Source organism: Bos javanicus, chromosome 15 (genome assembly GCF_032452875.1).
Source record: "Bos javanicus breed banteng chromosome 15, ARS-OSU_banteng_1.0, whole genome shotgun sequence".
NCBI lineage: Eukaryota > Metazoa > Chordata > Mammalia > Artiodactyla > Bovidae > Bos > Bos javanicus.
The window spans coordinates 54,952,031-55,082,463 of NC_083882.1; the positions used below are offsets into that span (position 1 = coordinate 54,952,031).

The 130,433-nt window shown below is 46.6% G+C and overlaps 2 protein-coding genes and 1 long non-coding RNA gene across 4 annotated transcripts; 1 reads left to right on the forward strand and 2 right to left on the reverse strand.

Moving 5' to 3' along the window:
- Positions 1-4,670: 4,670 nt before the first annotated feature.
- On the forward strand, positions 4,671-14,985 carry SERPINH1 (serpin family H member 1). 2 transcript variants are annotated; one of them, XM_061380892.1, is made up of 6 exons: positions 4,671-4,822; positions 6,326-6,369; positions 8,746-9,401; positions 10,886-10,984; positions 11,107-11,339; positions 13,983-14,985. In XM_061380892.1, exons 3-6 carry the CDS (start codon positions 8,780-8,782, stop codon positions 14,283-14,285), a joined length of 1,257 nt encoding a protein of 418 aa, XP_061236876.1. In that variant the 5' UTR covers positions 4,671-4,822; positions 6,326-6,369; positions 8,746-8,779; the 3' UTR covers positions 14,286-14,985. The 2 variants fall into 2 exon arrangements, with proteins under 2 accessions (XP_061236876.1, XP_061236875.1); XM_061380891.1 differs by lacking the exon at positions 6,326-6,369 and having other exon boundaries at positions 4,672-4,822.
- Positions 14,986-20,254: 5,269 nt separating this feature from the next.
- LOC133226866 (uncharacterized) lies at positions 20,255-28,465 on the reverse strand. Its single transcript, XR_009729643.1, has 3 exons — positions 28,334-28,465; positions 22,828-22,921; positions 20,255-20,664 (listed from the first exon to the last, which is right to left on the reverse strand). It is a non-coding gene; the product is annotated as an uncharacterized LOC133226866 (long non-coding RNA).
- Positions 28,466-30,176: 1,711 nt separating this feature from the next.
- Positions 30,177-114,247, reverse strand: MAP6 (microtubule associated protein 6). Its single transcript, XM_061380894.1, has 4 exons — positions 111,986-114,247; positions 51,870-52,083; positions 49,043-49,242; positions 30,177-31,750 (listed from the first exon to the last, which is right to left on the reverse strand). Exons 1-4 carry the CDS (start codon positions 113,368-113,370, stop codon positions 30,319-30,321), a joined length of 3,231 nt encoding a protein of 1,076 aa, XP_061236878.1. The 5' UTR covers positions 113,371-114,247; the 3' UTR covers positions 30,177-30,318.
- Positions 114,248-130,433: the final 16,186 nt, after the last annotated feature.

A 130,433-nucleotide genomic window follows, 5' to 3' on the forward strand; every position in this document is an offset into this window, starting at 1 on the left:
GTCCTGTCGGGCGTCAGGCACCAGGAAGACTGTAGGAGGGTTGGGGTGGGGCTTGCTCTGGGAGGAGGATGGAGGAATCATGTATCGGCCCACCCCTCACGGGCCTCCCACCCTCCAACGTGGCAGCTCACAGGACAGCCCTTTGGGTCAGAAGGCCCCACACTCCACGAGAGAGCACCAGAGCTTGCAGAAATTGCATTTCCCTGACTCATGCTTGGGACTGCGAGCACATTCTTGGCTTCTGGACAGCATCTCAGAGAACTGCCGGTGGCAGCCCTGGTTTCCCAGGGAGAGGGGCCCCCAGGGGCTGGTCATCCCGGCCTTTCTTGGCCACTGTCTGGTCCTCTGTAAAAAGAAGAAAAGGATGACACTTCCTTCCAATTAACGCCCTACAATTAAAAGTGAGATGCTGTTTAGGGTGCCTGGCCACAGCATTCAAAGTGCCCCATGAATGTCACCTCCTTATCCTTTCCCTGCCCCCACTCCTCATCTACCATGGACAAACAACTCAAATCCCAGTTCTAACTGCAATTTGCTATAAGGGCTTGAACTTAGCCTCAGTTTCTTTGTATTTAAAATGGAGCCATTCAACTTAACCTGGGAGTATTAAATATGATAATATGAACAAACTGGGCACTTAACATGTTAGTTTCTGTCTTAGAATTCTATAGGGGTGAGGACTGCCTGAATCTAGCCACCGGGGCTAAAGACAGCTGCTTCTGTAATACCTGGTGGAACTGGGCCTGCCTACCTGGAAGGCCCAGCTAGAGATGATGTGGGAGAAGGAGGGCTGAGGCCCAGGGCTTGGGTTCTGGTCTAGATCCACCTCTGAATTGCTGTGTGACCTTGGGCAAATTGCTGGCCCTCTCTGGGGCCCAGTTTTCTTCTTCCTCTCTGTACAATGTGGATGAAGTTGCATTCTATGGTTTTCTACTTCCTCCTGACCATGCTGCTTGGTACCTAGGATTTCCAGCTGAGCCCCTGTCGAGGGTGGAGTGGGGTAGGTGGGCTCCTGCTGGGAGCAGGGACACAGGAGGAACACACACCTGAAATGCTCAAGAGTTTCTCTGCATTTCAGATTCTTTCCTCCTTCCATTGAGTGCTCTTCCCAGAAAGTGCAGCCTGGGAGTGTGGGGGAAGGGCTGCAGTCAGCAAGGCCAGGGCTGGGCTCAGAGCTAAGAATACTGTGGCAAAGGCTCTTGAAACTTTTTTGCTGATGTTGGAAATTTAAAGGAGCCGTTGCCTTTCTTTCTTCGGGGAGGTTGCAGGGAGGCTGTGATTGGAGTCCAGCTACTCAGGCAGACACTTCCCAGCACTCACTCACTGGCCATGGTTCATCGTGTGCCTTTTCTGGGCATACTCTGTGCTGGGTACTGGGGACTCAGAGGGAGAAGAAATCTCTGCCCATCCAAAATCGCCAGCGACATTCAGGGACATTATAGGGTGATGACACAGAGATAATGCAGCAGAATGCCATAGAAGAAGCTTCTGACAAAGTCTGAGCTAAGGTAGAGTCTAGTAAGAGTGGGAGAGGGTCTCCAGTGCCCTCCCCCAAGCCTCAGCTTCCCTATCTGTATATGGAGGGCACTGGTCCTTTCTACTCTGACCTTCTAAGGGGCTTATCTAACAGCATGCGCTTCAGTTTACTCTTCCCTCTAGGTGTGGTCCCCGAGAGTTGTAGTACTTAGCTTCCTCCCAGAGTTCTGGTGAGGCCTTCGAGAGCTAAGAGTTTCGAGGAAAGGTGTAGAGCAAAGGTAATCTCTGTGGGATGTGGACGTCTGGACCTGCTGGAAATCAAGGCAAACATCTCCTTTCTATTAGCTCTGATGGACCCTTAGCTGACTGGCCAGGCTTCCCTTATGGCTCAGCTGGTAAAGACCAAGTGAAGTCGCTCAGTCGTGTCCGACTCTTTGCAACCCCATGGACTGTAGCCTACCACGCTCCTCCATCCATGGGATTTTCCAGGCAAGAGTACTGGAGTGGATTGCCATTTCCTTCTCCAGAGGATCTTCCCGACCCAGGGATCGAACCCCGGTCTCCTGCATTGTAGGCAGACGCTTTACCGTCTGAGCCATCCGCCTGCAACGTGGTGGACTTGGGTTTGACCCCTGGGTTGGGAAGATCCCCTGGAGAAGGGAAAGGCTACCCACTCCAGTATTCTGGCCTGGAGAATTCCATGGACTGTATAGTCCATGGGGTCGCAAAGAGTTGGCTTTATGACTTTCACTTCACTAGCTGACTGGTCAGTTACCACCTGAGGTCCAAACCGCGGGTGGGATGGGGGGTGGGGTAGAGGGTGGACGGGCCTGGGACCCAGGTGGTTTCCTGTTTCCTCGAATAGCAAGGACTTCTCCTTAAAAGCAATACACAGACGAGGCAGGAGAAAGTACATGAAAACCAGGACAGCCAGGTCAAAGATATGGACTCTACCCTGAGGCTAAGAGAGTTTGTCAATGATCAGACCTGTCCAAAGAAAAGGATACTGGCTGCCTACGAGGGAGGTGAGCTCCCTGTTCTTGGAGGAGCCTGGGTGCTTGCCTTTTTGGGATTCTTGCCTTTTGGGGTTCAGAGAGGACTTCTGCCTGTGGCTGCAGACAGGAACTCATGACCTCTAAGATGCCTCGCAGTCCAGAGTCCTCAATATTTTTATTCTAAGATTCTTTGACTGTGAGTCTTTAAAAAATTTTATTTATTTGGCTGCATTGGGTCTTAGTTGCAGCATGTGGGACCTTCACTGCATTATGCACAATCTTTCATTGTAGCACAAGGACTCTAGTTGTGGCGGGTGGGCTCAATAGTTGAGGCGAGGCATGTTGGATCTCAGTTCCCTGGACAGGGATCGAACCCTTGTTCCCTGCATCACAAGGAGGGTTCTTAACCACTGGACCACCAGGGAAGTCCCTGACTGTGAGATTTAACATTCTAAGATTCCTTAGATGAATTCAAAGATTCCACAGGAATATCATATTCTGTGATGACCACCTTGATTCTAGTAATCTCTGGTTCTTTGACTTTGATTTGAAGAGATTAAAGCTCTTGGGATCTAAGATTTCCCACAGTCCTTGTAATCAGACCGTGAACACCAGTAGCCTAAGTCAGACTGAGAAATTAGTCACCACCACCACCTGGCTGGGGTGGCCAGAACAGGCCCTCCCCTCACCTCTGCTGTGAGGGACCTGAATGATTCATCTGCTGGGTGCGGGCCCAAGTTTACTCCCCAAGATCCAGAGATCCAGAGATGCGCCTGGAATAAGGATACTCAGCACAGTTTGTCGACTGACTGAATGAGTGAGTGAGTGAACTGTCTCTTTACTCTGTCCCTGCCTCTCCATACTGGGCCCATGGGGTTATCTATGATTTCCTTGTTAAAGATTTGGAGTGGGGATGTCCTAAATAATCTGCCTTCTCAAGTTCCCTACTAGGATATGCATACCCTCCTAAGAGGGCTTCCCAGGTGGTGCTAGTGATAAAGAACCTGCCTGCCAAAGTAGGAGGCATAAGAGATGTGGGTTCGATCCCTGGGTTGGGAAGATCCCCTGGAGGAGGGCATTCTCCAGTATTCTTTCCTGGAGAATCCCCATGGACAGAGGAGCCTGGCAGGCTACAGACCATGGGGTCGCATAGAGTGGGACACAGTGAAGTGACTTAGCACGCACGCACGGACCCTCCTAAGAATATTCATCCCAAGAGCAGGGACTTCGTCCTGTTCTTGGCTATGTCTTCTGTACCTGGAACAGAAACGAATACCCCAGCTTAGCTCAGAGCTCCAGAGGCTATCAGTTGTGGGAGGGTGGGGGAGAGGAGCTGATAGTGAGACCTGTGGGATGGGACTCAGATAGGGAGGGCGTAGGGACGACCAAGGAGAGAGAGACAGAGACAGACAAGGAAAGGAGGCAAGGAATGACATTTCACAAAGGAACTGCGGCCCAGAAAGGAAAGTAACTTCCTTAGGGTCACACAGCATATTACTTAAAGGTCAGCCAGAGTATTCTCCCTGTGCACCCCTTCAGGCCCAGCCAGCCCACCTGGTGTTCCCCAGGTGTTTCCAAGACCTTCCTGGGGGAAGGTCAGGTGCAGGAACTGGCTGCCACTCTTCCTGTCAAGGTGGTCACTGAGGTTGAGCTCCAAGGTGTTCAGGATAAACTGCAGATGGAGAAGGGTGCCGCCTCCCAACCTCTGACCACCTCCCCTGAGAGAAGGGAGAGGAGGGGGCTTGTAGGGGGGCCCAATTTCAGTTTGAGAATGGGGGAATGGATCCACATCAAGGCAGATCCGCTGTCGGTATAGGGGAGCTGGAAGGTGTGAGATCAGGGATAAGCCGGCTTGTGCAAAGAACCTTGGGGTGTGGCGGCTCCTCTCCAGGGAGTAGGACCCTGAAGCCCTGTGTCTAAGCGATCCGAACTCCCACTAGGGAGCCCCGTGTCCCCTTCATCTAAGCGGTCCGAACTCAAGAAGCGTCAAAAGATGCCCGCTCGCTCCGAAGTCGTGCGGGCCCCCGGGGCGCCCAGCCCGGAGTTTCCGGGCGCTGCGATCGCGTCCGATATGCAGGGCAGTAGGACCCAGGGGCCGGGTGACTGCCTGCAGAAGGAGGGGGCGGAAGCCGGGGCGGTTTGGGGGAGGTCTCTGGCTTTTTTTGGCGAGGCAGGGGCGCCCTCCGGAAGCTTTTCCAACTTTCCAGAAGTTTCTCGGGACGGGCGGGAGGTGGGGTGGGGGAACGCCATATATAGATCTGGAGCGCGGGGGCGCGGCGGAGAGTGGAATCCGTTCGCGGCTCCAGTGTGACACTGTGACTGCGGTCCCGGCGCCAGCCCAGCCCGGCCAGGTGAGGGGCGGGGGCGGCCGGGGGAGTTTTCTACGGGGGCTCAAGGGAATGAGGGGGAGAGCGGCCCGGGCGAGGGTTTAGGGGCCAACCAGAGCCACAGACTGAGCCCGCAGACTGGAGTCCCTGGCACTTTTGGGGGCAGCTGGAGGGTTGGAGATGGAGACTAGATGGTAACGGCGGAGAGAGCCTGAGGGCGACCGCAGAGATGGAGCCGGGATGGGCAGTCGGGACACTCACAGGGCCCGGAGAAAGTGCAGGGTTCCCCAGAAGTGTGGGGCAGGAGTGGTGGTGGCCAGGAGGGAACAGGCCAGTTGGGGACCACGATGCTGAGGCTCCTCTCTCTGCAGGATCAGGGAGGGAGGATCCGGGTCTGCAGTTCCTTCCAGCAATAACAGGGAGGCCAGGCTGGCTTTGCATGTCTCTGTGCCTCCAGTTGTGGGTTGAGGCCCAAAGGCCAGTGGACCAGTCTCCTTACAGGCTTGATGGGGGGTATCTGAGCCTCCTGAGGAAGGGTAGTGGGGAGAGGAGGTGAAATAACCTTGACTTTTCCTGGGGGCTGTCTTGGCTTTTGGGGTCCCCACGGTTTGGGAGGAGTCACCCACTGCGGCTCCATTTCTGATCAGCAGCCTGTATGCCTAGGTGATGGCAACTAAAAGAGGGACTTGGCTAGCACCAGTCTCCCCCACCTCCCTCCAAAAAGAGGCTGAAGAGGTGACCAGGACTGCATCCCCCCAGAGAAGGGAGGACGGACAGGGATGGAGGGGGCTCCCTAGAAGGCTTTTGGTCACCCGCTCTAATTCTGTCCGCCGCCACCTGGTTCCTGGAGTCACTGCAGCGTTAAGGTCACTTCAAAGGCCGGGGTTCCCTGCCCCCAGCTTAGGGACATTCCTGAGGTGACTTGAGTGGAGGGAGAAGAATGAAACCGGCTTCCAGCATGGCCAGAAAGCCTGGCCCCGCCTCTTCCAGGGTTTCCGGCTGGTCCCCCTGGTCTGCAGGGCCCGGATGGAGGCCTCGGGAAAATCTGGGGGCTTTGGTTCTCTGGAAGTCTCTGGCTGGGACCACACCCTTCTGCCCTCAGACAGTTCATCTGCCCATCCCCCCTTCCTGAGGCCTCCTGGTCCCCTCCTTTTGTCTCTGGGCACTGGGATTCCCAGCAGAAATGTTTTTTTTAAAACTGGCTGTAACTGGACACTGAATCCAGCCCTCTGGAGGGGCTCTGTGGGAGCTTCTGGGAGGTGGGAGCCCTGTGCTAGGAAGCCCGACCCCTACTGATCCCTGACGGACGGAGGTGGCTCCCTGCCCCTCTCTGGCCTCAGTTTCTCCCACTGTGCAGTGAAGTGGATGACCTCCGAGGTCCTCCAGATCTGGAGCTGGTTGTGCCTGCCTTCTGCCAGGGGCAGAATAGATGGGGGTCCCTTAGCGGGGCTGGGCCTTCCAGGCCTGTCCTCACCACCACCCAGCTCTGCCCTACCCCATCCTCCTCACTCTTCTGCTTTCTTTCAGAATGAAAAAGGCAGGCCTTGACCTCCCCCTGAGGCAGTTTCAAGGTACTTTAGACCTCCTCAAGTGTGTGAGACCCTTTCTGGTGCTCCCATCCCTCCCGCAATCTGCTTCCCTTCCCTCTACTTAAAAAACCTGGAATCCAGTCTCCTTCCGGCTATCTGTGGGCACAGGCCTTGGTTCTGTGATTGTGTATTTTTTTTTGTGGGACCATAAATCATCTAACCTTGGCCTCAGGGCTGCGATTTCTCTGTGGCAACAGGGGCTGGGCTGTGGGAGGCTGGCTTGCTTGCAGTGACTTGCCTTCCTCCGTTCCTGCCACTGGGTTAACAGCCCTTCACCCTTGCCGCACATCTCCCTGCAGAGTCTGATGTTGCAGGCTCGAAGCTAGGGCCAGAAAGTCTCCATGGCACCCCACCCCCTGGGACCTGAACCCAGGCCTCCGGCTTCCCAGGCTGGAAGCCCCCCTCTGCAGGCGGGTGGAGATAATTCAGTTTCCAGCCTGCCACGTCACCCGGAGCCGGCAGGAGGAACAGGAGCACAGCTATGTGGCTGCCTGAGGAATCCCAAACTAGTCATTTGGAGCTTTCTTGAAAAGCCCCTCCCAGCCCTTTGAGGTTCTGGTTGGCTGAGGGTGGGGGCTGTCAAGATAGTGCCTGCCACGTGGCAGGACTGTGAACTGGGCTCCTAGATTATTTCTCCGGGGGATGCTGGTGACCTCTGCAGAGGTCCAAGCTCTGGCATCCGCTGTTTGGACTAAAGGCGGCCTTTGAATAGGATGATCGTATGCCTGTTGTCTTGGCATAATAATTAGTAGTATTTCCATTTTACTGTCTTAAGTGTCCAAGTGTCCTTGTTTGTACAATAATTATATAGGCCCTCTGCCTTTGAGGCTCCAGGCCTGGTGGGAGGAAGGTGACCTGGGCCCAGAGATATTCTTTAGGGTAAAACTATCTTACCTCTGCAATCCCTACTTTAGGCTACAGTTCTCTTTGGTAGCTTCTCCCAGGCACCTGTGGGTCTTGGTGGCCTTCCCTCTGTCCCAGATACTGAGGGTCGTTCACCAGGATTCTGAGTTTGCCACCTTGAGGACCATGAGTGGGGATCTGCCAGCGCAGTGGGATCCCAGCTTCTACCATGGTTCCTTCCAGCCCTTTTCTTTGCCGTCATCTCATCTTCCTTTGTGCTGCCTGAAGGACAGGCGGAAATGACCTCAAAGCGGGGCGAGTGTGGAAATAAGTCCACGTGGAGACTGTCCTGATGGGAGGCCCCAGAGAGGGGAGAGGGGCTTGTCGTAGGGGACTTTGGGATAGCTGTGGTTTGAGGATGGCAGTCTTGAAGCCACAGTGTAGATGGGCATGTGTGGCGATCACTGCCAGATGGGAACGGGAGGGCAGAATGGAATCTGAGTAGCCTCTGCTTCCTGGGAGACTGAACACACATCTGGCCACCAGCCTCTGGTGAACAGGAGGGGGTGTCAGTGTTCTGAGCTGTGACGTGCCCTGGCCCTTAATATCCTTCCTCTCAGGAAACCTACCCCACCTCCCATCCCCCTCCTGCTTTTGTCCTGGGGATTTCCCATCTACTCGAGGGGCGGTGGGCAGGCATGTCCTGCCAAGACAGAGGCCTGGGCATGGAGACCATGACCCTTACAACTTGGAAAATGGGAGCCCGAGACTTAGTGAGGGGTGGACACACACGCACACATGCACATTTTCAGACTCAAGGTCACCCTTTGGGGCAGCAGAGTAGAGTATCTGGGTTCTCTCATTTAATCAGTGAACCTACTGGTGACTCATTAACATCCCAGCACAGAAGGGAAGGCGTGGGGGAGGAACACTGCACCTCCGCCCACATGACATCCTCTGTCCAGGGCCCTGAGTTTCATGCAGACCCTCAGCTCGTCTACTACTTTCCCCCGCCTACTGGAAAAGGGTCCCAGGGTTGTAAGAGATCTGAGCTAACCTTCAGCAAACTGAAGAGCCTTGGTTTGGCCAAGTGGCCCTAGTTTCTGTTCATTCAGGAATAGCTGAGGCCTGTTGCGTGCTGGGCACAGGGAACTATAAAGGGGAGCCGGACGGGCTGTGTGTCCTGCCCTCCTGGAGGACACAGACCTCTAGGTCTGTGATGGAAACAATAGGTAACAGACACATGAGTGTAAATGTTAAATTCAGTGTAAGAAATAAATAGGGCTGAGGTGGCTATTTGCTTGCTTTAGATGAGGAGTCAAAGAAGGCCTCTGAGAGATCCGGCAGATGGAAACCCCAGTTTGGGCAACCTGGAGTTAGGTCTGGGCTCCCCAGAGCTCTGGACCCTCCCGCTCCCATCTCCAGGGGACTCGGCAGCAGCCAGAAGGGTGGGGATGGGTGCAGGGGAAGAACAACTGGGGCTTCAGGAGTGCCCTCTCTCTGCCACCCTCATAGGCCCTCCTCGGTGCTCACAACCCACCTCCCAGCCATGCGTGCCCTCCTGCTCATCAGCACCATCTGCCTCCTGGCCAGGGCCCTGGCCGCTGAGGTGAAGAAACCTGCGGCTGCAGCAGCTCCGGGCACCGCTGAGAAGCTGAGCCCCAAGGCGGCCACGCTGGCTGAGCGCAGCGCCGGCCTGGCCTTCAGCCTATACCAGGCCATGGCCAAGGACCAGGCGGTGGAGAACATCCTGCTGTCACCCGTGGTGGTGGCCTCGTCCCTGGGGCTCGTGTCGCTGGGCGGCAAGGCGGCCACGGCATCGCAGGCCAAGGCGGTGCTGAGCGCCGAGCAGCTGCGCGACGACGAGGTGCACGCGGGCCTGGGCGAGCTGCTGCGCTCGCTCAGCAACAGCACGGCGCGCAACGTCACCTGGAAGCTGGGCAGCCGCCTGTACGGGCCCAGCTCCGTGAGCTTCGCAGAGGACTTCGTGCGCAGCAGCAAGCAGCACTACAACTGTGAGCACTCCAAGATCAACTTCCGCGACAAGCGGAGCGCCCTGCAGTCCATCAACGAGTGGGCGGCGCAGACCACCGACGGCAAGCTGCCCGAAGTCACCAAGGACGTGGAGCGCACCGATGGCGCGCTGCTGGTCAATGCCATGTTCTTCAAGCGTGAGTCCAGTGGGGCGGGGCAGGGTGGGGCGGGGTCTCCTCTCCGCGAGGCCCCGCCCCCGGCAAGTCTGATCAATCAGTATTTCTGTGCCAAGCACCAGTCCTCATTAACAACAACTCGTGGACATGGAGGGAGGCAGTTATTGAACTCTTTATATATGACAAACTAGGTTTAGCGAGGTGTAGTGTTGTATCTGGGGCTTCCCTGGTAGCCCAGCTGGTAAAGAATTTGCTTGCAATGCAGAAGACTTCGCTTGGATTACTAAGTCAGGAAGATCCCCTGCAGAAGGGATAGGCTACCCATTCCAGTATTCTTGGGCTTTTCTGGTGGTTCAGATAGTAAGGAACAATGCGAGAGACCTGGCTTCGATCCCTGGGTCAGGAAGATCCCCTGGAGGAGGGCATGACAACCCACTCCAGTATTCCTGTCTGGAGAATCCTGGTGGACACAGGAGCCTGGCAGGCTACAGTCCATGGGGTCGCAGAGTTGGACACGACTGAGCGACTAAGCACAGCACAGCACAGCACAGTGTTGTGTCTAAAGGAATGGGACACAGATACAAGGCCAGCTGAAGGACTCCACAGGATGTGTTTCAGCACATCAGAGTGCTGTTGATTGTCTTGGAATTAAATTCAGTAATCATTTCTGCCTCAGTAATGAGCTGGCTCCACGCCTGTGATCATGCCTAATGCTCAAAGCAACTTTGAGGGTAGGAGGTGTTACCTCCATTTCATAGGTGATAAAACAGGCTCAGCTAGGAGGAGAGAACCCAGACTCATGTCCAAGTGCATCTTGAATTGAAGACTTGATTCAGGCTTAATGTGGACTTCTGAGTACCTATATGGATAGCGCTGTTACTCTTACAGGCTGCTGTGAGGATGAGGTGCCCCTGTTTGACAAATGAGGGGACCAAGATAGGAGCGGTGAAAGGTCTTGCAGCCAGTTGGTGACTGAGACTGAATTTGAACACAGGTCTGGATGTGACACTGGTCAGGACTCAGGCCACTGTCACATATGCAAGGTTTTTGGGGTCATGTTTTTTGGTCACAGGGACAGGGCTTGCAGACAAGAATTAAAAGCAATCTTGGGGCACAGACCTCAGCTGGCAGGGGGTGTGGGGAGTCCAGCTCAGCACATGTTGCCCAAATGCCTGGCAGGGGTCAGGGCAGAGGCGGACGTAGCAGTGGCTGGACTGAGGGTCCTCCTTTTGGAGGTATTTCCTGTCATGTGGAAACTGCCAGGCCCTGACTGTGTGTAGAGAGCCGTGTCTTCAGGCAGCATGTCCCCATTCCTAAAGCAAGAGCATGTACTCTAGGGGACTGGGTGCTCAGCGAGGAGGTGGGCTGCAGCCGAGCCCCAAAGACTGGAGTGAAGGCCTGCGGCAGGGGTAAATCATCCTGGATATTTAGTTGGGAGAATGTCTTAACAGGGTAAGGGGAGCAGCGCATCTGTTTCTCATCTTGTGTTCTACTTCCTGCTACAGCGCACTGGGATGAGAGATTCCACCACAAGATGGTGGACAACCGAGGCTTCATGGTGACCCGTTCCTATACCGTGGGTGTCACCATGATGCACCGGACAGGTAGGTGCCTTGCAGAGTAGGGTGGGGCGGGCGGGTGGGCGATGTGGGGGCCCGAGGGTGCTTAGGGCTTGGCCCGCCCTCACCCCACAGCATGCCCAGTACCCTTTCGGCTTTTCTCCCAGGTCTCTACAACTACTATGACGACGAGAAGGAGAAGCTGCAGATGGTGGAGATGCCGCTGGCGCACAAGCTGTCCAGCCTCATCATCATCATGCCCCACCACGTGGAGCCCCTTGAGCGCCTGGAAAAGCTGCTGACCAAAGAGCAGCTGAAGGTCTGGATGGGCAAGATGCAGAAGAAGGCTGTGGCCATCTCCCTGCCCAAGGGAGTCGTGGAGGTGACCCACGACTTACAGGTGAGGGGAGGCCCAGCTCAGGGGCCTGCAGGGCTTAGAGTTGGCGGGGGATGGTCTGTCACCAGCTCAACGGGTCTGTCCTGAGCCCTCTGGGTGTCCAGGCAGTAATGGGCTGTGCTGAGGGAGGGGGGCATGGTCCCTGCCTTTGGGAAGATGGTGACAACATCAATACTTAAGTATAATTGAGCACCTGCTGTGTGCCAGGCACACTTCCTAAGCACTCTGCATGTGTTAAATTCTTAATCCTCAACACCGTATTAGGTAGGACGATCAGCCTTATCTTACAGATGAGGAAAATGAGGCTCAGAAAAGTTAAATAACTTATCCAGAGTCATACAGTCACTAACTCAGACATTTAGCACCAAGCCGTGTCCTTAATCTTACGCTGCGCTGCCTCTCAAAACAAGGTGTAGGCACACCTCATTTTATCGTGCTTTTCTTTATTGCAATTTTTTTTTTTTTACAAATTTTTGAAGATGTATGGCAACTCTACATCAAGCAAGTCTGGCTCTACTTTTCCAACAGTGTTTGCTCACTTCATGTCTCTGGGTCCCATTTTGGTAATTCTCGCAATTACCAAACCCTCCACCAGCAAAAGATTATAGCTCCCTAAAGACTCAGATGATGGTTAGCATTTTTAGCAATAAAATATTTTTAATTAAGGTACATACATTGTTTTAAGAGATAATGCTGTTGCAGACTTAATAGACTACAGTATAGTGCAAACATAACATTTATATACATTGGGAAAGCAAAACAATTGTGTGACTCACTTTATTGCAGTATTTACTTTATTGTGGTGGTCTGGAACCAAACCCGCAATGTCTCTAGGGTATGCCTCCACTATTCAAGCTGGAGGATTGTTCCCCATGCACTAGTAAGACTAATAATAGCTTTCAGCTCTGAGTCACTTGGCTGGAAACTCAACCAACCTGCTAAGCATCATTTCCCCCTCATGACCACCCTGGGTGGTGGGCAGCAGCTCAGGGAGAAGCAGTGACTTGCTCAGGTTACCCTGGCTAGTAAGTGCTGGGGCTACAGTTCTCAGGTGAAGACTCAGGGTGGCCTTTTTGTCAATCAGGAGAGTTTTTTTTTTTCTGTTCAAAAGGGAAAACTTTCATCTCATTCCTCCCTTAGGTTCCAGAAATGGTTCTGTAGGTGATCCCTTGCCTGCAGAATTGATTCAGACTTGCTGCTGAGGGAGTGTGGAGGAGAAAGCTTGAGATGAGATGGGGCTTAGACTCCAAGCTGGAGACTAGTAGAACTTGTGTGGTCTGTATGGTAGATAGCATGAGGTTTCCAGAGAGAAGCCACACCCGTCTCCCTCCTGGGCTTGTCCTGACACTCCCCCAGCCCGTTCTGCAGTTGCTATCACCTGACTCCTCTTCTTTCTCCCGTGTTTTCCTGGCACCCTGGGTGGACACACTATCTACTACCCTACAGTAGATTGAGGTGGAAAATTCCAAGTGGGTAATTTGTGCAAAGTCATGGGGACTGGAATAGCTGGGCCTCGAATTCCTGTCTCGGGACAACCGGACTCTCAGGCCCCTAAGTATCAGGCTGGTTTGGCCATGCTGGGGAAGTGCACCGTCCTCCAGAACCTTGGGCCCTGAGGGCTGCTGTTCACTCAGCCGACAGTTCTTTACCACCGCCTCTTCTGCACTGAGAGCAGGGTGAGCCCCAAACATGGGCCCTGCCTTGAGGGAGCACTGAGCCAGTGGGGGAGACGACAGGACCACACACTGATAGAGCGAGGCCAGGGGTGCGTGGCTCCAGTCTTGTGGGGCTGGGAAGGCTCCCCAGAAGACGTGGTGTCTAAAGGACCTTACAGAGACAGGGTAGACACAAAGATGCTCTTGAGGAGGCAGTTTCAGGGAAGCTGTTGAATGGAGAGCAGAGTGGTACATGCTAGGGGTGAAACTGTGATGAAAGCACAGTTCCTAGGAGAGAGCTTGTCCTTGGCTTCCAGGGGCTGTGCAGAGCCTTGGAGAGAGAGAGAGAGTATATGTGTTTTAACTTTTGAAATACTATGGAAATACATGAACATACATTAAAAATAGATTAAGGAACCCTCATGTATCCATCACTCAACATCAACTATCACACCCATCAGATTATCTTGAAGCAAATCCCAGCCTTGATATCACCCTGGAAAAGTTTTAAGCCCCCGAGTGATGTGGTCAGAGCTGTCCTTAGGTCAGTCTTTTCTCGAACGTGAGTGTGTCAAGAATTACCTGGAGAGTTGGTTAAGAAGGGTTCCTGGTCCACCCGCAGACACGGTGATTCAGAGGCTCTGGGCTGGATCAGGAAACGTGCGTTTCATATAAGCCCCCAGGGGAGGCCGATGCTGGCTGTCTACCACTCATACCACAGGTCAAGATTGCTCGGCGGGTCCAGGCGTATATTCTGCCTTTTCCCCCTGAGTCTTGGTTTCCTCATCTGTGAAGTGGTGATTGGAAGCTGTTGCAGGGCTGTCATGAATTAGGAAAGTGGTTTGCCGTTTCCACACCATGTCTGGCACACAGAAGGTGGCCAGGGAGTGGTAACTTCTGCTCAGAGAAGAGAAACGGTGGTGTGGGTGGAGGGTAAGGGTCTAGGAACTTTGCCTACCATGGCCTCACCATCATCCACCTGGTTCTACAGAAACACTTGGCTGGGCTGGGTCTGACCGAGGCCATCGACAAGAACAAGGCAGACCTGTCTCGCATGTCGGGCAAGAAGGACCTATACCTGGCCAGCGTGTTCCACGCCACTGCCTTTGAGTGGGACACGGATGGCAACCCCTTCGACCAGGACATCTACGGGCGTGAGGAGCTGCGCAGCCCCAAGCTCTTCTACGCTGACCACCCCTTCATCTTCCTGGTTCGAGACACCCAGAGTGGCTCTCTGCTGTTCATCGGGCGCCTAGTCCGGCCCAAGGGCGACAAGATGCGAGACGAGTTGTAGGGCCCCAGGGTGGGTGTGGATGGTGGGGGGCAGTGGGAGGCTCCTGAGACACATGGGTGCTATGGGGGTGGGGGAGCTGAGGTGCCAACCTTGGATAGTCTGGGGTGGGGGTGGGAAAACAGGGGGCTTCCTATGTGTCTGAGCAGCCCTTCCCGGCCTGGATTCACTCTGCTTGGACACGGTCCCCCAGGTGTCATGATGCTGAGCCCAGAGACCCCGTGTCCCATGGGAGCTGGGCGGTAGTCGTCGAGCCCCGCTCTCAGTCCTGGGATCCAGCCTGCCTCAATCAGTGTTCATATTTATAGCCCAGTGCTTTCTCATCTGTGAGATGGAATTGAGCTGGGGGTTCAGCCAAGCCCTCATGGAATGGGGGCCCTCTTCCTGACACGACCACCACCTCAGCCCCCTCCCAGTCTTCTCCTAACTTCCCTCATCTATAAAACTAGGTGCTGCAGCCCCTGGGACAGGTACTTCCACAGTGAGTCTGACCCCAGAGAGGGGGTTGAGAAATAGCTCATGGAGGGGGGTGGGTTTGGGCAGACTCCAGTCAGGCATCATGGGGATGAACATTGTTTTTTCCTTTTATAGATTTTCAAAAATGGGGAGGAAAGTGGGGAAATGAGCCTTTGTTGCTGTCAAACCAAGAACTTATTTGTACAATTGTTTTTTTTTTTTTTTCAATAAAACTTTTCCAGTGAAATTTTGTTGGATCATGGAAGGTGACTGGATCAGAGGTTACCATGTCATTCTTCCCTGGGGACAAGGGCTCCTTCTGTTAAGCCCTGTTTGCTACTAATAGTCCTTGTCAGGCCTCCAAATCCTGGCAGATAACTGGAGATAATACTGTGTGGCAGGCCCACTGTGTGCTGACTCCGGGAATTGTGGCTCTGACTGCCCTGGAGAGGTGGAGGCTGCAGGGCCAGAATGACAGCACTGGGCCTGGAGCCCAGGGCTTTGCTGTCCTGCTGGCTTCAGGATCCCAGTCTTCAGCCCCGAGTCTTTCCTTTCAATCTGACCTCATCCACATCCAGGGCCAGAGGGCCACAAGCTCAGGCTCCCTGACTGGGCAGGACTTTGTGAAGAAGGAGCTTGTAGGGTCCTTGCTCTGTACTTGGATTTGGAGCAGGAGCCGAGGAGAGTCCTGATACACACACATTGGTTACCTCTTCTGAGCCTTGGGGCTCCTGACATCACAGCTCAGGGATGGAGAGGGCAAGTGGGATGCACAGGACAGAAGATCAGTGGCCAGCGAGGCAGAGGAGCAGAGGAAACTGGGTTCATGGCCCATCTCTGCTGCTTGCTGGCTGTGTGAGCAGAGGAAACTGGGTTCATGGCCCATCTCTGCTGCTTGCTGGCTGTGGAGCAGAGGAAACTGGGTTCATGGCCCATCTCTGCTGCTTGCTGGCTGTGTGACTCTGGGCAGCTTACTACCTTGCTCTGGGCACCTCTCCCATTTGCTTTTGCCAACAACTCTGCCCTGGGTGGTGTTGGTCTCAAAAGGGAGTCCCTGCCTGACTGGGCAACCTAGGTGGAGTCCTCCAAGAAGTGAATGGGCTGCAGAAGGGCCAGCCGATTCATTCTTATTATTACCATAATGCCACGGCTGCTCAGAGCTCCAGGGCTGTTCTATGTTATGGACTCAGTAAATTAGATCTCTGCCCTCAAAAGGTCTCATCTAGAAGTGGAGATGTAGAGACAGTGACAAGCACGCTCAGTACTCATGGTGTTCCAGACATGCCATGCTTATTCTCCTGCATCAGGGCCTTTGCACTAGTTCTTTCTGGAAAATGATTTTTCTAGATCTTTGCAAGACTCCTTTTTTTTGGTCATCCAGAAATCAGCCTAAATGTCTACTCCACAAAGCATTCTGTAACCTCACTATATAAGCAGCTTCAATTGTTAGTCAGTTATTGTTCAATCACTCAGTTGTGTCCAACGCTTTGCGACCCCATGGATTGTGGCACGCCAGGCTTCTCTGTCCTTCACCATCTCCTGGAGCTTGCTCAGACTCATCCATTGAGTCGGTGATGCCATCCAACTATCTCGTCCTCTGTTGTTGCCTTCTGCCCTCAATCTTTGCCAGCATCAGGGTCTTTTCAAATGAATCAGTTCTTCGCATCAGGTGGCCAAAGTATTTGAAGCTTCTGCCTCAGCATCAGTCCCTCCGATGAATATTCAGGATTAATTTCCTTTAGGATTGACTGGTTTGATCTTGCAGTCCAAGGGGCTCTCAAGAGTCTTCTCCAACACCACAGTTCAAAAGCATCAATTCTTCGTCGCTCAGGCTACTTTAGGGTCCAAGTCTCACATCCATACATGACCACTGGATAAACCATAGCTTCGACTAGATGGACCTTTTATCGGTAAAGTAATGTCTCTGCTTTTTAATATGCTGTCTAGATTTGTCATAGCTTTTCTCCCGAGAGCAAACATCTTTTAATTTCATGGCTGCAGTCACCATCTGCAGTGATTTTGGAGCCCAAGAAACTAAAGTCTATGTTACTTTGTTTTCTTGTTTTACTGGCTCAGTGCTCCTAAATTTTCTACCTATTGACACATTCACGGTCTGTCCCCACTACTAGAATGGAAGCTCCATGAGAATACGGACCATGTCTTGTTAATCTTCTTTACGTCCTGCACCCAAATTCAGCGTCTCACACACACACATAAGACACTCGACACATGTGTTAGTAAGGGAAAGATCTGTGTTAGAAGGGCACCAGGGCTTTGGGAATCCAGAGGAAGAAGCCATGACTGCCATGGGGAGATGAAGGGAGATCCCAGGAGGAAGTGACATGGGATAAGAAGGCCTTGAAGGGTAAGTAGGCATTTCTTGATCACAATAATGATTTTAATAATACCAGCTGATCCTACCTCTGTATTTTGCTTCTACTATGTGCCAAACACCATGTCAGTCACAATATATATGTTTTATCCCAGCCTCCTGACACCTTGGCTAAGTAGGGATTATTCCCATTTTACAGATGAGATAACCAAGGCTGAGAGAGATTAAGTGATCCATCCGAGGTTCCCCAGCCAGTGAGGTTGAGCTGGGAAATGTTCCTAGTCAATGAAGAGTTCTTCCTCCATGCCACATGGGAAGGGTTGGAGAGGAACTGGGCATATTTTAATAATAAAGGTGTATAACCTCACAGTCTCCATACGTTATCCCACTTAATCTGCATAATAGCCCAATTAGGTGGAAAGTCTTCGTAATCCCACAGGTATAGCTCAAAAATGGGGAGACTGGGCTAGAACTCAGGACTCCTGGACCCAAAGCTCAGCCTGCAACAGCGCCCCCAGCAGGTGGGCATGGGACAGTGAAGGAAGCCAGGGCTGAATGTGGGGCTGCCCAGATGACACCAAGGGGGCCCTGAGGCCACCTGCCTCCGTCTGGGCACAGGTGGGAGGGTGGTGAGAGGCCTGTGCTCCCTCTTCACAGTGAGGGATGGCAGGGCAGGTGGCGGAGGTGGGTAGATAGGTCAGGGTTGGGCTGGGTTGAATCAGCCTTGTCAGTGCCCCTGATGGCCCATCACAGTCCCGTGTGGAGCTTTCTTGCCACCTTGAGGCCATTGAAGGGACCTCTGCTATTTCCACCACGATGCTTATTAAGTCTCAGAGAAATGATGACCCTGCTTCACTGTGTGGGTCCTGGGTGTGAGTGCAAGTGTGAGGAGATGGGGATGAACTTTCTACTGAGCACCAGCTGTGTGCCCAGCAATGGTGTGTATAATCTCATTTAATTCTTAGAGCCTCCCTCAGGGTGGCTGTTACTACTAACTTGGTAGCCCCAAGTTATAGATGAGAAAACTGGGGCTTAGATGACCTGCCCAAGGCCACCTAGCAGGTCAGTGACAGATCCTGGCAAATATGGGAGTGCAGGTCTGCTGGCTGTGGAGGAGAGAGGTGGTCAATATACATGAGGTCCTCTGGTTTATAGGAGGGAGTCAGTAACCAATGGGATCCTATATAATCTTTACTCCAGTTTACGTACCTGGGGCTCATTATCCTGCATCTTATGAAGGAGGAAACAGATTCCAGCTAAAACCTCTTTGAAAGAGGGCCCTTGTCTGCCTGTGCCCTGCCATATCTCCAGACCCAGCACACCCCTGGCACATAGGAGGTGCCTAATAAATGCTCCTTCAAAGGAAATGATTCAGTGGGTCCTTTGGTGCTTAGTGGCAGAGACATTGGAGCCTGGCAGACCAGACTGGAAACCCAGCTCTGCCACTCCTAGCTGTGTGACCTTGGACCAGTTGCTTAACTTTTGTGAGTTTCAATTTCCTCACTAATAAGATGGGAATGATAACAGTACATACCTCATAGAGTTGTGGTGATAATGAAATGAGAATGAATTTGCCCAATAACCCATGGTACTTTGGCAATATGGGGCTGAGAAATACTAACTATTTATTAAAAAGAGACGGTAAGTAACTCAAGATCATACTGCAGAGATGGGATTTGAACTCAGATCTCTACCACTTTAAAGCCTGATTCTTTTTTTTTTTAATTAAAAATATTTATTTATTTGGCTACATTGGGTCTTAGTTGGGCAGGCAAGATCTTTAGGTGCAGCTCAAGAGCTTCTCTCTAGTTGTAGCATACAGGCTTAGTTGCCCTGCGGCATGTGGGATCTTAGTTCCCCAACCAGGGATCAAACCCCTGTCCCCCACTTTGGAAGGCAGATTCTTCACCCCTGGACCACCAAGGAAGTCCCCTGAAGCCTGATTATTTCTATTATGCCATTAGCCTGGGATCAGGCTGAGCTGAAGTGGTCAGTGGAGATTCCCCAGAAGAAGAGGTGCTAGAGGTGGGTAGGAAAGGGAGGAAGAGGCATTCTGGAAAAGAGGCCCGGCATGAACAGAGATGTGGCCACCAGAAGGGCCGTGGGAGCTTGGGACACAGTGAGAGGCCTGGGGAGTGCGGGGCAGGGGAGTGGTGAGGTGGAGGAAGGCCTGGCTGCCAGGCTCTGGGCTGAACTACTCAGAGAGGCTGGAAGGAGGGGCTGATGGGGAGGCCCCGAGGTCAGTGAATGGTTTATTCTTTTTCACTTTTTCAGTGAATGTTTTTGCAGGAACAGATCTGCTGGTTTTGCCTCTCCCACTCCTCCAATTTCCCTCCTCTCCCCAGAGCTTGACTTATGCCTCCCCTGGACTTCCCTCCCTCTCCTTTCTCTCCTGCGGCCTCTTCTGCCGGCATCATGCCTCCCTCACCTCTGCCCATGGATGCCCTACTCATCCTTCAAAGCCTGTCTCAAAGGTTACTGGCTCCCTGGAGACCCTCCCCGGGCCCTGTCAGAAGTCTGGCCATCTCTGCGCTCCCAGGGCCCTATAGAAGCCTCTCTGGGCAGCACACACCGAACATTCCCTCCAGATGCTCTTGGTGGGGGACGGTTTTTGGACCTTCACTACCACTTGCTGTCACCTTTCTTCCTTCCTCTCTGTCATGGACATGTCTGCTCAGCTCCTCCACATGCCTACCTCCGGTGTCTCATTTCTAAGGGGAGTATACAGTCCACGTGTTTAGGCACGAGCTAACCCACCCGCTGTTTCAGCAAGAATTGGCAAGTGTTTTGACACTTCAAATACACCTACTGAGAAGTGGTCAGACTTTTCTTTTTTTTCCATGTCATTTCTCCATTAACCTAGTCTTGGCATAAGCCAGAGATGACAAACTCAGCGGGGGAGGGGAGAAGAGGCCTGAGAGCAGGAGGGGAGTGCTAAGCTATGTTATATAACTTAACCAAGACGGGACTTTGATGCTGCAGTCAACAAATTACATTGTCAGTTTGTCAGTTGCATTCATGTCACTGCTAGATCTCGGGTGAAATTTAGGGCACTGATCTCAGGGTGGGAATTAGAGGCCATATGGGAGGATTTGAATGATTTAGAACACCCCTAGCTCCACTAAATCCCCGTGCAGCACAAGCTGCCTTCCCTGAAGACCTTGAAATGACCTTGTCTTGGAAGTTACCCTGCAAAGTGTTTCAGTTGTTTATTGCAGAGAAACAAACCACTCCACACTTAGTGGCTTAAAATGACAATTCGTTCTTTTTCACAGTGTTGTGGGTTGGCTGGGTGGTTATTCCACTGGTCTGGTCTGGGTTGGCTCCGGTGACTGCATCCACTAGATGCCGGGCTCAGCTGGAATGGCTGGGTGCTGAGCTTCTCTCTCATGTGGTCCTGCATCTCCATCTTCTTCCTGGCACAGTGGTGGCCTCAGGATTCTCAGATGATGAAGGCAGGAGCTAAGCCTCTGAGGCCTGAGCTCTGCAGCTTCAATCATGTTGCTTCCATCTCATTCTGTTTGTCAAAGCAAGACACCAAGCCAGCCAGGATTCAAGGCGTGAGGAAGAGACTCTACCTCTGGATGAAAGGAGCTGCAAAATATCGTGGGCATGATTTCAATCTACTCCCCAAGGGGCAGCCAACCCTCTTCATGTCTGAGCCCCATTGTCTCTAGTTGCATAACTGGATTTAGATGCTTTCCTGCCTCAGGGGACTAGTTCCAGAGTCAGATCGGGGAGGAAGCAGCATCCACATCAGAACTGCAAGGTTTTGCTAATTTATTAATATATCACCCAAAAGTCTGGATAGTGTTTGTGGGGATGTTGTCTGTGGGTGCTCGTCCTTAGACGGAGGAACATAATTTTCACTGGGCTGGACTATCAATGTGAGTATATTTGCCTCCGATTCCAGAGTCAGTGTGCTAGTTTGAACACCTAGGAGTGGTTTTCATTATTTGCTTAGTTGGTTGACAGAAACCTGGATTCAGCTGAGGTCTATGCTTGATATTGAAACGCCAGAATTCTTTGCTTTAACATAGAGGAAGGAATCCAGTGCTAAGGGAGGAAGCAATGTTGACGTGGTTTACCCTGTGTGATCCACTCACATACCCCCCAAGCCAAGTTCCACAGTCCCAACTTCCTCTTAGACAGCCTGGAGGAAATTCCCTTCACCAAGGCATGGAGAAACACGTCAGTGAGGGGAGCATCTTTGAAGCTGATGTAGTACTTTTCTCTGCAGGCTAGGGATGCTAGTGAGAGACACTGTCACAGAAACGGAGTCCATAATTTTAGCGGAAATGATGGGATCCCAGGGGAGCAGAGCACACACAGCAGCACTTGGCCACCTGGGACAGCAGATGCCAAGTGATACACAGAAAGGTCTAACCCACAGATGTCTTCAGCAAAGACTAATCGTTTAAGGGCCAAATAAGACCAAAGGGAATAGACAGGCAGCCTCTAAGTCCTCCTTAATCTGTGTAACAGAAACAACAAAGCAAAACCCTCCAGTCCTGCTAGCAAAAACCTGATCTGACCCATTATGAAAGAGAACTTTGGTTCCTCAGCCAAAGCCCCTTGAAAGGAAGGGAGGCCAGTACCCTTCAGAGTGAGCCCTTCAACAGAACCCCAGATCCATATGGTAAATCTTCCTTTTAGCCTACCTTCCACAAAGGGTCCTAGACCATTTGCCAGAGAACTGTGCTCTGTGAAAGGAAAACACACAGGCTTTTCAGGATTAGCAGGACTTGAGTCTACCTAATGCTAATTCCTGAGAACACAGAACACCACTGTGTAGAGGTTCACATGTGTCGGGTGACAGCTGGAGTCTGACTTCAGTCCAGACATGGTGCTTAGACTCATCCTGCCATTGCATTTTTAGTTTCAGGCAGTATAATTGGAATTTACAGCACACATGCCCCTGTAGACCTGTGGATAAGGGCCATTATGGTAGAAAGGGCCAAGTGGAAGCTTCTGGAACTTTTTCTTCTTACTGATCAATAACCCAAAGTAATGGTGCAAATCCAGGAAAATTACAGAAATTTGTGCCCTCATCAAAGACTTGAGTGATGCAAGCTACTTTCTATTGCATCTCGCTTGACTTACTTCTTCAGTCTGTGCAGAAGGTGTAAGTCTTGGAGGATGAACAGGGAATTACCATAAGCTTACTCAGATGATGCCAAATAATGATTCCAGCAGCTCCCATTCTAGGTGCAGTCTTTGTTTTTAAGAATGAATAGGTGTAGTCTTTTTATGGGAGCAAATATACATATTTTTTTTGTCATTTAATATGAAAACTATTTATCTGAAAAAGAATTTTATTTTAATCTTTCTCTATAGAAAATACCAGAAGCAGCTTTATTTTTCTTGGCAGGGGCAGCAATACAGCTTTCTCATCTTGTCTTGAAATTCCCCAAGTCTCTGATTCTCTGTTACAATGTAACCTGATCATCCTTCCATAACACAGACGCAGAATGTCTAGTACATTGATAACATCATGTTCCTAGGATTCAGAGAGTTAAAAGTAGCAGATACTTTAAGATTAAAAAATGTGCTGATAATGGGAGATGAATCCCATAAGAACATAGGGGCCTGCCACCGGAGTGAAGTTTCTGGGTGTTCAGTGCTCTGGATCATGCCAGGAAAGAGATACTAGTTGGGGTTCTTCAGAGAAACAAAATGAATAGAAGACACAGCTATAGACAGGTGTATATAGAGATAGAGAGATATAAGGAGATGTATTATAAGGAACTGGCTCACTGGATTATTGAAGCTGAAAAGTCCTGTGATCATCTGTCTGTAAGCTGGAGAGCTAGGAGTTCCAGTGGTATAGTTTCAGTTCAAGTTTGAAGGCCTGAAAAGCAGGAGAAGTGATGGTTAGTTCCAGTCTGAAGGTAGAAGACCAACATTCCAGCTTGAAGATAGCCAGGCAGACAGCAATTGTTGCCTTACTCAGTCCTTTGTTCTATTTCAACAGATTAGATGAGATCCACCCATACTGGGAAGGGCAATCTGCTTTATTCCATCTATAAGTCTAATGTTAATCTCATTCTTTACAAACACACCTGGAATAATGTTTGACCAAATATCTTGGCATCCAGTGGCCTAGTAAAGTTAACATATAACATTATCACATCCTGCAAAGTAAAAGGAACTTGCTGTACTTTCTGCTTCCTAGTAGAAGTAAGAAAGAAGCATACTTGCTGGGTTTCCATGTATTTTGGTGGCAATATATGTCACATTTTGGAGTGCTGCTCTGATTCATTTCATTTACAGAGTAACCAGTAAGGTTGCCAGCTTCAAGTGGAGCATTGGAGAAGGAAATGGCAACCCACTCAAGTGTTCTTGCCTGGAGAATCCCAGGGACGGGGGAGCCTGGTGGGCTGCTGTCTATGGGGTTGCACAGAGTCGGACACGACTGAAGCAACTTAGCAGCAGCAGCAGCAGAGCAAAAGAAGGCTTCCAGATGTCCAGGCTGAAGGGCAGGCAGCTCTTTCTCATAGCCTTGATGACTCAGCTGATGCAAAGTGATTCATGTGTTTGCAGCAGATGGGGATGAAGTCAGCCTGTGGCAAACCCTGAGAAAAGAACCGCAGTGGAGTGTCTAGGAGTCAGGAGCAAAGCCAAGTACTCCTTGGTAAACAATTTTCCTCCTTTTGAGGAAGAGCTCCTGGCTGGCTGCTGGGCCTGCTGAGAAAAAGTCCCTGTGTGGAGGTACCAACAGCTATGAAAAATTAATGACTGTCACACACAATCTTCTCTTTTCCCAAGAATACTTGGGTGTATGTGCCCAGTGATTGCTTACTGGAATATTGGTGAGTCCTGAGTCAGGTATGAGAAAATCCTCTATTATTGGAATTGGGTTTCTTCTCCCTCCAGAGACTATGCAATTGCCAAGTTCACCAGTAATCTCCTTATTGTTAGTCCAATGGATACTTTAAAAAATCACTTTGGAAATATGGACAATTTCAAATGTGCATGAAAGTTGAGAGGATAGTGTAATGAACTTTCAAGTACCCATCACAAAACTTCAATAGTATTGACAGTTTCAACTTCAACTGTATTGACAACTTACCCATTTTGTTCAACGGATGTTTTTAATAATCTGTCTCATAGGGAAGCACTCATGTCTCTGATCCTGTTGACCTGTACTTCCTTGATGCTTTCTCCAAGGTGAATCTTTTCCAGTTCTCCTCTGACCTTGCTGCTGCTCCGTGGCATGCTCTGCTCAGAGCCTCCTTCCTCTCCTACCCCTGAAATGTTGGTGCTTCCCCAAACTCTGTCTTGGACCTTTCCCTCACTTTCCACACTCTCCCTGGGTAAATGCAGCCTTTCTCATGGCCTCACATAACTTCCCAGGGCTAGCGAAGCCCACATTTTAATGAGATCCCCATCTCTGACTTCATCTCAGACTCCTGTTCCAGACTGAGACTACAATATCCAGAAGTCTCCTAGATACCTCTCTCCTTGTCTCAAAAGCATGTCCCACTCAACATGTACCAGACTGAGCTTGTCCTCCTGCTTAAACCTGCCGTTTCCTGTTTTCCTATTCATCTGTTCAACACACAGTTATTACATATCTATTGGGTGTATAAGAAAGATTGGAAGATTCTGGAATAGGCAAAGAAATCACTGTTATAATAAAAAAGATTGACAATAACAAGTGTTGACAAGAATGTGGAGAAGCTGGAATGTTCATATGTTGTAAGTGAGAATACACAATGGTGCAGCCCTTGCCCCCCAAGAATTAGTTCTAAGTCCATGGAGGATGTTAAACTGCATGAGCCTAGATGGAGAGGGGGTAAAAGTGTAGGTTTTGACAATGGCCTGACTTGGGAACAGGAGTGTTTAGAAAGGGCGGGGAGCTGGGGGTCTGGATTATGGGGCCTCTGAGGGATGTGGGTGGTGGCAGGAATATCTGGGGAACGATGTTAACACCACACAACCTGGGCAGGCTTAGGGAGCTCCCCAGCCAAGCATGGCTCAGGGGCATGGGGCCTGCAGTGCCCCTCTAGCTGGGTTGGGGCAGCCATCATGATAACCATCACGTGTCTTCCAAGAGGCCTAAGCCTCTTGGACCTAGGGAGGGGGGAGGCTTCAGGAAAGTGACTAAGATTAATTAGAGTTCCTGCCTACCCTGGCAGGGAGAGGAGGAGCTTCAACTAGATTTGATTTGATTTGTCAAAATAAGAAAATTCCTCCTTTCTTACATCCTGCGTGCCATCAGGTAATTCACATACAGATTTGCAAACTGTGATATGTGTGAGGTAAGAGGGGGTGGCCATAGAGATAGAAAAAAGAGGGCAGATTCATTATTTATTCAGCTGGCAGAGGGCATAGGTCTTAGTGGCAGACTGGAAGCAGAGGCTGGAAATGGATGCAATTTACCCCCCCAGGTTTCGGACTGAGACTGGGGTGCATTCCCCATCCCCTTCCTCTGGATGTCCATCCTCGCCGCCACAAAGACTGCGGAAGGTGCTGCTGGAATAGGACTTGGCCCTGTGATCTGCCCCGAATCCGCAAGCGCCGTCTCCTTGCTACTGAGAATGCCAAAAATGTGCTCCGGCGGTACCCGCCCTCGCACCCCCAGGTGTTAAGGGCGGGGATCACAGCGCGAGAGGAGTTAAATATCAGTCTTTCCTCAGATCAGCCACCAGGGGCTCCAGCGAGGCCTCCCCCCAGCTCCTAAAGGGCCCCCCGGACCCGCCTTCGGGTGGCGCGTGTCTGCGGGTCCCCAGGCTTCTCTAGGCAGCCTTCTCTACCCCAGGGCCAGACCCCGCGCCCCGAAGCTTTGGCAACTGGAACCGGGGCTGGCGGTGCGAGCTTAAGAGTTTACAGCCCTGGGGCCACGTCCGATCCCCAGATTCGGAGCCTGGAGCCAGGTTCGAGGCTCTTGGGCGGAGACTGAGCATCTTCGTGCTCCGAGTCGCGGATCCCTGCAGGCTTCCAAAGCAGGGGCGCCGCCCTCTCTCAGGCAGCCGCGTCTGTGTGGGCGGGGTTGCTGGCTGCGGCCAGTCCGGGTCCTTAGTCTGGATTCGCCAGACAGCGAAGGGGAGAGACAGAGAAGGGTGGGGACAATGCGTGCAGGGGAGGGGCTGGGAAATGGCTGCCCCTGGGAAGAACGAGGTCAAGGATGAAGTCTGTATCTGAGAAGGGTGAGCATCTAGTTAATTTCCCGCCTCTCCCTGCCCCAGCCCAGAACGCGGACCTTGAGCCCCGCCCTTTCACTAGGCCTTCTTCCAATGCAGTGGAGAGCTGGGCGTGATGCAGGTGAGGCGGCGGCCTGCAGCTCAACCCTGGGCTGGAGGTTTTCGGCCTCAGAATTTCCTCTTATCATCAGGACCATTCTACAGATGAGGAAACAAGTGGCTGGCGCTGGACTGGAGGTCGACCTGCTCCTAAGCGGAAGCTGCCAAATTCCACAGCTTCCTCTCTCTCACCTTTCGACTGAGTTGCACTCTCCCTCAGCTTTTGACGCTGGGCATCATCTCCGTATTGAATCACTCCTGGCACCACAGGCCCTGGTTTCTCCATACAGCTTTGGACGAGCACTTCCTCAGCTTCCTTTGTGCCTTTCTCTTCCTACCTTTAACAAGTCACCAGAGCCTCAGGCTGGGTCCACTTCTCTTTCCATTCTGACACTGTCCCTGAGGAAGCTTAGCAGGTACCATGGGGGGCTGACTCCCAGACCTTGTTTCCAGGCAGCTCTCACTTCAGAGGGGGAGCCCTGGTAGCCTATGGCTTTCTGGACATTTTCCCCAGGTGAGATGTTGCCCATTCAGAGATAGCACCATCTGCCTGGCCCATGGAAATGTGTGTGACTTGGGACTGGGTGTGTGGGTCAGAGGGAGAGCTGAAAGGAGGAGGGGTGGTATCCATACACAATACTGCTTTAGCCTCAGTGTGGCCTTGTCTTGTCTGCAGGGCCCTATTAGAATTCATATAGCAGTAAACTTGTGATGGGCCAGGAAGAATCCTCATAATCGGTGTGTGTGGGTGTGTGTGTTTATAGAAGTGGCTGCTGCTGCTGTGGCTAAGTTGCTTCAGTCGTGTCCGACTCTGTGCGACCCCATCAATGGCAGCCCACCAGGCTCCCCGTCCCTGGGATTCTCCAGGCAAGAACACTGGAGTGGGTTGCCATTTCCTTCTCCAATGCATGAAAGTGAAAAGTGAAAGTGAAGTAGTTCAGTCATGTCTGACTCTTAGCAACCCCATGTACTGCAGCCTACCAGGCTCCTCTGTCCATTGGATTTTTCAGGCAAGAGTACTGGAGTGGGGAGCCATTGCCTTCTCCATAGAAGTGGCTAGTGGGGGCAGAAAACCCTGGTGCTATTAGGAATAGAGTGAGGAGACAGGCTTGGGGTCAGTTGCTTAAAAAATCAGACCATTTGGAAATCATCAGTACTTCCTGTGATTTCTCTGTAAGAACCAACCTGTGCTCCTTTAAAAAGAGCCCTTTGGGATTTCCCTGGTGGTCCAGTGGTTAAGACTCAATGCATGGGGGCATGGGTTGGATCATGAAACTAAGATCCCACAAGCTACAGGATGCAACCAAAAAGAAAAAAAAGAAGAGACCTTTAAAGGGGTTAATGACCATAAGGGGTCTCAAAAGTCTTGAAGGGGTAGGAGTGTTCCTTGGGAGCCAGCTTTGTTGGAGGCAACAGTTGCTGCTTCCCCAAGGGTCCCAGGCCCCTGAGGACTTTGGTTCCTTTTTATTTGTTTTAAAAATATTCATTTATTTGGCTGCATCAGGTCTTTGTTGTGGCAGGTAGGATCTTTCATTGTGGCATGCAGGCTCTAGAAGGCACTGGCTTAAGTGCCATGTGGGATCTTAGTTCCCTGACCAGGGGTCAAACCCACATCCCCTGCATTGGAAAGCAGATTCTTAACCGCTTGACCACCAGGGAAGTCCCAGGGCTTTGGGCTTTAAAGGGTAGGCTACTGTGACTTACACCAGTGGGATTCTAGCAGGAAGCACCTATGGGCAAGGTGGGCTTTAGCCTCCAGCAGCCCCCCAGCTTTTTTCCCAGTGATACACTCACAGTCTACAGGACTGGCTCCCCTCCACCCGACTTCCCCCCTGACATCCTGGGCTTCAGAAAACTGGTCACCCCTGCCTGCTCTCAGTTGTCTACTCCAGAGGCCTGCTACACTCCTTGGTCAATCCCTCATGCAAATCAGGTTTCTTTCATTCAAGGACTTCCAGAGGGGGCTTACCCTGCCCGCCCACCCCTGCCCCGGCCACATCCATGATACCCCTTCCTACCTCTGCTGTCTGTACTTCATGGCTACTTTGTCTGAGAAGCTTTCCTGACTGCCCCTGCTAGACATTTTTTCTTCACTCTCCTCTCAAAGTCGGGCCTTTAGTTGGCCTAGGGCTTCATCTGACACCAGCTTTTATTGTACCTCTGTGACCTCATGCCCAGCACGGAGTGAGTCACAAAGTGGGTGCTAAGGACAAGTCAAACTGCGTGCATGAATGAGTGGGGGATTTCAGGCACTGTTTGCGAAGTCCTGGCTGAGCTGTCCTGGATACTGAGTGAGGACTAGCAAATGCTAGGATCTGCTTCATTAGTGTCCTGGGACTCTTCTGATCGGAGGCCTAGTTTTCTCAAGAAACACGACCTCTGGATGACCTTCGGGACCCTTGGCAAACAACTGTCATCCAGAATTAACCTGGGCCAGCTGGGCCCCTGTTCCCATTTTCCTCTGTAGGCTTCTGCTCTGAACAGTCCAGGACTCAGCCTGCTGTGGTTTGATATCTGTTTGGTACCTAGGCTTTCATGGAACTTGACCTGTGAAATAATAGAAAATAGACGTGTTGGTCTCTGCCCCTGGTTCCTGGCACAGAGCTCTTAAAACTCTTGGAATTTCTTAGGTGATAGGTGTCTTTTGTTTTATTTTATTTAAAAATTTATTTATTCATGGCACTGGGTCTTCATTGTTGTGCACGGGTTTCCTCCAGTTGTGGCAAGTGAGGGCTATTCTCTGGTTGTGGTGTGTGGGTTTCTCATTGCGGTGGCTTTTCTTGTTGCGGAGCATGGGCTCAGTAGTTGTGGAGTACAGGCTTAGTTGCCCCTCAGCATGTGGAATTTTCCCAAACCAGGGATCAAACCTATATCCCCTGTTTTGTCAGGCAGATTCTTAACTACTGGACCACCAGGGAAGTCCAGGAATGTCTTTTGTTTTAATGAGGAGACTCTTGGTGGTCTCCTGGATAGCTTCGGGATGGAAGCTGGTCGCCAGAAACACAAAGTCACAATTAGAAGCTTGGAATTTTCAGCCCCACCTTCCATCTGCTGGGAAGGGGAGAGGGGCTGGAGACAGAATTAATGTTCCATTATGCCAACATGATGAAGTTGTCATAAAAATCCCCAAAGTTTGAGGTTCGAAGATCTTCCAGGTTGCTGGAGTTACTGGGAGGGTGGTGCGCCTGGCCAGGGCGTGGAGGCTGTGTGTCCCTTCCTCTATACATTACCCTATTCTTTTCTCCACCTTGGTGTGTTATTTATCCTTTTAGGATAAACCAGTAAACATAAATGTTTCCCTGAGTTCTGTGAGCCATTCTAGCAAACTATCGAACCCAAGCAGAGAGTTGTGGGAACCCTGATTAAAGCAAGTCAGTTAGAAGTACAAGGTATAGCCTGGGACTTGCACTTGGCATCTGAAGTTGGGGAGACAAGGAGGCAGGCTTGTACGATGAAGCTCTTAACCCGTGGGAGCTAATGCTGTCTCTAGGTAGATAGTGTCAGAATTGAGTTAAATATAGGATCCCCAGCTAGTGGTAGATAATTGCCTGATGTGCAGAAGTCCTACCCCCTACCTGTGGTGTCACAAGTGCAATGTGGTTGGAGTGTGACAGTGAAGGGGAAAGACAAGTATGTCCTGCCTACACCCTCACAATGGGGTCCAGTTGTCAGGATCCTAGCATCTCCCACCTACTCCCATCTCATGCTGACAACTCACAGGAACTGGGGATTTCTCAGATGGCCCAAATGAATAAATGCAGAGCCCTGCATGCCGGCTCTCCAGTATGCATGGTACACACACACACACACACACACACACACACACACACACACACTCAAATGAATCCAGAGAGACACTGGTGAGCCAGAGGGACCAGTTTTATTAGATTCCAGCAAGACTATACAATATGTGTTTCATGCAGATTAAATAAGTGTCTTCGCTGCCCCTGAGAGGGAGCACTCTCACCTCCAGCTCCTTCTTTGGTATGTCAAGGGGTGAGTGTCAAGGGGAACCATCGACATATTCTGCATGGGGAACAGTTGGGATCATGACTGGAGGTGGTGGTGGGACCGTGGGCAGCTGAGGGCTCCTGAGACCTTGAGTCTTCAGAGGCTTAGGAACCACAGGACCTTGGTCCTTTGCTGCTGGTGGCACCTGAGGATCTTGATCTTTCAGAGGCACCGGGATTATAGGAACTTGACTCTTGACAGGCTCCAGGACCACGGGGCGTTGATCCTTGACAGGCGCTGCAGTCACAGACTCATGATCCTTCAGAAGTTCTGAGACCCCTCTCCCTTGATCTTTGACCAGCTGTGGGACCACTAACCCTTGTTTCTCTAGAGACTCAGAAAGCACAGAACCTTCCTTCTTCACAGGTTCTATGACCATGGCACTTGGATCCTTCAGTTGCTCTGGGACCATAGGACCTTTGTCCTTGACAGGTGCTAGGACCATGGGGCCTTGGTCTTTGACAGGTGCTGGGACCATGGGGCCTTGATCCACAGGCTCAGGGACCATGGGGCCTTGGTCTTTGACAGGTGCTGGGACCATGGGGCCTTGATCCACAGGCTCAGGGACTGTGGGGCCTTGGTCCTTGACAGGTGCTGAGACCATGGGGCCTTGATCCACAGGCTCAGGGACCGTGGGGCCTTGGTCCTTGACAGGTGCTGAGACCATGGGGCCTTGATCCACAGGCTCAGGGACCATGGGGCCTTGGTCTTTGACAGGTGCTGGGACCATGGGGCCTTGATCCACAGGCTCAGGGACCATGGGGCCTTGGTCCTTGACAGGTGCTGGGACCATGGGGCCTTGATCCACAGGCTCCGGGACCATGGGGCCTTGGTCCTTGACAGGTGCGGAGACCATGGGGCCTTGATCCACAGGCTCAGGGACCGTGGGGCCTTGGTCCTTGATAGGCGCTGGGACCATGGGGCCTTGATCCACAGGCTCAGGGACCACAGGGCCTTGGTCCTTGACAGGTGCTGGGACCAGGGGACCTTGGTCCTTAACAGGTGCAGAGGCCGTGGGGCCTTGATCCTTCAGAAGCTCTGGTACCATGGAACCTTCATCTTCAATTCTTGCTGGAACCATAGGACTTTGATTCTTTAGAGGCATAGGGGCCAAGGAATCTTGGTCCTTGACTGATGCTGGGATCACAGAACCTTCTTTCTTTAAAGGCTCAGGGACAGTGTGATCTTGATCCTTAATTGATGCAGGGAGTATGGGACCTAGATCTTTCAGAGGCTCCGGGACCACAGGGGCTTGATCCTTCAGAGGCTCTGGGACTGTGGGGCCTTGACCCTTTGAAGGCTCTTGGATCCCAGGACCTTGATCTTTCAGAGGCCCCGGGCCCACTGGACCTTGATCCTTGTCTGGCTCTGTGGCTACAGGACCTTGATTCTTAGGTGAATCCCTGGTGGGTTCGACCTGGCTCCTGCAGAGGAGAGAGAGGTTGTCACTGTGAGGGCCAGCGCTTAGACCAGGGACAGGGCAGAGCACAGATTGCCTGTTAAGTCTTGCCCAGTGGAGCCTGGGCAGGGCAGCTCTTGCTGGGGAGTCAGGAGGAGGATCTGATCTCCAGATCCTTAGTATAGAATGTGGGGTAGGGTGAGAGGCAGGCTGGGAATTGGTCATTCAGTGTGCTTGCCAATTGATTATAACCAGCAGGTGGCATGGAGGGCGGCCCCCAGGTGGTAGTGGCAGTACTCTACTGGGACTCAGAGTCTTCCAGTGGGCATCCTAGCAGCCTGTCTACCCCACACTCCCCCCAGGCCTCTCTTCCTTCCTCCAGAATAGGTGGGGTCCATCCTGGGGGCCCATCTTTGCTCTCCACTCAGGTGACCCTACAGGCTAAAACGCTTCTGTTCTCAGAGCTTCCCAGACTCCTCCCTTTCCCTGACCCCCTTGTTAAGTGCTCAGGTGGGAGGGGCAAGGGGTCCCAAGGCACACATGAGAGAAAGAGGGCAGTGGGAAGGTCTCTCTTCCCCACCTCCCCTAAAAGGGTAAAAAGTATTTTATCACATTGTTTAGGACAGCTGGCTGGGGTGACAGTAAAAAACAGACCAGCTTTTAATCAGTTTTATTATAGCTTTAAATTCTTGTATAGACCATGTACCCCACTGTCACCTGCAGCATATTTGGTGGTGACTGGCTGGGACTCCCCATTCAGACAGTGAAGAGGCCCTGCTCCCCTCGCTCTGTCCCCACTCTGGCCCCCTTTACTCTCCCTGGGCCAATCAAGTCTTTACACTTAAACCCACTTCAGTATTGTAACAGTTCCTGTCATTTAAAGCAGGTCCTGTAAGACTTCTAGATGTACACTTTCTTAGCTCATTCTGCTTTTGTCTCTCTGGGCCTCAGGTGTGTCATCTAGTTCACTGGGTAAAATGATATTTACTCAGAAATTTATGATGATTAGAAGTTATATACATAGATCACCTTGTACCGTGTTCTATGTAATATTGCTATTATTTTTCTGTCTACTTAGAAGTAAAGTTACACATATTTGGACTATTTTTATTCTGACATGTCATCCCAGTCCAGAAGCTTCTTACCATATTTAGCATCTTGAGCCTCCTAGGAACTGACATTTCTCAACAGAGTACAGAGTGCCACAGGCATCTTGTCCATCCAGTCCCTCTGGATGTCTTTGAGCATCACAGTGGAAGAGAGGGGCCGGGGTGGCTCCCTAGTTCAGAACAACACAGAGCACAACTGCCCTGGTCACATGGACACAGCTGGCTACCTTTAGTAGGACCCTAGTGTTTATGGAGGGAGCAAGGCTACGAGAAGCATGCAAAGTCTAAGAGTGGCATTACAATACCTCTAATACTTGGTGGTTGGCCAGAGAGGAAAAGTAAAAACCGAATTCAGAGGAGAATCCATCAGGAAATTGATTAGATAATCCTATCTGGAAGTGAACTACCTGGATGGAGTCATCCCAAATGGGGTGATGAAGCTGAGACATGAGACAAAAGAGGTGACTATGGCTTAACTTGATCTCGGGGCTTGGGTTGCAAAACCTATCCCACTGGCAGGATATGGGGCCAGTGTCCTCTGCTGGCATGGAGATTTAAAAGAGGGCCAGACCCACAGCATGGAGTGCAAAGTACCTTTCCCTGGATGTTTGTGCCACTGGTTCCCATGCCTTGCCTCATTTTTCTGCTTAATGAACATTCTCAGCCAGCTATGAGCTAACCCCAAAATTGCTCTGATATACACCTCTATATTGATTTGGTTAGTAAACTTGTTTCCTTAGTAAGTGTCCTTAATTATGGAAAGATTTAGAATTAGATTAGAAGTGATAAATAATATTACCTTTGGGGGTATTAAATTTAGGAAAAAAATCTGTGTAGGTTTAGTTTGAAAGTATTGACGCTGTTTAAAATAATTTGCATATTATATCTAATATAATAATATATTATTATAATATATATATTTGGCATATTATATTTAGACTAGTTTTGTGATTCCAATATAAAATGTGTAATGGAATAATTAATTTAGAGTTGTCGTTTTAAGTTGAAAGATATAAGACAATTTTATAAATTTTATAAACAATGATGAACTTTTATTACAAATTGATAGTAAACATATTTTTAAGCTTAATTTTTAAAAAAATTACTAATAATTTAAAAAATTTAGGGGAATTGAATTAAGTTATAAAATGCTCCTTAAAAGGGTTTGTTCCATTTTACTAGATTTTTAAGTTTGTTACTTTTATAAATTAAACATTTCTTTTTAAAACCAAAGCAGTCTTGGTTGGTCTTCCTGTGAACAAAACCACCCTCAAGTGCAACATAAAACTCTCATTGACATTGACTGGCCATCGCTTGGTTCCATGGTGGCCTGCCAGTCTCCCCATCTGTAAAATGCCCCGCCACTCACAGTGCCCTCTGTGTGAATGAGACAGAGCCGCACACCCAGGGTGGCAGCCGGTGTGTGGTTGGTGAGTGGTGATGGGCCATGTTCAGCCCACAGGCCAGCTGCCTAGGGGCCTGGTCTAGCCTTCGGGAGTCTGGGTCTGGTGCCTTGAGCCAGCTGTACATCTTCTCAAGACAGCATACAGGACAGGCTCCTCCCGCCTCCCAGTCTGTATACTCTCTCAGAAACTAGAATGACCTGCTGGCTTTTTCTTGGCTTCTGTGCTGCTTATTCCCTGCCAGATCTTGGGCAATTACTCGACCACAACAGACCTCAGTTTCCTCATCTGTAAACTGGATGACAATACAAATGCCAGAGAGCATTATGACAGAGGATCAGATGATCCTGTTTGGATCTGAAATCATAATTGGTGACATTTGTAGGGAGCTTTGGTGCCTTATGGGCTTCCCTGGTGGCTCAGACGGTAAAGAATCCACCTGCAATGCAGGAGACCTGCATTTGATCCCTGGGTTGGGAAGATCCTCTGGAGAAGGGAACAGCTACCCACTCCAGTATCCTGGCCTGGAGAATTCCATGGACAGAGGAGCCTGGCAGGCTACAGTCCATGGGGTCACAAATAGTCGGACACGACTGAGTGACTTTCACTTTCACTTTGGTGCCTCACATAAGTAAGTCCATAACCACAGTAACTGTGTAAGAGTTTACCGGACGCTCACAGGTGCATTATTTTAGCTCACTGGAGCCTCTGGCAGCCCTGGAGGAAGGCAGGAAGGTGGTGGGCAGCCTTGCAGCCTCACCCTCTTGCACTGTCCTCTGGCCACCCTTGCTGCTTGACATACTTTCAATGTTTGTTTCTTTGTTTCTGCTGCCTGGATTGCCCTCTTTCACCCACTTTCCCCATCTGTCCCTGATGGCTCAGCTCGGATCTTACCTCCTCACAAGGTCTTCCTGGATGCTCCAATTAGTTTTGCCTATATCTCCCTGCAGCACCATTTTATAGTCTCTCCCTGCATTCATAGATACCCTGGTTGCATGTAAAGCTCCCCCCCCGCCCCATTTGACTGTGTGCTCCCTGAAGGCAGGGACCATCCACCTGGCCTGCAGCCCCAGTGCCCAGCACAGTACCTGGAACAAAAAAAGGTCAAACAGAATCACAAATTACTATCGCTGAAACCTGGTTCATCATCTATCCCATGGCCCCAGCCAGAAATTCCGAGTCATCCTAAATACCTTCTGCTCCCTCAAAGCCTTCACTCAATCCATGAGGAAGCATCTTTTCTGGCTCTTAACATGTATCTCCTAAAGACTCACATTTCTTTCCCTCCCTACCTTCCCCCCAAGCTGTGCCGTCATCTCTGTGGACCACTGCCACAGCCCACTAACTGGTATCTCTGGCCTCTTCTCCAACATAGTCTTCATACAGAAATAAAAAAAAAGGAGCAAATCCTTGGCACTTCCCTGGTGGCCCAGTGGCTAAGACTCTGCTCTGTCAATGCAGGGTGCAGGGTTCAATCCCTGGTCAGGGAACTAGATCCTACATGCTGCAGCTAAGACCTGGTGCAGCCAAAAAAAAACAAACCCAAAGGAAGTCTTTTCTCCTGCTGAGACATCTTCAAGGCTTCTCCTTGCACTGAGAATAAACAAGTTTTACCCTGTTCCACCGCCCTCCCTCGCTGACCAGCCTGCTCCCATCGCCTTCCAGCCACCTGTGCCCTAGCCTCTCAGCACGCCCTGCTCCTTTCATTCACAACTTCGCACGTGTTGCTGTCTCCTCCTGGGACATTCTCTTGCTCCCTCTTCCTTGCTAATCCTGCTCATCCTCCAGGGAAGCAGATGTGACCAGGCCACTGTACAGGTTCTCTTGGTCCCTGACATTTTCTTTCCTATCCCTTATCACAGATAATTACTTGCATTCTTTTCCATTAATGTTTCCCCTTCTAGACTGAAGTGTTCAAAGGGCAGGACCATGTCCATTTTGTAAATCATTGTACCTAAAACAGTACCTGACTCAGGGAAATCTCTGACTTGTCCAATCAATGAATAAATGAGAGGCTTTTCTGTACCGGGCTCTGTCCTATTTGCAAAATGTAATATTCCTAGGTTATATGAGAAAACCAAAGTCTTAGAAACTTAATTTACTGCCTGTTTTCCTGTTTCCATGGTGACAGGCAATGCCTCCTGGGTATATACACGCTGACCTTGAAGCCAAGCTTTATTAGAGTCTGGAAGTAGGATTATCAAGCCCTGCCTGAGACTGGAGAACAGGCTTTCTTCCCTCACTGATACTTGCCTTTGCACACAATTCTAATCTCATAATCCACCTGTGATTTTTTTACTTCCCAGATTGACTCCTGATGCACCATCACAGCAGGCCCTAGTTGAGGCCGTGTTCCTGGCGTAGGGCCTTGTTTAGAAATCAGGGGCCTGTGGACCCTATCCTTGAAACCCCTGCTTCCTCAGCTTTGAAAAGCTCTGAGAAAGAAAGAAACTCATATGTCAGTCTAGGTACTGGGTATTTTAAACCTAGATTATTTCTTTTTCAGTGAAGAGCAGCCTGCTGGAGGAGAAAGTACACTGACGGGACTCGCGGCCAGAAGAGCTGGGTTCAAAGGCTGACTCGAGTCCATCCTAGCCGCGGATGTCATCATGGACATCCAGGCTTCCAGCTTCAGTTTATTAATCTATAAAATGGGAGAATTCCCCCTTCATTTATGGGAACACTCATGGCATGACCCCTGGAATGCAGGAGATATTTCATAAACATTAGTCCCAAAAGGAGCTTGGTGATCTGGTCCAATGTCTTATTCTACAGACGGGAAACCAGGCCCAGAGTGGGCAACCAACTCCCCACAGCCACACAGCTAAGAAATAGCAGGTCCAGGTCTTAACAGAGGCCTCTCAAAATTCACTGGGTCGGTGGGAGGGATGAGCAAACTCACTTGAAGCAAGGATGGGCAGGAGAGACAGAGAGGGGCCAGGCTGTCTGTGCCTCATGGGCCCTGCAGGAGGAGGAGGGGGGACAGTGGGCCAGGCGATTTCACAGCTTTGTCTCCTTCTGTCTGCCTCCAAGGGCCCTGTACAGATGCACACGTTTCCCAGACACAGAGCTCCCAACATATTATAAGAGATGCAGCTACCCGAGGGAGAGTGTCAAGGAAACTGCCTTTGAAAGGCTTGTTATTCTTATAAAGAATTGCGGGAGACAAGGCTTTCTCAAAACAAGAACTCTTGTCCCACCCCTGTCTCCCATGAGGCTCCATGGCCTCTATTTTAGCAATTATTATGGTGTTTGGTAATTACCTGCCTCTCCCCACCAGCTCGTGCATCATGAGTATCTAGTGTCTGGCTCCTAGTACCTGGCAGATATTTGTGGGAGTACTGGGTAGCTGGCGTAGAGCTATTTCTCTTTATTCTATCAATATTTGATGTTTTTTCTCTTTTATCCATTCACTGGACCAAGTTTGCTGAGCCCGTGCTCTGGGTTAGGCCGTGTGCTGGGGGGCACAGGTGGGCATGAGGGAGGTGGGAGCCCCCCACTGTAGGGACCACACCACGAACGCTGTAAAGCTCCCAGCGCACCAGGACCACCAGCCTTGGCCCCAGGCCCTCATCTCCCTATGTCTCTCCAACCAGAGAGGCCTAAGTTCCTTCAGTGCAAAGACATCACTGTGCTGGGCAAGTCCTTCCTCTCTGGTCCCAGAAAGCACAACTCCGCAGAACTGATCTGAAGGCGCCCAGGCTGGAAGGACAGATCGGAGGGTCATGGGTCTCCTGAACTTGGGCTGCTGTCTCCCCACCCAGCCCCAGCTGCTGCCTGAGCTGCTCAGGTCTGCGGGGTAGGGCACACCCCTGCACAAGGCAGCCCACCCTCTGTGGCCAGGACCCTGAGCAGATGCCTGGATTTCTGTCAGCGCCACTCCCTCCCATCCCTGCCCTGCTCTGGATTCTGTGCTCTGGGGTCACCCTTCCAGAGAATGCCCTGTTGACTGATACGTGAGGGTAGTTGAAAGGACAGCAATTGTGTCCGAATCCCTGACTTCTCCGGGCAACATGTGCCCCACCACAGCTTGGAGCCCTCATTGTTCCGCTCTCCTCACTACACATCTCTGTTGGCTCCCTTCCTTTGGAAAGTGTGACCCCAGAACTGAAAGGGATGTCCCCGTTAGGTCTCCAGACAGCACACCCCTCCTCTGCCCCAGCACCTGTACCTCCATGGATACAGCCCCTGCTGTCGTCTCTCAGCAACTAATGGTTCAGTTTCAGGGTCACTTCCTGAATGAAATCACCCTGACCCTCTACCATCAGGGCTCAAAGACCCCTTCTCCTGTGTCCCCACATCCCCGCTCTGTGCCCACACCCTCGCCTAGACACAGCAGCCTCCATCAGGATAGCTGTCAACAGTTTTGAAGCTGCCTCTCCAGAAGGGGGCTCTTTAGGGCAGAGACCACATCTGCTTCCTTCTCCTTCCCCTCTCTTTCCCTCCCTCCCTAGCTCCTTCCCCATCCCCCGCCTTCCCCTTCTTTTTACTCCCTCCATCCTTCTATAGGGCTTCCCTGATAGCTCAGTGGTAAAGAAGCCACCTGCAATGCAGGAGACCCAGGTTTGATCCCTGGGTTGGGAAGATCCCCTGGAAAAGGGAACGGCCATCCACTCCAGTATTCTTGCCTGGAGAATTCCATGGGGTTGCAAACAGTCAGACACAACTGAGCGACTAAACAATCCTTCCACAACATTTAATAAATGCCTCCTAAGTGACAAACTGCTGACCAGAGTGGAGAGCTAGAGTGCCGTAGCATGGGGCTAGCACCACAGGAGGACTCCACCCCAAATGGGAAGCTTAAAAACAAACAAACAAACAAACTCACACAAGATAAAATTCGAACAACTGTATTTACATGATACACACATGCTTTCCTATTTTTAACTGCCTTAGCACCTTTTTTGTCCTCCCAAACTGCAACCTTCTTTTATGGTTTTCTAAGAGGACTTCATATTCAAGGCGGCACATTGTATTCTCACAGCAGCCCATCACCCAGGCAGATGGGGTTCACTTGTGTCCCTGTTTTCCAAAGGCAGAAGCAGGGCTCCAGAAAATCACATAGTGAGCCTGTTAATGCCAAGACCTTAACTGAGGACGACAGACTTGCAGTCAAGCTCTTTCCTTTCTGCAACAATATCCCTTAGGGATGTGACTTCAACCACAGAGATCCCAAATTTGTCTGCAGCTGTCTGAACTATGTCTGGCTTGACATAACTCTGGTTCTGCATGGTCCAGAAGGCTACAGTCACTGAATTCTATAGGTCCCCAGCTCTGAGCTCCCAACTGCATCTCCTGAGAGTTGCCCCTCTAGGACTCCAACATCCAGCTCCCCTTTGCCTTGGTCCTTCCTGCATCTACTGCACAAGGACTTCCTTAATTTACCTCCTGGTGTTCAGCAGACCCTGGCAAAGAAGATAGTCTCAGAAAGCTTGTACATCCTGGTCTAAGAATGCCCATCTGCACCCACATCTGTATGGCTGCCAGTCAGTCGATCAGCCTGGAGCTACACAGAGTCCATCTATTTGTGGCTTATCAGCACAGGAAGAGCAACTAGGACGATGGCTAGAAAAAAGGCTGCCACCACAAGGCTTAATCCTGGGCGCTAGCTGAGGGGGTAGAGGGGTGGATAGTGGGTAGTAATGTCTGAGCAAACTCAGCATCTGTGACCCTCATCTGACTCATTTTCCAAAGATGACTTGAGTATTTAGGGTCACTGAAGTCTTTGGAGCAAGGAAGGGACAGGAAGAGGAGATTGCTCTTGCAGGAATTCTTTACAGTAGGAATCCTAGAGATGGTCCCAAGTGCTGGACAAGGAATGGATTTCAGTCACTCAAACCTGGCTCCAAATCCTGGCTCACCATGTACAAGTTGTGTGACTTTGTTATCTAATCACTGAGTCTCATTTTGTTTTGTTTTTTTTAATCTGTGAATCGGGATGGTGCCTACAGCAGACTCTCTAGCCCTATTGTGAGGATTAAATGGGAACAAGTGTGTAAAGGCCACACACATGCTCCTTCCCTTCCCCTAGGTTGTGCCACCTCTGCCTTTTACAAAGTGGCACTAGACAGCTGGAGCAGTTTCCTAGTTTGGATTTTTCTCCACCACTCCCAGATCTCCTGATGGCTTCCCTCATGGCTCAGATGGTAAAGAATCCACCTGCAATGCAGGAGACCTGGGTTCGATCCCTGGGTTAGGAAGATCCCCTGGAGAAGAAAATGGCAATCTACTCCAGTATTCTTGCCTGGAGAATCCCATGGACAGAGGAGCCTGGCAGGCTACAGACCATGGGGTCACAAAGAATTGGACATGGCAGAGTGACTAACACCAACTAACACTAACCAAGTCCCCTGTAGACAGATGTATCCCTGTTTCTGTTTTAATTTCCTTTCTTTCTTCCTCCCTCCCTTCCTTCCTTCCTTTCCTTCTTTTTCTCTTTCTTTTTTAACTTGGCCACACTATGTGTGGCATCTGGGATTTAGTTCCCTGACCAGGGGTCAAACCCGTGACCCCTGCAGTGGAAGTTTGGAGTCTTAATCACTGGACCTCCAGGGCAGTCCCTGCTTTTTCCTTTTTACTGTTAAATACCTTTTCTAGATATAACCTGCTAAGAACTAAATAAATTCCCGGTTGTATAGTAGATATTTTAAAAGCTTCCTTGGTTGTCTTAACACCAGGAAGGCTAAGTCAAGAGCATAGTTGACTGTCTTAATGAGCTATCATGAATCTGATAATCCTGCTAAAGACCCTTTTAAAAATATGAAGTGCTGGACTAAGGCAGCCAGACATAATGGCTCAGTTCTTGTCTAGCTGGGAACTTGCAAATCCATCTTTGTCCTTCTCCCCATCCCATCTAAAGCAAAGGATGGGCTCTTGAGCCATTGATCAAAAATTGGTTTGGTGTGTCCAGAGTGAATCAGTGAAAATGACCAGGTAATTGCAGAAATAGAGTCTGCACCAGGAGATTGATAGGGTGCTCGGGGAGGAGGGGCTGGGGAAGGGTTGGGGAGGGGAGAGGGCAGCAAGAGCCAGTGCTGGAGGGGCTTCACCTCAAGCGGTTGCATGGCAGAAAGAGTGGATTTGCCATGTGTTGCTCCAGCTACCACCACTCTGTTGGGGTGAAAGGTGGTAAGTAATGGAAAGTGCTGGTCAGCAAGCTACCCCCCAAATCAACTATGACAAGGGTGTTCCAGAGGCCTTCTGGAAGTTTACAGGGGCCTTCGCATGCCACCCCATGAGGCCCTCTCATAATAATCCTCTGAATCACAAACAGGATTTTCTGTTACCACCAGCTACCCCACACTGGAACCAAACAGATTTGGATCACACTGTATCCCTTGCTCCTACTTTCTGAATCTTGGGATCACATAGATCTGGGTGGTTATGGATACCTGTATGCTTGTTATCCTCTTTGAGGCTCAAAGAAAGTAAGAAACTCAGCCAAGGTCACACAGCTAGTAACTAATGGAGCTTGGATTTAGAACTTGGAGAAGGAAATGGCAACCCACCCCAGTATTCCATGGACAGAGGAGCCTGACAGGCTGTAGTCCATGGGGTTGCAAAGAGTCGGACATGACTGAAGCAACTGAGCACTGTCGGCTCTAATTCCCAGCCCTTACGTCTAAGACATGCCCCTCGAGGGATGCCTCTGCCATCTCAGAATTAGGAGCTCTGCACTGGGCAAGGGATGGGCTCAGCCAGCCTCTTAAGATTACCCTCTAACCTCAAATCTATGTTTATAAAGTCAGGACTGTTTAGGAAAAGCATCCATATAAAGTACAGAGGGGGATGACCTGGAGTCTGGCCTTTTTAAAACCAGCCATTGACACCTCTATGCTCTCCTGCTGCCATGACCTTTCTCAAAACCACCCCTGTCATGTGAGCAAGCCAGTTACTAGGCAGAATAAAGCCTTGTGGAGGCATGGTGGTGGGTATGGAGGCAGATGGTGAATATCATCATTCATTCATTCACTCACTCTTCATTCAACAAGCACTTTAGAAGACATTATCTGCAGGAGACAATGGGCCAGAAGCTAGGACTACAAAGAAGAGCAGGAGGACTGAATCCTTGCCCCGCCGGAGCACACTCTTGTCAGGGGACACATACACAGATATGAGCAGACACAGAACATGTGCTAAGTTCCATGATGAAGAACACACGGGGAGCGTCTTACCCAGCCTGGGAGGTGCGGGAAAGGCTTCCTGGAGCTGTCCCCTGGGCGGAGTCTTGAAGGATGAGTTAGCCGGGTGGAGAAGCAGGAGAAGGGCAATCTGGGCAGGTGGGGCGGCGTGGGTAAAGCATGGAGGTGAGAAGCAGCATGGTGCGCTGGGCAGACACAAGCTTCTGCGGGCCGAGAGGAGCCCACAGACGGTTTAAAGCAGGATGTGACATGATCAGAATTGCATGTCCTATGGATCCCTCTGGCAGCTTAAACCAGTACCAGTGACAGCAATTTGTGTATCTCAGTATCTGAAGCTCCCTTGGCCCCAGATAAGATGTGTGGATTGAGATAGATATAGACAATACCAAATCAACCAGCGACCGAGGGCCACTTATATGAGGACAAGGGACAGAGAGTTAAGCTCAGTTCCAGTATTTGAAACAAAAAAACACGAGGTGATGGTCTCTGAGCAAAGCCCTCCAATGTCAGGTTTGGACACCAGTTTTATCTTGGTATCTCCAGTATCAAGTGTATTTTTTATGAATGGAAATTGTCAGAACATTCTGTATTCAATAACAATGCATTTTAGTCACCTGGTCAGTTATTTTAGCACCCTAAGGAGAATATCTATATATTTAGCAGAGACAATAGGTCAATTCATTCAGGATGTATGAGCCAGTTGTGTGTGAAGACCTGACCCAACTCTTACTTCCCCTCGTTTGTATCTAGTTCCCAAGATTTAAAGGGGATCCTAGTGAGCCTGCAGATGCTGGAACAGACGGGGCCCCTCAAGGGAGCGAGGATATAACTTAGTTAGGAATCCACCTCATCTGAACCCTGTCTCCCTTCAGGCTGCCTGCCCCACCTTGGGTGAAGGGGAGAAGCAGCCCAGGCTGCAGCGCAGGCAGACACCCTTTCCCTCCGAGCTGCCTTGGTCTGTCTGTCGCCTGGTGGGAACACCTGCTCCACTACATTAGGAAGGGTCAGTGGGACCACACAGAAAGGAATGCTTTGTAAGCAATCAGTAAATATAAGTTCTTAGAATGTTACTGTTTAGGTTTGTGGGCTCAAGGTAATTCAGTAGCTGGAGTTCTATAAAAGCATTCTTCTTAATCAGTGTTTGCCTCAATCTACTTCATACATTGTCAGAGATTAATTATCAGAAAGATGAAGAGATGAAGAACACAGACCTCTCCAGTACTGTACAGGGAAGGTGGAGGGGCCTGAAATGAGCTCTACGTAGTGTCCACTATGGGTTCCCTAGAGCCATCAAGTCATTTCATCCTCACTCCTCTCACCTGAGGTGCGTATTAGTGTCTCCATTCTCAGAGGAGGACACCAAAGCTCAGGGAGTTTACTGTATGTCACAGACTTGCCTAGCTGGCACCGACTTCCATCCATGAATCTGGTAAAGCCTAAGGGCACTGCCACTGTTAACCTGTATTCACATGCTGAGGAAGAAAATATGTGATGATGGCAATTCTGTTATTAGAGCTACTCTAGGATGGCCGAGTGTCATGAGGATTGATGCATTAATGGCAGTGGGATGGAGAGCTTTGGACCACGTGCCTGGTTCTGCGTGAGGAGAGGCTGAGGAGGGAACTGCTGCCTCTCCTGTCTCAGCTTGGCTTCACCACCATCAAGCCCGCCGCTGTTCCTGCCCTGTTGTTCTCAGCTGGGGCTGCGGTAGGGTCTCCCCTTAACTGTAGATAGTCCATGGCCCATGTCCAGAAAGAAACTTTCTATATCTGAGGCCCTGAAAATGTAAAACGCCCTAAGGCATTTTACCAGGGAGCAAGCCTTGAAACCACCATGACACACAGAGGGGGTTCACAGCCTTTGTTAAAGAAGACTGGACAGTCCCTGTGAGTCTACAGGAAGCAGCCTGTGCATTTTTAAACCATAGTGGACAAAAATGAGGGAAGAACTTCACTAAGAACACACAAACTCTAAGGAAGGATTAAACTACACTTACATCTAATGTCTTAATAGCATTGGGGACCTATTTCAAAATCAGAGGCTGGTTTTAACTTTGCTGTTTCAGAGAGGTGGTGATAGTAATGGGTGAGGATTTGCCTCCAGGGCTTGGGAAGCATCAGAGAGCACAGTGGAAATGAGGCCAAGGCTCTGGGCGAGCCTGAGCACTGGGTGCTGCCCACCTTCCTGCTCCTCCACTGCCCACCCTTGCCCATTCTCTGATTCTGAGAGATCTCACCTTCTCCTGGGTTAATCTCAGTGCATTGTCTTCTCTCTCTGCCTCTGTTTCTACCTCTTCTGCCTTTTCACCTCTCTCAAGCACGAGTTTTGATAAAAAAATTCTTAACTGATCAAAAGAGAGTTAAATAGTATACTTTTATGTGTGTTTTATTATTGAACAGTATTTTGCATTTCTGCCTCATACAAAAGCAGGCAGGTGGGTGTGGAATGTTTTCTGTTCATTTGGAAAACAAATATACAATGCTTTTTTTTATACATATGTGTGACCCTTGATTATTCTGACCACAGCTCCTCCCCAAAGTCCAGATTTTTGAGAACCAGCAACAGAATGAGTCCCAACCTAGAGCTCCGAGCCTAGGGCAACAGAGGGCTTGTGGCTGGTGCCCGGTGTGAGAGTGGGGGTGAGCAGCATAATGGTAGGAGCATGCACAGGTGGGGTACTAGCTGAGGGTGTGGATGGAGACCCTGGTTAGTGACCCCACCCCCCGCCGTGGCATCAGGATGTACACACTGCCCTGACCCTCCCCGAATGAACCACTCCCCAGGACTGAGCTCACCTGGTGTGGGGCCCCCACACCTCTGCTTCTGGCCAGCCCTGGCTCTGTTCACTTGGTCACCACCTGCCCATCCACAGACACACGGAATCTGCCAGAACAGATTCTTCCTCCGTGTCTCACTGTGATTGGAGGTGGGGGGTCTCAGCCATCCTGGTTCTCTGCTCGGGGCACAATGCCCAGCACATGATAGGTATTCAATCAACACGCACTGGAAAAAGGAAGTGGGATCCCGAAGTACAGAATCTTTCATCGCCCGTTTCAGCAGAAGGATATCAAGGTGGGCACCCTTGGCCCTGGTTCTGGGGTGCCCATGCTTCTGCTCTCCCGCCTGTAGGCCAGTCCCTGCATGCCCCACACACCCACATCCCACCCACTCTCCAAGGTCCCCCCACTCATCATGAAGCTTTCTGATTCTCCATTCCCGGTGGGAAGAATCCTGACCTCCATCTGAGCTCCCCACTACCTGGTCTGTCTTTGCCTTGTCTGGATTCTTTGATGGCAGTTTCCACACTCCCGCGTTAGGTACACGCCAAGACTGTCACCCCAGAACCCACACAGTGAGCTAGCCCCCAGGGAGTGGAAACTCCACAATGACCAGATTAAACGAGTATGGGAAGGCATCTCTGCCACCCCTTGGGAGGAGAAAAACCAGAACAGACAGTCCTGTGGGTTGATAGGAAGAGGGTGGGGGTCAGGGGCCAGCCTCCCAGCCTGGCAAGGCTGTGCTGACCGCTCACCCCCAGCAACAGGGTATCAAATCGTTACACTACCTTGTTGGCCACTGGGTCTCCTGGTCCATCGTCGCCTTTCCCAACACTTAGCTCTGACTGCTTGCAATTAGTATCTGAGAGGCAAGTATCTAAAAGAGTCAAGCTGTGTTACGGAGGACCCCCAGAGAAACTGCAGGGCACAGCTCCTCTCGGGGAGAGCAGCTCAAATGGCAAAAGGTGGTTCCTTCACCTACTCAGCTGGGCCTTACCAAGGAAATAAGATCAAGAAAGTGGTGTTCGTCTTTAGCATTTATTTATAATTGGAAAAACTGTTTTTGTTTGTTTCTGAGCAAGCACAGACCACAAGCACGGCACAATCAATTGGCTATACATGAATATTTTTGTCATTTTCTTACTAACAGCAGGAATGAAATAGCACCAAGAAAGGTGTGCGCTACACATACATAGACAATCTGTGGTATGCAACAAAACCCAGGCCACAAAATCGTAATTAGATGCTTCCGGTCTGCCTTGAGAGCAAAGGCATCATGGGAGCACCAGCGGAAAAGGGACAGCGTTAAGGACCCGACGCACAGCTGCAGGGACCGGGTTTGCAGGCGAGTGAAGCAGATGGTGGGGAGGCTCCAGTCCTGGCTCTTTCGTCAGGGGGGTTCAGGGAACTGCAGGGAAGTGTACAAAAATGGGCCGAACAGGCATCTGAAGCTTGGCCGCCTTCAGAAAGGCAAGGCCGAAACACTGCTTGTGAGGCTGAAATCAGTTTCAGTCAGCATGTTTGGGATGCAGAACAAGACCGACTGAGTTTTATTTGTAAACAGCAGAAATCAAAGGAGGTTTCTTGCCAGTGAAGTGACACATTCAAGAGTCAAAGTGAACTACCAACGGATTTTCTCAGCGGGAGGCGCTATAAAGATGGGCAGACTGAAGACGTGAAGAGACACCCTACAGGTCATAGAAAGCCTCAGGTGGGGCAGGGAGGAAGCTCGGTGCCTGGGGCTGCAAGGGGGCAGGAAACACTACAGTTTGGACAACGCAAACTTGGATCAGACACAGGGATAAGTCCTATGCACCCTGGTGGTGCTGTGGTGGAGCCAGATTTATACACACTACCCATCATGGCCAGCTCCCTGTCAGGCACACAGGCCTTGAACAATCAAATGTTGAGGGAATGGTCCCTTGTGTGATGTAAAGTTTGGTTTACTTGATCTGCAAAGAAAACCAGATGACTATTCCATGGAGAAATTCAAACTGTGGCTAACATCAACATGTTTGATGAATACCAGGTATCTCAAGAGAATGAACGGACGTTGGCGAATTTCCTGGACAAAGTTAAGGTCATGTTGATGGAGCTCTCTGACACTGTTTAGACCATTTAGCAAATACCTGAATCAGTACTCAGATCTACTCTAGCCCCTCCCATCGAGGCATCCAAATCTGTGATTCACAAACGCTGACACTCACTCACATCATCTACCTCCCTCAGTACTTCACCCTCACAGTTCCTTCTCTGGAACTGCCTTTCGGAAGATGGTGGAAAGGCCTGCCTGGCCCAGAGCTTTGTTTATGCAGGTCCTGTCCTCTTAGGAAATAGGGCCTGCGTGGTGAAGGCTCAGTTAATTTACAAGAGACGTATTAATAAGCCCGAAGGGGACAAATAAAACGGTGCAAATGGGGATTTTGCTGCTTGAACAGTCAGAATATGAGAGAGCTTGTGGAGGTTCTATTTCCCCCAACCTGAAGGACCTAAAGGGACTTCTGAGGTAGGGAACTGTGAGGACTTCACTCTTCACTGCTTTCAGGACAAAACAAAAGTACTCCTGAAGAGGCCCCAGCAATTTCAGAATGCTGGTGACAGGAAGCACCCTGCATACACGAGAAATAAAGGATACCAAGGAACGTACACGCCATGGGGTTTGCAAATGTAATTGTTCCGGTAGGTATATGGGGTCTTTCCACGACTCCCTGACTAATGCCCACAACACAACTCAAGCACAGCTGGGGTGGCACTGCCACCCCTGGCTGCTTTGGCCACACAGACACAAGACACACAATACAGGGAGAGCTGCTTTTCTTCAGGAATGAGGTAAAAAAAAAAGATGCTTGCTAATCACTGAGCAGGGAACGCTCCTCGTCTTAGGCTAAGTCACAGAACTCTCCCAGAACCTGAAGTTCAGCACATTCTGTCCTCTCCAAGAAACAGAGCAAGTACGGTCCAGGCAGGGACAGTAACCATTGACACAGTAGCCACTATGTCTGCTTCCTGCTGTGTGTTTCTCAGAAGCAAGAAAGCCACATTCTAAATACACTATCGTTACACCTTGAACTTCCTTACTCCAGTCCCCTGTAATGAGTCACTTTGCAAAATCAGCAGCACTGGATAGGTTGGGGGTTAACAGGAAAACAGTCTCACTTCTGTCACCTTCCTATGATGTCTGGAGGGTACCTATGATACCTAACTATTTTGCCCTGGCCTCGTGTTGGTCATCAGTGGCACATCTCTTACTCAGCATAGAGTTTAAAGCCCACTGATAGGAAACTAAATGTAGTCATCTGTTTTAAGCAAAAGAGTCTATGAAAAAATTACTTAACAAACACAACTCATTTTATTGAGATTAAGGCCAAAAACATTTTTTTGTTGTTTTTTTAAAAAATATTTCCACAAATCTTGTCAATTGCTGAAGCCCAGGTCAAGCTTCTATAGCACATGATAACTCTGCGAATTTTGGAGAAGAACACCTTTACCTAAGTTCAAAATTGATCACCGGCGCAGACGCTGGGGAGGAACAGGAGGAGGATGCCCCACATTCATGTCGAAGCATCAGGACAGTTCCTCTGGTGTCCTCCTGCCTGCCTCACCAGGCGTGCCTGCCCCTGCCCGGAGGGAGGCACTGCCCTGCAAGTCAGCCGCTGACGGGTCCAGGGGCCCCGTGGCGTGGCCCTGTCTAGATCTGGACAGGAGGCAGGTCGCCTGGTCTCTGAGCAGGATCCCCTGCTCAGAGAAACCAAAGAACTCCTAGAACACTCAGGACCCATGCAGATGGGAAGCCTCTAATCAATTTTGTGGCCTTTTTTGTTGATTAGTGAAAGAAAAAAAAAAAAAGGAAAAAGAAGAGAAGAAGAAAGAGAAGTGCAGTGCATTACTCTTTAGCCTCAGCCAGCTTATTGTTCATCTCTGCGCTCTGCTCCTCGTCGGCGGTGGGCGGGGCGGTGCGCGCACCCTCCGCGCTCTTCTTCTTGGATGCCCGGCCCGACGCCCCCTGCTTGTCTTTGGCCTTCCTCGGGGGCTTATGGCTCACTGAGGTCTTTTTTGCTTTGGAACTCTGGAGACTAGGTTTCTCCACCTGCACGGAGAGACAGACAGACCGCAAACAGAAACACAGAGGGGGCGGGATTTGGAGGGAGAATTTAGAGAGAAGTTGTAATTAATGGAAAGATAATGAAAGCACAGGACTCTGAGAAGCAAGGCATGTAAAGCCCCTTTGCTGACGCCTGGTCACCTGGCATCTCTCACCTGGAGCCCCTGGTCCCCCGTTCTAGCTGCCCTCTTGCTAGCCACTCTGGCTTCTGAGGCCAGCTCTGGCCCCCATTCCCCTCCAAGGCACTGGACTGTATTTCTGGGCTGCTGCCCCTCCCCGTGGGAAGATTGTACCTCACTATCCTGCTCAACTCAGGCAGGCGCGGGAGTGGCTTTAGTCAATGAAATGTGAGCAGAGATGAGGAGTCCCCCCTCCAGGCAAAAGGCCAGGGGTCGGCCCACGCTTCCCAACTTACTCCTTTCCTCTGCCACAGAGAGGCCACTGCTCACCCTGAGTTTCAGCCTGAAGGGGTGTGGACGTGGAGAGCTGCAGCCCACCCACGGTGGACACATGGTAATAAGAAGTCAACCTTTGTTGATGGAAGACATCAGGATTCTGGTCTTTCATTCACAGCAGCAGCCGATCTTCCCTGTTTCTGACCTCCGGTGGACAGATGTCCTCTCTGAGAGGCTTGGGCAGGCAGTCTCGCCCAATGAGGCCTTCAGCATTGCCCAGCATCCCCTCCTTCTCCCTGGCTGGCTCCCTAGATGGTCTTATCCAGAACTGCCATTCAAGCCCACTTTGCTCTCCCCAAGTTTTCTCTGCTAGTTCTTCCCCTCGATTCCTAGAAGACAGCTGTGGCTCTTCTTTCTCAAGAATTCTGGGCCACTAGATATGATCCCCCAATATGTTACCCACCTCCCATCCATCTCTGGATTTCCTTTCCCCAATCTTCCCTCCTTCCTCCACTCGAATCTTCTTTTGTCCAGAGCCAACCCTACATCTCAGTCCCACTTCATCTGTAGAAGGGGGACAGAAACGATGCGGGGCCTCACCAGCTGGGTCATCCACTCAATGAGGTTCAGGGGCTCTCAGTCACTGTCAGCCTATAAATAGGATCATCCTGGCTTGCCTAGGCCTGAGGGCTTTCATGGAATATGGAACCATTAATGTTATAACTGGAGTAGTCCAGGCAAACCAGGTTGGGTAATTCCCTTACCTGTAAACCAGTCCTGGACCAAAGAGGAAACTCCGCTGGACTACAAGACTTTAGGTCAAAGCAGAGCAAAGCCTACATAGGTTCTCAGACTTTTTCTGCTATTATAGAAAGGAGAGCTGATACTTTCATGATTCCATGTGGCTTGATATCATAGAATAAGTTATGGCATGTGTGATTCCAGCCTCAACAGCAGAATCTCCAACAGGCTTTTCCCCTCTCATGATTGCACATTGGGATACAAATAAGGCAAAGCATTGTTGGATGGCATCACCGACCCAAGGGACATGAGACTGAGCAAAACTCTGGGAGATGGTGATGGACAGGAAAGCTTGGTGTGCTACCGACCATGGGGTCACAAAGACTCAGACATGACTTAGTGACTGAACAACAACAATCGTCTTCATAGGAAAACACCCGAATCCACTGTATCTTCCTTAGAAACGAAAATCATTCACAAACTGTTCATCATAGTAACAAATTACTTGGAACACTTCTTGCAGCTGATGTGACAGGTGTGTTCTGACAGACTAAGGATTGCTGCTGGATGGAGGGAAAGGATAAGAAAGAGCAGGTGATTTTCAGGGACTCGGGAGGTGAGAAAGTGTCCAGTGATTGGAGCAGAGGATGAGGCAGGAGCTGGGTGGGAAAGAAGTCAGGCGAGGATGCCCCCACGTCTGGGCTAGCCCTTCAGGGGCAAAAGCACAGTTATTTTAAGACAAGGGGGTTTAGGGCTCAGGTGAGATTTTCTACCATTTCTTTCTGAGTTTCTCAAAATCAGAAGCTAGTTCTCTGGAAATCTAACAGTTTTTAAGCTGTTTTCATTTTAGGAAATGTGTGCTCAGTCGCTCAGCTGTGTCCTACTCTTCACGACCCCATGGACTGTGGCCCAGCAGGCTCCTCTGTCCATGGGACCCTCCAGGCAAGGATACTGGAGTGGGTTGCCATTTCCTATTCCAGGGGATCTTCCCGGCTCAGGCATCAAAACCTTGTCTCTTGAATCTCCTGAATTGGCAGTCTCCTGAACTTACCACTGACCCACCTGGGAATCCTTGTTTTAGGTAATGTTCCTTTAGAAATTCTGTTTTGATTTAGCAAAGGTTGGGGTTCCCTTGTGGCTCAGCTGGTAAAGAATCCACCTGCAATGTGGGAGACCTGGGTTTGATCCCTGGGTTGGGAAGATCCCCTGGAGAAGGGAACGGCTACCCACTTCAGTATTCTGGCCTGGAGAATCCCATGGACTGTATAGTTCATGGGGTTGCAAAGAGTCGGATAGGACTGAGCAACTTTCAGTTTCACTTTCCCGGTAAGAAGCCACTCTGTCTCTATGTGCTAAGACGGAAAGAAGGGACTTTAAGGTTAAGGACCAGAGTTGGCAGTAGCCCCGCCCCCATCTCTGCTACCATTAACCCCTCCATGTCAGGCTGCTGATGGGTCCCCAGAAGATCTGTCTCACCTTTGGAGGTTCCTTGAAGGGCTCGCTGTAGAGGCTGCGTATTCTTCTGCGATCAATGACCTTATTGTCAGCTGGGGTTGGCTTATTGGCCTCTCCTTTGAACTGGGCACTGTAGCTGGTCTCATGAGCCATCTTATCATCTGGGGGCTTGTACTGGGGCTTGGCTTTTATGGGTTTCACAGGCTTGATGTCCGTCCATGCTCTGAATTCATTCCTGCAAATCAAAGAAAAGCTAAGTGATTCGATACATCCTCTACCTGGCAGCAGGGCCTTCTCTCAGAGCTGCAAGCACAGCAAGCTCTCTGTTAGTGCCCGTCATTCTGACTGATGTGTGGCTGAAGAGTGACCTCTCTCTCCTCCTGTAAGCATCCGTTCTGGCCTAGTCAAGGTAGATTGTGGCAACAGCAGTAGTACCTCAGAGAAAGAGTGCAGGCTCCCAGCTCCCACCACTTGATCGTGGACAAGCTGTTCTAATCTTTGGGCCTCCTTTTCACAATATCTAAAATGAGTCTGAGAAAAAAAAAAAAGATCAAAAACTAAGATCATGGAATCCAGTCCCATCACTTCATGGCAAATAGATGGGGAAACAATGGAAACCATGACAGACTATTTTCTTGGGCTCCAAAATCACTGCAGATGGTGACTGCAGCCATGAAATTAAAAGACACTTGCTCCTTGGAAGAAAAGCTGTGACAAACCTAGGCAGCATAGTAAAAAGCAGAGATGTTACTTTGCCAACAAAGATCTGTCTAGTCAAAGCTATGGTTTTTTCCAGTAGTCATGTATGGATGTGAGAGTTGGACCATAAAGAGAGCTGAGTGTCGAAGAATTGATGCTTTTGAAATGTGGTGTTGGAGAAGACTCTTGAGAGTCCCTTGGACTGCAAGGAGATCCAACCAGTCCATCCTAATGGAAATCAGTCCTGAATATTCATTGGAAAGACTGATGTTGAAGCTGACACTCCAATACTTTGGCCAGTTGATGCGAAGAACTGACTCACTGGAAAAGACCCTGAGGCTGGGAAAGATTGAAGGCAGGAGGAGAAGGGGACGACAGAAGATGAGAGGGTTGGATGGTGTCCAAACTTGATGGACGAGTTTGAGCAAGCTCCAGGAGTTGGTAATGGACAGGGAAGCCTGGCGTGCTGCAGTCCACGGGGTGGCAAAGAGTTCGACATGACTGAGTGACTGAACTGAACTGAAAATGAGGCTGAAGACTCAGTCTTCAGTCGTTTATGAGTTCAGCACATATGACCTAATGCTGCTGTGTGTGAGGTGAGGGAGTTGTGACTGTTACATGGACAGTCTGCCTGGTAGGTTGTGGTCAAACAAAAAATGCCAGTTCTGTCCCTTCCTTTGTTGTGATGAAGACATTTTGTAACCCTGAATCCTTAGTTTATTCCTCCCTGTGATAGCAGAGGGCTTGATTTTTGTGTGCTGCCTGAAACTTAACAATCTCAATCACTTTAGGTGAAAGTCCTTATGAAATGTCTAAATGCCTGCAGATCATAAGTGAACTGTACTGAACACAACTGGATGTCACCATGAGGACTTGTGTTGGGATGTATGATGTATAGGAGAGTCTTGGTGGGGTTGGTGTAAGTGGCTGATGGCTCTTACCCCAGTGATCCCCATCTGCTGCTTTTTACAGTCACTGTGCCAGGCTGCTTGTTCATAGCACTCTCTCTCCTGGTTTCTGATCTGTTGCAGGACTGGAGAGGAGATGGTGACAATGTTCAAAACAGGGTGAAATTAATATCGCTGCTGATGGAGGCCACCAAGTCTGTCCTGTTTGTTGAGTGCAAGACTTTGAGTGCCTAAGCTCTGTAGCTCTGAGGTTTTTCTCAGGTTTCCCTTCATTTGGGGCTGTGAGAAGCTGTGGGAGAGGAAGAGCCAGTGTACTATCTGTCGAGTTAGGTTCTCCAGTGCCCTCTCTCATCCTCATGGTAACTCCCTCCTTCGGGGCTCAGACATGAGTGCCACCAACAAGAGGCCCCAGGGGACAGTAGAGAGAGAGCTCAGACTGTGATGGAGACACATGGATTCTAGCCCTGGCTCTACCTCTAGGTAGCTGCTGAGAAGGTTTCTCCCCTCCCTGAGTCTTAGTTCCCTCATTTGTCAGAAAAAAAAGGCTGACCAGATGATGTCCTTATAATGTCCTTCAGGCTCTGAGGCTCTCTGAGTTGATACAGCTGGTTTGGCAACACTGAGCTACACACTGGTCATTTGAGCTCCTGAGGGGCACAGGCTCACGTGTGAACAGAGAGACTACAGTTTCTTAAGAGACCTTCCCCAAGCTTCAGGCTCACCTTTCCAGTGTAGCTGGGACCTCCACCTAGATGCCCCCACCAACTCAAACTCAGCGTCCCTCGAAGCAAATCATTCTGTCTCCCCTGCCAAGTCGTCTTCTCTTCTTGGACTCCCTTGCTGCTCCTTCTCACTCACTCACCCACCCACCATTCATTCATTCATTAAACATTTACTGAGTGCTTAGGTCTGCTTAGGATGCTGAGCTCAAGGCGCGGGAGTGGGAGGGAAGGGAGGACAATAAGGGAGGCTCCGTGTAGGAGAAGGGTCTGGGAGCACAGGGGAGGAGCTCCTGGGCCAGGTTGGGAGTTGAAGGACAGGTTCTGGAGGGAATCACAGAGGTTGGCAGAGAGCTGACCGAGAGAAGGGGTGGGTTCCAGGTAGGATGAGGAGCACACAGAGAGGCGCAGCCCCCCAGGGGGATGTGTGGGAAGCTGGGGTGACAGGGCTGAAACCTGGGGGGGACATGAGAGGCTGGGTAGGTCATGAAGTTCCTGCCAGTCTGGCCAAGGGGATGGTCTGGACTGTAACAGGGAGATGCCAAACGAGTTCAAGGTGCATGTGGCCAGTTTCCTTTTGGGGAAGAGAACTTTGGAAGCAGTGTGAATGGGGACAGAGCAGAGGGGTGGGGCTGGAAGCAAGAGGGCTGTGCAGTGAGCTGGGAGGAAAGCAGAGGCCTGAACTGCGAAGAGGGGTGGTGCTTGGAACACAGTGCTGAGGGGATGGGCAGGACTTGAACTCCACTGAGCCGGGGGAGGCAAGGCTCAGAGAGAGATTTGGGGGTTTGTGGAATGGGGTAGGGGGATGTTACCTATGAGCCAGGGAACCTTGGAAGAGAGGGGATTTAGGAGGAGGATTGACACCCTCCTGATTCTCTTAATGGCAGCACCTACTTAGCTTCTAGAGAGCTTTTTGATCCTCTCCTCTTTCCTGTGCTGCTACTGCTGCTAAGTCACTTCAGTCGTGTCCGACTCTGTGCGACCCCCTAGACGGCAGCCCACCAGGCTCCCCAAGTCCCTGGGATTCTCCAGGCAAGAACACTGGAGTGGGTTGCCATTTCCTTCTCTACTCCTCTTCCCTACACCTCTGTAGACTCAACCCATTGCCACAACCTGACTTCTGAGCCATTCTGTCTCCACAACAGGCCCAGCTCTGGCTTGGGTTGTAGCTGGGTCTCTGATCACTATTACCTGCCTGAGGTGCCAGGCCCTCCCTCCTTCCTCCCACTCTCAGTTCCAAAGCACTGATACTTGGCCCAGGTCTCCTGGTAGCCAAAGCAATAAGAACCTGGCTCCCAAAATATGATGGCAGAAACCTGGGTTCTCTGCTCCCACCTCTGCCTACTTGCTACAGAATGAGGTCTGAGGTAGGTATATACCGGCCCTAAGCACTGTTTCTAGGTCATCTCTCCTGGGCCAGCTTTCGCAGCTTTCTCTCTACAGTGGCTGGCAAAGGTCTCACTGTGAGCATTATCAATGGGACGTGTCCATGAGGGGACAGCTCGGTAACCCTGGTCTTGAACAACTTTGATACATCATCTCTATGTGGGATGTGTTAATGAGTCTCATAATAAGTTCACCACAGTTACAACAGGCTGTTAGGTTTAAACCAAAATTTTATTACCTAGAACTTTCTTTGAACCCTCCACAAAGCCTTCCCCAGCCACATGGAACAACTAATCATATGTCATAAAAGAAGAATTATGTACCATTCATTTGTTACCTCTTATAAGCTGGAAGATTGTTTTTGTATATTTTCTATAATCCTTACAATGACTTTGAAAGAAGGTAGTATTATTTTTCCTTTTATGAAAGAGGGTCACCAAGGCTCAGAGAGGTTAAGTGGCTTGCATAAGGCCACACAGCTGGCAAATAGCAGAGTTGATTCTCAGCCCAGGTCAGTCGGGCCCCACAGCCCACCTCCTTCCCACTGCACTTGGACGATGTGCTGGAGCTGCAGTGTGCCCGAGACCCGCCCCCCCCCCCCCCCCCCGGGGCAGGGTCGGGCCTGCTGTCTGCAACGCCCTGGAGGCTTTATGTGACACAGACTGGACAGAGAATACCTGTGCTCCTCTGGCCCTCAGATGCTCCACCCAGAGCAGTGTGGGCCACACGCCCAGGTCAGTCACATCTAGTATCTCTTGTCATGAGTTTCATGGTTCCCTGTAAACATCAATTCCCCTTTCTCTGCAACTAGATTTCCACTTGTTCACTCACTCACTCATTTGTTTGGCATTTGCCAAACTCCAGCCATGGCATGGCACGTGGCCCACAGAGAGGAGGAAGCCAAGGTAGAGGTCTCTACAGTTTAGTGAGTCAGGGTTTGTCCATGTGGGATCCCAAGGAAAACCCGAATGAAGCAAATGGGACAGAGTCCAGGAGGAGAGAGGGGAAAAGATGCTCTGTTCTAAGGGGTGAGGTGGGGAAGGGGGCACTGAAAGATGCAGATGGAGAAGTGGGTGGGGGGAATCGGGCAGCAGTGAGGTGTGTGGGACAGGTTCAGAGGGCAGGTGACACGCTCAGGGAGTGGGTGGGTGGGGCTCTTGGAGGGATGGCAAGGTGACTAGGTGGGCAGGAGCTGGGAGCAGGCCCCAGAGCCTGGAATGCCATGTCAGGATGCTTGTTCGAGGCCTGGGGAGCCACTGAACACTGCTGAGCGAGGTGACTCACTGTTCCTATTCCTCCACCGACAGTATCCCCTCCTCGTGGACTCTCCCAGTTTTATTCTTCAAGGCCCAGTTCAGGGCTCTCCTCTTCCAGGAACCCCTCCTGGATTTCTCAGTCCAAAGTCTCCCAGTTCTTGGCTCCTGGGGCCTCTACTGTACTATTTGACTCTGTGGTTACCTAGCAGTCTCACGATGCTTTAATTCTTTCATGATTCTATTTGTCTCTCTTGGGAGATAAGATGCTTAAGAGAAAATTCAGAACAGAACTCTCCTTCAAGTCCAGTCTCATTTGCATGGCTATAGAGCCATATTCTTTAACTTTTCCTATGGCAGACTGCAGGTTAGGGGCCTGGCTGGGTGAGGACCCCAGTCCCCACCCCCCTGCCAGGGCCCTTCCCTCACCCTGGGCCATCATTCAGAGCCATACTCCATGTCTTTCCTATATTCTTTGTAAGACTGAAGGGTTTGGCATTCAGTAGGCATTTACTCGGAGAAGGCAATGGCACCCCACTCCAGTACTCTTGCCTGGAAAATCCCATGGACCATGGAGCCTGGTGGGCTGCAGTCCAGGGGGTTGCTGAGAGTCAGACACGACTGAGCGACTTCACTTTGACTTTTCACTTTCATGCATTGGAGAAGGAAATGGCAACCCACTCCAGTGTTCTTGCCTGGAGAATCCCAGGGACGGGGGAGCCTGGTGGGCTGCCATCTATGGGGTCGCACAGAGTCGGACACGACTGAAGCGACTTAGCAGCAGCAGCAGCAGCAGCAGGCATTTACTAGAAACAGCTGTTAGTGGAGTTCCTTTCTGGTCAGCTCCTGGCCCTCCTCTGAGCCCCTCCTGTCCACCCAAATGGGGCAGTGCTTGCTCCTTGGAGACAAGAGAACATCAGAGACTTCTATCTAGTGTTCATCATGCTGAAATGATGACGGCCTCACCAGCGTGGCTCCTGCCTTTGCTGGAGGCCCTTTGTACCAGGCACTGAGCTCTGTTATCTGTGTTTCCCTGCTGCCCTGCAAAGCACAGCAAAACATCCAAGAAATATTTGGAGGATCAAAGAAAATCAAGTGTTCTGTTCTACTGCAGAGACTTGTGAAGGCTGCTTATATGTAGGGCTTCTATTATTACTTAAAGCGTTAGTTGCTCAGTTGTATTTGACTTTGCGATCCCATGGATCGTATCCTGCCAGGATCCTCTGTCTGTGGGATTTCCCAGGCAAGAATACTGGAGTAGGTTGTCATTTCCTTCTCCAGGGGATCTTCCCAACTCAGGGATTTAACCTGGGTGTCCTGCATTGCAGGCAGATTATTGCTTAAACCACTTCCCTTAAAACCCATGAACTGCAGGTCTTAAGTCCTTTTCCCTTCCTAGGGTGAACATGCGAAGTCACCCAGCTTGCATAGACTCCATCCTCCCTAGATGGATGGGAGGCACCCAGCACCCGGCTGAGCGAAGCTGCCCTGGTGGGAAAGGGGCTGACTGGGGGCCTCGGGAGCAGCTGAGCCTCAAGGCAGGTAAGGAGAAGAAAGCTTAACAAACACTTGCCCAACAGCTACTTATTAAAAGGCTGAGCCCTTTAAAAATCTAATCCTGCTTTAGCCTTTGAACACCATGAGTGGTCACTGTTATTTACCCCATGCAGAGTATGAGGAACTGAGAACAGAGCAAAGGGAAGGGACGCCAAGTCAGTAGAAGCTGGTATGCGGTGAGGCAGTTACTGGAGCGCAGTCTGCCTGACTCAAAGGCCTTCTTGTGTCTGCTTCCCTGCACTTGGGGATGGCTGTGTAACCCACCACTAGCTCCTGGCAGTAAACACAAGAAAGCACTGCTCTTCAGCCCATCTGGTGCGCACTGCAGCAAGGCTCTGGGTAAACTGGGAGGGCGCCCCTTCTCCCCGCATCGGCCGGCTGCTGCCCTGGCCTCCTGGAGTTGTTCCTCATCCACAGCTTTTCCTGTATCAGGATGTAAGGAAGTCACGGGGACAGGATGATCCAATCACTTTGCCAAGGGTCCCCTGTGCCCGCCATAGCAGACCCCCAGATGGACCCCATTACTGGAGGGTCAGTGCATGACTGATGTCCTAATAATCCCTGAAGGGGCAGAGAGGGTTTGAGACTATGATGTCTCTCCATGGTGGGTCAGCTGCACAGAGAAGTGGCTCCACTACCATGCTCAGATCTGGGCTTAAGGACTCCTTAAAGGACGCTGCTGATGGCTCCACGTGCTAGGAAAGCCTATGGAGAAAGCCTGGGCTGGTCCCCAGGCCCTAGCCAGGGATGGCAGAACAGGCCCAGGGCGTGCTGTCTCAGGGGGAAACAAGATTTTCCTGACCTGCTCTTTCAGGACTTTTAAATCCCAGCCTGGTCATGTCCAGAGTGGCTGCTGAAGCAGGGCTTTTAGATCGTGCTAACCAGGTGAAGTTTTTAAAGGGGTCAACAGACACCCTACCTTCACCTTCTCCTGTCCAGCCCCTCTGCCCACCTCACCTGGGCCCTCAGCACCTCTTCTGTCTCCCTGGACCTAGCATCGGAATCCTGGTCCCTGTCTCCTCATTCTGACCCACATGAGACACGCTGCAGGGTAAACCTGACTCCAGCTCAGCTGTGGGCACACTGCTCCTCTCTGGAAACACCTTAGCTGTTCCCAAGGTCCTGAAGGACTAAGTTCCCAGCTGAGGGCCCTTCTGTCATGTGTCATGACACGTGGCAGTCAGAAGGGCCCTCAGCTGGGAACTTGGTCCTTGAGGACCTTGGGAACAGAAGAACTGTACAAAAAGATCTTCACAACCCAGATAATCACGATGGTGTGATCACTGACCTAGAGCCAGACATCCTGGAATGTGAAGTCAAGTGGGCCTTAGGAAGCATCACTACGAACAAAGCTAGTGGAGGTGATGGAATTCCAGTTGAGCTATTCCAAAACCTGAAAGATGATGCTGTGAAAGTGCTGCACTCAATATGCCAGCAAATTTGGAAAACTCAGCAGTGGCCACAGGACTGGAAAACGTCAGTTTTCATTCCAATCGCAAAGAAAGGCAATGCCAAAAAATGCTCAAACTACCACACAATCGCACTCATCTCACACGCTAGTAAAATAATGCTCAAAATTCTCCAAGCCAGGCTTCAGCAATATGTGAACTGTAAACTTCCTGACGTTCAAGCTGGTTTTAGAAAAGGCAGAGGAACCAGACATCAAATTGCCAACATCCGCTGGATAATAGAAAAAGCAAGAGAGTTCCAGAAAAACATCTATTTCTGCTTTATTGACTATGCCAAAGCCTTTGACTGTGTGTATCACAATAAACTGTGGAAAATTCTGAAAGAGATGGGAATACCAGACCACCTGATCTGCCTCTTGAGAAATTTGTATGCAGGTCAGGAAGCAACAGTTGGAACTGGACATGGAACAACAGACTGGTTCCAAATAGGAAAAGGAGTTCATCAAGGCTGTATATTGTCACCCTGTTTATTTAACTTATATGCAGAGTACATCATGAGAAACGCTGGACTGGAAGAAACACAAGCTGGAATCAAGAATGCCGGGAGAAATATCAATAACCTCAGATATGCAGATGACACCACCCTTATGGCAGAAAGTGAAGAGGAACTCAAAAGCCTCTTGATGAAAGTGAAAGTGGAGAGTGAAAAAGTTGGCTTAAAGCTCAACATTCAGAAAATGAAGATCATGGCATCCAGTCCCATCACTTCATGGGAAACAGATGGGGAAACAGTGGAAACAGTGTCAGACTTTATTTTTCTGGGCTCCAAAATCACTACAGATAGTGACTGCAGCCATGAAATTAAAAGACGCTTACTCCTTGGAAGGAAAGTTATGACCAACCTAGATAGCATATTGAAAAGCAGAGACATTACTTTGCCAACAAAGGTCCGGCTAGTCAAGGCTATGGTTTTTCCTGTGGTCGTGTATGCATGTGAGAGTTGGACTGTGAAGAAGGCTGAGCGCTGAAGAATTGATGCTTTTGAACTGTGGTGTTGGAGAAGACTCTTGAGAGTCCCTTGGACGGCAAGGAGATTCAACCAGTCCATTCTAAAGGAGATCAGCCGTGGGATTTCTTTGGAAGGAATGATGCTAAAGCTGAAACTCCAGTACTTTGGCCACCTCATGGGAAGAGTTGACTCATTGGAAAAGACTCTGATGCTGGGAGGGATTGGGGGCAGGAGGAAAAGGGGACGACAGAGGATGAGATGGCTGGATGGCATCACTGACTCGATGGACGTGAGTCTGAGTGAACTCTGGGAGTTGGTGATGGACAGGGAGGCCTGGCGTGCTGCGATTCATGGGGTCGCAAAGAGTCGGACACGACTGAGCGACTGATCTGATCTGATCTGATGATGTGGCCTGAGGTGACCCTTCCAGCTTCCTTTATCTTCATCTGTTCCATCACTGAGTGAGCATTTTCTGCATGCCAGGCACCTTGTAATGCCCTTAGACTGCACTGTCCTATGCAGTCCTCGTAGGGACCCTGTGCCAAGGGGACCATCACTGCCCGGGAGGACGCCATGGCCCCATAGCCCCAGACACAGACTGTGCTCTCCTGCCATGCTTTCCCCTTCCTGGCCGCCATTCTCTCCACACCTCCAGTCGCTGAAGCACTGCATGACCTTCCGTGCCGGGCTCCAGTGTGCTCCCCTCTAGGGAGTTCCCAGGTTCATTGCCGAATCCAGCCTGCCTCCTCTGACCTTCACCTCCTGGTAGCGCTGACTGTGCTCCAGCTTGTCCTAGGCTCCCTGTGGAGACATCTTCCTTCCCTCCCAGACTGTGCCTGCGCTGAACGTCAGGACTGTCTCCCTCTGTGTGTAACCCTCACTGTGCCCTGGAAAGGGATTCAGAATGCTGCCTCCACCACACCCCTGTGAACAGCTGAACACGAAGTTCCTGGGTTGCCCCCGCTGGGGAGGGGAGATAAAGCTGCTACACAAGCATCTCATGGCCTCTACACCACTTCTCACAGTCTGTCCACAAATTCCTCAACACTCTTGCCTTAGTGTTAGCATCAGTCGTTCACTTATGTCCAACTCTTGGTGACCCTATGGACTGTAGACTTCTCTGTCCATGGAATTCTCCAGGCAAGAATACTGGAGTGGGTTGCCAGTCCCTTCTCCAGAGGATCTTCCCAACCCAGGGATCGAACCCAGGGTTCTCGCATTGCTTGGGTTGTAAGAACCTGAAGGAGAACATTTTGCAGCCTTCACTAGAGGTAGGAAAGCCTCCGATGCAGCAAAGTTGGTTAAGAAATAACGTGCCCTGGGGCATGGTCACAAGCAGAAACAAAGAAACTCAGGCACTCATGGGAGAAAATGATGCCTCAGTGCACACAGCACATGCAGGGCTTAGGGAAGCACAGGTAGGGAGGTCAGGGAGGTGCGAACAAGCAGAGAACAGAGATGGTGGTTCCGTGGCAAGAGTGCAGGCTCTAGAATGAAATAAACTGGGATGCCATCTCGGCACTCTCCATCAGCCCCTCATCTGCTCTGCAGCTCAGTGAGCTCATCTGGAAACTCTTGGACAGGGCCTGTTTCACAGGATTGATGAGGGTTTAAATGAGAATGCATTAGTTGTAGAAGGCCTTAACGTCAGAATTACCAAATCTATGGTGGATAATTATATACTAATGTATTTAGTTTTCATTACAGAGTCATGTGTTCAAGAAAAATGATGGCACGTCTTCTCCATTCCAGTCACGGAGCTGGAAACACAGTGTGAAAGCCAGATGCTGCTTCTGCCTCACTGACCTTGCAGTCACTCGGGAGGTCTAAGCAATTACACAGACATCAAACATCCGTCAAGGCTATTGTTTTCTTCTGACCACTGCAGCCAACGTTCCAGTGCCCGAAATGCACAAAATGCGGACAGAAGCTCCCAGTGGCGAATTCGTTTTGTTTTAAATGATTCATTCTGAATGCATTTCATGTTAAACTCAAACAAAGTGGCATTCAACGAATGCCTGATTAATTGAATCTCCAATACGGAGGGTCCCTATAAGCAGATGTTCACTTCTTAAGGCCTTGTCCCACTTAAGCACGTTTTCCTGCAGTGATTCAAGGGGAGATACTGAAAGAGCAATTACAGAGGGAGAGACGAAGACAGGCGGGAGCTGGGTAATTGATGAAGCCAGGTCCCAAAAGAGGAAGGGGGAGGGAAGGCGTCTGGGGAATGCAGGGAGGATTTGGCCTTGCAGAGACATTGTACAAGAAGAGAATAGAGGCTAGCCCTTCGTTTCTCATGTGGAAAAGCCTGACGTTTACAAGAAACAATGGAAGAGAATTATAGAAGGACAGTTTTACAGCTGTGAAGAATATCTACATGCATTAATTGGTATAAACCACTTCTTAGCAGAAGTGAAGGCAGAATAATAGATTATTCCCAACTACAATCAAATATAAATTCTACTTCTCTGCCCATAAGCTCAGATTTATTTATTATGTGTCCTAAGTCCTTGGGAAAGAGAATTCTTTCTCCATTCTCTTGACAACGGAATTCTCAACAACATTCCTCGACTGCTTTATGAGGAAAGAAAACCGCACTTTACAATCTTAATGGTTTAAAATCTTCTTGTGGATGCACATCAGTGATTTGTGTTGTCATGGAAACACTGTCTTCATTCAAAAATCACGTCTACACTTGTTATATTAAAGTGTTCTAGAAGGGAAGCGGGCTCCTTCTTGAACTCTGACAGAGGCAGTCAGTGAGTGATGTTGGTTGCCAAGCTATTGTCAGGAGTTGGTTAAAGGACGCAGGATTTGTAGATGAAAAAGAAATGAATATCCCTGAGCCTAGAGGGTGGCAGGAGGCTTAGAAGTTTTCTTCTTCCAGAGAGGAGTGGATGGTCGCTTCTTCCAGCCAGAGATGTCTGGGTCAAGAGAGGGGTGTCATGGTCTATGCAGGTGTATGTGCTTCGTGCATCTTTCAGTTTCTTTTGTGTGAAAGGAAGAAAAGGGACTCTTATGGAGAACACCAACATTCTAATCATTTAAGATTGGTCTTCTTACCCATTAAGGTCTGGTATGCACGCGCAACACTGTGTATGATGGCTTTTCTAAAACAAGGAAAGCACACACTGGGCAAAAATAAATTGTCAGTATGTAAAGTTGGAAGCTAATCTAATGTGAACAGAGAATGAAAGGACAAGAATCCTCCTTTCTCTTACATGGAAATATCTGGCATGGACATCAGATGGCAAAAACAAGTGTTGGGACGTGGGTCCCCTCGATAGGTACATGGCTCATTCTGCAGGTCACTGCCATCTTGGCCTGTCACAGGCTGAGCGGGGCTCACAGGCCCCTGGGCACCGAGGCAACAGTGCCTCACATAAAGACACGCGCGTGGACTGTATATAATCACGAGGTGTTGTTCAGTCTCTAAGTCCTGTCTGACTCTTTTGCGATCCCATGGACTGTAGACCACCAGTCTTCTCTCCCCACAGAATTTCCCAGGCAAGAATACTAGAATGGGTTGCTATTTCCTTCTCCAGGGGATCTTCCCACCCCAGGGATCAAACCCGCGTCTTATTGGCAGGTGGATTCCTTACCACTGAACTACCAGGGAAGCCCATACTTTAGAATACAGATAGACAAAAGTGAAAACTGCTCGAACTAGGAGTCAAACATTTGTTTCTATACAAATTCAGATTGCAGTATCTATGCTAGGAACTGTAGGGAAGAAAAAGGGTGCAAATAAGAAACTTACAGTTGGCAGAGTGAGAAAGCTTGGTGGTGAAGGTAAGCACACACACAAATACGCCTCACGCAAAAAAAGAGTAAGAGCTAGATGAGAGACTGTGAGAAAATTACAGTCAACTCCCTCCTCGATCCCTTACTCTCATGTTGGCATTATTATCTTGATTTATTGGTGGCAGAAATGCAGGGGTAGTTGTGCTGCAAGATCACAGTGGTCTGGTTGAGGCTGCTGTCTTCTGGATGGCTGTGTCCCCAAGGACCCGTGTCTATTACTAGCAGAAAGATGGTTCCTAGGATAGGAAATGGGAACCCTTAGAGTTGTCCCCAAAATGGGGAAAGAGTGCTGCCTCCTTCTGGGTAAACCTAGAATTCTGGGGGAACACTCCCATGAGATGATCTATAAAAAGTGGTTGATAGACCTTGTATGATATACCTACTGACGTGCTTGATAAATATGTTTCCTCATTCCTTGTTCTCTGTATAGGAGGGATCTGTAAATCTTTTTTAAAAAATAAAGCTGATGCTGAAGATATCATTTTATGGCTTTTTGAGATCTATGCTAATTTATTTAAAGTGTAGCTCCATTATAAGGAAATACTAAGAACAACTTTATGTCAATAAACTTGACAATATAGATGGAATGGACAAGTTCTGAGAAAGATGCAAATCACAAAAACTGACTCAAAAATAGAAAATCTAAATAAATGTATTTCAAGTAAAGAAACTGAATTGGTAATTTTAAATCTTTTCACAAAGAAAATCCAAATGCCTGGTGATTTTTCTATCAAACATTAGAATTAAAATTCACATTGTTGAATTCTATCAAACATTAAGGAAAAAATAAATACCCATCCTAACAATCTTTTTTAAAAATAGAGGAAGAGAGAACACTTCCCAACTCATTTTAAGATGGGTAAAATCAGGTATTACCCTGATACCAACCCAGTGAAACACATTATAAGAAAACTATAGGCTAACATTACTCTTGAATATAGATATTAAAACACTTAACAAAAGATTATCAAATCAAACCCAGCAATATATATAAAAAAGTTAAAGCAGCATTAACAAGCGAACTTTATCCCAGGAATGCAAGTTCGGTTTAATATACAAAAAATAAATTCTGTAATACGTCATTTTCATAGAATAAAGAACAGAAATCACATGATCATTTTTAATAGATACAGAGAAAACACTAGACAAAATCTAACACCTTTTCATGATTAAAAAACTCTGTAAACTAGGAACAGAAGGAAATTTCCTCAGCCTAATAAAGGACGTCTGCAGAAACACTACAACTACCATCATACTCAATGGTGAAAGACTTGATGCTTCCCCCTAAGATCTAGAGTAAGATAAGGTTGTCCACTGTCATTATTTTTATTCAACATTACAGTGGAGTCAATAGCCAGTATAATAAAAAGGATAAAGAAATTAAAGGCCTACAGATTAGAAAAGAAGTAAAATTATCACTATTTGCATATAGCATTAACTGGCATTTAGAAAATCCTCAGGAAACCACAAAAAGTTCTAGAACAAAGGAATGAGTTTAGCAGGGTTACTGGATACACACTCAATATGCAAAAATTAACTGTCTTCCTACAGACTAGTCACAGACAGTAAGAAAATAAAAAATTAAAAAATCCATTCACAACAGCATCAGAAAGAATAAAACACTCTGAAACAAATTCAACAAAAGAAGTGCAATGCCTGAACACTGAACACTACATAATATTGCTGAGAGAAATTGAAGACCTAAACAAATGAAGACCTACACAATGTTCTTAAATCGGAAGATTCAATATTGCTAAGATGGCATTCTAGAAATTGATCTATAAATTCAAAGCAAATCTTATTAAGATCCCAGCAAGACTTTTTGTGGAAAATGACAATCTGATTTTAAAATCGATATAGAAATACTGGAGACCTAGAATTTATACAATTTTTTTGAGAAAGAGAAACAAAGTGAGTATTGCTATTTCCTTATTTTAAAACTTATTATGAAGCTACAGTAATCAAGTGTGCTTCTGGCACAAAGATGGAGACATAGATCCACAAACAAAATAGAAAGTTCAGAAATTGATCTTTGTATACATTAGTGTGTTGAAGTTGACCTATCCTAACTCACAGAGCTGACTGTCAAATTTTCAGAAATGTGGTGAGCTGATTGTTAAATTTTTGGTAGCTTGAAATTAGCTGTGTGAATGTATTCATACTAGGAAATTGGCCAATACTACAAATTAAGCCCTTTCTTTTCCCCAGGAAGTTAGTTGTTAAATATTTATCATCATACCACTATTCACAAATTTGTTTTCGACAACGGTGCTAAGATAAATCAATGGAGGAGAGGATAGTCTTTTTAATAAATGGTTCCAGGAAAACTGGGTGTCCATATGGAAAGAATATTAACCTCAATCATTGCCTTATACTACATACAAAAATTAATTAGAATGGAGCCAGATGAAATTCTAGGTCAGTTTCTAGGATGCCATAGACCTAAACTAAAAGTAAATTCAAAATGATACAGCTCCATAAAGAAAACATGGAAGAAAGTCTCATGACTTTGGAGTAGACCAAGATTTCTTAGATATGACACAAAAGCCAAAAAACGATAAAATATAAAAAGATAAATTCAGTTCATCAAAATTAAACATTTTTACTCTTCAAAAGACACTATTAAGGCAAGGAAGAGACAAATCAGCGTCTGAGAGAAAAATATTGCAAAACACATACCTGGTTAAAAAAACAATCTGTATCTAGAATATATAAAGATCTCTTATAGTAAAAAGACAGACAACCCAATTTTAAAATGGGAAACCTACTGATAGACACTTTACTAAAGAAGACATACAAATGGCAAATAAGTACATGAAAATTTGTTCAACACCACAATTTGTAGGGAAATATAAATTAAAGCCACATTGAAATACCACTACACACTCACTAGAATGGCTAAATAAAGATCACTGATAACATTAAATTTTGGCAAGAATGAGGAGCAACTGGATCTTTCATACATTGCTGAAGTGAAGTGAAGTTGCTCAGTCATGTCCAACTCTTTGCAACCCCATGGACTGTAGCCCACCAGGCTCCTCCGTTGCTGATGGGAATGTAAAACGGTACAGCTATTTTGAAAAAAAAAAATTGTTTTTAAGTTAGCCACACACCATTGTGCTCATTCACTTCAGTTGTGTCCAACTCTTTGTAACCCTAGGGGATGTAGCCTGCCAGGCTCCTCTGTCCATGGGATTTCCCAGGCAAGAATACTGGAGTGGGTTGCCATAGCCTCCTCCATGTTATCCTCCTGACCCAGGGATCAAACCTGTATCTCTTGTGGCTCCTGCCTTGCAAGCAGATTCTTAACCGCTGAGCCACCAGGGAAGCCACACACCATATGACCTAGCAATTCTATTTCTAAGTACCAAAGAGAAATACACTGCAAACAACAGATACAGAAGTGTTAATAACAGTATTATTCATGGTAGCCAAAAAAGCTGGAAACAACCCACATAAATATTTAACAACTAATAAATGAATAAAGAAAATGGTAAATCCACACCAGGGAATAATACTCAGCAACAATAAGGAATGAACCAATATGAATGAAATCTCAGAAAATATCATGCTAAATGAAATGGCCAGACAGGAGATACAATGCATTGTTTGATTTTGTTTATATAAAATTCCTAGAAAAGACAAACTGTAGAAACAGAATGATCCATGGTTGGCTAGCAGGAGGGCTGGTGATATTCTGACACTGTTTGCTTGCCCTAATGCATAAACTCATTAAATCTCATCAAACCGGACTCTTAAAAGGGGTAAATTATTTGTCATGTAAACCATACTTCAGTAAAGCTGTTAAAACATCCAGCTGGATCATCCTCTTTCCTCACATCCCCCCTCATCTTGCAGAGCTGATTCCTGCCTCCTTTGGTGCCCTGGGACTTCTCTGTACCAGCTTCTGTGTCTGATTGCTCACAGCATGCTCTTGGTTGTTTCCAAGACCATCTGGGAGGCCTGGGAGGACAATGGGGACTTCTAAGCCCTCTCTGTGACCCAGGTGCTTAGTTTGGAGGCTGGAACATTTCATCATGCACTCAACAGTGTTGATGAACAAGCAGACATGTACTCTTGTCTTTGCTTTTTTTGTTTTTGTTTTGGTTGCACAGCATGTGGGATCTTAGTTCCCTGATCAGGGGTTGCACAGGTGACCCTGCAGTGGAAGCACAGCGTCTTAACCATTGGACAGCCAGGGAAGTCCCTTGTCTTTACTTTTTTGATTGTAAAAGTAACACGTAGTTGTCCATTTTGATTTTTCCCATTAATTGGTAAGAATCTCTGTAAGAGTTAGAAATAAAAATATGGCATAGTATTTCTCTGCCACTGTGTTTCCCAGTTTGTCTTTTGCCTACATCTCTATGGCTCTATCTATGTCTATGCAAATCCCAGTGGCCTGCCATGGCCTTCTGTTGGGACTACAGCCCTGCTGCCTGGGGCCTCAGGGTGTTTGGATGAGTCCATGATGAGAGACCCCAGTGTTCTACAGCAGTCTCCTGAGCATCGCTGGAAAGCTGTGTACATAAGGCCTGAGAAAGGACAAGAGTCAGTGTGGCTTCCTCGCTTGTGGTTACATCCATATATAAGCTTTAAATTTGCACATGGCCTAATCTATAAATTTTTTCCTTTATGCTTTTACTCTTGAGGCTATGCTTTAAAAGTCCTCTATGTCAAAATCATATAAATATTTATACCTTTTCCTTTGCGCATTTATGTATTTATTTCCTTTAAATCTTAAGCCATTGGGAATATATTACTATTTTTACATAGACTGCCAAAACAGACAGAGCATCACAGTACCCACTATTGGCAAGGATGTGGGGAAACTGTAGCCTGGTCCAGCCCAACGGGGCTTCTCTGTAATCCCAGGGCCAAGCAGAGGGTCTGGAACATCACACGTGATCACTGCATGTTTGCTGAATTTGTGAATTTAGTGAATGAAGTGAGTGAAGCTTTAAAATTGCTGTCCTTTGATCTCACAATTCCATTTCTAGGAGCTTGCCTTAAACAAATAACTGGACAAGAAAGTTTTTTTTTTTTTCATGTATCATAACACACTTGGTTATCATCATGTGTGAAGGCTGCAGATCATTGCTCTGTTTGGAAATAGGAATACATTCTCAGTCTGACAGTGGAGCGTGGCTCCAGAAATTATTAAATAATATTGAGCACAACAGTATTAAACAGATGATCCCCATGATGCCATTTTTCGTGCATTTAATGCCAGTTTGTTTGAAGTGATACTGCTTAAATTCTGCCTTCGATTGCCCACGCTCCACTCGTCTGAGGTCAGAGGAGCCCTGAGATGCAGCAGGGAGAGGGCAGCCTGGCAGGAAATGGGTGGGTGGTCTGGTGAGTGAATAAAGGACTTCATTTACCCAGGCAGACTAACCTTGTATGGCTTCAATACCATTCTTTCTCTCTATGTTGTAAGTTTACTTCCAGGAAGTCTTTCAGCAACCTGCAAGCCTGAGGAAGCAAGAGGCCATCCTCAGAGGCATCAGAGGCTGAGAGAATGTGAGCCCATGTTCAGGCCACACAGTCTGGAGGGGCTTCTTCAAAACTGGGGTCCAGAATCTCTTCCTGAAGCTACTGTGTAGAGTGCGGTCTTGTTTGTTGCTTGCCTGGGTCAAAGGCCAGCATAACAATGATTGGATGTGGCCGACGCCTTTACAGGCCGGTTGCTAGGGGACCAGAGAAAAGCTAGGGCTGCACTGCATCTGTCTTTCTTCCTCTCTGTTCCAGGGCGGGAGGAATTCACTTGTTCACTCTTCAACCTTCTGTGTAGCCCTTATGGCTGGAGGTCCCCCGAGTCCAAGACTGGGGCAAGAACTTACCTGGGCTGCACCTGCCAGTCAGGGCCAGATCTGAGCCCAGGTCTGTGCAATTCCACTTGTCAACCCCATAGGCTGTCCTGTGAAACCTGAAACACTCCCATTACTCTGTGTGTTGTACATGCCTGTCCTTACCTGGGATATATTATTCTTTCCCTTTTCTTGGCTGGAAAAACTGCTATGTCCAGACGCAATTCAAATACAGGCCCCTACAGAGGTTAGACACGAGCCTGTATAACACAGGGGCTGTTAGGAAAAGGTCTGTGTTTCTGACATGGGCAAATGTTGGCTGTGACTAGATCCTGCCTGACCCCCGGCCGCATCTCGATTGAGCAAACAGGATTGAACCCAGCGCGTCACACATAGCAGGCACCCAAACAATATTTCAAGTCCTGTTTCACGCCTCTGAACCTCTGCTAGCTCTTTTGTTTAATAGGCACCTGTGCAGCATCAACAAGTAACATGAAGTATGAACTTGACTTACAGGAACTTTCTGTCCCTTGGGGCAGGAGCCCCACCAATACTGGAAAGCACGGGTGAATGGCAGGGCCTGAGGAGGGCAAGTGCTCCAGAGTTGGTGGCCTCCCACCCCAAGGAATCTGAGGGCATTCAGAAGGTGAGTGGGGGTTTATAGAGAAGGGGAGGCACTGGCATTTCTGGAAGCAGCATGGAAATTTCTTTCCCTCTTTGAGTTCTCCAGGGCTGTTGAGAGGAAGAAGATCCCATCCATAAACTAAGGAACATAGCCCGTACATGGAGCCATCTCAGAAACATCCCCCGAAGCAGCCTGGAATGGCAAGTTCTAGCTGGGAAGGTCATGAGCTTTCAGCTGGGAAAACAAAGCTCTTCAGAACACCTAGCCTTTGGGGGAAGCAATTAATATTTCATAGGTAACTTCTTTCAGATCAGTGACCTGCCTTCTTTATCTAACACACTGGGCAGGTCATCAGAGGGGTGACTGAGGGGGAGAGAAGAGAAGGAATGTGTCGGGCCAACAGGGAGCCACTGTCACCCTGCTTATTTAACTTATATCCTGAGTACATCATGAGAAATGCTGGGCTGGAAGAAGCACAAGCTGGAATCAAGATTGCTGGGAGAAATATCAATAACCTCAGATATGCAGGTGACACCACCCTTATGGCAGAAAGTGAAGAGGAACTCAAAAGCCTCTTGATGAAAGTGAAAGAGGAGAGTGAAAAAGTTGGCTTAAAGCTCAACATTCAGAAGACAAAGATCATGGCATCTGGTCCCATCACTTCATGGGAAATAGATGGGGAAACAGTGTCAGACTTTATTTTTGGGGGCTCCAAAATCACTGCAGATGGTGATTGCAGCCATGAAATTAAGATACTTACTCCTTGGAAGAAAAGTTATGACCAACCTAGATAGCATATTGAAAAGCAGAGACATTACTTTGCCAACAAAGGTCCGTCTAGTCAAGGCTATGGTTTTTCCAGTGGTCATGTATGGATGTGAGAGTTGGACTGTGAAGAAAGCTGAGCACCGAAGAATTAATGTTTTTGAACTGTGGTGTTGGAGAATACTCTTGAGAGCCCCTTGGACTGCAAGGAGATCCAACCAGTCCATTCTAAAGGAGATCAGCCCTGGGTGTTCTTTGGAAGGAATGACGCTAAAGCTGAAACTCCAGTACTTTGGCCACCTCATTCGAAGAGTTGACTCATTGGAAAAGACTCTGATGCTGGGAGGGATTGGCAGCAGGAGGAAAAGGGGACAACAGAGGATGAGATGGCTGCATGGCATCACCGACTCGATGGACGTGAGTTTGAGTGAACTCCGGGAGTTGGTGATGGACAGGGAGGCCTGGCGTGCTGCGATTCATGGGTTCTCAAAGAGTCGGACATGAATGAGCAACTGAACTGAACTGAACTGAACTGATGTGCATGCTAAGTCATATCCGACTCTTTGTAACCCTGTGGACTGTAGCCCATCAGCTCCTCTGTCCATGGGATTCTCCAGGCAAGAATACTGGAGTGGGTTGCCATGCCCTCCTCCAGGGGATCTTCCCAACCCGGGGATGGAACCTGCATCTCTTATGTCTCCTGCACTGGCAGGCAGGGTCTTCACCACTAGTGTCACCTGGGAAGCCCCAGTCTCACGTAAATCCCCACCTCAGCCCCACAGCACATCCTCTCTGCTGTCTTTGTCTCCTGACAAGCTGGCATCTTTCTCTCATTGGAGGTTCTTGAGGGAAGGGGCTGTGTTCCCAGAGCAAGTCCAGGGCCAGGCACAGAACAGACATTCAGAAAAGGCTTGTCAAGTGAACACAACTGCAGGAGAATCACAGAGGAGCAGACCTGGACAGCCACGCCGAGACTCTCAGAGGCTTATATAAGGGGCAGCGGAGCAACAAAGGAGAGGCGGCAGAAGACACTGGAGACTTCGGAGCAGGGGAGTGATGTGATGATGTGGCTGGGAGGTACTTTGGTTGGTGACTTGGGGACAATTAGAGATGGGGGAGATGGACTGAAGACTGCACATTCATGTATGTTTTAGTAAATGATGATAGAATCACAAACTTAGTGTCAGCTCTGCTAACAAATTATTGACTTCTGCGCTGAGTACCTCCAGCAGTTATAAGATGGTTTTCCTCCGTTGAGGGCCTGTGCTGTGGCAGGTGATCTGCACTCATTATTTAATCATTTAATCCTCAGCACTGCCTTTCCAGATGGATATGATTCCTTTCCATTTTAAGGGTGAGGACAGGAAGCTCAGAAGAGTGAAGTGACTGTCTAAGGCCTTAGAGAGCCTAGGGGCCAGGCAGCGGGGAGAGAGGCTAAGGCACTCCCCGTCTCTGAGGGCAGAGGAGAAAGATAAGCAGCCCTGAGACCTGTGCTGTGGGAGGTGCTGTAATCGACAAACACAGGGGAGACCAGAGCAGGGCGCTAACTGTTCTTAGAGGGTGATGGACAGTCCCACTGTGACAGGTGATTGGAGAGACGCATTACTTTTTTCTTTTCTTTTTGTGGAGTGAAACCAGACTATGCAGAACCTAAAAAGAAACAACTAAAAGCAGAAGGAAAAGTATGAAGAGCATCACTGCATGAGATTCTAAAATCATCTTCATGCTTATAATCATTTAACACAGAGGCTCCTGCGTGTGATTTCCTAACAATGGGATAAGAATGTCTTTCTGCTTCAGGAAACTCTGGGGCCATTAGCAGAGTCCCAGGGACTCTGGGAGAAAGATGGTTGATAATCCAGCAGCAGATGGGTCCACATGGGCCACCACTTAATTAGGGTGCTGTGAGGGACAGTGTAAGAGACACATGAATTAGGGGTGGTGGGGGAGAGGGCACCTAGGGTGCTGTTGCATGAGAGACAACATCAAAGGGCATCAGGGACTGAGACACCCCCAAATAGCCACTACTCTCTGCAAGCAGCCCTGCCCGTATGTCCCCTGTGTGTTCATATGCATCAGTGCGTGTGTGTGCCTGCTCTGGCCAAGCAGTAAGAGGAGGGAGGGTTGGCAACAAAAGGAAAATGAAAATGAGTGATCTTCCCACTTGGAGACTGATTTGCTTAGAGATTAATCACGATGAGGGTGATCGCAGTGAAGGTGGCTCACATCACAGAGAAACTTCTCGGTGCCAGGGACTGTTGGAAGTCCATTGTGTGCATGCTCTCCTTTAAGCCTCATGGAGGACTTACAAAGATAGCTCTATTATTATCATTCTCATTTCACAGATGAGGAAACAGGAGCTGAGGGTGTTAAGCACTGTGACCTTGGATGGCAATAAGAGGAGTTGCTGGAGGTAATTTATCAAGCGACTTCAAGGCTGAGATCTGTCGTGATGAGTGGGGGCCTCAAGGGAACCCCACACAGTGTCCACAAGAGAGTCCACTCCCCACACCTGCCGGTCCAGAGAGCACCGATCACCATGACTGTGCCAGTCCAGATTAGCACCCTCCTGGTTCCCTCTCTTGGCTCTTACTCCCTGAATACCAACCCCTGCAGGGTAAATGCTGAAGGAGGGGAGGAGGACAGGCAGGGCAGAGTGGGGGTACAAGCCCCAACACAGACTTTCGTTCTGCAGCAGGCAGAGCTGCAGGAGGGGAAAAGTCTTAACTTGAAATAGATGACATTTGACTACAATGTGGGACTGGACTTCTTATTGACTGGAGGGCTTTTCATTCACTGAAATCTGCTGTACAAGTGATGGGACTTGCCCAAAATCTCATGGCAGGGTGGGAAAAAAACTTATCCCACAGAATAAATTTAAAGGGATAGTGGAGGCAAAAATAAAATCATCTTACTATTCTGTCCTATCTTACAAGTTACTATTAGTGAAAACCTACTGTGTGCTGGAAGCTTTCATAGTTGATTCACATACTTGATCTAGTTTAATCTCAAACCAATCCTTCAAGATAGAAGTTACTATTTCCTATTTCACACATTAGAACATGAGGCTCAGAAAAGAAAAGTCTATAAAGTCACAGAGCTGGCAGAGTGACTCAGACGTCTATAAAGTCACAGAGCTGGCAGAGTGACTCAGACTCACAGGGACTCCACACCAGGATCTTTCTCCTGTATCTAGATGCTGTCAGGTCAAACTGAGCTGAGGAAAATTGGGATGGGTGCTTCTTTGACATTCTCAATCACCAGTACATTTATTCTCCATTAATTTCGCTCTCACTCAATAAGGACTTCAGTACAAAGGATAAAAGGCTTTGGTCCATGCTGTATAGCACATGGAACTCTGCTCATTGTTATGTGGCAGCCTGGATGGGAGGGGAGTTTGGAGGAGAGTGGATAGATGTATGTGTATGGCTAAGTCCCTTCTCTGTTCACCTGAAACTACCACAACCTTGTCAATCAGCTATATCCCAACACAAAAATTTAAAAAATTGTAAAAAGGTGTTGGTCTAAATACCAAGTGACTCAAAGGGAGCCAAAGGGATTGGAAAGCAAACAGTTCATTCTGAAGATGCCGTCACTTGACTAACAGTCAAAGGACTACCACAAACGTCAGGAGCCATAACTAAATGAAACAATGAAAGAGGCTGGATCTGGATCTGAAGTCAAGTTGGGAAACAAGGCTTAGGTCTTACTGGCAGGGCTGTGCTGGTGTTCTATAGAGCCAGCTCTAATTACAGGGCAGGAGTGGGTAGGAGGGGAGTGATGGCTGAGGGGGGAGAAGAGATGTCAGGGAGAGTAAGTCTGGCTGACATAGGAGCAAGAATTCTGACTCTTGCTCATAGGATAAACATTTTATTTTAATATCTTCTGTTAATACATTATAATTATCCACAGAAAGGAGCTTTCTAGAGAAAGGGAAAGACCAGGATCTAGCTTAGAAAGATGCTTGACAAAAACATATGGCTGGATTCCGGTCTGTGTCTCTGTACATATGTGCACACTCTGCTGTGATGATAATCACCAGCACAGTCGCCGCCACTGTCTTCATTGCAACTGATGTCTCTGTCTCACCTGCTCCCTGAAATCCGCTTGCCAGAGTCAGAGGATGAGCAGGTGACTCGGGCTCACACCTCCCACTTTGCTCAGTGAGTCTCATGCCTTTACCTGATGTTGGTATCAGGGAACACTGGCTTTATAGAATGAGTTGTGAAGTGCTCCTTCCTCTGCTGTTTTTTGGATGAGTTTGTGGAGGATTGGTATTACTTCTTCTTGAATATTTGGTAGAATTCACTAGTGTATGTATCAGTTTATTTTGGGGAAACCCATTGCACTTAGCACAGAACTGATATTCATTAAAGGATACTGAGATACAGAGGAAAAACTAGTGGGGAGAGGGAGGAGGGAGGGGCAAAACAGGGGCAGGGGATTCAAAGGCACAAGCTACTATGTATAATGGAAGGAAGCTCCAAGGGTATACTGTACAGCACAAGGGATACAGCCAGTAATTTACGATAACTATGAATGGAGTGTAGTCTTTAAAAATTGAGTCTCACTACATCGTACACCTGAAACATATAACATTGTACATATAATATTAACATTGTTGCTATTTAGTTGCTAAGTAATGTCTGACTCTTTTGCAACCCAATGGACTGTAGCCCGCTAGTCTCCTCTGTTCATGGGATTTTCCAGGCAAGAATACTGGAGTGGATTGCCATTTCCTTCTCCAGGGGACCTTCCCGACCCAGGGATCAAACGTGGCTCTCCTGCGTCGGCAGGGGCAGGTGGATTCTTTACCGCTGAGCCACCAGCTATTACACATCTATGAAAACTTTTTTTAACTTAAAAAAGGATATTGAGGGAACAAATCTGTTTCTGTAATTTTGTGTCTTATCTGATAAAACTTATTATAAACATTTTACTTAAACATGGAAGAGGCTACTTGCTATATCATAGAATATTACAAAAGTCCAGAATGGAGGTCACTTTCCCAACTATTTATACCAGAACTTGAATTTTTATAGTTGTGACCTACAATCAGTCCTAAAAATAAATTCCCTCAAATTCCTCTGGCTGCCCAGAAATATTCACTCGACTCAGCCTGCACTGAGTTCCAGCTTCCTCCTTTTCTTTTTCCTAAACTCATTCCCTGTTCACTAGAAGAATCCATAACTGCACTTCAAATACAAAATGCTTAGCTTAGAAAGTCTTCAAAAAAGGTGGTGATTTTCAGTGTTGCATTAATTAAGAGAATTTATTACCTTTTAAGAACAACTGTCCTCCAACTGTGACTGGTAAACATCACCAGTGAATCTGTTATTAGTGAAAATTCTACTGCTTCTTCCCTTGAGGTTAAGTCATGGAATCTGTATGTTACCAGGCTCCTTGGGGGTGATTCTGATACAGTTGGTCAGAGATCTAATACAGAGTTGGTCAAGTATTCTAATACAGTTGGTCTAGTACAGTTTTCATTCTGAGAAACATCACTTGAAGGTTACCATGATTGTGTGGATGGAAAGTAATAAGTAAAGAAACAGGGTCTGGGAAGGGCCTGACACAGCCCAGGCTCAAGGCACATGCTGGAGCCAGTATGACTAGTTTAAGTATAACCTGAATGACCTCAAAGAGGGTTGCACTTGTGTAGAAAGTTAATTGTTACAGGCTTGTAGACCATATCCAGGTATTTGGGTCACTCTTACACAATCTCCATTCATTCTCAACAATAGCAAAGCCTGGCCTATCAGAAAGAGCTTGGATCTGAATCCCAAACATGCCATTCATTAGCTGTGTATCCAAGAAAGACACCTGCCTTTTCTAAGCCTCAGTTTCCTCATCTGTAGAACAGTGGTAATATCGTCTACCTTGCTCTCATAGTGTGATGATTTAATGAAATTCAGCAACAGTATTTTCTTACCTGACTTTTGCCCTTTGCTAAGCCCCTTTCCTGCCCCTCCCCCAGATGGGAACATTTAGCACAGGGCTGTCAGGACACAGCACAGATGCACTTTCACAATTCTGACAATGGTTAGCAGTCGGGTGGCTCTCTGAGCTAAGAAAACTCAAACATGAAAAGGGGCAAAAAAGAGGCAGATTAAAAGGCTGGTGACTAGAAGATCACAGGCTTGCTTCTGAACACAAATCTCAGCATGAGAGCAGTGAAACTCAACTGAAGGAGAAAACACTTAAATCATGGGTGCTTTGATATATTTAGGGGGAGACAGGAAGGAATACCAAGGTCAGATCTAAAAGGAGATCAATGAGAAGTGATCATTTCTGCCATCCCAGGAGAGAGGCACTGAGTATCCAATTATGCTACTTAGATGGAATCATACAATTCCATCCAGCAAATACTACCTGCTGAGGCATTTCTGGTGTATTTTGCTGCAATGGACACCAAGTGTGTGAGTGAGTAAATGTCTAGGAATGGTGAAATTACTTCTGCAGGAATCGTATAGGCATTTTTACTTTAAATCAGCTAATCAACAGATACTCTAAAATTATGAGTCCCTTTTTGATTTTTTTATACCCACTTCCTACTAGAGCTTTGGGGTTCAAAGATTAGTTCTGTGACCTTGAAGGCATGTTACTTTATCTCCTTGAACCCTTTATTTAATTCTCACTTCAATTCTATTAACTATATTCTGCAGGGAAATGAGGTATAGGGGGTACTTTACCCAAGGTCACCTAGAAAGTGAGTGGCAGACAGAATCCGGACAGGCTTCTCTGTGTTCTCACTTATGCCATCTCTGGGCATTTGCCCAAGGATACCAAGTCAGGTGGGCAAGATCTCCTTTACGTTTTTTTCCTGGGTCTTTCCATATCTAACCGTCTGGGATTATAATTTGCCAGAGGGAAGATTAAATGTGTAATTTTCTGTAATTTTTTTGTGCAAAGGTGTGTAAAGAAATGCCTCTCAAAAACGGACAGTAACAAGTAAAGCCGGCTCCGTGAACTTGATCTTCTACCCCAATTCTTAGATGTAAGTCAACATGTTTATCCCTCTTCTTTCTTCTTTTCTCACAGAATAAACATACTTCAGTTACCACCATTTCTGCTGCTTCTTTTTTTTTTTTTAAACCAATTTACAATCTACTGTTTTCTAACCGTCTACTATTCAAAAAAGACAGAATGATCTCACGGGTATATATAACAAATTTTCAGGTGAAGAGTAGGAATCTTCTGGACCAGGAAAAGGTGGAAAGAAGAAACTAGAACCTACCGGGAGAGTTAATATTGTGGAAATGTGGTGGGATTTTAGAGTTGATAGATTGTGGAGATGATTCAACCCAATATAGTAGTTACATAGATTGGGAAAATGAAGCGGTGAGAGGGAGAGTAACTCCATTGAGTCACATAAAAACTAGTGGCAGAGATGGAACCAGCATTCAAGCCTTTCAGCTCCTAGTCCAGGTTTTTTTTTTTTCCTTGTACCAGAATAGACTGATTATTATTACTTAACTTTTTATTTTACATTGGAGTATAGCTGATTAGCAATGTAGTGACAGTTCAGAATAGACTGATTATTTTAAAGTTGCTAACATATGCTGTTAAAAACAAGAAATAATACTTGCACAAAAGCTAAACAAACAGGTCGCGATGTAGGTTACAGAAATATTTCACTTGAGTCACCATTTAGAGGGCATTAGAAATCATCCCCTGGAGAAGGCAATGGCAACCCACTCCAGTACTCTTGCCTGGCAAATCTCATGGACAGAGGAGCCTGGTAGGCTGCAGTCCATAGGGGGCGCTAGGAGTTGGACACGACTGAGCGACTTCACTTTCACTTTTCACTTTCACGCATTGGAGAAGGAAAAGGCAACCCACTCCAGTGTTCTTGCCTGGAGAATCCCAGGGATGGGGGAGCCCTGGTGGGCTGCCATCTATGGGGTTGCACAGAGTCGGACACGACTGAAGCAACTTAGCAGCAGCAGCAGCAGAAATCATCCCATTGTGTCCTCCAAGTTCCCTGGCGTTTGCTCATAAATCCCCATCCCGCAGGATGTGTGAAGGCAAATGATCCTTTCAACAGATCCACCTGCCTATTGTTCTTTAGGTTAATCCTCCCATGACTTGAAATTAAATCTCTTTTGGCAGATACACTGAGCAAACAGGATTTTCCATCAGTAAGTACTGAGGGATGGCTGAGTGATGCTCAGTAATTAACTCATTCATTTATTTGATGTGTATTAACCTAGATTCTGTGGACAGGAGATTGGGATACAATAGAGGCCAGAACAGATCAAGTCCCTGCTGCCTTGGACAGAGTGACATACATTATGGTGAAGGGAGATGGGCAATAGATCAATAAGCAATTGTATAATAAATGGTGGAGAGTTCTAACAAGACTAATAAAAGTGACAGAGAGTCACAGGTGCCTGTGTTTGTGTGTACTGTGCTAGCAAGTGTCCAGGACAGCCTCTCTGATGAAGGGACACTTGGCAGAGACCTGATGAAGTGACCCTTGTGAATGAGCGAGGAAGATTATTCTAGACAGGATCCTGAGATGCTGAGGCAAGAGCTGTGTGAGGAACCAAGGCCAGCGTCCATGGACTGGAGTAAGGTGGCAGGGAGGGGGCAGTGGGAGACAGAAGCAGGAAAGAACAGGCAGATCGGTGGGCCTTGCTGTGAGTGAGGGATCTGGTTTTATTCTGAGAGAGTTGGGAGCCACTGCAGGATTTGAAAAGACCTCATCTGGTGCTGAGCACCATGATTCAGTGGTCATTTTAGGAGGCGAAGAACAGACACTACTGCAAGGAGGAGTCAGGGAGGCTGGGGAGAGGCTATGTCAATAGTCTCCATGAGAGAGCACAGGTGAGTGGGCTCAGTAGCTGTGTCCCCATCCCAGGCCAGGCAGATGAGACTCAGTGTAGACGGGTGCTGAATGAATGATTCATCTTATACAGCATCTATGTGAACAGTGCTAAAGGCAGATACAGGAGAAAACTTACTTCGCTTTATGGGAAAGGGGGCAGAAATGACAAAGAGGTGATGAGCTCCATCTTGACGCTTAAGAATGCACCAAAGATGGGGAACTTAGGGTTTTCATGGCTAAATGGTAAAAAAAAATTCACAAAGACCCGTGTGGTCTGTGTCCTGAGGGAAGAGAACAAGGGGGCGTACGGCAGTCAATGGCCAGACGGTGGGGAGCCAGACCAGCTGTGCTGAGCAGCCGCTTCTCATTCCTCCATTCTTCAGGCCAAGAGTCAGGCCGGGAAGGTCTGGGCAGGACAAAGGCTTAGCCTCCAGGGGCTTCTGACCTGGTTTCAGCAAAATGACTTTGAGGTGCTGGCACCAGGGACCAATGACCCGGATGCTAGCTCCCTTACTGGACGTGTCTTTTCCAGTTTTATGAGGCCTTCCCCCACATTCCACCCCTCCCCTGCGCTTACCATGGCCGGGATGAAGGGCAGAGGGGCAGTGAGGCTGCTCATCATTGTTGTTGCTGCTCTTCGTTTCTAGAAGTTTTAGGGGGCTCACTTAGGAATGGGCTCTTCCAACCACAAGAAAAACTTAGATCTGTGTTGATTAAGAGTTATGCCAACATTTTTCAAAATATCATGCAGGAAAAAATTCTCCCTTTTCTTCTAGTGAGGCTTCAAGGGCTGTGAAAACTGCATTTGTCATTTGTAATTTCTTTGCTATAAAGAGACGCCCCTTTTATTATTCTTTTGCAGAACTTTCTCACACCAAATTACTAATGAGGTAATTATCAACATGATAATTACTGCATGATTACTAGGGGAGTGCAAGGGAAATGCAGAACAGAAGCAGCAGCCAGGGCCTGGGTTGTTTCATCAGAGATTCGGTAAGAATGGTCTCTATGAAAGGCAGTAACTGAAAGTTTTTCAGTTCATAAACCAAGAGCTACATCCAGGGTTTTATAAAGTAATTAGTTAGAATCATGCCTTTTAGCCCCAGCCCTGGGAATCAGCTATGACAAATCTAGACAAAGTATTAAAAAGCAGAGCTATCACTTTGCCGACAAAGGTCTGCATAGTCAAAGCTGTGGTTTTTCCAGTAGTCAAATATGGATGTGAGAATTGGACCATAAGAAGGCTGAGTGCCAGAGAACTCATGCTTTTGAACTGTGGTGCTGGAATAGACTCTTGAGAGTCCCCTAGACAGCAAGGAGATCAAACCGGTCAATCTTAACGGAAATCAACCCTGAATATTCATTGGAAGGACCGATGTTGAAGCTGAAGCTCCAATACTTTGGCCACCTGATGGGAAGTGCTGACTCACTGCAAAAGACCCTGATGCTGGGAAAGACTGATGGCAGGGGGAGAAGGAGGTGACAGAGGATGAGATGGTTGGATGGCATCACCAACTCAGTGGACATGAGTTCGAGCAAACTCCAGGAGATGGTGAAGAACAGAGAAGGCTGGCGTGCAGCAGTCCATGGGGTCGGAAAGAGTGGTACACGACTGAGCCACTGAACAACAATGAGAACCGGGGATCCAGCATCTTCTTGAGGCAGACTGGCCGGGAAAGCAAGGGGCCCCTGTAATCCAACAGCTGTCTGGAATCCCCCCTTACCTCTTCCTTCCGTGAAACCTACATGAGCCTCACGGAATTAGAGACACAACAGTGTGGTGGGGAAACACACCTTGGAGGCCTTCTAGGAGGATTAACACAGCAATGCCAAGGCCAGGCAACACTGCTCACTAAGTCTTCCTCTCCCAGTCACCACCAGTTCCTATAGCGCCAGCTGCCAAGACCCCAGTTAGGTAAGGCCCAAGGACCCAGCATTATTCATAATTCTTACATATTTTCCCTTAAAAGTGCCCAAATCACTATGTTAGTCTGTCAGATCTTATTTTTAAAAATCTGAGCTAAAAATACAAACTGTGGGTAAACATGGAATTTGAAAGACCAAACAGCTACGCTAGAGGCCAAGCCGTGTGTGAGCCTACTGGCCATCTGAGGGGGACTTGGCTCCTTGGCTGTGTCCTTCCTGGGGCCATCGGAGAATCTGTAACATCAGCCTCCCCCAGCAGTTAGCTGCAGACAGCCGGGGTGGAGGAGGCAGGGCTGGGGCGGCATCTTTGCTGTCCTGTGTTTAATACCGAGCTCAGCAGATGCTATGTGAGGCAGACAACCCAAACACGTTTCTTGTTTTAAGAGATACTGAAGGCTAGCGAGGGTAACGGTTGGGATAAGTACCTAAAATCTCTTTACGTATGTATTTTGCCCTGTAGATTCTAAAATACACCTAGCTTACTTTCCTTAGGCTGATCTTCAACTTCACTGTCCCTGAAGTTCAGCTAGGGTGGAAGTGAGTGGATTTATAACATGCAGATCCTGGGCTCCACCCTCACAGTTTGATTCTGGGTCCCAGGAAGCTGCATTTTAAACAGACCTTCCGTGTGGTTCTGACACAAATCTATGGACTGTCACAGGGAGAGAAACACTGAGGTATTCATTTGTTCTGCATAATAACTTTGATATAAACTGAATGAAAGTGAAAGTGAAAGTGAGGTCGCTCAGTCATGTCCGACTCTGTGCGACCCCATAGACGGCAGCCCACCAGGCTGCCCCGTCCCTGGGATTCTCCAGGCAAGAACACTGGAGCGGGTTGCCATTTCCTTCTCCAAATGAATATATAAACTGAACAGATGCAGATATACACAAGATATAAACAGAATAAACTTCGGTCAGAGGGTTTAAGTGATTTGCCCAAGGTGGGCAACTTGCGGAGCTAGGGCTCCCTCCCTTTGCCCTGTCTTGCTGAAAAGCCATTTTTTTTTTTTTTTTTTTGGCTATGCCTCATGGTATGAGGGACCCTAGTTCCCCCACCCACCTCCTCCCCTCCACCCTCCCAGGGTCCAAGGATCAAACCTACGCCCCCTTCAGTGGAAATACAGAGCCTAACCACTGGACAGCCAGGGAATGTGAAAAGCCATTTCTTCCATTAGCCGCTGTCAGGACAAGTATTTTTGAAACAATCCTTTCCTCTTAATACTCCAAGCGTGCTTCCTTTTTTTCTTTTTTACTTACAGTTTTTCTCCTTGTAGAGTGGTAGAATAGGAATCTGCCTTGTCTCTGCAGTAGGCATGTGCTTTATTTTTTATTTTATTTATTTTTTTGCTTTCTTTTTTTAAAATTTTAATTGGAGGCTAATTACTTTACAATATTGTATTGGTCTTGCCATACATCAACATGAATCCGCCACGGGTGTACACGTGTTCCCACTCCTGAACCCCCCTCCCACCTCCCTCCCCATACCATCCCTCTGGGTCATCCAGTGGCACAAAGACAGAAATATAGACCAATGGAACAAAATAGAAAGCCCAGAGATAAACCCACGCACCTATGGACACCTTATTTTTGACAAAGGAGGCAAGAATATACAATGGAGAAAAGACAATCTCTTTAACAAGTGGTGCTGGGAAAACTGGTCAACCACTTGTAAAAGAATGAAACTAGAACACTTTCTCACACCATACACAAAAATGAACTCAAAATGGATTAAAGATCTAAATGTAAGACCAGAAACTATAAAACTCTTAGAGGAGAACATAGGCAAAACACTCTCTGACATACATCACAGCAGGATCCTCTATGACCCACCTCCCAGAATATTGGAAATAAAAGCAAAAATAAACAAATGGGATCTAATTAAAATTAAAAGCTTCTGCACAACAAAAGAAACTATAAGCAAGGTGAAAAGACAGCCTTCAGAATGGGAGAAAATAATAGCAAATGAAGCAACTGACAAACAACTAATCTCAAAAATATACAAGCAACTCCTGCAGCTCAATTCCAGAAAAATAAACGACCCAATCAAAAAAATGGGCCAAAGAACTAAACAGACATTTCTCCAAAGAAGACATACAGATGGCTAACAAACACATGAAAAGATGCTCAACATCACTCATTATCAGAGAAATGCAAATCAAAACCACAATGAGGTACCATTTCACGCCAGTCAGAATGGCTATGATCCAAAAGTCTACAAGCATGTGTTTTAATCTGGTGTTTTGGCCTCTGGGGCCTTACTGACCTTGGGGAGACTGTTCCCACCTCTACTGCTGGGCTAGCCATTCCTAGAGAGCAAACAGACCTTTCACATGCAAACCACCCAAATCCAGTGCCCACCCCCATCACCTCCTTTATTGGGCTTTCATTCTTGGGCTCCCACGCTCCTGCTCTAACCACCCCAGACAACTGTAGACAGCCTCTATGCCCCAGAGCCCACTGGATTTGTTTAAACTAGTCAATCCCGACCCTGCTCAACCTGCTTACTCTGCCTCACCCATTCCTTTCTGTGAAACTCGCAACAAAGCCCTCTGCCAAGGTTTTCCTTCTGCCTGCTGACCAGCCCTCGTACCGCCCCTAAGGAGCCCTGCAGTGCCTGTGCGGCCTGCCCTTCCTCTTGAGAACAAACTGTCTTTTCCTGATGTGTAATGGCGGTCCTCTCCTGAAGTGTTGACTTATCACACCTGAATAATAATAAAGCCTATACTTTCTAGCAGCCTCCCAGAGTAAACCAGAAGCAACCTAAGGGCAAACTGTCTCTCTCTGAATCTCTGTTTAGATTAACTCAGATTAACTCACAGATTAACTCAGTGTCTTGTTCACTATGGGTGTTCGAATATATTTGTTGAATTGATACTAAAATTTAATCAAGAAGCCTTCTATCTGTGACTTTGTTCACTTTGGGGGATTTGAATTTTAAGTAAAATTTGAAGCTGCCCCAAAACTGTTTTTGGTTTTTTTTTTTAGGCAGAAGTGTACAGCTAAACAGCATATGGTCATATGGTGGTTGAGTTATTGAAACTGTGGGTAGAATCTACTTCACCTGCCTTCATTAATCAAGGTCTTTTTAAGACCTGCACATCCTCCAAGCAGCGCTTAGCCTAAACAATATGATGTTGGCCTAAGCTGTTGTCCAGGAACGTGGAGTCGGCTGTGTCTTTTTCGAGCTGAGCTGATGAAGGCTGGATAGGACCACCAACCATTCAGCTGGGCATGTGTGAGTGTCCACCCTCCATTCAGCGCCCTTTTGAATGTGCAGTCTCTCCTGCGCAGAACAACAGTTGTCACACCTTTTCCCAATCACTTTTTCCCTGCTCCCTGAGCCTCAGACCACCTTGCTTCTTTATTCTTTACCTCCTAAATGCCCTGAGCCACTTGCCTTTGGGGGGCAGATCTGAGGCTTGTTCTCCTGTCTCTTCACTTGGCTGCCTTGTGAATAAACCCTCTCTTGGCAGCAAACTTTGACGTCTCAGTGTTTTGACTTGCTGAGCATAGGGGAAAATGAACCTGGTTTGGTAACAGGATCACAGGCTCCCTTCAGTCATTCAAGGACAGTATTTACTGACACTAAGTTGAAAAAGACACATTTCCTGCTTTCCAGTTTGCCAGGAAAAGTTTTGACTCATTAATAAACTTGTAAAAGGACAGGAACATTTAAAAGGGCAGAAGCACATCCAATCAAATAAGCTCAGCTATTTATATAGAGTCTCAAATGGACTAAGCTGGGAGTATTCCTGTGAAAAGGATGTGAAATATGTGAGCAGGCCAAACAAAAAGATGGAGCTGAAGGCTGCTTGATGAGAGAAGAGTGCTCTGGACCAGTGCTCAGTCACTGGCCTGGCCCAGTGCTCACTGGACTGGCCTGTCTAAAACTGAACTTGCGGCTTCCCTGGTGGGCCAGTGGTAAAGAATCTGCCTGCTAATGCAGGGGACATGGGTTCAATCCCTGGTTTGGGAAGATCTCAAATGCCATGGGGCAACTAACTCTGTGCACTGCAACTGCTGAGCCCACATGCTGCAGCTGCTGAAATCCCCCGTGCCTAGAGCCCATGCTCTGTGACAAGAGAAGCCACTACAACGAGCTCATGCACTGCGCCGAAGGCCCAGCACAGCCATACGTAAATAAATACAAATTCTTAAAAAACCAGGAGTTTAATGCCTCAGGAAATTTTGAGGCTATTAGAGTAGCCCTTATTGAGTCCCATTTGCTCACACTGCCCTCACTCATCACCAGTAGCCCTTATTACAGCCCTTCTGTTATCACCTCTGTGGATTGTCTTGTTCTAGGTCACACACAACTGAGTGAACCCATCAGAAAAGAGTTGGTGTCAACAATGAACTAATCTGAGAAATACTCTGTTTGAAATGGCATCTTGGTCTCACCAGTACTTTGCACATTTCAGTGTGTGGAGCCACTTTTCCTCAAATATGACTGGTCACTCGAGGACGCTGCACCTGCTGTGTGGCATAAGTACTCTTGGGGTGACAGGAATGATCGGGCTTGGTTGTATCAGGAAAATCCGGAGAAATGATCTAGATATAGAGTTCTTACTCACCATGCCACATTCTATGTCCAATACATCAATTCAATGTCAATGCTCTTCCTAAAAATATCTCAGCAAAACAATCTCCTTTCTCTTCTTCCTTTGGAAGTTGCTTTTCTTTATGCACAGGCTTCACCAAAGTAGTTTAAATGCACAAGAAATGCTCAATTCGAAAACTGGTGAAACGACTGAAATGGACACCGCTGGCTCAGATGGCACAATAAGCCATCACTTAGGAATATCCACTTCAGATCAGTTTGTCATTTTGCCCTTAACCATTCATTTTCAACCAGGCAGCTCATTGATGCAAGCGGGGAGGGGTAGGGGGGCATCTCATTACAATTCCAATGGTTTTTTTTTCCCCTCAAAGCTAAATGCCTGACTCAAAAGAACCTTTTAGAAAGCAGGATACAGAACTGAAAATGCATGATTTTAACCTTACAAAAATATGCATAGAGAAAAAGACAAACACACATCAAAATTAAAGCAGCCAATTATTGAGTGGTGGGATATGAGGTGATTACAAACTTCATGTTTAACTTTTCCACTAAGTTGTACTTAAAAAAAAAAAACAAACAACAAACCTATTAAAGTAAGGAGGGAGAGAGAGAAGGAAAGAGGGAGGGAGGAAGAGAGAGGGAGAGAAATGCTAACATTTAAACAGCCTCAAGAGATCCTTCTGGGCGCAGCTGTGTGAGTCACACTGCTGTCTGGAGCTTTCCTCCCGGGGCCAGACACTGGGCTGGCTGTGCTCATGCCTCACCCTTGCTCTCACGGCTGATGGCCTCCCACTCCATTGAACACACATGAGTCTGTCACTTCTGGTTCCACTTGATTTCCACTCTCCCCTCCGGCTGGTGGCCCCGAAGCCCTCCTGGCAACCTCCACACTGGTTCCCATGGATACCCTCGATTCTCAGACAGGCGGCTGCTCAGAGCAGATGGTCGCTGGTTCTGGGTGAGGCACAGGTTGGGGGACATGGGAGTTGCCCAGAACTCTGCAGCCTCCTTTTCCCCTCCTCCCAACACACTGAACACAGACACAGACGCAGACACACACACACACACAGAAACGTTTTCCCCTAGATCCTGCTTGGTTTTGGCCTTGACGAAGAACTCATGACATTTCAAATATCACAAACGCTGCAACAACAACGCTAACGTTTATTGAGTACCAACCACCTGCCAGCCACTGACCTATGAAGCACTTTGCATGATTCGAACACGATTATTTGGACCAAGTCTTTTTGTGATTAATGTGATTCTTGATGTGCCTATGAATAATCTCAAAAGCATACTGAAATTTCAAGTTCCTGGGTCCAAACTTAAAAATGCAGATTCAGGAGATCAGGCATCGGACCCAGGATTCTGCACAGGGGGCCAGGGGATTCCAACACAGTTGGTCTGGACCACTTGAGAGAAAGCCAGTCCTAGCTCAGGGATGCCCAGACTTTGGAGTACCCGTGGAGTCTGTTAAAATGCAGTCTGACTCAGGATACCAAAGGCGGTCCCTGAGATTCTGCATTTCTGATTAGCTCCCAGATGAGGTTGATCCTGCAGGTCATTGGAACACACTTTGAGTAACAAAAACCTAAACGGTCAGTCTCCCAGAGGCTGGTTCATGCAGGACTTAGCCGCCAACAGCCCAATCTGCGACCCCATGGACTACAGCTTGCCAGGTTCCTCTGTCTATGGGATTTCCCAGGCAAGAATACCAGAGTAGGTTGCCATTTCCTTCTCCAGGGGATCTTCCTGACTCAGGGACTGAACCCTGGTCTCTTGCATTGCAGGCAGATTCTTTACCAACTGAGCCACCAGGGAGATCTCAAGCCATGTTACTGCTGCTGCTAAGTCGCTTCAGTCGTGTCCGACTCTGTGTGACCCCATAGACGGCAGCCCACAGGCTCCCCTGTCCCTGGGATTCTCCAGGCAAGAACACTGGAGTGGGATGTGCCGGGAAGTTGACACCATGGAAATCAGCAAATGCTATTAAAACAAATGAGCACATGCTTTCTTGTTTTGCTGATTGTTCAGACTTAAGCAAGTGATAGGGTAAATGTTTATAAAGCAGAGTAAACTTAGTTCATTCGCTCAGTCATGTCCGACTCTTTGCAACCCCATGAATCGCAGCACGCCAGGCCTCCCTGTCCATCACCAACTCCTGGAGTTCACTCAGACTCACATCCATCGAGTCCGTGATGCCATCCAGCCATCTCATCCTCTGTCATCCCCTTCTCCTCCTGCCCCCAGTCCCTCCCAGCATCAGAGTCTTTTCCAATGAGTCAACTCTTTGCATGAGGTGGCCAAAGTACTGGAGTTTCAGCTTTAGCATCATTCCTTCCAAAGAAATCCCAGGGCTGATCTCCTTCAGAATGGACTGGTTGGATCTCCTTGCAGTCCAAGGGACTCTCAAGAGTCTTCTCCAACACTACAGTTCAAAAGCATCAATTCTTTGGCACTCAGCCTTATTCACAGTCCAACTCTCACATCCATACATGACTACTGGAAAAACCATAGCCTTGACTAGACAGACCTTTGTTAGCAAAGTAATGTCTCTGCTCTTTAATATGCTATCTAGGTTGGTCATAACTTTTCTTTCAAGGAGTAAGCGTCTTTAAATTTCATGCTGCAGTCACCATCTGCAGTGATTCTGGAGCCCAGAACTGGACATGGAACAACAGACTGGTTCCAAATAGGAAAAGGAGTACGTCAAGGCTGTTTGTTGTCACTTTGCTTATTTAACTTATATGCAGAGTACATCATGAGAAACGCTGGGCTGGAAGAAGCACAAGCTGGAATCAAGATTGCCAGGAGAAATATCAATAACCTCAGATATACAGATGACACCACCCTTATGGCAGAAAGTGAAGAGGAACTAAAAAGCCTCTTGATGAAAGTGAAAGTGGAGAGTGAAAAAGTTGGCTTAAAGCTCAACATTCAGAAAACGAAGATCATGGCATCTGGTCCCATCACTTCATGGGAGATAGATGGGGAAACCGGTCTGTTGTTCCACGTCCAGTTCTAACTGTTGCTTCCTGCTCTGCATATAGGTTTCTCAAGAGGCAAGTCAGGTGGTCTGATATTCCCATCTCTTTCAGAATTTTCCACATACAGTACTTGGATGCAATCTCAAAAATGACAGAATGATCTCTGTTTGTTTCCAAGGCAAACCATTCAATATCACAGTAACCCAAGTCTATGCCCCAACCAGTAACGCTGAAGCAGCTGAAGTTGAACGGTTCTATGAAGACCTACAAGACCTTTTAGAACTAACACCCAAAAAAGATGTCCTTTTCATTATAGGGGACTGGAATGCAAAAGTAGGAAGTCAAGATTAAACTAAAAAGTGTGCTATATCTGAGGTTGTTCCATTGTGAACACCACAAAAAATTGAGGAAATATTTTTCCAGCACTCAAAACTATTATCTGAGCAAAGAAGCTCACAGCACTGACTAAAGAGTGAAGTTCTAACATGTCTTTGCATCTTCATTGCTTCCTTTTCACCTCTTCTTTAACAAAAACAAAGGTAGTGGCTAACATTAGTCAGAACCACACTCGTGTGCCTTAACATCAGTATCTTTGCAGAGTCAAATAGTGATGAAGCACATAGTCAGTCTGGTTTGTGATCTCTTTGGTGGTGGTGGAATTGTAAAAACTGATGGTGGATGTGTTAGAAATATAAAGTCACACTGAAGTTATAGGTGTATGAAATTTACAGTAATATTATGCATTTTATTATTTGTCAAGTGTGTGTTCACATCCTTTTTGTCAATAAGCTATATCGGGAGCTGGTTGTTAACCATTTTTCAGCACAACACTGAAGATGTTCCTCTTTTGTTTTCTTACAGCAGCCCAATCTTGCCTTTTTAAAAAAATAACTATGAGTCTGTCATCTATAAATACACAGTTTCTTCTTCATCCAGAATGCAGAAACCTTGGTAGCAGAGACTAGAACTTTCTATCTTATAACCCTGCTAATTAACAAGGTTCTTGGCACAAAGGAGGATATTGGTAGGTGCTGAAGGCAGATCTGACTTCATCTATCATGTCTTTCTTGAAATTCACAGTTGGTAGAACCAGCTAATTCTGTACACCTACAGCAATTTCCACCTGGAGAAAGAAATGGCAACTCACTCCAGTATTCTTGCCTGGGAAATCCTATGGACAGAGAACCTGGTGGGCTACAGTCCACGGGGTGGCGAAGAGCTGGACACGACTGGGTGACTAAACAACAGCAGTTTCCACGTATCTCATACATCCTTCCTGGCGGTCCCAGAGATGGAACTCAGAGCAGGCCCTTGATTATATGCAGAAACAAGTAATAATGATAAAAGCTGACATTTCCTGCATATGTTATATGCCTGGTGCTTCTCTAAGAGTTTTACATGAATTAACTCATTTGATCACCACCTCAATAAGGTAGGTGCTGTTATGATTTATTCTCATTTTATAGATGAAGAATGTGAGGTTTAGTGAAGTCAAAAAGCATGGCCAAGGTTAAGGAGCAGAGCTGGGATTAGAACCCAGGTCATCTGGCTTTTGGCATCCAGGGATGAATAGGTGTATGCATGGATGGACAATTTGCAAAGCAGCTCCTCTCCTATGTGGCTTCTGGTTCTCTATGTTATAGATGATGTTTTCAACACGCTGGGAAACAGGAATTCTTATTTTTAGAGGTGAAAGGCTATAAGCGTATTTCTTTCTTTGAGGTTCCTCTCAAGAATCCTGCCTGGCCCTGAGCTTTTCTCCAAGTTTGTTCTGGAAGTGCTGAGCAAGGTACCAGGACCTTTGTCCTCCGGGTTCCCACTGATGGCCTGCCAAGTTCTCTGCCCAGGACCTGATTCTGCAACAGCGTACAAACTACTGCTCCAGTCAGGGGGAGCGTGATCTGGGGAGGGGAAGATACAGTCTCAGAGGACCTGTTCAGGGCTACAACGTATGCTTCCCATTATCAGCTAGGAGACCCTAGGAAAGGTGTTCAACCTCTCTGAGCCTCAGACAACAAACCTCTACAATTGACTTGGGAAGACTAGTTATAATGTATACTAAGCTACTATTGGGTTGGCCAAAAAGTTCATTTGGGTTTTTCTGTGTGGTGTTATAGAAAAACCTGAATGAACTTTTTGGCCAACCCAACATTAATGCTGATAATTAATATTTATGATACTTGTACTGAATTATGGGTCAGGGGCTAACCCAAGTGGTTTACCCATAGTAACTAATTTAATTCTAAAAATAATTCTTCAAAGTAAATACTATTATCCCAGTTTATAAATGAGAAAGCTGGGTTTAAATAAGTAAGCAATCTGCACAAAACCAGAACTATTAAGTCACAGAGCTTGAATTCCATCCAGATTTGCTAGATACCAAAATGAGCCACTATATTATGCTTCCTTCTCTGCTATACTAGTCTATGGAGAAGCTTTGCAATATTGTACTGGTGTTCCAAGACAGTGAATTAAGACAAAACTGAATAAATTAGAGGGAGGGAAGTTATAAAGGCAGAGAAAATATTGTCATTAATAGCAAATAATATGATCATTTACATAGAAAAATCCAAGAATGGAAATTCGGTTGAATAAGCTAAGCTCTCCCCGTTAAAACACATAGAAATCAGGATAACTTATAATAAAATAAAACTCTTTTTACATTGAGAGATGAGCCCAAAAGAAATAAATGAGAAACCTCAGGTGCCAAAAACAAAGGCACCTCCACATCAGAGCAGTAAGCCTGAGAAGTGACTCCACTATGGCCAAGGGGGACCTTGGACCCCAGCACTGGCTCTAATGGTAAGGAGACCTGGCCTCTGGAGGCTAGGCAGTGGAAACTGAAACTCCTGCATGGAACAGGGCCACAGAGGCGCCCCTGCTGTGTAAGGGCGTCGCTGACCTAGAGTGGTAACAAGGAAGCCCCTTTCTGCTAAGGGTCCAGGTAGGGGTGTCACAGTCCCTCAATATCCTAAGCGTGGGGGTGGAGTCCCTAATTGTGCACAAGTGCTCTAGGGGGCCACTTTTACAACCCACAATAAAAACTTTAAAACCATGTGAGAAATGGTTTGCCATAATGATTAGTATCCTAAGAACTTGAAATAACATTAAGACCTGAAAGAGACTATTTAATAAATGTTGAAAGACACAAAGAAAAAAAATCATAATAAGACCATGAAAAAAAGAACAGCATATTTGAAAAAATCAAATAGAACTTCTAGAAATGACATACTATAGAAACAGAAAACTCAGGGAATGAAGTAAAATCATATGTGTGAAAATGAGTGACATATTGAGGACATTATCCAGAATTAAGCACAAAGAGATAAGATATATGAAAATATGAAGAATTTTCAAAGACAAAGAGGATATATGAGAAGAAACAGTGTATGTAAGTTCCAGGGGAGAGAACAGAGAAAATGGGGAGAAACATTATTTAGAGACACAGGTCAAGAAATTCATGGAACTGAAGAAACAATGCTTCTTCAAACTCAGGAAAACAATAACACTTAAGCAAAAATATAAGTCCATGAGGCAACTTGCTATGAGATAGAGGGAATTTTTTAAATTGGGGGGAAAATGACCCTTCAAACAAGTGGATTTGGGTCATTGGTCTTCTACAGAGAGGAACACGAAAATGTGTCCCTATCTCACACTAAACAGGAAAACTAATTCCAGGTGTAAATATCACAGCCCTCAATGTGTAAAAATAAACCTTGAAATTGTCAGGAGAAAACATAAAATAATGTGTCTCTCTCTTTGGGATAGTGAAGTATTTCTTCAATTAGGAGTAAAAACATAAAACATAAAGGCAAGGACTAAACACAGTAAATACATTAAAATAAAAATTTTCTGTGTGACAAAAGACACTATAAATAAAGGTAAAAGACAAGCCACAGGGAAAAAAAGGATTAATAATCGGAATCAATGTAGCTGAACAGAAAAAAGATAACCTCCTCATAATACAATAGCCACAATGAATATACAATCCACAGGAGAGGAATGCACATTGCCAAAAAACACACGAAAAGCATCTTAATTTCACTGAAAATTAGGGAAATGTGAATTAAACAACATACCATTTCCACACTACGAAACTGGCAAAAATTTAAACTTTAAATTCTGACATTAGAAGAAAAAGGGATACTTTTATACACTATTAGTTGAAACAAAAATTAGTCCAGCAAATTTCCAATATCTAGTAAAATCCGTATAACCCAAGATCCAATCATTTCCTACATAGCTCTTAAGTATTTTCACAGAGAGACATATACAAGAAAATTCATTGCGGCATTATTTGTGATAATTAAAGTTTAGGAAAACCAAAATGTAAATAAAGATAAATAATAATATGTGATATATTCATTTGCTGGCAGATCATACAGCCGTTAAAAAGAAGGAACTGTATATGAGTGGATGTTTACATGTGCATATTTGTTATTTCTTTCCCTTTCACTTTTCACTTTCTGCATTGGAGAAGGAAATGGCAACCCACTCCAGTGTTCTTGCCTGGAGAATCCCAGGGACGGGGGGCACCTGGTGGGCTGCCGTCTATGGAGTCGCACAGAGTCGGACACGACTGAAGCGACTTAGCAGCAGCAGCAGCAAGATATATAACGTTGAGTGAAAAAAATAAAGTCACAAAATGATACATAGCATTGGAGGTCATTTAAGAAAACACACACACACACATACAGCAATGTCTTACACAGTTTATGAATAAAGAGGTGTGCACACCAAGGTTGATGGTGGTGACTTCCTGGGGGTCAGAGGGAGGGGCAGAATGGGTCTGGACCAGGTGGGCTAAAAGATGTTTTAACACAAAAATGAATGAAAGTAAATATAATAGAATAATTTTTACAATTCTGGGTAGCAGCAATATGGGTGTTATACTATTCTTTGTGGAGTATTTTTTAAAGTTCCAAAAAAGAAAGAAAATAAAAAGTGCTTTGAAGATTTCTTGGACAAGATGGCATCACCTATTTAGAAGGGAATGAGAGCAGTATCAAATGGATGAAACCAAATCCCAGGCCACGAGCTCCCTCTTCAATGTCACTGAGTGTTCCCATCACGGTCTCACTCTCTCCTCTACTTGGGGTTGTCTACTGCAAGCCAAGGACAAGAGTGCTTTGGCATCATGCACGGGGGGCTTTGAGTTTGGTCCTGCAGCATTGGGAAGGACTTTAGGGGGCGAGGGGAGCTGGGCCAGCCCTCTAGTGACAGGTGAGGAGAACGTAGTCAGTGGAGGAGAGGCTTGTTCAGGGTCACCCAGGAGGCAGTCATCAAGGCTCACCTTCATCCTCCGGGCTCGGCTCAAATGCTGCTTCCTCAGTTGGCAGCTCCAACTCCTGGTTGGAGGCCTGTCAGCTCTCATTAAGTGCTCTGTTAGTGCCTTGTACTTCCCCTGCCTAGAATTCCTCACAGCTGTGTTTAATATGAGTTATGGGAATGCATGTTTAACACCGTATCTATTGTACTGCTTACCCGTGGTAAATCGCGCCTGTCTTGCTCATAGCACTAGTCCAGCGACTCAAGTGCAGAGCCAAATCCCTGAGTGACTGCACTCCTGGCCTCTAGGCTTCTGTGCACTTGGATTCCATGCTCTTTCTGAGTATTAATATTTTACAATTGCAAGACCTAATGGTTTACAGAACACATCCACATCCATACAACCTATGATATATAATATTGCCCATTTTCTGGAGGAGGAAATTGAAGTTCTTAGACTTGAAATAACTTCACCAAGGTTACATAAATGGTAAACAGGAAGGCTGGAATTTGAACTGAGTTTTATCTGATGCCAAGACATTTGGTTGATCTGCACTGTGGCTACCAGATCAGTATCCGTGACTATTAATTTACTAATGTTCCTCACTAGTTTCCTCAGAGCTCGCCTCTCTTCTTTTGCCCTCAGTCCTAAACACCTTTCTGGTTAAAAGCATTCATGCTTCTGCCAATGCAAGATCTTCTGCTTTTTCCTCCTTTTCCATCATCATCATCACCATCTTCTTCCTCCTTATCTATCTCCCTGCTATTGAAGTAGGAACAGACAATGAGTAAATTAGGATGTTCTGAACTGTGGACCTCACAATCATTTCCCCAGAGCCAAGCTCAGTGTCTTATACATAGGAAGTACTTGATAAATAGGAATTGAATTAAATTGAATGAATGAATTGAATATGAATTGAATCTACTCATTCATAAAGTAATACTCTCTACCAAAATTCCTCTGTCTAGATAGAGATTAAGGTAGCACTTATAAAATATCACCTTCTTACAAATGTTGTTTGAAGTAGGCTACTAGGATGTGCTAAAAAGTCTCCACAGAGAATGGTATTAGGTTAGATTCTTAGCAGCTAGAATCACCAAGTCTCCAATTCTTCAGCCTGTCTTAGGCTAACTCTGGAGGGATGCTGGATCAGGGGCTTCTTTGAGGAGTCAGATAAAACTCTTATGAGAGCGTTCTTCCATGCTTTACTTAGGTGCTGAGTCCTAGGCAAGTGGGTTAAGTCTCAATGTACTTTTTAACACCACTTTTTCCTCGTCTGTTTAAAACAAAAAACAAGCACACGTTCCACTCCTGGGGAACTCCAAACAGATGATCATAGCAGCCAGAGACTAATATATTTCACAATGGCGACTCCCGTACCTTGTATCCTTGTTGCTATGAGTGATGGGCTGGTTACCCATTATATATGAAGACAAAGAGACTCTCACATACATCAGTGCCCTGTTGCTCTTCAGTTGTAAGGAAACAAGAGAGGGACTATGTCACTTGGGAAGAAGAGACGATGTGCTAAATCAGGCATGGTCAAACCAAGTATTCTCAGGCACTCTGTTCAGGACGAGATTTGCTACTTAAATTCAGAGTCTGAATCTTGGTAGCACAGTGTTCTGTCCTCAGTAATATAGATCAGAGATTGGCAAACCATGATCCATGAATCAAATCCAGCCCTCAAGCTGCTTTTGTTCAGCCAGGAGCTAGGAATGGTTTCTGAAGATATATGTTTGCAATCAATATGAAGAAAAAGAACACTAATTTTGGATCCATTTTCAGCAAATGTTATCCCCCTAAAGAATCCAATCTTCTCATTAGTAGACCTATTATTATTATTATACTTTGAATTTCATCAATGAAACTTACTGGAAATTTATTATTTCTGGCTATATAAGGGCCAGCAAAGCCTAAAATATTTACTATTTTTCCCTCTACAGAACAGATGCTGATCACTGGTCAAGACCTATCTGGACTTGGCACCTGCTGTGTCATCCCTCACACTTGGACATCTGTCATATCTGAATAGATGTGGTTCCCCAAATACACTCCTTGCTACACCTGTTCCTGCTGTCCCTTCTCCCGCTGTCCCTTCTGCCTGCAGTGTGTCACCTCCCTGCCCACCTGATAGTGTGTTTCTACTGAAATCTGACCGAGCCTTCAAAGTTCATCTTAGGTGATACTCTCCATCCTGAGTTCTTCCCTGATTCTTCATATCAGACTACAAACACAAAAAATCTTTTATCTGAGTATTTCATGGATCTGTTCCCAGAATTCAGAATGTGTGTACACAGAAGGGCAAAACTACCTCTTTATATTAGCCAATTGGTTCTCAAACCTACTGAGAGTGATGAGGAGGAGCGTTGCCATTTATTTAGTGCTTACTATGGGCTAAGCACTGTGCTAAATGCCGAACATACATCATTCATGCATTTGTTCAATTAAAATCTATTTAGCATCTCCTAAAAACCATGCACTAAGCTTGGTTCTGGGAGTGCAATGGTAAATATGACAGGTGAGAGAATCACAGATTTCATGAAACATTAAGTCATTTGAAAACCTTGCAAGATAGGTATTATTGGTTCTATTTCACCAACCAGGAAACAAAATCAGAGACAATAGGTTAAGTAACTTGACCAAAGACATACAGTTAATAAATGGTAAGCAGGATTTGAATGCAAATCTCCAAATAAAGCTAGATATCTGGGAGGAGCTGGAATTCCTATTAAGTACTGTAGTCTTAAAAGGCCTTCTTGGTTCTTATCTCATTGGGAAAAACCTCTAGGAAGGACTACATAGTTCCTATTTTTTGCTTTCCTGGTGGAACGACTCTGCTCTTGACACACTGCACAGGTCCACTTACTCAGGAAGTGGTCCCTAATTCAGACTGAGTCAGATCCCCCTTTCCTCTCAGTCTGGATCGGTTCAGTCGTGTCCGACTCTTTGCGACCCCATGGACTATAGCACGCCAGGCCTCCCTGTCCATGACCAATGCCCAGAGTTTACTCAAACCTATGTCCATCGAGTCGGTGATGCCATTCAACCATCTCATCCTCTGTCTTCCCCTTCTCCTCTTGCTTTCAATGTTTCCCAGAAACAGGGTCTTTCCCAATGAGTCAGTTCTTACTTCTCCACTTTTCTCCAGTAGCATACTGGGCATCTGCCGACCTGAGGAGTTCATCTTTCAGTGTCATATCTTTTTGCCTTTTCATACTGTTCATGGGGTTCTTAAGGCAACAATACTGAAGTGGCTTGCCATTCCCTGTTCTAGTGGACCATGTCTTGTCAGAACTCTCCACTATGACCTGTCCATCTTGGGGGGCTCTACATGGCATGGCTCATAGTTTCATTGAGTTAGACAAGGCTGTGGTCCATGCAATTGGTTTCATTAGTGTTCTGTGTTTGTGGTTTTGCCTTGGGCTTATTTCTATTATTGCACTTACTATCATTACTATAATTTTCTTATTATGTTTCACTTTAGACCAGGAATGCTTGTAGGACAGATTCTGTGTAATTTATTTCTACATCCTCAGGTTCTAGCATAGTGCCTGATACCAGATGCGGTAGATGTTAAATAAATGAATCAATGAAAGTCTTATTGGTAACCTGCTCTGTTTCATTCTCTCAATGATAACAACAAAAGTGGGCAGCACTTACTGATGGGCAGACACTCGTACAAGCATTATCTCCCTTCACCTTCATCATGACTCTGTGAGGTCACCACTGCATAATTATCTCCATTTTATTGATGGTTTCCCTGGTGGCTCAGATGGTAAAGAATCTACGCACAATGCAGGAGACCTGGGTTCGATCCCTGGGTCTGGAAGATTCCCTGGAGAAGGGAATACCCACTCCAGTATTCTTGTCTGGAGAATTCTATGGACAGAAAGCCTGGAGGGCTATAGTCCATGGGGTCACAGATAGTCGCACATGACTGAGTGACTCACACTTTCACTTCACTTTATTGAAGAGAAATATAAAGGGTTTCTCAGGGTCCTGACTGAAGTGACTTAGCAGCAGCAGCAGCAGCAGGGTCATCAATTTTTAGTTAGAGAGAGATGATGCAAATCCTAGTTTTACTGGTCACCAAATCCTTTACAGCAGGGATCCCAAGGCCCTGGGCCACACAGTACCTCCTGTCAGATCAGCGGTAGTGTTAGAAATAAAGTGCACAAATTAGAAATAAAGTGCACAATGAATGTAATGAGCTTGAATCGTCCCTAAACCATCCCTGCTCCCTGGTCTGTAGAAAAATTCTCTTCCATGACACTGGTCCCTGGTGCCAAAAAGGTTGGGGATCGCTGCTTTACAGGGCTCCAGGACATCACCCAGGACTCATATAATCATCCCTCCATGAATCTTCCAACAGAATTAACCAGCCCTAATTGCAGCCCTTGAGAACTCGGATCCTGATTAAACCTCAGCAGGCCCTGCCTGGTACTTAGATATTTGCATGTTGTGTTGCCTTCCACATAAGACAGCAAGCTCCTGTACGGGGTGGTGGAGGGGAGTGGGGTGGAGGGGAGTGGGGTGGGGGGGGTGGGCATCCATTTGCATGTGCTCTGCACCTTGAATCCTCATAGCCCATAGCCCCAGCCCCTGCATGCTCTTAAGATGCTGCACTGAACTTGGAATAAAAATGATATTAAGCCCACTATATTATTATAATGATGATATTACGATCAAATAAATCCAACCTAATTCCCTGCTTTTATAGTATAAGCCTCTTTCACCATGAACTAAAAGCCCTGAAGGATAGAAGGATTTAGAAAGAAGATGGAAGGTGGATGGGACAGAAAATTGTGAGCAAAATCCAGCAGTGGTTATGTGTGGAGCTTGTCAAGGGTCAGCTCAGCTGGTGATCCGGCTATATCACTCCCTGGGGTCCCTGAGATTTTAATGTTCAACCAGAACTGAGAATCTGCAGGAAAAAGCATCAGGTGTGCGAAGAGAGCAGTGGGAAAAAGTGCTGACTGCTCCAGATATATCAGAGCCTGGGAATCCTTGACCAGAGGCTAAGCTGCTGAGCCCTTGCCCTGGAAGGGAAGAGCATCCATGGGGAGCCCAGGACAAGGAGGCGTGAAACCACTTGTCCTTCTGCCACTGCAGAAGATGGTGAAGGAAGAGAGTATAGGCTTAGGAGAGTGGAAACTGGGGGACAGACAGCTGCCCTCCCAGGAATGGCACGTGGTACTGTGGGAACAAGGCAGAGGGCTGCTTAGTCTGCCCAAGAAAGACACAGCTGGAGGCTGGAATGAGGAGAGCCAGACTCCTGAACCAGCTCAGCTACTGACTGGTGGTCAGTGACCTCAGCCCCCAGACGGCCCTGACTCTATCCTTCATCTTTTAAGAGAGAAAGGTTTACCTTAAAAGGTCATGATAAAGTCTAAATTAAAAGGTATGTTAAATCAGTAAGGCATTGTGTGCTCAGTAAATGAGGTTGAGACTCGGTTATGTCTTGAACAATCTGCTTTTTTTGCTTTCTGCCACTGACTGTTTTTCTCCCACTATTATGGTTTAATGAGGAACAATTCTTAAGGGCCACTCTAAGATATTCCACAACATGGGCCAGCTTTTTGATGTCATTGCAGGAAATAGACAGTGACCACAGGCAACAACACAGTGAAAGGCACTCAGGGTGGGTTTTGCGGTTTGGGGCTTGGGCCCTATTTTCCCACTGAAAGAATTATATCAGGCTCATTGCTACAAAGCCTCTTCATTCAGTTTGAAAGGAAATACACACCGACAATGGACTGTGATGGATCAGAAGGATGGACAAGAACACTACTATGCTATGTGTGTGCAGGTAGCTTTTGCAGGACTGTGGTGGCCATGCTCTCGGTCTCAGATGAGAACAACACAGACACGTGCACGCCTTCCTTGACTGACTCTTCTGCTTGTCCCTGAGATGTCGGGGCTGCTGGGCTCTGGCTGCAGCATGTTCTTCTTCTCACCCCCTTTCTTCCCACCCACTCTGACCCCCACGTGCTTGATCCTCACTGACAGCTTGATATCCAGATATTTCTTTTCTGTTATGTCTTTTCTCCTGAGCATCAAATTTGTATTTCCATATATTTAGTTTGTAATTTGTCTCTCATTTTTTATTGAGGTATAACAAGCAAAATAAAGAAAGTCCATAAATCCTAATGGTTCGGATGTATGTTGTTGTTGTTGTTTGGTCGCTCAGTATTGGACTCTTGCGACTCCATGAACTCTTGCCTATCAGGCTCCTCTGTCCATGAAATTTCCCAGTCAAGATCACTGGAGTGGGTTGCCATTTCCTTCTTCAGTGGATCTTCCCGACCCAGGGATCAAACCCTCATCTCCTGCAGTCGTTACCACTGAGCTGCCAGAGAAACTCTAGTTCGTGTGTATGGACCCACACAACCACTACCCAGAGCAAGATATATAGCATTTCCAACATCTTGGCCAATTCTCCACCCCACTCCCAGAGATTGTCACTGTTCTGACACCGATCACCATCGGTGATCTTTGCCTGCTTTGCCTGCTTTGTCATTTTATATAAATGGAATCATTCAGTAAGTACACTTCTGTCTGGTTTCTTTCACTTATCATTGTGTCTTTGAGATCTATCCATATTATTGAGTATTGTGGTAATTTTCTTTTCAGGTGGCTTTCAACCAAATCAATTCTGGCATACACAGAGGGCTTTTGGCAATGTCTAGAAAGGTTTTTGACTGCACAACTCAGAGCTGAGTAACGTGGTGTGGAATGATACTAGTAAGGAGTGGAAAGAGAGATGTGGAAAGTAAGGAGCTGCATTTGGGTTAGTTTTACTTTTTAGCTATTATTAAAAAAAGCTGCTATACACATTCTTGTACAAGTCTTCTGCACTTATTTCTGTCAGGTGCCTACTGTGCAATTGCTGGGTCATAGAGCAAACATATGTTTGATTTGAATAGAAAATGCTAAAGAGTTTTATAAGGTGACTGTAGCAGTTTACACCCCTTTCCAGCAGTGTGGGTTTCCATTTTCATTTTCTATTGAATACCTCCATGCAATCCTTCCAAAGACATCTCAAATTTGACTTATCCAAACCTATGCTATCTAGCTGAGTACACGACTGTTTCCCCAGACATCCAAGGCATCCAAAGGAAACATCCCAGACTCTTCCCTTTCACTTTCTGTCGACGTTCACTTAGCCATCGTCTCGTGTTATTCGATACCATCAGCGCTTGTTTACATCCTTTCCTGGCTGGAGGCCTTCTTCATCTCTTACCTAGACTCCAGCTTCCTTTCTGGACTCTATGCTCCTGGTCTAATTCCCTCCAATCCATCCTTCCCACTGCTACCAAAGTCACCTTTGCTAATATCCAAAACCCAATCCTGCTTCTTCATTTGCTTGTAGGATAAAGGAGCTGGTCTAGCTTGCCTACCTGGTCTATTTCTCACCATTCTATTCTCATCCAATGAGACCTCTAAGCTCTGCTACTGCTGCTGCTAAGTCACTTCAGTCGTGTCAGACTATGTGCGACCCCACAGACGGCAGCCCACCAGGCTCCCCCATCCCTGGGATTCTCCAGGCAAGAACACTCTAAGCTCTACTGGCTGACAGTTTCTCTTCTGTACTTTTACTCAGACGGATCCCTTCCCCATTGAATGCCTAGTCATCTTTGAATGATGACTGGCCTACCAGTCACTTCTCTACTGAACCCTTTCCCTTGATAACCCTCAAATCAAGTAGATTTAACCCTGTCTCCTCTGTGCCCCACCAAACCCTCCATAGACTTTTGTTAGGGCACTGATAACTTTTCAGCACACCTGTATCTGCCTAATAAACATAAGCCTTCCAAGAGCAAGGACTACTTTGTCTTCCTAGGAATTAACCAGATACAGAGAAGACACTAATCAATATTTGCTGGAGTGAAGATGATTTGAGACAATACAAGTTAATATGACTGTGGAGGAGACATGCTCTGTGTAGACAAAGTGTTGGACAAAGTCTGTGCCTTCAAGTTTCATCACTTAAAGATAGACCAGAGGACTCGTGGGTCCTGAGCTCTAACAGGGAAGTAACAGAACCATTTCTGCAGAGCTGCTACATAGATTACAGCAGAAAATGCATCCAAAGTTTCTAGCAGCCTGCCAGGCACATGGGAGACACTTGATTAACCATTATTATTATTTCTAATGGTGAAAACTAGCATTTTTAGTGAACAGCAAGAGAATTTTTAGTTTGCTGGTCAAGGTCCATTTTCAGTTTTCTTCATTTGGCAGAGAATTAGCAGCGCACTTGTCTATGTGTCTACAACTGACAATCTGAAAAACCAAAGCTGCATTGATCACAGAGATGGCTCTCTTTAGTTTTAGTGGACACTGTTGGATTATTTGAGTTTTATATCTGGGACACTGAGTGGTTCTTTGTGATTGTAGATTTAGAACTGTCACTGCCTTGACTGCTTTTTTGAAAGCTCACAGATCCATTAGATGCCTTTTTTTTTTTTTTCTAGGAGAGCAATCAACTATTAATGTGTGTATCTTATCTCCTCTCCTCTCCTCTTTGTGGGTTAGTCTCAGTAACATTATATCTAACTGTGCAAGGTCAACCAATGATCCAGAAAAATGCTTTGCACACAGTAAATCCTCAGTAAAAGTTTCCAGGGTGGCATAAGGTTTTTCTGAGATAGCTGCCCAATGTGGTTTCCACGATTAATTTCTTTCCTACTTTTCTTCCCTCCCTTCTGATCAATGGTTTGCCTTTTTCATGGTTATTCCTTCTGCTGTCAGTACCCTCAATGCATGTATCCCTCAGGGCTCCATTCTCTGATGGCTAATTCTCTCTACTTCGTTTCCAGGGTTGATTTCACCTCCTCCCATGTCTTTAATCATTTCCACAGGATGTTTCAAATCACAGCCCTGAACTCTCACTACACTTCAGATCCATTTATTCAGCTGCCCCTTGAAACTTCTCGTCAGATATCTCATAAACAATTCAAATTCTAGATGCTAAAAATAAGCTCAACTTCCACCCCTGACTTTTTCTTCTCTACATTCATCATAGAAGTCTAAATAAAAGTCTGTTCCAATGACTAGGACTGTTATCAGTTATGCAAACCAGAAAAATTTATTTTGAATTTATCCTCTTCCTTGCATCTCAATTAATCACTGAGACCTGTTTTTCAGTAACTATATGTACTATGCTTTAAATTTCAAATCCCAAAGCCACAGTCCAGGCTTTATCATTCTCTCTGGATTATTCCAATAGCTTCTTATTTGCCACCCTTTCTCTCACTTCCCCAGGTCACGAGCCGGTGGGACATTTATAAACTTTAAATCATATTCAACTATCACGTAGTTCCTGAGCCTAGATTCTTTTAGTGACTCATTTCTTTAAAACAGAAAATCCAAACTCCTTAGCCAGGGATATAAAACTGTTCCTAGTATGACCTCTCACAGCATAAAAAGTAAAGGAATAGTTAAAATAAGAGGAAAGCTTACTAAAAAGGGAGATGATTTACAAAACCAAAATGTGACTCTGAAAAAAAGTGAACAAACCTTAATAAAACAATTATGAAAAAAGAGAGAAGGCACCAATTAAGTGTGAGAGAGGATTTAACTGCAGATAAGTGGAGTTGAATATAAAATCCACAAGATAACGCTATGAGGACTCATGTCAATAAATTTAAAAATTATAAAAAAGTGATCACATTACCTTGAAAAATATAAATTACTAAAAATTGGCTCAAGAAGAAATACAAAAGCTGAATAAATGAGTCACTATTAAAGACATCAACTTGATAGTAAAAAAAATAGTCTATTCACTAAAAAAGACATGATTACAGAGAGCTTTACAGGAGATTCTTATCAGCTATTTAAGGAGGAACATTTGTTATAAGCATTGTTCCAATAACTGATAAGGAGAAAAATCTGCCTGTCTAATTGTGTAGATATAACCACAATCCAAATATTGCACCAGAGTGATATAAAAAAGGAAAAAGTTTTAGAATAATTTTACCTATGAATATATGTGCAAACATTTCAAATAAAAAGTAGCTAAAGAATTCAGCATCACAAAATACATTTTTATCTAAGTAAGATTTATCCTAGGAATGAAAATATGGCTCAACATCAGAAAAATCTATAAACAGACTAAAAATGAAAACCATATGACTTTCTCAGTTGATGGCCCCAAAAATCATTTAATAAAATTCAATACAAATCCATAGTTTTTGAAACCCCTAGAAATTAGTATAAAGACAAGTTTCTTAGCCTGATATGATGCTGTCTCCTAAAGACACAGAGAAAACCTCATACTTAACGAAAAAACTTTAGGAGCATTCCCATTTGTCGCAGACAAAGATGCCCGTCATCTACCATTAAAATTATACTGGATATCCCCACCAATGTAGCAATATACATACACACAAAAATACACGAATATCAGAATGAAGATGATAAATTGGCATTTACTAAAAGTATACATTATCTCCACAGATGGCCCAAGAGAATCTAAAAACAAAATTAGAGAGTGGTAAAAAGTTGCTGAATATAATATGAACATATAAAAATTAATACATATGAGCAACAACAAATTAGAAAATGTAATAAGATATATGTTGAAAGCAAGAAAGCTAATTTTAAATAGCTCAGAAAAAAATGATAGTATGGTATTAGCTCAGATGAATGGAATAGAACAGAGATCTCAGAAATACTCAAGCATGTGCAACCTATGTGATAAAGAGATATCAGTGGGGATATTAATGCAGAAACTAACTTTAAAAAAGTATATTGGAATAAATGACTTTCCATATGGGAAAAGGAAAATTAGATCCCTACTTTATTCCATACATAAAGCTAAGTCCATTATGTTATTAGAGGCTTAAATATAGAAAAATAAAACTTAAAAACTATTTTGTATGTGTGTATGTTGTCTAGTAGCTAAGTTGTGTTTGACTTTTTTGCGACCCCATGGACTGTGGCTTGCCAGGCTCCTCTGTCCATGGGATTTCCCAGGCAAGAATACTGGAATGGGTTGCCATTTCCTTCTCTAGGGGATCTCCCTGATCCAGGGATCAAATCTGAGTTTACTGCTTGGCAGACGGATTCTTTACTATTGAGCTACCAGGGAAGCTGTATGTGTGTACATGTGTGACTTTTGCAGAGAAAATTACAAAATGTAAGCGAAGGACAAAAATACAAATAAATGGCAAAAATACCATATTTGTGTATGGGAAAATACAGTACCTTAAAGATAGCAAATCTTCCCAAGCAGTGTTTTCCCAAATAAAGCTTGAAGTTTACTTGCATCAAAATTACCTAGAGTGCAGGACTTCCCTGGTGATCCAATGGTTAAGAATCCACCTTGCAATGCAGGAGATGTGGGTTCAATCCCTGGGCAGAGAATTAAAATCCTACATGCCTGTGCACTGCAGTGAAGACCCTGCATGCTGCAGCTAAGACCCCACACAGCCAAATAAGTAAATATTTTAAAAATTACTTAGAGTGCTTGTTAAAATATAGATTCTTAGGCTCCATTTTAAACCTGCTGAATCATCGTGTTTGAGGATAAGGCCAGGAATCTGCATTTTAGGAAGCTCTCCAGATGATTCTCTTGTGAACTAAATTTTGAGAAACTCTGCCTTAAGGGAAGAGGGTATAACCTGAATTGCACATGAGAATTATCCGGGGGCAGTTTTAAAAGACTCACATGCACAGGTCATACCCCAGACCCATTAAATCAGAATATCTGGCAAGGCAGTTATGTAACAGCATTTCTTTTTGGCTGTGCTGCAGGGGATGAGGGACCTTAGTTGCCGACCAGGGATCGAACCCTCACCCCGCCTCCCATACAGTGGAAGCACGGAGTCTTAACCACTGGACTGCCAGGGAAGCCCTTGCAACAGCATTTTTAAAGTTCACCAGTGATTTCATTGTACAGCTCAGATCGAGGGCCACCACTGCCCTGGTGAAGGCGCACCTAGAATCAGGTCTCTAAGGTTTGCTGCCCTTCCCCATTTGAACATTTCTTCTAGTGCTAACCGAGTAGGAATCCCACTTTATTTTGATTAAGGAAAACACAATTTCTTTACATAAGGGTTATCACCTTTTGGTGTCCTGAGATTCCCGTCTGATACATAGCAGGGACTTGGTGGTCATTTTCCAAAATTAATTCAGCTAAATGAAACAGAGTGAAATGAATCAATATGTAAGTGAATAAATTCTTCACCAAACTCTAAAAAGTTCACTAGATTCAACAAACCTATATGGTCGTTAGGCACAATATTAAGCTGTGAGAGATGAACAACTTCTCGTTAAGTGTTCCTATCTGGTAGGGGAGGCAGATAGAGACAAAAGTATCCTCCAATCAAGCAATGAGAAGTGCACAGAATATGAAAAGGAAGTGAGAGAAAAAATAGTCCCTCGTGGCAGGACCTGGAGGGCATTGTTGAAAGCTAGTATCTGAGATTGGCCTTGAAGAGTTGCTGGGATTTAGTCAGGAAGATACTAGAGAAATAGGCAATTGCCTGTAGGTATAGGGCAGTTCTGTGTTGTTGCTGCTTAGTCGCTTGGTTGTGTCCAACTCTCTTATGACCCCATAGACTGTAGCCCACCAGGCTCCTCTGTCCCTGGGATTTCCCAGGCAAGAATACTGGAGTGGGTTGCTGTGTTCTTCTGCAGATCTTCCCAATCCAGGGATCGAACCTGCATCTCCTGAATTGCAGGCGGATTCTTTACCACTGAGCCACCTGGGAAGCCCAGGGCAGTTCTGAATAGCATAGCCATGTCAGATGGACCTTTCTCTAACCTTTATGGAAAACTGTGGGGATAGTAAAGACTCCTTTTCTTTCTGATTTACTTGTTATCCCTCTCATTTTTCAAGTACTATTTTACCTCTGGTTTATTAATTCTACCTCCTGGTGCCCCAGCTGATTTCTTCCAGGAAAAGTTGCTTATTAACATTTCTATGGGGAGCACCTGCTACCCCATCTATCACTCTTAACTAATGGCTGGGACAATGGGGTTGGCTGAGAGAGGAATTTTAACCGCCTCCTATGACTTATCTATTTTCTGATTGAGAATGCTAGGTCTAAAGTCACAGATAGCTGCTCAGTGAGATCATCCTTAACATTAAAATGAAAATAAAGACATGTTTCTCAATTTTTATAATATCATTTATGTAATATGAATGTAGTGAAAATCAATTTCATGATTACAAATAATTCTAAAGATACCTCAGACACCACTTGAATGCAAAAATACCTGGCTAGTCTGGATAAGCTATGAATTAGAACTGTTGAACAGGGACTATTTCTCAAAATCATAGCATCAAAGGACATTTGATGTTAACTACTGATTGTATACTGCAGGGGAAAACTAAATAGCTTGTATTGATATATGACTCTGGATGAATATATATTTTATATTACATACCGATATATTAAGCTGATGGATTGTGTATCCTTTCTCTAGTTAAGCAAACTACTCACAGTGATGTTATATGACTGATGTCATTTGTAAAGACCACTAAGATGAACTAGTCACCGTGGTATGAACTACCATCATTTATGTAGAGTGACAGAAGAAATGGATTTGTCAACCAAATTATTGGTAAAATGGAGCCCAGTTTGGCTTTTAAGGTGATGTAAGATACACAGCATACTTAAATTCAAGAGATCCTCAAAATCCTAGCAAGGAAAAGGATGTGAGAGAATAAGGAGGAAAAAAATCAAGTTTACAGATAAACCTATAATTTCCAGGCATTTTTTTCTTTATTGTACATTTAATTAATTATCTTATTTCTTCGTATCTGCTTTTACCCAAAGTGCATTTCCCTATTATTAATTTTTCTTCTGGAACAAAAATAATATTAAATTTCACATCAAATTTGTCATGTGCTTAAACTGTCCATTAGAGAAATTGATGTCTCTTAGCAACACTTATTCTCTTAATGCTTTCAAACCCTTCTGATTACACAGCAAAATGGAACTACTGACCCCAAAGTCATATGCATAATTAAATTTTACAGCAGACTCAAATTAGAAAAAAATTTTTTTGAGGTACCCAGAGATTTTTCTGGACAGGTTGATGAAATTCTGATAGCTATGAAAAACCATTCTTGACAGCTGCAAGAGCATAGTTCCCCTATTCAGTCCAATCACTTGCAGGATGTATGTAATTCTAACTAGCAGTATGACAGCTTACAGCACAGTTAGGGTATTGTTTAGGAGGAAGAGGCTATAAGAACAAAGGTACATCCCAAAATATTTGGAGTGAATTGTCTGAAGGGTGTTTTTTTTTTTTTAATTTATCATTAATTGGAGGATAATTGCTTTACAATGTTGAGTTGGCTTCTTCTGTACACAACGTGAATCAGCTATAAGTATACATATATCCCTTTCCTCTTGAGCCTCCCCCCACCACCCTATGAAGGGTGGTTTATACCCTGACTGGCCAATCGCTGATGGACAAAGCAAGTCCTACCAACCTGGAAACTGAGTAGGATCATCAAATGAAATTTGAGAGTCTGGATCTCTCTTGATTGGTATTGACTATATTGAGGTGCTCAGGCTCAGTTGCTCAGTTGCTTCCCACTCTTTGCGATCCCATGGATTGTAGCCTGCCAGGCTCCTCTGTCCATGGAACTTTCCAGGCAAGAGTACTGGAGTGGGTTTCTGTTTCCTACTCCAGTATTGAGGTGAGAGAGGTTGATTCTGTCTGGTAGGTGGTAAGTTTCCACCTGCCTCAGGGTGGTAGATTGGGAGTATGATGATGAAAAGATCAGTCCAGAAAACTGATGTTAGGCCAGCCTTAGCATTCTTAGGGAACAAAGTGGAGCCTTATAAACAAGAAAGCCATGGCAGAGTCATAAAACTGTATCTTGACTTTGCTTTTGTAGTCCCCTTGCTTATTCATTTCCTTTCTTTTCTTTTAGATCCTCCTTGGTAACAGCATAAAGATTTTGTGAACATTCCACTCTCTCATAGCTAGAGCCAAGAGAAAAGATCTGTGTCCTTGCCTGACCCAGAGCTTTAAAAGGAAGTGGTGTACTCCTGGGTGACCAGTATGATCATGATACTGGTAAACGAAGAAAGAAATGCCAGGTGGGAGGTAGAATTCAAGAAGAAGGAATAGGGGCCAATTGATAAGCTTCCCCTTTTAACTGTGAAATGCTTTCCAGAGGCAAAACCTGGGAGGGGTCTTAACAAAAGACCTTGTCTATCAATGCTGTTCTCTCCTCAGCATAAGAGGGAGTGTCTGTCATATTTACTGGAGAGGGACATCAGTGTGATGAGGCTACATATAAGGTCCTGGCAAAAGACACTAACTCTGCAGTCCTCCTGTCCACACCCTTCTGCAGGAAGGAGGCCGCTGGCTGTGGCATTCATGAAGGACCCCATAAGTCACATTTTGCACACTTCTAGCTCAATCACTCATCAGGAACTTCTACTTCCCCAGAGACCCCAAGACCAATGCCATGTATTCAGAGTCAATAGTAATCTGTTAGCTAATTGTTTTGGTTAGAAGCATAAGGGCAGGACTGAAAGCTAAGCATTCAGAAATATGTATTAAAGGGAGAAAGGGTGAGAAAGCAGACTGGCAGGGCTGAGGCGGCAGCAGAGGGAGAATTCTAGAAAGAAAGAGAGTGAATGAATATGCTCCGGTTTGAAGGCATTCATTTAAAGGGAATTTACATGTGCTGAAGAGGGGGTTCTTGATGGTAACAGGATGAGAACCACATCTGGTGAATAAGAAAGGCATAGGGAGAAGGCTGGAAGTGTCTTGGACATGGAAATCAAAATAATGAGAAGGTCAGAAAGGAACCAAGATGTACTAATTACCTACCATGTGCCAGGCATAATTCTTCTGAATCATCTCATTTAATCTTCAAAATGTCTAGTACAGTGTTCAGCATATAATAGGTGCTCAAAAATAAGTTGAATATTTAATATTAAATCAGTACATGAGAAGACAATCTAAGAGAAGAATCTGTTATCCATCACATCTTACAGATAAGAACCCGAGGCCAAGAAGGGTTAAGAAACTTGCCCAATGTGTCACAAATAGAAGCGTAAGCAATCTGCCTTCAAACCCTAGGGGACTGAAGGAGGAGGGTGCTCTATAAGCGTCTGGCAGGGAATCTTGAAAAGGGTGTGGTGCTTGGGTGTCTGCCAAGGACTGAGATGGAGGAGGGAAGAAGGAAGGGTTGGGTGAACCAGGCTAGGGAGGTGGGGAAGGGATAGAGATCACTCTATTTGGGGGAGGATCTGCCCTGCAGGAAGGCACCAAGACTCTTTGGTGTCAGCTGAGCCAGCAAAGGGCAGCACCCAGGCTAATGAAGCCGGTGGCTTGGGTGGGGCAGAATGGACACAAAGCCTGCGAAGAGACTGCAACGGTCTCTGTTGGGCAGGCAGCGACTTGGGGTGGGGCGGGGATGGGGAAAAGATGGCTGAAGTGGTTAGTGAAAGACTTCAGCAAGATGGGATGGCTAACAGCTTTCACAAAAGAGTCAAAGAGCAGTCGGCCAGGAGTGGGGGGAAGGAGGGGGTGTGTTCTGGAATGGGAGCGGGAGGCCAGGGATGCCTGCGATGCGGGAATCTATGGGAGAGGGTAAGGATGACCAGCCCCGAGGCCTGAGCTGTGGACCGCGTCTCACCTGTAGGAGCTGCTCACTGCACTCGCCACCTCCTCGCGGATTTGCCTGTTGAGCGCGTCGGCCGCCGCACGCCCTCTGCCCGCCTCGGGGCCAGTGGCCTGGACCTGGTCCTGGGCCGCGGGCAGCGGCGTCTGCTCCTGCCCCAGCGCCTCGGCGCGCCGCACCATCCAGGCCGGCCCGGGCTTCTTGCGAGTGTCGCGCTCATCGGCACCGGACGCTTTTCCAGCCGCAGGGACATCTGCTCCGCCAGGAACCGCCTCCTGCTCCGGGGCCTCGGCAGCCTGCACCAGCCAGCGCTCCTGGCTCTGCGACACCTCGGCGCGCCGCACCATCCAGGCAGGCCCGGGTTTCTTGCGAATGTCGCGCTCATCTGCGCCGGACGCTTTTCCAGCCGCAAGGACACCTGTTCCGCCAGGGGCAGCCTCCTGCTCCGGGGCTTCAGCGGCCTGCCCCAGCCAGTGCTCCTGGCTCTGAGGCACCTCGGCGCGCCGCACCATCCAGGAGGGCCCGGGTTTCTTGCGAGTGTCGCGTTCATCTGCACCGGACGCTTTTCCAGCTGCAAGGACACCTGCTCCGGTAGGGGCCACCTCCTGCTCCGGGGCCTCGGCGGCCTGCACCAGCCAGCGCTCCTGGCTCTGCGACACCTCGGCGCGCCGCACCATCCAGGCGGGCCCGGGTTTCTTGCGTGTGTCGCGTTCATCTGCGCCGGACGCTTTTCCAGCCGCAAGGACACCTGCTCCGCCAGGGGCTGCCTCCTGCTCCGAGGCCTCGGCCGCTGGCACAGGCCAGCGCTCCTGGCTCTGCGGTCGGCGCTGGGGGGCACGGAGCGCAGGCGCTGCCGCCAGGGAAGAAGTGGCGATCTGCACGGGCTTGGGGATCCACGGGTGGTCCCCGCGGCGCGGCAGCGGCCAGGCACGGAAGTCCTTCTGGTACTGGGTCTCGCGCTCAAAGGGCGCGTCGGAAGGCTGGTATTCGCTGCGCGGCCGGCAGCTTGGCTCGGGCCGCTGCACCTTCCAGGCGCGGTAGTCCTGCCGCATCACCGAGTCCGCGGGACCTACGCTGGAGGTGGAGCCGGAGCCAGAGGTTGGGCCGGGTCCGCTCCGGCCAGAGGAGGCCCCAGACTCTCGTTCTCCGCTAGGCCCTGGCGCCGGCCCTGTTGCCCGGGCAACCGCATCCCCGTCGCCCTGGGCCGGCTGTGTTTCTATGGCGACCGTGCGCGCCGAGGGGGGCGCGGGCGCCGGCTGTTGGTGCGACGGCGGGGCACCCGGGTGCTCGGTGGCCTCCGAGTACTTGGTGAAAACCAGCGGCACGGCGATATCCGCCTTGTCCAGCTGGTTCCAGAAGCGGGCGATGCAGCAGGCGCGCGTGATGCACGGCCACGCCATGGTGCTCGCTGCAGAGCTCGCCCTCCTTCTTGCTGGATTCTAAAGCAAGTCCCTAATCTTCCTCAGTCCCCTGGACCGACCAGTCTGGTTCCCACCTTGTTTTCCTTGGTGGCCTGAGCTACTGCTCCCTCCTGTCTCAGAGAGCACCCGGGAATGTCGGGCTGGCAGAGCTATTACTGAGATAAAAGTCGGTAAAGTCCTTCGATACCTTGCTATAAACGCCTCCTGGAGCCGCCGCACAGGTCTCGGGAGCGCGTTCTGCTGCGGGCACCGCAGCGGGAGACACGGCGACCCGGGTCGCCGGGCGAGGGCGTCTGGGACGCGCCCCTCCCTGCGGCTGCGGCGGCGCGCAGACCCCGGCAAAGCGAGGCGACGCGAAGCGAGGTGGCTGCAGGCTTAAGCCATGGCGCAGAGGAAGGGCCGGGCAGTGCGGTCGCAGGGTCGCGGACAAAGCTCTCTCTTCTTCTCCCCGCCGGCGTCCAGTCTCAGCTAGCCACCTAGCAGGGCTCGGAGGCGATCACCACTCGAGGAGACCGAGCATTGCTGCCGCCGCCGCCTCTCCCAAGGATGCTGCAGCCGCCGCCGTCGCCGCCGCTGCCGTCTCTGCTGCAGGGAAGCGGCCCCACCCTTTTCTGCCGTTCAGCAGAGGGGGGAAAAATCCAGGAAAGATGCTGAGAGAAAGAGCGCTGCAGGAAAAAAAAATCACCTGCTGTCGTCAGCGAGCGCTGCTGGGAGCTCGCCTTCTCTCTTTCCCCTCCCTCTGATCTGGCAGCTCCTCCCTCTTGAGCTCCTAGGCAACCACAGAATCTGGGGCCTAGGTGGGTTCAAGTCCCAGGCTCCTTATGACTTGCAGTCTTTACTCTGGTTGCCTCCGGACTGGGAGCCTCAGGCTCCTCTTTTGTGAAATAAGGGTTAAACATGGGGGAAGGAGGGAGATTCAATTTAAAAATACGGAGGAAACCCCTAGCGATATGTCTGTCCCAGAATATATGTTTGTTTGTTTGTTTTTTTTTTTTAAAGGAACTCCTGTTACTGGCCAAAATCTGTGGCCTGGATTTGAACCCCTTTGACTGGCTTCTGACCTAAGCACCTGTCAGTCTTATGCACAGGCTTTGCTCATATGTGGAGGAAACTGCAGGCTGATGGTACCTTAGCTGTTCTCTTTCTGGGGGACCCTTTGCAGAGAGGGATGTCTTAGAATGTCCCAAGAACTACTGAGTCCCTGTTCAGCCCAGGGGCCGCACAGGAAGAGATGAAGTCAGAAGAAAATTCTCAAAAGGGGCCTAAGTGGGGAGGTTGGGGTGGGTGGGAAACAGCCAGATACTATCCTGGGAAAGGGTAGGGCCTGACATGCAGTGGCTTTCTGCCATGTTCCTGACCCCTGGCCTTTGCTCTTCTTCTATCTGGGAGGCAGAAAAATTTTGGAGTCAGATGTTCCTGCTTTTGCTCAGACACTTACTACCTGTGTCACTTGGACAAGTTGAGTCATCCCAGACTGCAGTCTCCTTACCTGGAGGAAATTATAGCTACCTCATAGTGGTTTCGTGAAGATAGTTAAGGGCTCAGAGCAGAAGCTTTGAGTCAAATCAGATCCTAGAGGATTCAAATCCTGGCTTTTGCATGCCTTAGCTCATGGCCATGGGCACATTACTGCAAGTTTCTGACCTTTAGTTTCATCCATGAATGAGGGTGCCAGTTCTCAACTCACAAGGTTCATCTGAGAATTAAAATGATAATCACTAAAAACCCTTGCCACATCTGGAATATAGCAAGGGTTCAATAAATGGTAGCTATTAGTATTCACAGAACCCACCCAGGGAAACCCAGAGGTGGAGCTTCCCAAGCAGGCCAGTCTCTTGGACACCTTCTCCAGCAAGACTTCTTGTTCTTCCAAGCATCTCCTTTTGGTATCTCCTTGCACTGTCTTCCACTTCTGACTCCTAGCCACATTCACTGGCCTATAGCTCTGTTTCTCTCCAATACAGCCAGAGTTTTCAGCATCAGTTAAGTTGGGCAGGGGTGGGGGGACATTGATATCTATGGGGGGAAAAGTAATTTATGTGTTTAGATTGGGAATTGATTTCAAAATATCACTCTTTTTAAACCTTAGAATCAAACACAATGAGAAGACAGCTCTGACTAGTCAATTAAATGCTGAACTTCCTCCTATGTGGGTCTTTGCCTGTTGGTAACTTGATTTGAGTTCCATAAATACAATGATGCCTGGCACTGTTTTCCAGTCATTAGGAGATACATTTCTATAAACAAAATAATCTGGTCCTGCCCTTCCTCTCCCCAGTTCTGGAATTTCCTGGGATTTGGCTTATGTCTTTCTAATAACAATTTCCAAAGATAAAAAGAGGGACTAGCAATTGGAGTTGGAAGTCATTAAGAGTCATTGAGAATTTATTCTTCCTTAATTTAGATGCCCACTCTGTGCCTTGGGTACTATAGAACACAGATGGGTTCTAGCTCTAGGGCAGCCCTCGATTACAGGGGTGTATTATGAATGGACTGGGAGACTGATACATAAATGATTAGCAAATACTATGGTCAGCATAACAGAGGTTCATTCACAAGGTGCTGAATGACTAATGATGGCTGAACAGGAACTCTCCTAGTCAAGGTGTAAGCATTAATAAGAATGCTCCAGGCAACTTCTTTAAGGGGCTTCCCTAGTGACTCACACAGTACAGAATCTGCCTGCAATGCAGGAGACCCAGGTTCGATCCCTAGGTTGGGAAGATACACTGGAGAAGGGAATGGCAATCCACTCCAGTATTCTTGCCTGGAAAATTCCATGGACAGAGGAGCCTGTTGGGCTGCAGTCCATGGGGTCCCAAAGAGTCAGACACAACTAAGCGACTTTCACTTTTAACTTCAGGTATCTTCATCATCAGTATCATCTTCCACATTCATTCATTTAGATTTTTAAAATACGTTCAATCGTATAATCTCCTTGAACCATCTAATGGCCCAATGGGATAATCAAGTCTAATGGTTATCTGTTACATGGATTGCTTAGCATCAATTCTGATGATAACAACACCTCATTAATTGACTTTGGATACGCCTCTTTTCTAATTTGGGTCCATATGATTTGGGTGGGTTTAGCCTTACTTAGTCCACCTTCCAGAGGTGACTCTGTGACCCACACCCGTTTACTAGTCCCTGCATCATTCTGGCCAAAGTGACTAGTGACTGACACATGATCCGTATTAGACCAACTGGAGGAAATCCTAGACATTAGCTGAAATCACCTATAAAGAGCCACTGCCTTTTTTACTGAATTGCTACATGGGAGACCACGAGGCTACTGACCATCTTTGCCATCACTGGGGGAGGCTGCCTGCCTAAGGCTGAAGCAAACAGAGACAATCAGAAGAGGATGCAGGATTCTGATGATGTCAATGAAAAACTGCAATTTTCCCCCTGCACTCATTCTCTCCTTATATTCCTTCTAGTAGCAGAAACCTCCACGTTTTAGTTGGGCTCTTGTTTACCCAACCAGAGACATTTTCCAACTTCCCTACAGCAAAGAGCAATTGTGTGTGCTTCCAGGCCACTTCCTTAAGGTAGGTGTTTGGGTTCAACTTCATCTTTCTCCTTTCCATAGCATAGAATGTGGGCATGGCAGATGTAAATCATCTCCTGGGCATTAAAGGATAAGAAAGTTCTGGTGCCAGGATTTAGCCCTGGGTCTGGGAGGATAGAGAGCAAAATAGAGGGAACTTGTCCTGGGTGATGTCCTAGAACTGAGCTCTCTCAGCAACCTTGGGCCACCTGCCTGCTTCTGCCCTGTCATGTGAGTAAGAAATACACTTTCGTTTGTCTGAACCACTGCTCTGGGGTCTCTGTTTAGCTTTTTAGTCATTTGAGCATGTGGATCTGGTCATGCTTGAACTAATATGAGGTACATGAAAACAGTGTGAAACTAAGATGCATGTGAGATGGGAGAGGATGATCAGAGTTAAAGTATTCCGAAGTCCTTATTTGTTTGTGAGGAAGAGAGATATTGATTCATCTATTAACCTAAAATATTTATTAACTTAAAAATGCACATCGGAGGAAAGAAAAGCAGATATAGAAAACTTTATTAAGGCCTGAAAAAGGGCAAAACTAAGCAAAGAAAATATATAGAAAATAGAATATAAGGTGGTGGGAATATTTTCAAGTATATATATAAGTGACTGAAGTAAATGCACATGACCTAAACTTTGCATAAGGACTTCCCTGGCAGTCTGCTGGTTAAGAATCGACTTGCTGGGGCTTCCCTTGTGGTCCAGTGATTAAGACTCTGAGCTCTCAATGCAGGGGGCCTGGGTTTGATCACTGGTCAGGGAACTAGATCTCACATGTAGCAACTAAAATCCCATGTGTTGCAACTAAGACCTGGGGCAGCCAAATAAATAAATGAAAATAGGTATTAAAAAAAAAGAATCTATTTGCCAATGCGGAGGACATGGGTTCGATCCCGGTCCAAGAAGATTCCGCATGGCTCAGGGCAACTAAGTCCACAAGCCACAACCACTGAGCCCACGTGTCCTAGGAGCCATGCTTTCAGCCCCCGCTTGCTACAACTAGAGAAAGCCTGCACACAGTAACAAAGACCCACTCAGCCAACACAAACAAACAAAAATTAAAACAACAACAAAAAACCAACAAAACTTTCCAGTTAAAAGACTGAGAATGTCAGATTGGAGAAAAACACAAAACAAAGCAAAAGGCAGCTATATATTGCATGTAGGAAACATATTTAGAACAATGACACATAAATGTGAACGGAAGGTGACAGAAAAAGAGGTAGTAGGTAAATACTAATCAAGAGAAAGTTGATACCATTATATGAATAACAGACAAAGTGATCTTGAAACAAAAAGCATTATTGGAGATAAAAATGAATGGTCATCATATAAAAATAGAAGAAACAATTCACCAGAAATATACGACAAAGTCTGTATCTAACAATACACCCTTCAAAATATATACAGCAAAACTTGGTAGAATTTATTATTTGTTTATTTAGGCTATACATTTATAGTACATTTATTATTTATTTATTTATTTAATGGGTCTTCGTTACTACACAAGGGCTTGCCTCTAGCTTCAGCCAGCTGGGGCTACTCGTGGTGGTGGACAGACTTCCCCTGCTGCAGAGCCCAGGCTCTAGGCTCACAGCTTCGCTAGTTGCATCGGGAACTCTATAGCTTGGGCTCAGTAGCTGTGTCACTTGTGTGTAGTTGCTCCAAGGCATGTGGAATCATCCTGGATCAGAGATTGGACCAGTGTTCCCTGCATTGGCAGGTGAATTCTCATCTACTGCACCACCAGGGAAGTCCCCAAACTGGGTAGAATTTTAAGAAAAAAAATGCACAACTCCATAATTATAAAAAAGAGGTTAAAAATTAACAACTAAGTAACTGGTAACAAACATAAAACATTCAGAATGTAGAAGATTTAAGAGTTAATAAGCTTGATCGGATGATTCCTACATTCAACAATTAGAGAAAACACATTTTTCAAACTTACATGATGTATATATATAAATTTAGCATACAGTAGGCTGCAAAACTAACATAAACAAGTACCAAAGATTCATGCAAATCACTTTTTCTGATGATGGTACAAAGATAAAAAACATTTCTAAACATGTGGACGTACTTCCACATGTTTAGAAATTAAATAACAAAAATACTTCTAAATAATCCATGGGTTTAAAAAGAAATTATAATGGGTACTAGAAAATATTCAGTGCTGAAAGAAAATGAAACCATTATCCATCAAAGTTTATGGGATGCAGCTAAAAACAATATTCACAGGAAAGTTATAACCTAAATACATACTTTAGAAACAAAGAAAGATAAAAATACTCTAGTGATTAGACTTAAAAAATTAGAGATAGTCCAGAGCAAACCTAAAGGAAGTAGAAGGGGAAAAAATAAAGTAATAAGATAGATAATACATATAAAATAACCATACACTAGAGACTTTAAACAGAGAAGGCAATGGCACCCCACTCCAGTACTCTTGCCTGGAGAGTCCCATGGATGGAGGAGCCTGGTGGGCTGCAGTCCATGGGGTCGATAAGAGTCGGACACGACTGAGTGACTTCACTTTCACTCTTCACTTTCATGCATTGGAGAAGGAAATGGCAACCCACTCCAGTGTTCTTGCCTGGAGAATCCCAGGGACGGGGGAGCCTGGTGGGCTGCTGTCTATGGGGTCGCACAGAGTCGGACACGACTGAAGCGACTTAGCAGCAGCAGCAGCAGCAGCAGAGACTTTAAAAAAAGAAAAATCTAAAAGCTGCTTCTTTAAAATAGACAAGTCTCTGACAGATTGATCCAGAAACAAAAATCGCACAGCAGCAATTTCAGGATAGTAGGAGGGACAATTGTAGATACAGCAGAGATTTAAAGACTCTTTGGCAAACACTAAAAATTACTGTCTGTCAATAAATTTATAAGCCTTGTGTGGTAAGAGCCTCCAAGATGGCCCACAATAACCTTGACCCTCTGGAAGGCATAGCTCTGTGTAGTCCTCTACCACACTAGAGCTGACCCATGCAACCAGTAGGATACTGTAAAAAAGATGGTGTGTGAGTTTCAAAGTCAGGTCACAGAAGACATTGTGGCTTCATCTTGATCTCTCTTGAATCACCCACCCTAGGGAAGCCAGCCACCATATTGGGAGGATATTCAGGCAAGCTCAGCTCCAAATGATGAGGAACTGAGGCCTCCTGCTCTCAGCCATGTGAGTGACCCAAATTAGAAGTGGATCCTCCAGCTCCAGTCAACCCTTCAAATGATAGCAGCTCTACCCTGACACAGAAGTACCTGGCTCAGATCAGATCAGATCAGATCAGTTGCTCAGTCGTGTCCGACTCTTTGCGACCCCATGAATTGCAGCACGCCAGGCCTCCCTGTCCATCACCAACTCCCGGAGTTCACCCAGACTCACATCCATCGAGTCAGTGATGCCATCCAGCCATCTCATCCTCTGTAGTCCCCTTCTCCTCTTGCCCACAATCCCTCCCAGCATCAGAGTCTTTTCCAATGAGTCAACTCTTCGCATGAGGTGGCCAGTCATTCCTAAAGTCCTGACCCACAGAAATTATATGAAGTAATATATATTGATTGCTATTTAAAGTGCTAAGTGTAAGGGTAATTTTAAAAATTTTAAATGAACTTTACATACTTATGTGTATATTTATTTTAAATGTATTTATTTCTTAGAGCTGTTTTAGGTTCACAGCAAAATTGAGCATACAATACATGGAATTTTCATATACTCCAGTCAGTCCCCAAGCTCATACAGCCTCTCCAACTACCAACATCCTGCACCAGAGCAGTATATTCATTATGCTCAATGAACCTACATTGACACAATCGTCATTCAGAATTCACAGTCTACATTACGGTTCACTCTTAGAGTTTTACACTCCATGGATTTTGACAAATGTTTGACATGTAACCACCACCATAGTATCCTATAGAACAATTCTACTGCCTTAAAAATCCTCCATGTTCCGTAGATTCATCCTTCCCTTCCCCCTTGCTCCTGGCAATCAATGAACTTTTTACTGTCTCCATGTAGCAGTATGTTAGTCGCTCAGTTGTGTCTGACTCTCTGCGACCCAATGGACTGTAGCCTGCCAGGCTCCTCTGTCCGTGGAATTCTTCAGGCAAGAATACTGGAGTGAGTTGCCATTTCCTTCTCCAGGGGATCTTCCTGACCCAGGGATCAAAACTGTCTCCTGCATTGTAGGTAGATTCTTGTTGCCTGAGCCACCAGGGCTTCCCTACTGTCTCCATAGTCTTGCCTTTTTCAGAATATCATACAGTTGGAATCATTAAACATGTAACCGTTTCAGATTGGATTATTTTCCACTGAGTAATAGGCATTTAAGGTTCATTCATGTCTTCATAGCTTGATATTTTATTTCTTATTAGCACTAAATAATATTTCATTGTTTGGACATACCGTAGTTCATTTAGTCATCTACTGAAGAATATCATGGTTGCTGCCAAATCTTAGCAAATATAAATAAAACTTCTATCAATATTTATGTGCAAGTTTTTGAATGAATATACATTTTCAATTCATTTGAGTAAATACAGCATGGTTACTGCATAGTAGAAAAGTATATTTAGTTTTGTGGAAAGTGCTTGTCTTCCACAGCGACTGTGGAAGATGTTTTACATTCCCACCAGGAATGAATGAGAACTCCTGTAGCTCCACATCCTTGCCAGCATTTGGGGTATCCGTGTTCTGGATTATGGCCTTCTTAATAGTTGGGCAGTGGTATCTCATTGTCTTAATTTGCATTTCCCTAATGAGATATTATGTGGAGCACCTTTCTATATGCTGATTTGCCATCTATACATCTGCTCTGGGGAGGCATCTGCTCTGGGGAGGCGTCTGCTCTGGGGAGGTGTCTGCTCTGGGGAGGCATCTGCTCAGTTTGCCTCCTTTTTAATCAGGTTGTTCGTTTTCTTATTGCTGAGGGTCAAGAGTTTCTGTGCATTTTGGATAACAGTCCTTTTTCAGATGCACTTTTTGTCGATATTTTCTCCAGGTCTGTGACTTATCTTTTCATTCTTGTAACAGTGTCATGACCACAGACACAGGAATGATACCAAAATAGTGAAATCTTTGTATCTTAGAATTTAAAATGGGTAGAATGTTAGAGTCATAAAATATTTATGAGTCCTAGAATTTCATAATTAATAGAAGTATACAATCCTAGAATCCTAGAAAAATGAATGCTAAAATTGCTACAATTTGAGAATAACTGAATATTCTTTAAAACTCTTTATTTACTTGTTGCAGGCTTAAAAACTCCTTTATTGAGCTAAAATAGGAATTCTTACAGTTTCTATCTTTCCTTGAGACCACCCTCGACAGCATTTTAAAGTCGTATTCAAAAACAACTGTTATATCCCTGTTCTTCTCTTCTCAGGATGAAGAGAAAGTCACTCAGTCATGTCCTACTCTTTGCGACCCCGTGGACTATACAGTGGCTTCCCTGATAGCTTGGTTGGTAAAGAATCTGTGTGCAATGCAGGAGATCCTGGTTTGATTCCTGGGCAGGGAAGATTCTCTGGAGAAGAGATAGGCTACCCACTCCAGTATTCTTTGGCTTCCCCTGTGGCTCAGCTGGTAAAGAATCTGCCCACAATGCGGGAGACCTGGGTTCGATCCTTGGGTTGGGAAGATCCCCTGGAGAAGGCAAAGACTACCCACTCTAGTATTCCGGCCCAGAGAATGCCATGGATTGTATAGTCCATGGGATTGCAAAGAGTTGGATGCAACTTTCACTTCACTTCACTTCGGGGTAAAATATTCCTAATTCTTTCACTTATCATATGCAAATATATGAAAGCCAGATACTTTGACATGCTATAGATCTCCTGTTACCCATCAAACTTTCATCCACTATTTTAACAATTATTGATGGCTCTTGCCTGAAACAGTTATTATGCTGTTTGCCAAACAGTGATTTCCTAACTCCATCATTCCTTCTATATTTATTAGTTGACATCATTGTTTATACCAGCATGAATTTTTTTTCCAATGGGCATAATTTTTGTTACTATCATTTTTTATTTTGATGCTCAAAGTGTTCCAGATTTTCACAGTGGGAGCCACTTGATATGACTCTGCAGCTTCCCTTAAATAAAATGATACAGATATATATTAAGGTCCATGAAGAACACACTCCCTATCTGCTCTTCTCTTCTCCGAAGTTACCTCCAAAAGAGGATGGTATAGATGCATGTTTTTGTACATGTATTACATACACATGTATCTACAATAAATTTGGTATTTTTTTTTTCCTGAGTGGTATCATACTTAATGAAACTTTTCAATGTGCCTTCTCCTTCATCCATACTGATATAGCTTGATTTAGTTAGGCCATTTCAACTGCTCTCTAGTAGTTTGTTGCATGATAAACCACTTAAAAAAATCTACACTTCCACTGATGAACAGTTAGGATGCTGCCATTTTTCAGTTGTTACAATTGGTAGGGCATATTTTTCCTTATGTCTGTCTCCATTTGAGAGAGTTAAAGCTTAGGCAGGTTGATGGGGAGTCGAGGGCCTTTCACATTCTTTTGCCTTGGTCAGGGTAGGCTGCTAAGGCAACAATATATCTTGCTCATACTTTCCTTAAGCCTTGTGCAACAATGTATGTTGCCTTAGAGAAATAGCTTTTCTTTAGAGCTGGAGCTAATGAATACACAGAGGTAATATAAATCATGGGTATGATTTTCTTAGTCTCTATGTGAATGATTCTAATTGCAACAAATCTTTCCTGGGAACCTGTTTTCTCATATCACTGCTTACTAAGAAATAATATATCTTGCCCAGAGACATTCTGCCAGGAACCTGTTCTCCTTGACTAATCTTGGGTCAGTGTTATTTGGGGATGTATGTTGTGGAAGAAGGGATTTGGTAAAACTTTTACAGCCTTGTACAGCCTTGAAGTGCTCTTTTTATCTATTTTCAGCAGTCAATTGAAAAGTATATAATGCCCTGCTTAAACTAATGAGGCAGGTACTCTTTCCACCACCTTCTGATGTCTTTGTCAGAAGTTTTCTCTGTCCTTTCACTTTAAATAAAAATCTTTGCTGCACGAAGCTCTGAGTGGCTGAGACCGTGTCTTTGGTCCCAGAGTTAAATCTTCTCCTTTGGAGACGATGAACTCAGCACCCAACACTGTAAGCTATCACATTGCCTATATGAGAGTTCTCCAGGGTTGACAATCCAGAAGTAAAATTTCTAAGCCATACACTATATGCTTCTTTTAATACAGAAGGAACAATTTGTTCTCTAAAGTGATTTTACCAATTTACACTCTCACCTGTGATGTGAGAGTTCCTGTTTCTCAGTATTGTCACCAATATTTGGTATTAATAGACTTTTATAAAATTTGCCGGTCTGAGGGATATGAAATGTTGTATTATGGGTGTTTAAATTCAAATACTTTTCTATGGGGATGGTCTTGATCCCTGTCTCCTGTACAATGTCATGAACCTCCATCCATAGTTCATCAGGCACTCTGTCTATCAGATCTAGTCCCTTAAATATATTTCTCACTTCCACTGTATAATCATAAGGGATTTGATTTAGATCATACCTGAATGGTCTAGTGGTTTTCCCTACTTTCTTCAGTTTAAGTCTGAATTTGGCAATAAGGAGTTCATGATCTGAGCCACAGTAAGCTCCTGGTTTTGTTTTTGCTAACTGTATAGAGCTTCTCCATCTTTGGCTGCAAAGAATATAATCAATCTGATTTTGGTGTTGACCATCTGGTGACATCCATGTGTAGAGTCTTCTCTTGTGTTGTTGGAAGAGGGTGTTTGTTATGACCAGTGCATTTTCTTGGCAAAACTCTATTAGTCTTTGCCTTGCTTCATTCTGTATTCCAAGGCCAAATTTGCCTGTTACTCCAGGTATTTCTTGACTTCCTACTTTTGCATTCCAGTCCCCTATCATGAAAAGGACATCTTTTTTGGGTGTTAGTTCTAAAAGGTCTTGTAGGTCTTCATAGAACCGTTCAGCTTCTTCAGCTTTACTTACTGGTTGGGGCATAGGCTTGGATTACTGTGATACTGAATGGTTTGGCTTGGAAATGAACAGAGATCATTCTGTCGTTTTTGAGATTGTAGCCAAGTACTGCATTTCGGACTCTTTTGTTGACCATGATGGCTACTCCATTTCTTCTAAGGGATTCCTGCCCACAGTAGTAGATATAATGGTCCTTTGAGTTAAATTCACCCATTCCAGTCCATTTTAGTTTGCTGATTCCTAGAATGTCGACATTCACTCTTGCCATCTCCTGTTTGACTACTTCCAATTTGCCTTGATTCATGGACCTAACACAATGGCACCCCACTCCAGTACTCTTGCCTGGAAAATCCCATGGATGGAGGAGCCTGGTAGGCTGCAGTCCATGGGGTCGCTAAGAGTCAGACATGACTGAGCGACTTCACTTTCACGCATTGGAGAAGGAACTGGCAACACACTCCAGTGTTCTTGCCTGGAGAATCCCAGGGATGGGGGAGCCTGGTGGGCTGCCATCTATGGGGTCGCACAGAGTTGGACACGACTGAAGTGACTTAGCAGCAGCAGGCAGCAGTAGCATGGACCTAACATTCCAGGTTCCTATGCAATATTGCTCTTTACAGCATCGGATCTTGCTTCTATCACCTTAAAGCTCAACATTCAGAAAACTAAGATCATGGCATCTGGTCCCATCACTTCATGGGAAATAGATGGTGAAACAGTGGAAACAGTGTCAGACTTTATTTTTTGGGGGGGCTCCAAAATCACTGCAGATGGTTATTGCAGCCATGAAATTAAAAGATGCTTACTCCTTGGAAGGAAAGTTATAACCAACCTGCTGCTGCTGCTGCTAAGTAGCTTCAGTCATGTCTGACTCTGTGCAACCCCATAGACGGCAGCCCATGAGGCTCCCCCGTCCCTGGGATTCTCCAGGCAAGAACACTGGAGTGGGTTGCCATTTCCTTCTCCAATGCATGAAAGTGAAAAGTGAAAGTGAAGTCGCTCAGTCGTGTCCGACTCTCTTAGCGACCCCATGGACTACAGCCCACCAGGCCCTCCGTCCATGGGATTTTCCAGGCAAGAGTACTGGAGTGGGGTGCCATTGCCTTCTCTGATGACCAACCTAGACAGCATATTAAAAAGCAAAGACATTACTTTGCTAAGAAAGGTCCATCTAGTCAAGGCTATGGTTTTTCCAGTGGTCATGTATGGATGTGAGAGTTGGTCTGTGAAGAAAGCTAAGCACTGAAGAATTGATGCTTTTGAACTGTGGTGTTTGAGAAGACTGTTGAGAGTCCCTTGGACTGCAAGGAGATCCAACCAGTCCATCCTAAAGGAGATCAGTCCTGGGTGTTCATTGGAAGCACTGATGCTGAAGCTGAAACTCCAGTACTTTGGTCACCTCATGCAAAGAGTTGACTCATTGGAAAAGACCCTGATGCTGGGAGGGATTGGGGGCAGGAGGAGAAGGGGATGACAGAGGATGAGATGGCTGGATGGGATCACCGACTCGATGGACCTGAGTTTGGGTAAACTCCGGGAGTTGGTGATTGACAGGGAGGCCTGGCATGCTGCAATTCATGGGGTTGCAAAGAGTCAGACACGACTGAGTGACTGAACTGAACTAAACTGAAATTCAAATACTAGGGATGTTGGGCATCTTTTCATGTGCTTACTGCCTGTTGGAGTTTCTGTACATTACCTGTTTGTCTATTAGGTTAACTTTAAAGAATTATTTTGAGGTCTTTATCTATCTTGCATATTAGTTACTGTGGCTTGTATGCATTGCAAATATCTTCTCTCAGTGTGTGGCTTATCCTTTAATCTTGTTTATAGTATAGTTTGGCATACAGAGGTTAAATTTTAACACAATCAAATGTATCAATGAAATCAAAGATTATCAAACTTTGTGGGTTGTAATTTTTGCATCTTTAAGAACCCTTAGCAGGACTTCCCTGATTGTCCCCAGGTTAAGAACCTGCCTTGCATGGAAGCAACCTAGATGTCCATCAGCAGATGAATGGATAAGAAAGCTGTGGTACATATACACAATGGAGTATTACTCAGCCATTAAAAAGAATACATTTGAATCAGTTCTAATGAGGTGGATGAAACTGGAGCCTATTATACAGAGTGAAGTAAGCCAGAAGGAAAAACATAAATACAGTATACTAACGCATATATATGGAATTTAGGAAGATGGTAACAATAACCCGGTGTACAAGACAGCAAAAGAGACACTGATGTATAGAACAGTCTTATGGACTCTGTGGGAGAGGGAGAGGGTGGGAAGATTTGGGAGAATGACATTGAAACATGTAAAATATCATGTAAGAAACGAGTTGCCAGTCCAGGTTCGATACACGATACTGGATGCTTGGGGCTAGTGCACTGGGACGACCCAGAGGGATGGTATGGGGAGGGAGGAGGGAGGAGGGTTCAGGATGGGGAACACATGTATACCTGTGGCGGATTCATTTTGATATTTGGCAAAACTAATACAATTATGTAAAGTTTAAAAATAAAATAAAATTAAAAAAAAAAAAAAAAAGAACCTGCCTTGCAATGCAGGGGACTTGGGTTCAATCCCTGATCAGGGAACTAATATCTCACATGCTGTGGGGCAACTAAGCCCTTGTGGCACAAGTAGAGAGACCACGTGCTGCAATACTGAGCCTGCATGCAGAATGAAAGGCCTGCATGAAGCAATGACCTTGCATGCTACAACTAAGACCTGCCGCAGTCAAATAAATATTTTTAAAAAGAACTCTTAGTTACTCTGATGTTAAAGATATTCTCCTTTATTGTCATTAAGATTTTTGTTTTTATATTTTTATCTATCCTTTGTGTATGATGTGCTTGTGGCAACCTCCCATTCTTCCTGACTTACCATGCTCCATTTAAGTTCAGTTTCCATCAACACTGTACTTCCTTGTCTTTCTGACTTCCTTATAGCCAGAAGTGGTCACATGACTTGATTCTATCCAATGAGGTGTTAGCAGAAGGCTTCTTGAAGAAAGTGCAAAAATACTGCAGAGAGGCCCCTGTACCCATCACCTATCATCTCCCAATGGTAACATCTCAAATAACTATAGTACAGTACCAGAAAGAAATGGACATTAACACCATACAATTAAATAGACTACAGACCTCACTTGGATTTTACCAGTTTTTGCAAGCACTCATTTTGTTAAGTATGTCTTTTGCATAGTCTATGACATTTTATCACATGTATAGATTTATATAAACACAACCACAATCCAGATACAGGACTGTTCTTTCACCACAAAGGATCTCTCTCTTACTTGCTCCCTCTTCATAGTCACATCCGTCCCTGATTTTCCTGGTGGAAAATGCCCAGAGGAGATGTGGCCGCTACTAGTCTGTCATCCATCTCTAAATTTTTGAAGTTTGAGAGTATTGAGATTGCTTTTTTTTTCCCCCCACTAAGAAGAGTTTCCTGAAAATCTACCAAAGTTGTTGTATATTTCACTAGTTTGTTCCTTCTTATTGCTGAACATTATTCCTTTGGTTTAACCATTCTCTTACAGAAGGAAATTTGCATTTTTTTCCCAGTTTGTGGAGATTACAAAGAGAACTGCTATAAACATACCTGTACAAGTTTTTCTGCGAACATGTTTTCATTTCTCTAGGATAAGTGCTCAGGAGTGCATTTACAAGTTGTATGTTAAGTGTATGTTTAACGTTTTATAAAGCACCGTGTGTTTCCAGAGTGGCTGTACCATTTTACGTTCCCATTAGTAATGGATGAGAGATCCAATTCTATCAGTACTTGGTGCTATCAGCCTTTTTCATTTTAGCCATTCCAGTGAGTGTGAACTAGTATCTCATCATTTTAATTTGCATTTCCCCAGCAGCTAGTGATGCTGAACATATTTTCATGTGCTTCTTTGAAATGACATATTTAAAAACTGTATCTTTCACTGTACTTATAAACAAGATAATTGAATTTATGCATGTATTGCTCTCTATTCAGGAGTCATACTAAGCTCTTGAATTAGTTTTAATAGTTTCTAGATGAGCTTGAACTTATTGTTCACAAAAATGACAGTGTTGCCTCCTTCCTTTTTATTTACACCTCTCACCTCTTTCTATTACCCAGTTGTTCATAATGCATCCCTAGAATTACTGTTCTCAACTTCAATGGAAATGTTTCCAGTATCTCACCATTAGGAATGAGGTTGATTCATCTATCTACTCCAATTTTACTAAGAATTAAAGAAAATTGAGAATATATGGTGAATTGATCAGATGTCTTCACAGTCTCTTCTGAGATAATGTCTCTTCCACTTTTATCTTTCAACATATTTAACTATAATTTAATTACTAAAATCAAGCCATTCTTGCCTTTTAGGTATAATGCCAGTTTGTGGTGGTGAGTCATTCTTTTCATGTGCTTCAGAATTCTACTTACTAAAATTTTGAGGATTTTTGTGTATTAATACTTATAAACAAGCTTGGGTGGTTTTCTTTTTGCTGAGGTTTCTTGGTCACAGTGGCCAACAGTGTTATGATGACTTTACTAAAAGCATTTGGATAGTTTCCTTTTCTGTGCTCTCTAACAGCTTAAATGGAACTGGAGTTATCCCTTTCCTAAGGACTCAAGAGAACTCACCTGTGAATCATCTGCACCTGGGGCTTTTCGGGGCAGCTCCTTGCCACCTGCGAGATGGATCATGTAATTCTCCAATTTGAGGTTCTTCAATGGCTTGCCAATGTCCTTAGAATAAAATTTGACTCCTAACCATGGCCTTCCAGGCCCTGCAGGCCCTGGCCCATGTCTGTTAACAACCTCCTTTTATACATTCACCTGCTGTTCACAGCCTCACTGGTCCCCTTTTCAAACCTGAAACACACCAGGCTCTTTGCAGTCCTACAGCCCTTGCATTTGCTGGTTTCTCTGCCTGGAATGTTCTTCTTTTTGCTCTTATATTCAGTGGCTTATTCTCATCCTTCAGGTCTTGCTTAATATCACATACCAAACAAGCCCCCCCACCCCCAACCATCTTGTCTGCTGTGAAGTCCTTTCTTTCCATCTCATCATTCTCTTTTTTCCTTAAGGTATCACTCATTATGCTCTGTTATTATCTTGCCAACTTTTTACTTGCTGACTGTTTGTTACATCACCTTCCACCCTACTGTGGACTGGGAACTCCTTTGAGTCCCTTGGAAACTTGCCTGTCTTAGGGACTCTGTATCCATTCTCTACAACTCTGTTTGGCACACAGCAGATAGCCAAACAAATGAGCAAAAAACACTGCTGACTGAATGAAATAAACAGAGGACCAGTGAAAGGAACACCATTGTCTGAAAAGAGATAAGGAATCACCTAGGGCAGTGCTCAGGTTTGTATAGGTTGAGATGACAGCAAAAGAGCCAAGTGGAATAGGCATCTGGAGATGTAAAAACTGAATAAACTGAAACGCTGACTTGGGAGTTACCCTTAACCATCTGTTAATGCACTTAATCATC

What these genes read in the sequence shown, in the direction of transcription:
- SERPINH1 (XM_061380892.1), top strand. Translation starts at nt 8,780, where the DNA reads ATGCGTGCCCTCCTGCTCATCAGCACCATCTGCCTCCTGGCCAGGGCC. An exon ending in CAATGCCATGTTCTTCAAGC is followed by an intron (nt 9,402 to 10,885) that starts GTGAGTCCAGTG and finishes TTCCTGCTACAG; the next exon opens with CGCACTGGGATGAGAGATTC. An exon ending in CACCATGATGCACCGGACAG is followed by an intron (nt 10,985 to 11,106) that starts GTAGGTGCCTTG and finishes CTTTTCTCCCAG; the next exon opens with GTCTCTACAACTACTATGAC.
- MAP6 (XM_061380894.1), bottom strand. Translation starts at nt 113,370, where the DNA reads ATGGCGTGGCCGTGCATCACGCGCGCCTGCTGCATCGCCCGCTTCTGG. An exon ending in GCAGTGAGCAGCTCCTACAG is followed by an intron (nt 52,084 to 111,985) that starts GTGAGACGCGGT and finishes TTTGATTTGCAG; the next exon opens with GAATGAATTCAGAGCATGGA. An exon ending in AAGCTGGCTGAGGCTAAAGA is followed by an intron (nt 31,751 to 49,042) that starts GTAATGCACTGC and finishes TCTCCTCTGCAG; the next exon opens with GAGCCAGGTCGAACCCACCA.